At 37.5% G+C, this 144,179-nt stretch overlaps 1 pseudogene; it reads left to right on the top strand.

The window, feature by feature from the left end:
- The first annotated feature begins 13,343 nt into the window (after positions 1 to 13,343).
- Positions 13,344 to 15,257, top strand: LOC136309318 (GTP-binding nuclear protein Ran-like; annotated as a pseudogene).
- Positions 15,258 to 144,179: the final 128,922 nt, after the last annotated feature.

Here is a 144,179-nt window from a genome sequence, read left to right as displayed (position 1 = left end):
TTATAAAGTAGTATTCAAAGGTTAGTCATTAATAACATTTTTATTTTTTTATCTTCTACATAAACCGTAGTACAAAATGAACCATGGTCTGCATATTCAATTTGTTTACTGACCCGGCCTCAGTGTCATTAAGATTGTTTTTAAGTTTTTGGTATTGAGTAGTAAATCCCAGTAGTTCTTCTTGACAATTTGCTTGTGTGTCACTTCAAAAGGCTAGTAAATTTTTCATTCAACTAAAAATGAACTTATGAGTCTCAGTCCTCCACTACCACTTATTCTAACCTATCAGGCTGCATTATATTGTATTTTTAACACATACAGTACTTCTCCTGAAGAGTAAAACGTCAACTTAAAGAAAACACACTGTAGAGTATAAACTTGTACCAGTGAGTTAAAGTTGTATTTGCTTTGGTATGTAAAGCAAAAACATATGCTTTGATGTTAAGAAAGTTGCCCTAATGACAGGCAATTATGGATAACTATCATTTGACAGTAAGTCTTTTATAGCATTCTCATACTTGGGGGAAATATTTCCTTCACAACTCCTATATTCTTGTGAGAGCCAGTCTTCAGCCAACCAAAGTTGTAGTGGGTTAAGACAAGAAGAGTTTTTCTACTATATATATTTTTCAATTACTAAAGAATACAAAGAAAAAAAATGTATATTATTTTCTTGTCCCCAAATTTAAAGTAATACATTCAGAAAAATCAACATCAAATAGAAAGCAAGAAAATAATAACAACACTACATCTTGGAGTCCTAAGGAATTGTTTTTATCAAATTTTTATATATTGTGATATTGATATTTCTTTATAATAAAAATTATAATGGAATGAAGATATAATTTAATTATACTGTAATAAAAATTACCATCTTTTTTTTCTTTGTATTTGCATTAAATTCTGTTCTACCCAAACTTGCATCTTCTTTACATCTCCCTATCTTTTTGTTTTGCCTTAATCTCATAATTTTTGGCAGAGTATTCCATATTTTTCCAAATTTTTATTTTCTACATTTATCCTCCATTTCATGGTTTCGCACTATCAGTCCCTAATGTTCAAATATTTAGCCATTGATATTATTATATTTTAAGTCACATCTAATGTGGTAACTAACTTATGTCTCCTTTATACAATTCCTCTAATAGGATTTTATCATTATTATCTACACTGTAAATTATTTCAAGTATCTGAAAGACTGGATTTGAATTTTAAGGTGGTTTAAATATGTAATATTATTGGCCAAAATTCTATTCTGGTAATAGTATATATCAGTCAGGATACAGCCAGAAGAACAAAACTAGTAATAAATAGATTATATACATTGAATAGATAGATAGATAGATAGATAGATAGATAGATAGATAGATAAGGTTGATAAGTAGACTCATAGTTGATAGATTTACTATAAGAGTAGATTCAACACTAAAATCTGCAAACTGGCTAAGCAATCCTGAAGTCTGTAGGGCAGACATTTAGGACAGTAAGGTTCTAAGTTAGAACCCCAAACTGAAGCTTGGAACCCACATGCAGGCAGTCAAGAAGCAAAGATAACTGGCAGAATGAAACTCTAGGAGCGTGAGCTAAAGCTTGGAGTCCAGGCTTAGGAAAGGTCTAAAACCTCTTTTAAAGGCTTTCACTTTATTTGAACACTGTAGTCCAGTAGTGAAAAAACCATGGGAGGTAGGATAAATATAGGAAAATAAAAATTAGAAAACAAACTATGAAAAATTGCATCAAAAATTATAATAAGAGAAGTTCAGAATGAAGAGATATCAAAATTAAGTCAAGTCCACCCCTGTAAACAACTTATAAGCAATTGATTGAGAGCTTTACTTGCATCAACAAAATCTCTTCATAGCTGTACCTGGTTAGTATGTAATTGAATAACTGGGTGTGTATGCTACAAAATGGCTGCTGCTTCTTTTCTGTCCTTCAGCTCTGCTCAGAGACTCTCCTTCTTAGTTCACCCTAACTGGAAACATTCACAAAGCAAACTACAGTTGTAGTTCAGCCAAGCTAAGAAAACACATCACAAAGCCATCACAGTGTATCAGAATAAAGTTTGAGCAGGTGATGCTTTGAAGATTACTGAGAGTATTGGTGCTCTGGGATTCATCCTTAACAATAAAATGTTCATAAAAATGATTAAAAATTTTGTTTAGCATAACTACTATTTATTGAATAAGTATGTAAAACATTGTTTTAACACATTAGGTGTATTAAGTCAATCCTTATAATAACCTTCTTAAGTTAGGTTACCCCCATTTTCACATAGAGATACTGAGGCACAGGGAGGTTAAATAACTTGCCCCAGGTCACATATCTTGTAAGGGACAGAGCCAGTTTCTCAACAGAGAGTCTACCTCCAGGATCCATAAACTTTACCATAATTCTAAAGCACAAAAAATCCTGAATTTTTGAATTTTGTCACAAAAAATTTTAAATGTCCAACTTAACTCTAAATTCTTAGGACTGTGATACTCAGCTTATTGCTAAATAATAAGATGTCCATTTAGGATAAGAACACGTCTTTACTTTTCTATTAAGCCCTTCTACCTTTTTTTTTTTTTCAAACTGTGGACTATTACATTTTTCACCTATCTGAGTACAATAAGCTCATTTAGTTAGGGAAATGTTCCCTCAAGGACCAGGACAAGTCTGTCACATCTCCAGTATCCAAGGATATGCCCAGCTCATACTCACTTGAGTCATACCTGGTTCCCTGCAGGGTGTAGAGCAATTCATGTAACACAAAGTCTCTCATGGTGGAGCTAGATGCAAACTTGCAATGAAGGATGAAGGAGGCATCAATAAACTTAAAGATTTTAGTGAAACCACTTACTGTAAGTGTGACAGACTTGGATGAGGTGGGTGACAGCATAAAGTACTTTGAAAAATCACTGTTTCCCACTGTTTTATCTCACTCACACTGGAGTTATTCTTGAAAATAAAAGTACTTGGTGAGGCCAAGGATTTCCTTCTATAGGCTTGCGGCTATTAAGAAATTGAAAAATGGGGATGTCATTAGGCAGAGACTTAAAGTAAGGGGATCAGTCCAATCACTGTATATCATATTACCAGGATATACAACAATTACTTTAATCCATAGCACATCAATTAACAACCAACCTGTCTTTTTTGTCTCTTTTTTTCATGGAAGCATATTCATGGTTAATGTTTTAGTTCTTAGACAGTAAAAAGCTTGCTGTAAAATAGATGTTAGGGTCTTCTTATGGAATGATGGAAAAATGGAAATTAGTGTCAAAATGATGTCATGGTTTCAAAACATTGTTGGTACAAGTGCCTGACAGGCATCCTTGACACACTCTATAATGACATAGTAAGAAAGCAAAAATAATGTGACAACGATTTTCTACAGAACTTATGAAGAATGACTGGATGGTGCTGTACTCCATAAGCTGATCTCAAGTAGAAGATGCATTTCCTCTGTAAGACATCAATATTTATGAGGTTTATTGATTATTTTGTCACATTTAAAATATGTGCTTAACAGTATATTTAAGGGTCAATTGGAATCACAGGGACACATCTGAGAGTGTGGCATGGTCTACAAACAGGACAGGAGAAAGTTGTGCCATTCTTTGTCAGCTCTTACTAGGTCAAGCAAATTATCTCTCTAAGAAAATAAATCATCACAAATTTAAAATAATTATCCCAGAGAAAACATCAGGTCAAGTGGCTTTTACAGGAGGTTAACAAAAATATATTTTAAAACAAGAAAAATATTAATTTCATATAAATGCTTCCAATAACCGTCTACTTTAAGATTATTAATATTGTATTATTTGAGAATATTCTGGCTTATTCCTCACTTAGTCATTTTCAGAACCATCAAATAATACAATTTCATAGCTAGAAGAATGCTCAGAAGTCATCTAGCTCAACTCTTCAAAGATGAGGGGCTTACTCAATGGCAAAGACTTCACTAGTAGTAGAGATGGTCCTGGTACTTCTAAGAACTAGGGTAAAGTCATCTTTTTTTAGAACAAGTTAAATCAATTAAGATTGCATTTGACTGCGAGTACTGTAGTATGTACCAAGAAGTCCAGGCATGTGCAGTTCCACGTTGGTATGCAGACCATCAATGCCCTTGAGCATCCAGGCCCCTTCCAGCTGTCCCATAGTTGACATAAAACTCTGGTCCTTATAATAGAAAGAAAACTGTTTCCCATTTATTTATCATGTCTGTGTTCTTCAGGCAGCAAGAAGAAAGAAAGAAAATGGACTGAACTAATGATGTCAACTTTTTGTCATGTAGCATCCTCTAGTTTCAATCAAAAGTTTAACTTTTAAACTTTATGATAAAGACAACGGGACAGAAGGGGATATAAAGTGGAGATTGGAGCAACCAACCATTAAGTTCTGCCATACATCCTACTAGTAAATTGTGTCCCCCATAATTCTTATGAAGCTTTGAACTTCCATGTGGCTGTATTAGAAACAGTGCCTTTGAGAAGAGGTTTAAGGTTAAATGAGACCATAATAGTGAGCCTTGACCCAATAGAACAGGTGTTCTCGTAAGAAACAGATGAGACCTAGAGCTCTTTCTGCCATGTAAGGACACAGTGAGAAGGAGACTGTTCTCACGCCAGAAAGAAGGCTCTCTTCGGAAACCAAAAGTTATCAGAACCTCGAGCTTGGACTTTTGAGCCACCAGAACTATGGGAAAATATAATGTCTGGTATTTAAGCCACCCAGTCTGTGCTGTTTTTTTATGACAGCCAGAGTATACTGATACAGCCATGTACACAGATCTGGGCATTCACTTATTTATTTAACAAGAATTTAGAACACCTGTAATGCTGCTATCGCGGAGATTGAGATGAACACTACTCAGGCCGTCTAGAGGTCAAGTAGCAGGACAAAGAATCAGCAGTAGCAACCATGTGATAATTGTCCTCACAGGTAATTACAGATGTTATTGAGACACAAGAGGATTAAACAGAATCTTTACTTAACAGCCCAGCAGCACAGCCTCAAAAAAGGCTTCCAAGAGTAACTGACCTCTGAAAAGCTGGCTAGATCCTTAACCTCTTTAAACTTCAACTGTGAAAATGAAGATAAAAATTAAATCAACTGAATATATTTGTTGCCAATTTAATGAGTTACATCATATAAATCAGATAAGGAGATACACTGTAGTACCTGACATTTGGTAAATGTACAGAAAATTATAATCACATCAACTAAATCAGAGGTCAGCAGACATTTTCTGTAAATATGATAGACATTGCAGGCCATATTGTCTCTGTGGTAATTAATCAACTTTGTCATCGTCATGTCAAGTCAGCCATAGACAATATGTAAACAAATTAGCATGCAGTATTCTAGCAAAACTTTACTTACAAAAAAACAGACGATGAGCCAGATTTGACATATATTATCACTGGGACAAAAATGGCAATAATTTTATGTATTATTTTGAGAGATTTCTCTGTATTTATATTATAAATGTATATTGCATCATCAACAAAACAAAAGGGAACCTACTGAATGAGAGAAAATATAGGCAAATCATATATCTGATAAGGGGTCAATATCTAAAATATATTAAGAACTCATAAAATTCAATAAAAAATATCAGCTAAAAAAATGGTCAGAGGATATGAATAGGCTTTTTCCAAAGAAAACTCACAGATGAACAACAAGTACATGAAAAGATGCTCAAGATCTCTAATTATCAGGGTATTTCAAATCTAAACTATAATAAGCTATCACCTCACACATGTTAGAATGGCTGTTATCAAAAAGACAAGAAACAATGAATGTTGGTGAGGATGTGAAAAGGGAACCCCCGTGCAGTGTTTATGGGAATGTAAATTGGTGCAGCCACTAGAGAAAACTTTATGGAGTTCCTCAAAACACTAAAAATAAAATTATCATGTGATCTAGCATTTCTAATTCTCAGTATTTATCTGGAAAAAGAAATGAAAACATCTCTTTGAAAAGATATATGTACTCTCCCTTCCTGCTCATTGCAGCATTATTTACAATAGCTAAGACATGGAAACAACCTAAATGGATGAATGGATAAACAAAATGTGCCCTATATGTACAATGAAATATTATTAGTCATTAAAAACTGAATGAGGCCTGACCAGGCATTGGCGCAGTGGATAGAGCGTTGGACTGGGATGCAGAGGACCCAGGGTCAAGACCCCGAGGTCGCCAGCTTGAGCGCGGGCTCATCTGGTTTGAGCAAAGCTCACCAGCTTGGATCCAAGGTCACTGGCTTGAGCAAGGGGTTACTTGGTCTGCTGAAGGCCCGCGGTCAAAGCACATACGAGAAAGCAATCAATGAATAACTAAGATGTCGCAACGAAAAACTGATGATTGATGCTTCTCATCTCTCTCCATTCCTGTCTGTCTGTCACTCTCTCTGTCTCTGTAAAAAAAAAAAAAAGAATGAAAACTTGCCATTTGTGACAACAGGAATGTACCTTGAGGGCACTTTGCTAAATGAAATAGATTACACAGAAAAAGCATAAATACCATATGATCTCATTTATATGGGGAATCTAAAAAATAAAAATGAAAAAAAAGAAATTAAAGTTTATAGAGATAGATAACAGAGTGGTGGTTGCCTAAGGCAAGAATAGGGATGGATAAAAGGGTAAAGGGGCCAACGGGTAAAAGGGTAAAGGGGCCAAAGGTCCAAAGAGATAAGATGAGAGAGAATTATACCCTCACCTTCCCTTTAAAGCTAAGAAATGTATATAATCAAATTAGTATTTTTGGCATACACATGGGTCACACCTGTAACTAGTCAACCTCGCAAATGTTTTCTAGATTTATGTCTCAGGACAAGCAAGGACTTAGCAGCAAACTGGATAAGTGAGCTTGGCTTTCTTCCAGTTAAATTGTGTTTTCACTCACAAAATAAATCCTAGTTCCTGCCTCAAAAGTTCAAGAACTGAAAGGTGGGGGTGAGGTGGGGTATTTTGTTTTATTCAAGTGTAATTTTCTTTTACTTTTGTTTTAACCGAGTGCTGGGTCCTCTCTCAGGCGCTCCTGGAAGCAAGAGTAAGAGGCAAACCAGCCTCGAGGAGCTTCCCACCCTTTGTGGGCTCAGAGGGCTGCCACAACTCTTCTCTCGTGCTCTCCAGTAATAGAGCAAAATCTTTTGTCTGGTTTCTTGAGAAATCATCGAAAATTTCCCCAAGCATACCTGGATAAACGTAGTGACGATGTCACTGCCCTCTTTGATGACAAAGGTTGAAGGAGGCTTTTAATGGTGGGCTGTAATTGCATCATGATTCAAATGTTGCCTGTTCAATTTTCAATCTCATCACTCCGTAGTCCTCTCCTTTCAATTAGCAAAATAAATCATCGGAGAGCCAGAGCTGACAACTGAACATTTCTAACTTGTCTAATCCCTCTCTTTTTTCCAGGGGGAACCTTGGCATTCTCTCCGCACAAGTTTTAAGCTGGTCTTCCCCCATCTCTTTGCCAAAGTTATGTGTTTTCTGTTTTGTTTTGTTTCTGTGTTTGAAAGACTAAAGAACTATGGACAAAGAAAAATGGTAGGGCGAGACCCTGAGGTTGAATATAATTATCTTGGGAGACAAGCAGTTTAGGGATTCGCCTTGCTTTCTTTCATACAGAAATAAAACACCAGCGCTGAGCCGTGTTTGCCAGCAGCCCAGATGCTCCAGCTCTTTTCCCTTTTGATGTATATTTGTGTATGAAAGCTTCATTTGCTTTGTTCCAGTGATTGAGGGAGTTTGGTCTTTTCAATATAAAGCATTTACTTTCTTTCCCTTATTGAAACGGATATTTATCCCATAGAGAATTGTCCATATTTATCTGTGGGTTCCCCTTTTTTTATTCGCACACCTCCTGGTTATATCTTTTTTTCTCTCCTTTTCCAAAAGTCCACATGGCACGCTTCCAATTGTGTTTATCCACTCCAGCTAATTGACAGTCACATAAGTGCAAGTAATGTGAAGTATTATTGTGAGAGATTTCTGTTTGCCTCTTTAATTAAGCAGTTGTTCACAGGTGCATACAGTTACAACAAAATTAATTGATAGCTTTATATCACACTTCTTGAGCCCACCGCTATTTGATGTTTGCAAACACAACCATTAGATTTGTCTTATCTTGTATACAGACAGTGTTTCTCATTTTCTTCTGACAGAGGTTAGGGCAGCTTGCCCTAAATAGTAGAAAATCTATCGAAGCAGCAAAGATAATTTTGCTAAGAAGGAAACAAAGTGAAATAGTTATTTATGGAACATTTTATCACCGCTGAGAAGTACAATAGCAGCTCTTTATGTTTCTGTATGCACTGCAAGTTTCCTGAATGTCAAAAATCATTGCTGCCCAAACCAAATAGCTTCCTGTGAAGGCTATGTGTTTATCTTTCAACGATACCGAGGAGTTACACACACTTACAGCAGGCAACTGGCATTTCCTGGGTTTAAATTTTATTAGTAGTCATTTTTCACTCCTTTCTGCATTTTATCTGAGTATCAACAAGGCACCTTTCCTTTCTAAGTTCATAGTAGGGCTCTCCCTGCCAAAGGAGAAATATAGACAGATGTCCTGCTACTCTGTCTCCCTCTTGCTAGAAGGGGCAGGAGGCTGTCACCGGAAAGTATCCCATTCTCATTGCCCCTTATATGGGCAGTTTAGTAGAAAGAGTTAAATGCAGCCTCTGAGTTAAACTTCCTGAAGTTGATCCCTGCCCTATTATTTATTATCTGTGTGTCACGGGCAAGTTATTTTACTTTTCTGTTCTTTCATTTACTTATGGGTGCATGGGGATAACTAAGTAAGTACCTCGTAGAAATGTAACAGTTAAGTGAGTTAAAGCAGTTAAATCCTAGAATGTTGGCCCTGGCCGGTTGGCTCAGTGGTGGAGCATCGGCCTGGCGTGCAGAAGTCCCGGGTTCGATTCCCGGCCAGGGCACACAGGAGAGGTGCCCATCTGCTTCTCCACCCCTCCCCCTCTCCTTCCTCTCTGTCTCTCTCTTCCCCTCCCGCAGCCAAGGCTCCATTGGAGCAAAGATGGCCCGGGCACTGGGGATGGCTCCTTGGCCTCTGCCCCAGGCGCTAGAGTGGCTCTGGTCGCAGCAGAGCAACGTCCCAGAGGGGCAAAGCATTGCCCCCTGGTGGGCATGCCGGGTGGATCCCGGTCGGGCGCATGCGGGAGTCTGTCTGACTGTCTCTTCCCGTTTCCAGCTTCGGAGAAATACAAAAAAAAAAAAAAAGAAAAAAAAATCCTAGAATGGCACAGGCAGAATAAATTATAGCTATGATTAGTAGATTATGTGAATTAAGCAGTTTATTTAAACTTTTCGGTCTCAGTTTTCTCATTGTAATTTCTGGATATGAATACTAACTACTTCGTTAATTATACTAAATGTGCAGGCATGTTATTAGTTTAATTGTTATCTAAAGACTCCCCTACTTTCAGACTCATATACAGAATGCAACAGCTATTTTAACAATATTGTTGCTTTCTAATCATGCATCTCATGTTATTATTTCTACTCCACATCTGCTTTCCTGCCTGTGGATTACTTTATTCCTCTAGTACGGCAGGTGATGAAACAGGTAGAAAACAAAGGACTCACCAAGTATGTGGGGTGGGTAGCTATCCATCTTCAAATGCTTAATAGCCCCAAAGGTCCTGTTAACAACCAGATTACTTACCCTATTGCTATTTGATATAAATTTTAACACTTTATGACCAAATCCTGAAAAAACCAAATTGAAAAATATATATACTTAACCCTTAGGAGAATTTCTATTAGCACACTTGGACTAGTGATACATTGGGGTAGATTGCAATATTAGATTAGTAGGTCCCTACTTAGAGAAGAACAGACTGCTGATAGAATATGACATCAAATACAAAGGATTAGATGAGAGATGGAGCAGACCTGTTTATTAAGCCTTTAGGATGGTGAACTCTGACCATTGTGGCTGAGTAAGCACCCAGTAGCAGATTTGATGTGAAGGGTAGCTAGCTACTTGGTGTACGTGTATCTAGAAGCACATTTAGACAAAGATCAGCATAAAATCCCATTTGAGATGAAAATACAAAAGATTATACTGAAAACACTAAATCTGTCATCAGCTCAAAGGAATAAATTTAGAGCCTGGCAGAAAAGATGAAATCTAAAAGGTCAGGAGCTAGACAAACTCAGGAGTGGACTTGGAATTAAGGACCAAGGCAAAAAGCAGAGTGACAAACAGAACAGGTTGATGCACAGGGCTCCCTCTTATTGGAGCTGTTTGCAGGATGCATGAATGGGTCGGATTGGGTAAAAACAGTATGGATACACAAAAGGTGATATAAATATTTTGCTTTTGTAAATTTTGCATCCAGCGCAAATTGAGTTATTCTCCTTGACTTTGACTCTAGATTTGTGGCTTTATAGGTAAGAATGAGAGGCTTAAGGGAGTTGAGGAAGGTAGTACATATGCTACTGATTTTGCAAGCACAGAATTAAGTAGGAAATAGAACTTTGATATGCCAAATTTGAAGCTGATCAGGAGTTAAGATAGTGGCCTATAAGGACCAGGCTCTGATACACTTGAATTGGTGCCACTTGGAACCAGACACCTGTGAATTCTATCCAGACCTTCTGCCCTAATCATCTAAGTCCTCTCCAAATGTGGGACCCCATCTCCTCCTCACACAAACATTAATCTTCTTCCCAATACCCATCCCCATTCTGGTATGCTTTGTCTCACCTTTACTCATTACCTATACCAATCATTTATTGTGAGCTTTAAAAAAATCCAATATACTAAACATTTATTCTCTAAATACTGTTTTGTGTTCTTGCACATGAAACTTGCCAATTTCATGGACTGCTATTTGCATGTACAACACTTTTATTTTCCTTATATGGGCTTCCCAGTCACTCAGTGATCAGCCATGGTCTTCCACTGTGTCTGTCATTAGCATCTTAGGTAATTTCAGTTTCCTACACAACAGTGCCAAGGTCATACCTTCAGTGCTTCCTGACCCTTTAAAGACCTTCAGGCCTACCCTTGTCAATAATTCAATCCTATGATTACATTTAAAGATTTGATCACAGAGGAAATAGCTCCATTTATAAAATCTTGAACTCCTTTGTTTATTTTGTTGACCTTAGACAAATAAGCAGTCAGATATTTCCACAGCAAAATGGGTTTGTTTAAGAACAACAAAGAAAAATCACAATTTGAAACATACAGACTAATAAACCACATGCAAGTCCAGACAACAAAGGAGAAGAATGTTCTTTTATAGAGGAAAGGGGGATTTCAAAGAGGCTGTTGTAAACAGAGTCCACTGGAAGACACTGAGAGTTTGAAGTGTGGTGGCTTTTCATTGGCTGATTTGGAATAATCTTCCATTCTGAGTGGTTTCTGTCAAGAACTTCATTCTTCCTCTAGAATAGTAGAGTATAAAACATTTTCACTGGAGATGGAAAGTATGTCTTTTCCTGTTTAGGGTAATTGACAATGACTGGTAGGGCATGCGAGCCCTACCTAAGGTTTTTGTTTATAAATCTTCACAATCTCATATATAGTTATTTTACTTAAAGCTTACTTAAATATGGTCAGATTACTACAGCCTATAAAAGAGAATAGAATGAAAAAGAGAAGGAAAAATTGATAAAAAAAAATAAGTGAACAGAAAATAAAACAAAGCCAGGAGCAAGGTTAAGACACAAAAATATATACCCAAAATTCTAGCTGCTAGAGATGAACTGAATCCCAAAACAAAGAGGGAAATGTGGTCATAGTTCCTGTAAGAGAAACACAATTCCTGTAAGGGAAACACATCGTGATTTGATCTTCTTTCTGTGTTATAAAAGTGAAAATGTCCTCACAATCCCTAGGGTTAGCCCTGCTAATGATTGTTGTTTCTTATTATGTTTTATATTATGTCCCCTAATGATGTCAGTGCCATTCTCTTGAGAACATGCAGTAAAAGCAATCATTATTCCAAAACAGTGTGTTATAAATATGCAGCTGGACTGACCCCAGAATAAAATTTAGGAAACCTAGAATAATCTGTGGATCATATATCTTTCATGAATATTATTTATTGCAATGACTCCTTGAGAAGATTTGGACACTAGAGAGTTTAAGGTTAATATTGTTTGACAAAAAAAGAAAAAAAAAGAAAAAAGAAGCTATGAGAATTCTTTGTTGCAATTTCGAAGTGGAGTTACATCCTTGACACTTGATTACTAGAGGCCAGAAAACTAACCATGGCACCTTTGCTTGGAGGTGAGCCAAAGGAGTTACTGTGAGACGGCCTGAGATTTTCTCAAAAAAATATTTCTACCTCTGCTTCAACAAATCAACATATAGCCTAGCTGATTTCCAAGGCCATATTACTAATTCCCCACACCCAGTCTCTCCTACCATGTCCATAAAACACCTCACACAAAGCATCTATAAAACATATCTCATTTTAAACAATGTAACTCCTGGTGAACCTTCAAGATAAATTAATTGGCAAAATGTATCCATAGATAGCTGAATGATTTGACCTGTTACATGGAAGTGTTGGATACAGGCCAATAACTGCTGGAGGACATCTGCCAAAACTTATGATTTGAGTTTTGAATAGTTGATCCTATGCCACTATTCCTGACAATAATTAAAAGGCAGGATCAATTATGTGTTGAGGTCATTTCTAGTACATGACAATCAAACTATTTCATCAATGTGGAAAAGAACACTTTCCCACTCTCAGTATCAGGGTGGTTTGTAATCAGCTCATCCAAAAACATATTCAAGTCTCTAAAGCACAAAGGAAAGAATCTAAAACATTTTGTGGCTTTTATCTCATTTGAACTCTTTTTTCTTCTTTCTCAAGGGACTGTGCCTATAGACTCTGTCACTTGAAGGGTATTAAGGTGGAAATCCACATGAGCAACAAAAAGCAGTCCCTATACCACATGTGTCTGCAGCTTAACTTGTTCACTGACTCAGTAAACAAAGAATGGGTTATCAGAGCTGCATTCTCAGGCCATCCCAGCTCTACATTGGCACATGTAGGTGGCGATCTTACTTAGTTGATTAAAAGATGAGCTCTGTGATACCTTGTGGATTACCGAGTCTGAAGTTCATTTATTTTTATAAGCAATATTATCTTAAGAAACTTAGATTTGCAGTTTATCATCAAAAAGAATATTGGAACAACATTTAGAAGGAATTGAACATAAGCATTTATTTTTAATTTCAGAAGAAGAGTAAATAATAGTCCTTTGGAGTACAAGACAAATTCGCACATTAGGCCCAGCTGCATGAGATCTTAGCCACTGGGTTTTTGTTTTTTTTAAGCAGATACAGTGATAAGAATGACTGTTGTAAGGCCAACAGTCACAGCCGTCCTGGCCATGGCCATTCAGGTTCCCATTAGATTCGGACAGATGGTAAAGAAAGAGTGGAGCCAAAAAATGGTGAACCATTCCTTAATTCAAGTCTTGTACCGGCTGACGAGCAAACACACAAGGAATAAAAAACACTTCCTTTTCACTCAGGGCTCCCAAAGCCACTGAAACATTCTCTGGTTCCACAACCAGGGGAATCGTCTTTTCTTTTTCCTAGAATCAAAGGTCCCACCAGCTTCAGTGGAGCTCGCAAAAGCCCCTCACCTCTGTTCCTCAACTCCTTTATCCAACTTTTCTGCACAAACTCTGCAAACATAGCTTCTCTCTCTCAGCAAACATTAGCAAGACAATGGCCCCTTCCAAGCAGAAAGGTAATTTGCAATTTTACAGATCACATACCTGGCACTGCCCTGTGCCATTTTTTTGACACTAAAAGTGAGCAAACTAAAAAAATACAAATTTTACAAACTTATTTGCCCAACAACTACCTGTCAGTAAATATATACTTTTAATAATTCTGAAGGCAAGAAGATTTTACCTAGAAACCTTTTTAATTTACATTTTTAAAATGAATGTGTATATATATATATATATATAATGTGCTTAATTAATAAATAACCTGAGTTTAAAATATAAAAGAACCTCTCAGCCACATGGGTCCAGACACTTTCAGGAGGTAACAACATCATTACCACCCAAGGAAAACACTACATTCAGTTCAAACTTGTGTTGGTTGGTGATGGTGGGACTAGGAAAACTGTATTCATAAAATGTCATCTGACTGCTGAATTGAGAAGGAGTATGTAGCCACCTTGGGCACTGAGGTCCCTCCCCTTGTGTTCCAAACCAACAGAGGTTCTGTTAAGTTCAATGTGTGGGACACAGCTGGCCAGAAGAAGTTTGATGGACTGAGAAACAGCTATTACATCTAAACCAGTGTGCCATTATAATGCTTGATGTAGCTTTAAGAGTTACTTACAGGAATGTGCATAATTGGTATAGAGATCTGGTACAGTGTGTGAAAACTTTCCCATCATGTTTTGTGGTCACAAAGTGGGTATTAAAAACAAGAAAATTAAGGCCAGCCTGACCAGGTGGTGGCACAGTGGATAGAGCATTGAACTGGGACACAGAAGACCCCGAGGTTGCCAGCTTGAGCACAGGCTCATCTGGTTTGAGCACAGGCTCATCTGGTTTGAGCAAGGCTCACCAGCTTGAGCTCAAGGTCGTTGGCTTGAGCAAAAGGTCACTCAATCTGCTATAACCCCCTGTCAAGGCACATATGAGAAAGCAATCAATGAACAACTAAGGTGCCACAATGAAGAATTGATGACTCTCATCTCTCTCTTTTCCTGTCTCTCTGTCTCTGTCATGAAAGAAAGAAAGAAAGAAAGAAAGAAAGAAAGAAAGAAAGAAAGAAAGAAAGAAAGAAAGAAGGAAAGAAGAAAGGAAGGAAGGAAGGAAGGAAGGAAGGAAGGAAGGAAGGAAGGAAGGAAGGAAGGGAAAGGAAAGGAAAGGAAAGGAAAGGAAAGGAAAGGAAAGGAAAGGAAAGGAAAGGAAAGGAAAGGAAAGGAAAGGAAAGGAAAGGAAAGAAAAGAAAAGAAAAGAAAAGAAAAGAAAAGAAAAGAAAAAAGAAATTAAGGCCAGATCAATCATCTTCCACAAAAAAGAAAAATCTTCAGTACAACACTTCTGCCAAAAGTATCTACAACTTTCAGAAGCCATCTTCAGGCTTGTTAGAAAACTAAGGTGATCTTAACTTGGAGTTGGTCTCCATGCCTGCTTTTGACCTATCCATGGCTGCCATGAACTCAGCTTTGGCAGAATGATCAAGAGCTTGCTCAGAGCACCACTCTCTCTAATGAGCATGACGACCTGTGAGCAAGGGTAAGCTGGGGCCCAGCATCAGAACCTAGTTTCAGAGGGAACTGTCTGGGGATGCCAATGGTGTGGTGTGTTTCCCTCTATTCTGTGGCTAAGCAGAACTGCGCTTTTGCTCTTTGGGATCTGAAAGAGATGAACGGGCTTCAGGGTGAATCTGGCAGTTAAAAAATACCTTCATTTTGTTGAAGCTGCCTATTTAGCTATTTTGGAATGCAGTTGTTTTCTTATGGAGTTTTAACTCTAAGACTGCTGTAGGTGCATCGCAATAGTCAATGGTAAAACCTTGTTTATTACTATTATTCTGATTTCTTTCATTTAGAATCAGAATAAAATTGTATTTCAAATATCATAAAAATAATAATAAAATATAAAAAAAACACATTTACACTATTAAGCAAAAAACAAAAAAAAAGAGAGAGGTTTTTGTTTCTGAGAATTTAATAACATATTTAAGTTCCTTAACCTCCTTCACCCAGAATTACGTTATAGGCAACAAAACACCAGAATCTGTATCGTTTCCCATCTATGTGAACAAATCCAGCTTTTCTAGCAAGGACTTACTGTATTTAAACTTTCTGGATAAAACTTGAAGCTTTTTAAACAACTTAAATTTTGTTAAAGTTTTATGGCTTTCTTTTTTATATGACTTATGAATTTGTTTTTACTGCCCTAACTAAACTTCTGAGGAACTGCATTTTACTAGGATCACACAGACTTTCAAGGAGAGAAGGTGTGGGCAGTTTTAAGGGAATGCACGTCCAGAACACCAGCTCTCTCTCATACCCCTTTCTACAATTGATTTGCCTGAAAAATGCCTGTGAAAGAGGCAGGTTCCACTTTTCCATCTCTCCTCTCGTTGTTAGCCTGGGCTAGCCTCGCTAGGTGGGTCACGATCCTCACTACGGTGCATTGTTTCCAGGGGTAAAACCCTCAGGGAGCCTAGCCAATGGACAATTGAAAAAACTGTATTTGTGTGTGTGCTTCTAGATATTAAATGACTTTAATGACTGTTTTAAAGACAGGTAGATTCTAATTCTAGGCTTTGCACACAATCTAAGGAAGATTTTATAGTATAGTTAGATGAAAATCACTTGAAATATTTGTTCATGGGTGATAGCTACCTTAACAAGGTCAGTTTCATGGATGTCTGACCTATTCAGTTATGCAGGACCCCAGAAGGGCCCCAGGCTTATTTTAATGCCTCTGTTGTTAATGTTTTGAAAATTTTAATACTTTTATTTTTGAACTGTTTTGTAAGTGAAGTCCAATGGGACAACAAAGCATGTAAATGAGCAGAGGCAATTGGAAGCAATGTTTATCCACCGTTCTTATGGCCCCTTTTTCATATAGTGCTTGCAGTGCCCCATGCCCACTGATTTCTGGTGGACCCCGATATGTGGGAGTTTAGAAAGACTCAAAGCAAGTACGAAGTAAGTGTGTTACATCTACAACTGCGTTATTATGGAGCATGGCTGACTCCAGGAGACGACACTTTTCATTTGAATCAGAACTTGCTTCAAATGCAGACAGAAGGTGGTGAGGGACCTTCTAACAAATACAAGTGATTAAGGGATCATGTCATATTTGCTCTTATTCTTCTTATTTTTCTTTTTTGACCAATCACATATGCTGGAAATGATGACATCAAAGGAGAATGAAAAGAAAAAGATAGGGCAATGTTTCCTCACTCACTGGTAAGCCAAAGGTAGAAAATCTGTGTATATCAAAACAAAACAGATAAACAAACCAGTTGAGTTAATTTTGCAGTTTTCTTCTATTCTAGTAAGAACACAATTTCTATGTATATACAAGTTACAAAGTACAAATTGTATCATTTAGATGATTCGTCATACAAGTTGAATGTTTTTGCATTTGCATATAAAGTTGTCATTGTGCAATATAAACTTGAATAGGAAAATGCATGTTAGTAATTTAAAATTTTAATTTGTCTTTACTTAGATGACATTAAATGGAAAATAAAAAAAACGTGATTAGTCAAGAGACAGAATAGAATAAATTAAAAAGATCTCTATTTTAATAACTTCACTATCATTTTTTTCCTGCTTTCAGACCAGTGGGTCTACATTTTTATTTCTCACTGTGCCCAACAAATTATTTAGCTGATGCTGAACATTAAAAACCCCAATTTCCATCTACTTCTTTATATAGAAAAGTAAGTAAAGTTCACTTATAAAAGTTTACAATGTTTTTACTTATAAAAATGAAAGATTGAAATGAAATTAATTCTGAACATTATCACATTCTAAAAATAAAAGTCATCCTTGGATACGAGAATTGAATCACCCTGCTCTTTAAGAATTACATTTTAAATTAAAAAGTTGCTGTTTTGTATTTAATAATTCCCTATTAGAATAGATAATTTTAATGTTTTCAAGACCATACAAAAGGTAATGATCATTCAATCCAGAAGACATTTAAACACTGAGTGCTGTGGTCACAGAAATTAAAAAGTAATATTTATTTCATTTATAGACAGTTTTGTGGTGGAAAAATATAATAGATTGATCAAGTAACTTTCAGTATTAAAATACTTCACATATGGACAGTTCACATTATGAAAACATTAGCTTCAAACTGCAAACACTTGTAATTTCACAGATTTTGTGGGCCGGGTAATGGATGTGGGTGGTTTAGCTAAGTGGTTTTGGCTCAGTGTCTGTCACAAAGCTGCAGTTAATGTGTCAGCCGTTTTCTCACCTGTTTAAAGGCTCTACCTGGGGAAGCTCCACTTCTAAGTTCACTGGTGGAAGATGGCAGGACTGGGCTCCTCTGGGCTATGGGACTGAGGGTCTCAGTTATTGGTTGTTGGAGAGCCAATAACCTCGCCTCCTCATTAGCTGGGTTTCTCTGAAGAGCATTTGCCTTATCAGAAGGAACAAGTGAGAGGCAACAAAGGCTGACAAGACAGAAATCACAGTCTTTTGCAGCCTAATCGCTTTTGCTGCATTCTACTCATTACAAGTGAGTCACTAGGTGCAGCTCACAGTCAAGGGTATCAGTATCAGGAGGCAAAAATAACTGGGGGTCATCTAAGAAGCTGCCTTCTACACTGAATAGGGAAAACAAAAAAAAGACTTAAATAAATAGGGAAACTTCAAGTTCAAGTGTTTCTATTTCCATTTCATTTTTCTCTTTCATTTTACCAAGTAAAAGTTATTTAATGGTGTAAGAAACAAAACCAACAAACAAAATTTACTAAGCTCCTCAAAGAATAAGGCTTTCTGACTTATAAAGCAAGTCTGTAAATAAATATGATAAAAAATTTTATAACATTACATATTTAAAAATTTATAACTATTTAAAAAATACATGAACAATAATAATATTTCTTTATAAAAAAGACAATACCCTCTTTATGGTATATATAAATTTATGTGCATGCATATATAATGCTATCTATAATATTGTATACTAGTATATATACATTATTCTCTCTCTCACTCCGTGTGTGTGTGTGTGTGTGTGTGTATGTATGGAGTGAATTGTGACCCCCACTTTAGAATCTGTGTATGTAACCTTATTTAGAAGAGGGTGTTTGATGATGTAATTAAGTTAAAATCTTAAGAAGAGATTAGACGGAAATGAGGGTGAGCTCAAAATCCAATTACATATGTCTTATAAAAGCAAGGCAGAGGGAAATTTGAGACAACAGAAAGAAGGCCATGTAAAGACAGACGTATCGATTAGAGTGATCTATCTACAAGTCATAGATCACCAAGGATTGCTGGCAGCCAGCAGAAACTAGGAGAAAAGCTTGAAACAGACTCTCCCCCAGAGCCTCCAGAGGGAACCAACCCTTCTATACTTTGACTTTAGATTTCTGGCTTCTAGAAGTGTGAGAGAATAATCTCCGTATGGTTTTAAACAACCCAGTTCATGGTAATTTGTTATAGCAATTTTCATCTGTCTATCTGACTCTCTATCTATTTGAGAGAAAAAGAAAGCACTATAAATATATATTTGGAAACAAAATTGTTTTTTCCCTCTGTGTATAGATGATCAACCATAAAACTAAGACACAGAATGTGCAGGTTTATTACATCACTGTGAATGTCGTATTATAACCTGTAACTGAATTCAAGATCTGTTCTTCCCATTCCATCACCTTTCTGCCTTCCTCCCTTCTTCACTTCTCCTGGGCCTCCTGCCTCTGCTCACCCTCGGGCACACATCTCTACCCTATCGGCTCCACAAAGTTGTGGGAGGCATCTTAATTCTGAATCCCTGTGGTGACAGGTCTAGGGGCTCAGCATTTCAGCAGGGTTCTGTGCACTTTGGGAATTGCTTTCCCCCTTTCCTGACGGGTACTGGATCTGCCATCAAGTGGTAGGATCTGAAACTACAACACGACATGGAGAAGTCACATTGGACACGTAGATGACACACATATGTAGGGTGCATGTTAGCTGTTGTCAATGATCATACGTAATCAATGGAGTGCAAGCTGGGATGCTGAAAGAATGATGAAGAATACCAAATGTTGCTCAATACTTAAAAAGAAGCATATCACATTATGTTTATGTTAACAATTCTTATCTTAGAAAGGTGTTTAACATAAAGATTTCTGTGATTCAATTCATGATTCCAGTACACCTTAGCTAGTGTTTAGTCCAAATTGAGATTTTAATTTTTTTTGTTTGTTTTCTTTGTCTTTCAGTGTTCTGCAGAAAGGGTGAGGTGCTAGGGTGGTGTTAAGACTCAGTACATGTGAAAATAACACTGAATTAAGAATCATAAAGCCTTACTTCAAACTGCCACTTACTGCTCTAAAATCTTTTCAGAGTTTTAGTTTTGTCCTCTGTAAAATGGGAATGATGCTTAACTGATCACTGCAGTCCTGCTCACTATTGGACGCACCTCTAGTCGGCATCAGGCTTAGTGCTGGCAGTGCATTGATGAACAGGACAGATGCGGCCTCTTTACTCACCCAGCTAACCCAACTGGGGACCCAAGCAATGTAACTTGTGATTACTGTGCTGTGGTGAATATGAACTCAGATAATGAACACGAATGCATTTACAACCCATGAAACATTACACTTCTGGAAACACTCTGTATTTGGGGATTAATTATGAAAAAGAATATCCTAGCTAGCTGAGTATAAGGAAAGGTATCAGTTACAACTAGGGGAGAAATGTGTTCATTTCTTAATTAAATTGAACTTATTAAATTGCTTCCCTTGCTGAGTATTATGTTATCAATGCCAATACCATAAACTGCTGAGGTTCTTCCTCTCTTCCTTAAACAAAATCTTCTAGAATGGGACAAAGAAAAAAGATGAAGCAGAAGAAAAATAAAAGAAGGATCTGTTTATCATCGTGAGTAAATTCAAAGGAGAGTCAGAAGAAACACAAGTCATATCACTGCTACTTTCTTTGGCTTTATTTATTCATTTTTCCTTGGCCCTTGCTCAACTGCCTCTGAGCCCTCAAAGTATAGTAGTGATGAGATGAACTGTTCCATGCCATCTCCTAAAGAAGTCTTTACAGTGTCTCCCCATGGCCAGTCCTTTCCTTTGTCATTTCTCTTGCTGAGAAAGAAAATTCCTAGGAATAATCATACGTATTGGGCAAGGAAATCATTATCAGTAAAACAATAATGATTAATAATAATAACTATCTTCCTGCCTGACCAGGTAGTGGCGCAGTGGATAGAGCATTGGACTGGGACATAGAGGACCCAGGTTTGAAACCCTGAGGTCTCCAGATTGAGCTTGGGTTCATCTGGTTTGATCAAGGCTACCAGTTTGAGCCCAAGGTCACTGGCTTGAAGCTGAAGGTCACTGGCTTGAAGCCCAAGTCACTGCCTTGAGTCTAAGGTCACTGGCTTGAGCAAGGGGTCACTCGCTCTGCTGTAGCCCCCCACCCCTGCCCCAGTCAAGGCACATATGAGAAAGCAATCAATGAACAACTAAGGTGTCGCAAAGAATTGATGCTTCTCATCTCTCTCCCTTCCTGTCTGTCTGTCCCTGTCTTTCTCTATCTCTGTAACACAAAAAATAAATATTAATAACTATCCTCCTGCTTGTAATACCTTTTTTTTGTTTTTATTATAATAGTGACTCCTGTCTGGTAAACAAGACTATATTTGGTCAACATTTTAAGAAACTTTAATATTTTAATAGATCTTTTGGAAAGAATTTCTCCTAAAAGTTCAGATTCCAGCTGCCTATGTATTGGCAAATGATTTTTCCCTAAGTTTCAATGTTCACTTCCATGAAATGTACTTTATTTCAAAAGGCTGTTGTGAAGGATCAATGATAAAATGGATGTAAAAGCATTCTGTGAATAGTAAAGTGCTATGTAAGTATGTTCTCCTCTACCTATAACACCATGGACACTCTCCCATTCCTTCTTCTCCTGGTCAACACCTTAAGATTGTTCTAAACACCAAGAGCAAGTGCTTTGGGAAGCATCCGTAGTTAGGGTTAAAATTTCTTACTTTGCTGAGAAAATTGAAGCCATTAAAGGAAATAGAGTTTACTACACTGACCAGCAACTGGCATCGGTGCCCACACATTCTGCTTCCTGCTGCCACCCCAGACTGAACTGTCTCCGCCTCTCTCTCAGCCTGCCCCCTCCCTTGTGCCTAGATCCGGAACCCCTCCTGTTGCCCACAGCACCACTTCTAGGAACCCACCCGCTCTTCACCATCAGTCCTGCATTTTCTACTCAGTTATTCCCAGCAGCAAGTAAACATCCTTATGTGATTTCTATTCTAAAAATATACCATTTTCTTGATCTTCTTGGCATCCATTCCACATCTTCGCTCTGTGGGAGGCAAAACTCTTCAAGAAAAGTCTGTTTTTACTTTTTCCAGTCACTCTCCTTCCATTCTCTTACATTCATGCCAAGGGGACATTCTTCCAGCGAAACTGCTCTGGTTAAAGACCATGTTGCTAATCTGGTAGTCAGTTCTCAGCTCTCACCTCTCTGAACTGTTCACATTTGACACAACTGATCACTCCCTCTTCTTTAGTACACTGCCTTCCCATGGCTTTGTACATTGAACTGGTTTTTCTTCTACTCTGATGGGCTTTTGCCTTCTCACTCATCTTTGCTGGTTCTTTCCCCCAAAACTCTTTAGACTGCACCACTGAGAGAGAGAATAGTGTATATACTACTAGTATACAATATTATAGATAGCATTATATATGTATGCACATAAATTTATATACACCAAAAAGAGGGTAATGTCTCTTTTATAAAGAAATATTATTATTGTTCATGCATTTCTAAAACAGTTACAAATTTTGTAATATGTCATAAAATTTTTTATCCCTTTTCACCTACATGCGCTTTTTTGGTATTTCCCATTTCACGGTTTTAAATACCACCAAAGACTCCCAAATTTCCATATCCATTCCACACCTTTTTCCAGACTGACAGATCCACCTGCATCCTTTACATTTCCACTAGGCCATATGATAGATAGGCGCCTCAAACTTCAGGACCAGTTCAGAACTCTTGATGCCTCCTGCTTCAATTCTGTTCCTTCACCAGACTAAATCTCAAGTAATGCACCTCTGTTCTTGTAGTGATTCCGGCCCCAATCCTTGAAGCTCTCCTTCCTTCCTTCTCTCGCTCACGCTTTACTTCCAACCAAACAGGACATTCTTTCAGATCTATCATCAAAATATTTCTAGAATTTAGTCACTTTTCACCCTTGCTCTGCCCCCATTCTGATTTGAAACACCATTATTTTTTGCTTGATTTCCTGTAATAATATCGTACCGGGTCTCATTTCTTTTACCCTTGATCTCCTACAGTGATTTACAAGCACAGAAGACAAGCAGAGCCTGTAAAACACAAGTCACATCATACCAACCCCATGCAAACAACTCCGCAATGGCTTTGCGTTTTTTACAAAGATGAAGTTCCTTACAATGGCCCATGAGACCTGTACAATCTGGCATCACACTCCTCTCTGTGCCAATCACACTGACTTCTTTGTAGTTCTTGGTTAAGCCAGGAAGCACCCAAATTTAAAAGCTGGCTGTTTTTTTCTCCCAGATAAGACTAACTTCTTTTCATTTCCTTCAAACTTTGCTAAAATACCCCCTTGCTAAAGATGCCTACTGTGACAACTACTCTTATGACTGCCCACTCTACCCTTTTTACTTTCATCTGCTTTCTTTTTCTTTTTTAATAGTATTTTGTATCTTTTGACATACAATATTAGTTCTGTATTTATTATGTTTATTGTTTATGGACTACATTCCCCCATTTGAATATAAGCATGATATGAGGCAGAATCTTTGTTTTATCCACTAATGTGCAGAAAAGGCCCTAGAACTCTGCCTGACACATAGTAAGCACACAATAATTATTTCTGAATAAAGAGAAGGAAAGATAGATTTGTTATAACAATTCACTCTGTATGTTAAAGGACTTTAACAGTTGTTCTCAATCACTCAATTGTTCATTCCTTTAAGGACATAAGTTTTCACCTCTGTATCCCATGAGTAAATGATGGAGTGAAACAAGAAGGAGGAAAGATGAATGGCTTTTTGTTAATTACATAATTGTTCTTAACTTTATCCATTATTTGGATGCTTCTAAGAGTTAACACAGCCCTGAAAGAATAAAATTCACAAATGGTCAAATAACACTAAAGGGCACATATATCAACGCAAAAGTAATACAACATTGAAAGTGCTGAGGTATTTCTGGTGTGTATAAAATTGCTAGATTTACATTTAAATTTTTTCATAGATATTAATAAAAAAATTTAGTAGTTATAGAAGAAATTTTACACAAGATAGTCATTGATTTTTACAAGTATTCTCTCATAATGACCTTGAAAAATTTGATTTCCATTGTTATATCGGACAAACTTTTTTAATGCAGAAGTATTATGCATTATGTCAAGTTAGCTTTCGATTAAGGTTAATATTACTGAAATAACTACATCTGCTTTCCTCTCACTGTGATGTTTATCACCTAATAAAAATGCTAAAGTTACCAAGGAAAGATGGTTAATTCGTTCTCACTGCTCAGTTGTATGTTGCATCCTATTTTGTAGTAAATGGCATAATGTCCCAAGTGGGCTGCCATACTGTCAGATACATTATTTATACATAACATTACTGGTTAATCAATGAACAACAAATGCAGTAGCCTTTTCTTCTTTATTTTTAAAGTGATAGCAAGATAAAATACATGAAAAATATTCATTTTCTGACATTGAATAATCTTTGATGTTTAAAAAAGTAAAGTCGACAAATATGAACATAATAATTAAACCATAAGCCCTAAGGCATTCCAATGAAGAAATACAATTAACTAGTCAAATCTGAATGTGGTTGCTTCTTTTTTTTAGCAAAACATAGAGGAAACACCTTCAAATATAGGTTGTAAATTACCAAAAAACATTTTCCTCCAAAGGGATGTATAAAATTTTAGAAAAAATAAATTAAAAGGTCATTAATAATCCATTTAGACCCAGAAATTGTGTGGCAAACTGTGTGTGATACGATAGCAAACAAAAAAGTAATAAGTGTACCTTAAACATTTTATTGATAGTTTGACAAAGAATCAGAATGTATTAAACTTCACTCATATATGGGCAAATCTTTAGTTGTTTTTTGTAGTTCCTTCACGCTTGTATTTTGTGATAAATAAGGCAGCACAATTGGGATACACTTGCCTTGTGTTCAGGCATTCTCCTCTTCTTCCAGAAAGAGTATTAGAAAGTTAACAGTTTTTAGTGGGAAGTGTTATCATAGATCATTTAACTTTTTAAGAAAAGCTGTTCATTTGTAAAAGGATAAATATAAAATGAATAGTAAAAACTTAATTACATAACATAAAAAAATGGCAATTATTTCAGTAGAAAAAATGACATTTTATTGTTTGAACGTTCTGAAAACAAATATATAAATAGAGGTCCAGGTGGATTCTCATAGTACAGCTAAACTACTAAACTGATAAAAAGTCTTGAAATGTCCAGTTTTCAAGAGAATACTATGTGCCACACTAGCACATTTTACCAAAATAAATAAATAAATAAATAAATACAAAGAAATGCATATCTTATCACTGATAACCAGCATATATTGAGCCTCATTATATGCAAGGTATTGAAGTTATATATTTACATCTTCTTAAAAGTGAATTTCGAGACTTCTAATTTAATTAGACAAAAATTTTAAATGCATAAATGTTTTTTTTCTCAGAAAATTATAAAAGCATTTAGAAGCTCATACTAAATAATATAAAAAAGGAAGAAAGATGGTTTGTTTTTACTTTAGCTCATTCTGTTGTGTTTTTATTAATAGAAGTTTTAGATCAATACCAAATAGTCTTCTCTGTTCCAGTGATTGAATATGAATACATTATGTGCATACAAAAATAGTGATAATCTAAGTTGATACAATAGTTCATTTTGCATTAGTGTCCTAGATGGGACAATGTTAAGAAGCAATTTAAATGAAATTCATTTAAATGTCAGCTCTCATGCTTGCGATTTTTCTATAATTGGTTATTTAATTAAAATAATTCTCATAGTCATTAATTTAGACTAAAACTTGCTGTGCACTGACATGTTTTAATTACATGGTATTAACAAAATTGATATGCTTTAAAAAAGCATGGTTAAATTTTAAACAAGAATAAATTAGAAATCTCATAGATCATTCTACTTAGTGTATTTATGAGAAAGTCCGTCATTTTAAATGTTTACTGCAAATAAAGTCACACCATTATTGTGCACATGTTGCAGTTTATACTCTGTATCCTTTATATACATACAAGGCTCCCGTTCTTGAAAATCTTTAACAATGTATGTAGTAAACTAGATATTAATAGAAAACTACAAAACAACCCGGGGATAGATTAAGAGTGAATTCTTATTAGATACAGAAGTACATGAAGACCTGAGATACATAATTTCATACCTAAGAAAATAACTTCAAATTTATATTAAAAAAATTAAAAACATATATAATTTCATTATAACTGTTTTTGTCTGCTTGCAGAGACAAAAGAAAATTGGCATATTCAGTTTTATTTTTTTAAATAGTTTCATATTACATTTGTGAAGTTACATTTGTGCCCAGTCACAGTCTCATTTCAATTTTTGTCAAAGAACTAGATAAAGATTTTATCCTTTTCAAGTCGCAATTATAATCTTTTTTATTTTCTTTTTTTGAGACAGAGAGCGAGTCAGAGAGAGGAATAGACAGGGACAGACAGGAACGGAGGGATGAGAAGCATCAATCATTAGTTTTTCGTTGCACGTTGGGACACCTTAGTTGTTCATTGATTGCTTTCTCATATGTGCCTTGACCACGGGCCCTCAGCAGACGGAGTAATCCCTTGCTTGAGCCAGCAAACTTGGGTCCAAGCTTGTGAGCTTTGCTCAAACCAGATGAGCCATCGCTCAAGCTGGCAACTTCGGGGTCTCGAACCTGGTCCTCCGCATCCCAGTCTGATGCTCTGTCCACTGTGCCACCACCTGGTCAGGCCGCAATTGCAATCTTTGTTGAAAGTATGAGAAATCAGAATTTTAGTATCTTCTTTGAATTAGAGGCCTTTTATATTGCTTTGACTTTTTTAATATTCTGTAATTTAATTGGATGGACAGTCTACTTTTACCCAGGATTGCCAGTCTTCCTATCTAATAAATTTAATGACATAAAGCACCATTTTCAATGGCTGCTCTTTCTTTGTTCCAATTTAAGATTGGTTAAAACATTGTTTTTATCAATTAATCTTTTTTCCTTTTTTTTTTTTTTTTTTTGGTCAGTAGGGATTTAAACATTTTGACCAGCTATATTCCATTATTTCATTTGTGTTTTGGATGCATGACAGTTGCAGAATCATGTTTCCAATCTGATTTTTTATCTTTGCTTGGCTTTAGTCTAGGACCAGGAAGAGAAAAACCCACAGTATCATGCCCAGTGTGTAATATAAATGAAAGGGAGGGGGATTTGCTTGTACCTTACCTCAGCCTATGTTTATATAGTTAGTTTTTTTTTTAATTAAATTTGTTGGAGTGACACTGCTTAATAACATTATAGCACTTTCATGTGTATAATTCTATAATATAACATCTATATATTGCTTTGTCCTCGCCAAACAAAATCTAGTCTCCCTCCATAACATACATTTGACCCTTTTTACCCTTTTAGTCCTCTCCTTTTCTTCTGATAAACACCATACTATTGTTTGTATCTATAAGTTCATTTGTTTGTTCATTGCTTTCTGTTTTATATCCCTAGTTCTGAATGAAATTATATGGTTCTTGTTCTTTCTCATCTGATTTATTCCAGTTAGCATGATACTCCCAAGATTCATCTGTGTGTCACAAATGACAGTATTTCATCTTTTCTATGACTGAGTAATATTCCATTGTATATAAATATGTACCACATCTTCTTTATTCAAACATCTACTGAAGAACACTTAGGTTGTTTCCATGTCTTGGCTACCGTGAATAACGCTGCAATAAACATAAGGATACATATATCTTTACAAATAAATGTTTTCAATTTTTTCAACTAGATACCCAAAGGAGAGATTGTTACATCATGTGGTAGCTCTAAACTTACTATTTTTTTTATAAACCTCTGTATTGTTTGCCATTGTGTCTATATATTCCCACTAGCAGTGTGTGAGGGTTCCTTTATCTCACGTCCTTTCTAACACTTATTTCTTATCTTATTGATTATATAGTTTTAAACAGTGGTCCCAGCCCTGGCCGGTTGGCTCAGTGGTAGAGCAGCGTGTGAAAGTCCCTGGTTTGATTCCCGGCCAACACACACAGAAGTGCCCATCTGCTTCTCTACCCTTCCCCCTCTACTTTCTCTCTGTCTCTCTCTTCCCCTTCCACAGCCAAGGCTCCATTGGAGCAAAGTTGGCCCAGGTGCTGAAGATGGCTCCATGGCCTCCGCCTCAGGTGCTAGATTGGCTCTGGTTGCATCGGAGCAGTGGCCCAGATGGGGAGAGCATCACCCCCTAGTAGGCATGCTGGGTAGATCCTGGTCAGGCACATGCAGGAGTCTGTCTTTCTGCCTCCTTGCTTCTCACTTCAGAAAAAAAAATACAAAAAAAAAACACTGGTCCCAACCAAGTTACCTCTATTATTTTGGATCATCTTTACTAGTTGGGCATAGTATCAGTGGTCCTGAAAACATGAAAGGAAATAATAACTACTCATCATTTTTTATTTTTGTAACTTAAATTATATTTGGGTTCATCTAAGGAGGTAGAAACTTGTTTATAAAACTTGTTCTTATTTTCCTTTTCATTCTTGTCTTTTTCTTTCTCATTTAAAAAATTAATTTTTTTCCTTATTCTCATTTCTCAGTCTATATTATACATAGCTTGGTAAGAAAAGAAAAGTATTGTCTTGGTTTTTTATATATACAGTAATAATAGATTTAGTTTCCCATTTCTCTGTTTTTATTATGAGAACTATAAATTTTATTATTGAACTATAAATTAGTTCAATTTTTAATTTGATGAAAAATACTAAATTAAGTTGATGAGAAGAAGCTATTAATTTTTTGATGTGTATTTGAAAAGTGCCTGACTTCCATTGGTTGCTCAATAAATATTAGTTAAATGAAAGAGTAAATGACTGAATATAATGATAATTTACATAAAATTCCAGTTAGGTCTTTTAACATAAATGGAAGAATACAATTATTTTGAAAGTCAGAAATTAGCAGATGTAGATGAAGCTCACAAGAACTTAACCTCAATAGATTTATTTTCCCTAATTCGCAGTAGAGATGTTATGATCCAGGTATGCTGACTCACTGTTCAAACCTCTTTCTTCTCAGATTTTTTCTGGTTCCCTCATCCTGCTGTTAAAATGAAAACAAAACAAAACAAACCCTAATTAATATGTTTTATAATTTGAGTTTTCAGAACAACTGTATCTCCTAAAGCTTGGCATATAGATAATTTTAGTAATTTCTTACCCTAATATTTGCAATGTTCTTTCAAGTGAAGATTAAGAAAGAGACAAATTTTTATCTTTACAAAATCTCTTGAGGACTAGAATTTATAAAAAGTAGCAAAATTACAGAAATCTGAATCCTTGCTCTGACATCTCTGAGTTCCCTATCCTTCAGCAAATTCTTTGTTCTGAAGCTTCTTTATCTTAAAAATTATTATCTCTCTATTAAAATTTACCTTGTACGGTCAATAATTGTTTACTATTACTATTCTTATATTTTCCATCTTCATTAAAATCCTTTCTGCAATCTCTTTGGTTCCAAGTAAGAGTAAAAACAACAACAACACCAACAACAAAATGAGTGGAGCTGGCTGCCCAGTTGACATTGGCCGTGTTTCAAGACAAGTCCAGACATTACTAACGTATTGTTATGGCTGATATGAGACTCATTCACATGAGCCACGATTATGTGCATCATCTGGAAACCAACACCAAGCATCAGACACAATATATTTTTCAAAGTAGAACATTTCTTTTATTTTGTAAATCCATGGTTTTAACTGGTTAATGGTCATGAACAGGGATGAGAATGACACAGAGTACTGAGAATCATTTAAAAGACTATGCCATCATTATTGAATCTGAGCATCAGGATCATGCCAGGTAGCACTAAAATGTGAAGAGGAAATAGTAAAGAGTACATGAAAACAACAGAGTAGCTGCATGAATGTTTTAGAGGACAAAAAAAGTAAAACTCTTTTTCTCAAGTTCAGGAATTCATACAGAAAAGACACCACAATTTAGCCAGACATTTATAACTATTATTGAAAGGATACTAAAATATATGCCCATTTTTATCCAATATTTTGTGAAAAATGTACACCAAATTTGAAATAAAACTAATGTTTAACCCACTTCCAGATTGCCTTATATAATAGGTGTGCCCCCATTGATAAAGTAACTAATTAGTACATTGACTCTTACTGTAACAAAGACATAGTCATCTGTACATTGATACAATATAAATAATCCGTCCTAGTTTATGTTTTATAATAGTATATTTTAATGTGTTTTGTTTTATAAACTTCATAAAATGATTAAATTTAATGCTAATTTACATTAAATAGAGCTGAATTTCAATATGGATCATCAATAGACAGCCATCTTATCCATATATCTGAGGGTTTATAATTTTTGTCATCCCATTCAATGAATTTTTTCAATCTACTTTCCTCTTCTCTTTTATAAATGGTGGGCTACATAGATGGAGAGAGACAGATTAGAATGAGATGCTCTAATTAACTCAAGCAGCTTTTAATAACAGATTATTGCTATTCTGGACATATTGAAGGGATGTCAAAGTCAGGATAGTTATAACTACAAGATTCAAAGATGCCTGTTAAATAGTTTTAATTGAATATCCTACATAACTTTTAAAAATAATTATAGATACCATATTCTTTGTTCCATAAGATGCATCTTTTCTCCCCAAAAATGGAGGGGAAAATGCCCATGCATCTAATAGAGCTAAAAATATGGTATTTTATTAAACTTTTTTTTATGGTTTATTTTATTTATTTATTTTTTGGTCACTGAATATTTAATTTTTTAAATTTAATTTATTATGTTTACACAGATTCTAGTTATTATACATTTTAACACACCATTTGGTTCAGAAATTTTTTTATTTTCTTCTTCTTTTTTTTTTTTACAGAGACAGAGAGAGTCAGAGAGAGGGATAGACAGAGAGGAACGAAGAGAGATGAGAAGCATCAATCATCAGTTTTTCATTGTGGCACTTTAGTTGTTCATTGATTGCTTTCTCATAATGTGCCTTGACTGTGGGGCTATAGCAGACCGAGTAACTCCTTGCTCAAGCCAGCGATTTTGGGTCTAAGCTGGTGAGTTTTGCTCAAACCAGATGAGCCCGTGCTCAAGCTGGTGACCTCGGGGTCTTGAACCTGGGTCCTCCGCATCCCAGTTTGATGCTCTATTCAATGCACCATTGCTTGGTCAGGCTCTTATTTTCTTCTTTAAAACCCTAGATATGTCTTATGGTCAGGTGCATCTGATGGAGCAAAATATACAGTAATGCCCTGGCCAATTGGCTAAGTAGTAGAGTGTTGGCATGGTGTGTGGAAGTCCTGGGTTTGATTCCTGACCAGGGCACAGGAGAAGCCCCCATCTGCTTCTCCACCATTCCCCCTCTCCTTTCTCTCTATCTCTCTTTTCCCCTCCTGCAGCCAAGGCTCCATTGGAGCAAAGTTGGCCTGGGTGCTGAGGATGGCTCCAGGGCCTCCTCCTCAGGCACTAGAATGACTCCAGTTGCAATTGAGCAATGCCCCAGATGGGCAGAGCATCGCCCCCTAGTAGGCATGTCAAATAGATCCCAATTGGGCGCATGTGGGCTTCTGTCTCTTTGCCTCCCTGCTTCTCACTTTAGAAAAATACAAAAAAAAGTATATATATTATATATATACATATATACATACACACACACACACACACACATATATATATATATATATATATATATATATATATATATATAGAGAGAGAGAGAGAGAGAGAGAGAGAGAAACCATCAAATATAGAGAGCTTCTGGAAATGAACCTATATGGTAAATAATCTAATGGAAAAGTGATCAAAGAATAAGAACAGATAATTCACAGTAAATATTTACAAGTTATAATGCACATAAGAAAAAAGCTTAATCTCACTATTAATCTGCGATTTTAAAATCAAAATACTGAAATAATAGTTTCTGAACCATCTAATAGCAAAAATTTAATAATATACAGTTGGGGTAAAGCCATGGGAAAACAGGCCTTTTCATACATTTTATCAAAACCATAGAACAAAAAAATTTAAATGTGTATGTACTTTAATCTAGCAATTTAGCCTTTATAAATCTATTCAACAGAAAAATATTCACCTATGTGCACAAGCATACAGGTACAAGGCTGGACATTGCAACATTTTTAGCAATCTCACAAATAAACGTAAGAAATCACTTTTAGAAGTCTATTATATGTATACCATCTTGTGAAAAAAAAATCTTGGGATTATAAATTAAATCTTTATTCTTGATTTAGAAGTTGAGAAATATTAAGAAATGTTATATAAAGAAATTTTTAAAAATTGTATTAAAAATTTGTTCTTTGCTCATTAAAGTTTCATTTACTGACTTTCAGGGGGCAAAAATTATGGTGTTCAAAATTATTTTGGGGACATCTGGATTTTTTTCCTGTAAGTTCTATAAATGTAGTTTTACTTGCATAAGGACCTGCCACATTCCTTCGATGTGACTAGTAAAAACATTTGCCTATTTCATCAGCAAATATCTCTGTAGTAGTCAGAAGATGACAATTTCTTCTCTTTCCCTGGGAGGATAGAAAGGAATTGGCCAGAAACTAACCTTTAGTTTTATTCCAGAAATATTTATTACACAAGGACACTGGATGCTCAGGTACATCACTTGGGGACATGAAGATGAAGACATCATCTTGCCTTCACAACATTCATAGTATAGACACGTAAATAATTGTGTGTATAGCTAGCATTACCAACACCGTCCCTTAGATGTAAAAAGGATCCCATCTTCTGTTTTTAAAGTTAAAATCTAATCTTACTCCTATTTGTGCAAAATATTCAAAATATTTGGTATCTCTGGGGCTTCCAGTCATATTTATTTTTTTTTATTATTTATTTTTATTTTTTATTTTTTATTATTTTTTTCAGTCATATTTATAAACAGTCCAAGAACAGGAGAGGGCTTTCTCAGTCGGAAGATATCAGCTCTGTTTCTAATTGCCTCTTGGAGAAGAAACCGGAGAACCTTCTCAGCTTCCTGGTAGGTCCCCTATTTTAGACAGCTATTATTTCTTTCTCTAGCACATAGTAACACTCTTGAACATGGGTGACCCTGTCCAGTTGGGAGTCAACTCCATCAACTTTTATGAGATAAGGGGGTGATGCCAGCACTTACAAAGACTGAGGAAGAGATTTTCTTTTTTTTTTTTTTTTGTATTTTTCTGAAGCTGGAAACGGGGAGAGACAGTCAGACAGACTCCTGCATGCGCCCCACCGGGATTCACCCGGCATGCCCACCAGGGGCGAAGCTCTGCCCCTCCAGGGCGTCGCCCTGCCGTGACCAGAGCCACTCTAGCGACTGGGGCAGAGGCCAAGGAGCCATCCCCAGCGCCCGGGCCATCTTTGCTCCAATGGAGGCTCGGCTGCAGGAGGGGAAGAGAGAGACAGAGAGGAAGGGGGTGGGGTGGGGGTGGGGGTGGAGAAGCAAATGGGCGTTTCTCCTATGTGCCCTGGCCGGGAATCGAACCCGGGTCCCCCGCACGCCAGGCCAACGCTCTACCGCTGAGCCAACCGGCCAGGGCCAGGAAGAGATTTTCTAAATGGAGGAAATATGCTACATGACTTCCAGGTTGTAGTTCCACTGGAGGCTTCTGTCCCTGTGGTAAACCATTTAACCTTTGCTCCTAAGTCACACACAGAGGGTTCACTGAGGGACCAGGCGCCTGTGCCCAAGGCGTCACCATGGCCTGAGGCCGTTTTTTACTGTAACTCCCAATAGTATCCTGATCTCCAATGTCACTGCTCCTTAAGATTCTTTTGCATGGCTTCCTCTTCTAAGCACCAATCTGCCCTCTTTTGCATTTACTCAGATCTCCACTGATTTTCTGTCACACAATAACTGACCTTTTTCCCCCTGGGGAGCTACTTGGCCAGATTACATATGTAACACAGAAAAAGAAGTGGAAATACACAGTTCAGCCATCACCCCTGGACAGTAACCCATGCCAGGCCCAGAGACAACAGCTTCTGGGTAGTCTGCTAATGAACGGTGGCACACAATTAGAGGGAGGTTAGAAGCCTGGAAAATCGCCATCTCGGTGCTTTGAGAAGAGTTTATATCTTTTGTATCAGTTAGGACTTGGATTCATATTTGGTGTACATTATTTGGTTGCGGAGGAACTACTTGAGTAAATTTTTTAGTGACTCAAAATTAAATAAAATACATTCTAGGAAATAATAAATGTGGATTTTCTTCGTTCAATCAAAATTTTATTTTCTAGTTCAAGGACTTACATTGAGAACTCAGACATACTTAACTTTTACCAGTTAAACAAATCCAGGTTTCATTGCTATGTCCCACAGACTTCAGCCCTAATGGGGAGGACAGAGAGAATAAGTGTATGCGTGCATGCGTGTGTGCGTGCATGTGTGTGCACGTGTGTGTCTGTTTTGTAAGGTGATGACTGGACACTGGATTTGATGTGGACTGGGAGGTAAAGAAGCTCCCTCCAGGCATCTTTGAAAAGAAAGAGAACAGAGTGTATATTCTACTGTATCAGGCTGCTTGAGGGAGAGACCCAGAAGGGCTTTAGATGGTTGCATGGGTGTCACTGAAACAAAATTTAAACTAGTGCACTCAAACTAAATTGTAGTATTTCTTTTATAACTTAGGACCCATACATGCCAGCTAATTTGTCAGACAACCTGGTGACCAAAGGAGGAATACCTTATTTGTAGTTGCCAGATTTAGTAATACATATATGCAGGAGACTCAGTTAAATTTGAACTTCAGATAAACAATATTTTTTAGTATAAGATGAAAATTTTGCATTGGATATGCTTATATATTAAAATAATATTAATTGTTTATCTGAAATTCATATTTAACTAGAGTGTCCTGGATTTTTACCTGGCAAATCCAGCCTCATTATGAATCCCTCCAAAAAGAAATTTTTATAATGTTTTAGATCAGTAGATAGATCCACTCAATATTCATTTTCAACCATTTTTTAAAAATTTTTATTTCCTTTATTGGTATGACATTGGTTAATAAAAGTATACAGGTTTCAGGTATAGAATTGTATAATATTTATATATATATCACCAGTATGCCGTGAGCCAGTGCCGCTAGTAATTCCAGGTCCTAAGTGAGAATGGTGTAGAATGAAGAAAATAGACTTAAAGAGAAATAGGATGGGATGGGAAGGCCTCCACAAGCTGATGGCAAGACAGAGCAAAACTGCACCCGATTTGCTTTATGATATAGCCATATGCAAATGAGGAAGTCTCTGATACAAAGTCACACATCTCCAAGACAACCTAAGAATTCTCTCAAGGTCAGAAACTCTCCACCCTGCATAACTGAAATCAACCAACATCAGAACAAACAAGGGGTGAGAGGAAAGGCATGTCAATTGCTTCTAGCAACTAAACAAGCAAGTGAGTGGGGGGGATGGGATGAGTGCAAATACTCAGCTTCTTAGCCAGTATGGAGGTGGTCAAAGGGAGAGCTTAGCCTTTTGATAAACTTAGAACTGCAAAGGGCTTTGCCACTTGCAGTCTCCCGCACCAGTATGATCACCACCTCAAGTCAAGTCTCCCTCCATCACCATCTATCAACCCTATACCCTACTCCACCTCCCCACCCTCTTTCACTCCTGCAATCCCCACACTGTTGTCTGTGTCTATAAGTTTTTTTTTTCTTTGCTTCGTCCTGTCACCTTTTATACCTAGCCTCCCAACCTCCATCCCCTGTGACAGCTGTCAGTCTGTTCTCCGTATCTATGAGTCTGTTTCTATTTTGTTTATCAGTTTATTTTTTTCATTAGATTTCTCATATAAGTGAAATCATATGGTACTTGTATTTTTCTTACTGTCTTATTTCACTTAGCATAAACTCAAGGCCCATTCATGCTGTTGCAAAAGATCAGGTTTCCTTCTGTTTATGGCTGAGTAGTATCTAACCATTTTTTTTACTGACTTCCCCCAATAGAATCTAAGTTCCCTGAGGGCAAGACTTTCTTTGTTCACTGCTTCATCCCTGGTGCTGAGAAGAGTGTTGGCCACATAGTAGACTATTAATAAAAGTGAATGAACAATATACCAAGTGCTCCTATAAATCAGTAGGAACAACAACCACCCCAATCCAAAAATAAATGAAGGGACAATAAAAAGACCATTAAATAAGCATATGAAAATACAGTTACCTTCACTAACATTAAAAAAAGGAAGTTAAGTTAATGAAAACATATTTCTATAGGTCCACAGTTTAGATTTTAAAGATTGATAATATTCTTCATTGACAAAATATGGGGAATGTAAAATATTTTTAAAGGTAATATTTTAATGGCCCATTAATATTTCTTTGATTCAGAAAAACTCACATGTAAAGTAGACAATTTTCCTACTGAAATATTTTTACCATTTATAAATATATAGATTAAAAAGTTATATAAGAATGAAAAATAAACTATACTAATTTCATTCTAGAGATAAAATACAGACAAAGATACAGAAGTAAATATATAGATATGTTTGTGGTACACAGAAAGAAAAATGCAATCTTGTCTCTGGTTATCTCTAGAAGGTAGAAATTTGTTTCCCATGTTAAGTGTTTTTGAAATGTTTAAAATGTTACAATAGCTAATATTCTATAATCAGTAAGAAAATTAAAAATACATGTTATAATCTTTAAAAGAATTCATGAACCAGTTTCTGAATCTCCTAAGCTTTCTCCACAGAGGGTTTATTAGATATTTCATATTGTTTATACACTACTGAGATCTATATGCTGATATCTCTTTGAGGTTGTTTGATCTTTCATGTTCATAGGTGAATTATTCTCTAGCTTTTCCTTTTTTCTTGTGCTTTGCTAGTCCAGTTTGGGTTAACACAGCTACATTTGTCTCATAAAATGAGCTCCACTCCAATCAGGCCCCGTGCTGTGCTCTCTACATACAGTCTAATTGCTTGAACCCTTTTATAAAAATCACCATCTTTTTCATGTCTCTGTGCCTTTGTTCACAATCTTCCCTCTGTTTGGCAGGTCATTTACTGTCTTCCTTCTTCCGGAAAGTTCAAATTATATTTTGAGGCACAGGTTAAATGTCCCTTCTTGTATGAAGTCTCCTCTACCACTTCTTTTTCCTCTGATCCCAGCTCATTTTATGAATAACATTATCACCCAATAGCACTTACCACATTGTAGTGAAATTACTTTTCTGCTGTTTGTCTTCTTGATCTGACTGGAGACTATTCTTCATTCAGCTTGATATGTTGAACCCTGGGACAGTGTCTGGTTTATCAGAGTTTCTCATTCTCAATAGAGATCAGTTTAATAATGCAGAGACACCAGGCCTCCCTGAGAGTTTATGAGTAAAAAGTAAAAGTTCACCACTTCCTTGTTAATCCCTTTGAATGATTATTTAATTTTCCAAATCAATAAGGTCAGCAGTTACTCTGTTATAACAAAGAGTGAGGTGGGGCTTAATGTCAGCTTTCCTCAGCCGTCCTGTCCCTGAAGACCCACAGAGGTTTTCTGTCCCTGCTGAGACATGTTAAAATGTCCTTCATCCTTCAGTTCTGCCTTGTTACATTCAATCTTGCCGTTCAGTCTGTTTATTCTTCTGGTTGCCCTTTTCCAGAGGCAAGAACGCTTCATGTCTCTTGGCTCCCAGACCAGTCTCACTGTGCATGTCCCTCCAAAGCAAATGCTACTTGTATACAAGCAACAACTAATGGATATATAAGTGCAAGTTAGTGTTATGAAAGTTGTCATAATTAATATGGGATCTGAGAAACATCTTAGTTCTTCTAGATGAAATTTTTGTTTCTTACGTCTTCCTGTCCTTATTGATTGTCTTTTTGACTTTTTTGCATGATTTGCCTCATTCTTGGTTTTAAACTTTCCATACCTGAAACTCTAACCTGAACCTGAAGTTGAACTGTACCTGGGGGCATCAGCGTGCCTTTCTCATTCCTGTGTTAATCCAAGGAAAGTGAAGAATGGTCTTGTGACTCATCTAAGGAAAATTATAAAGGTTGTGGAGAAAAACATGAGGTCTGATTGATATTTTGGTCCATACAAAACCTATATACTAGCTTGTAAACCCCATGGAGGGGAGGGTCCCTGGCAGAAGAAAATGTTTTCATGTAGGTCTCCATGAGACAAGAGGACACATAAAGACTGCTTTGTGCCTGAAACACCACACAGCCCGCTGGGGCAGCCGGCACTGCTGGGAGCAGAGCAACTCTTGTGTACACAGCCTGGGGAGTGCCCGGAACCTGCAGCCTTGGAACACACACAGCTCCATATAGCCCAAACAGTATGTATAGCTTCCTTTAGATTTATTTCTCAAAATCTTTTAATTTAAAAATGACACCTAAGTCATTGCAAAAATAATGGAAAATACAAAAAATATATAATGAAGAAACTAACAGCCCCTTATAATTTTATGACATAGATATAGCTGTAGACTTATGTAATTAGCTTGATTTTATATACGATTTTTTGTTTGCCATTCCACTTAACATCATAGAACTACTTTTTTGGGGAAATTTACTGTAAGCCTTCCTTTCTCTATAACCCCACCTTGTGTGTCTCCTCACCTCCACCCCAGGTAGTGTCATTATAACCCCTTTGCCTTATAATTGTTCAAAGTACAGTATATTCTATTAAAAATATATAATAATTTAGTCAAACTATTTATGTATGTATGTCTTCCTCTTAAATATTGGAAGCATTGTAAATATAAATACCGGAGTCTGGTACATTTTAGACTTTTAGTAAGTTGAATAAATATATGAATAACTAATCATAATTATTTTAGTCACAGGATAAATATCTTGTAGAGACAATATTAATAGACTAATAGATATGATAATATTCTATCATATGGCTCTAACAAAAAATTCATTATTCTCCATTCATTGGAAACTGATGTTATATCAAATTATTATAAATAACATTGATAGGATATTTTTGTGTATAAATTAACATCTTTCCACATTTTTATGACTGTATAATAGAAGAGAAATTACTGAATTGAAAGCATATTATCCATAACATAATTGTTTTGCAAAAAAAATATTACATTTTGTACTCCTTACAATGTATGATGAGCTTCAGTTTCACCTTACCTCTGCAAATATTGTTCTATATTTTTAAATGTATAATGCAAAATGTCTTTCTTTATACATGTACATGTTAATCTATTATAATTTAACATATCTATACCCACATTTATATATGTTTTTAATTGCACATATATACATATTAAATAAAATCACATTACTTTAAATTTTACTTTTTGACTGCATATTTAAGTTACTAAATTTTAGAAACTAATGTTTATTTTCAAATTATATCAGTTTTGAAGGTATCAGTATTGAAAGTCAAAATATATGTATGTGTGTGTGCATGTGTACAATTTGTGTGTGTGTGTGCGTGTGTGTATAATTGTCCCTTAGTATCCATGGAAGGATTGGTTTCCAGGACCCCTGAAGATACCAAAGTTTGTGGATTCTTAAGTTCTTTATATAAAATGATGTTGTATTTACATGCAACCTATACACATCTTCCTATATACTTTAAATCATCTCTAGGTTACTTATAAAATCTAATACAATGTAAATGTCATGTAAATAGTTGTTACGCTATGTTGTTTAGAGCAATGGTTTTCAAACTGCCACTCTCCTGACCAGAGCAATCCACCAGAAACATTGGTTTAGAGAATAGAGAAAATAAATAAATCTGTACATGTTCAGTAAAAATACAATCATTATTTAGTATACAGACAAATAAATCAATGTGCAAACTACATGTCAGCAACAACATAACATTGTTTTTCCAAAAATTTTTGTGTGTGTTTGTGACAGAAACAAAGAGAGACAAAGAGAAGAACAAATAGGGACAGACAGGAAAGGAGAGAGATGAGAAGCATTAATTCTTCTTTGCGGCACCTTAGTTGTTCATTGATTGCTTTCTCATATATGCCTTGACCAGGTAGGGGATGCTATAGCAGAGCGAGTGACCCCTTGCTCAAGCCAGTGACCTTGCTCAAACCAGATGAGCCCGCACTCAAACCAGCAACCTCGGGGTTTTAAACCTGGGTCCTCTGTGTCCCACTCCAACACTCTATCCACTGTGCCACTGCCTGGTCAGGCTCAAATATTTTTGATCCGCAGTTGGTTGAACCCACGAATGCAGACCTGTGAATACAAAGGGTTGACAATACTAAGAATATTGCTGAGTTTCTGATGTGTTCAAATATGAACATAATGATCAACAAACCAGATGAAGGCCAATATGTAATTAAGTTATATATTGTAATCTAATCAACATGATACTTGTTTCTAGCCTGCTTCTCACCAGACTGTCAGCCAACCACACAATTTGACCCTCCCGACTTGGACTTCTATCACATCACTATGCTTTGCCTGTGTTGATTTGTAAATTATTGTGATTTGTCAGCTCTTAACAGTTTTTGAAGCATATTTTCTCTCTGCTGTTTAGAGACTACTCATGTTTCTTCTTACTGTTTGATTGCCATGGTGGAAGTGTTATATATGGAAGAGCAAGGGTTTTAATTTTATTTCTTTTTATTTTCATCAGTGAAAATGAAACCATTTCAACAGAACATTTGGCATCAGTCTTTTTCTAAAAAACTGTGGATTGTCATTAACTGACAAAATATTCTGCTGCCAAGATCTTGCAAGTATTGTATTTGTTGTCTGATGCCAAACATCCTCTTTAAATGCTAATGAACAAAGTATGGCATGCATTCTGTTCTTGATAGATTATGCCTATACCTTCTGTGGTCAACAGAAGGGGAATTCCCAGCCCATATGATATCCATTCTGGCACACTCATCTCCTTAGTACTTACAAGCCAGTTAGCATTTAGATATATTACTCAATCTTATTCTTACAACAAATAGAACAGTCAGAGTTTAGTAGCATCTACTAAACCCGAAGAGGGATTGATCTAAAGGAACTTCCCCACATTCTTCACCCCATTCAGGTAAACATAGTACAGGGTTAACTTCACATCTATACTTCCTTTAACTAAACCTAAGTAGCCGCTTACAAAAAGTTTTGAACACACTATCAACTAACTAGTGTTGCCTTTCTTCGACTTCTTTTGGAGCTGTCAAAGAAATTGAATATGATGTGGTGACATGATTTAGTGAAAGTTTTGGGGAAAGAGAGAACAATGAAAACAGTGTGATACAAAAGCAATTAATAGGCTTTTGCAATAGCCCAGGCTTGTATGAAATTGTGTGATGTCAATGCATCAGCGAGGAAAGAGCCTGAGGAAGATACATACTATGAGGCAAGTGGCTCACAGGCTTCAGAGACAGGCTACTTTGAGTTTGGCCAGGGAGTTACCCTGTATTGTTGTGTTGATGTTATAAATAAATCTTTTTAAACTTCTGTTTTTATCAGATTTACCACCTGTAAAATGGCTGTAATATTAGGGTATATTTTAAATTGTTAGAAAGGTTACCTACAATAGTGATGAACTAAATCTTCTAACATAATACTTGGCACGTAGTATGTGTTTAAAATCTGTATTAGTTTTCATTTGCCAAATAACAAATTACCACAAATTTAGCAGCTCACAATGCACATTTTTATCTCACAATTTTTCTATGGCAGCAGCCTGGACACAGCTGAGCAGGACTTCTGTTCCACATCCTGAAAGGTTGCAATCCATTTGTCAGGAAGACACCATTGCTTTCTGGAGCTCAGGGTCCTCATCAAAGCTCACTTGGTTGTTAGCTGAATTCAGTTCATTGGAGTTACAAGACTGATGTCCCTATTTTTATTTTTTTATTTTTATTTTTTGTGACTGCCACAGGGAGCCACTCAGCTCCTAGAAGCTGCCACATTTCCTTGCCAAGAGGCCCTCTCACAGGGCTTCTCACATCAAGGCAGCTTGCTTCTTCAAGGTCAGCTGGAGATTTTCTTTGTCCAGGGTGGTAACATAGAGTCCCATTAGTGTGAAAAAAATAGAGAAGTGACTGTCATATAGCTTTTGATATATTCAATTGGCTTGAAACAAGTTCAGGTTTTGTAACTCCACATCAAGAGGAGGTTTATACAAGAATGTGGGCTGTTGGGAGTCACCTTAGATTTCTATCATGATATATATATTAGCTCTAGTATGAGTCAAATACTCCTTTTGTTAAAAGACACAGAAACCCAACTTAAATGAGATTAAACAAAGTAACATTTCAAAAGGGAGGATTCTTAAAGCATTCTGGAATGTTCACAAGATCCAAGAAAGGATTGCAGAAATCTGGGGAAAATTGCAACCTTTTGGATCCCAAACAAGTGTCCATATTCTCTTGGGAAACATAATGTCTCAATGTATAAGGAGATTCAGTTTCCTTATGAGTTAGCTTTGCCTTTTTCTTGGCATTTGATTTACCCTCTAATGCTTCTCATTAAAACCTGGGGATCACCTGGTTTAAGGTTTAAACTTTGCACTTTCTCTATGAAAGATACAGATCCTTCCTCATTATATCCAGAAGAAACATGTTTGGAAAGGAATCCAAATGGTTTGTAGTAGATTTTGTGATTTATCAGAGACCAGTAACTCTGGTCAGGTGAACAGAGTATTATGATTGACTTAGCCAAGGTCATATACTATACCCGAGCTCAAGGTTGAGATGGGGGCAAGGAGAAGTATACTAATTTCCAGAAAATGGGTTGGGCTGGAAACAGAGTTGGAAAGATATATGTCTGGTAGAATGATTTTCCCCCCAATAAAATATGACAAATATTTTCAAACATTTTTTAAAAAGAATTACACAGTAAACAACACTCATATACCCACTTCCTAAATTTTATTAATTGTGAATATGTTACTGTTTTACCACATATCTATTAATCTATTATTTTTGATGCATTAAAATATGTTGCAGACATCAGTAAATATCACTCCAAACACTACAGCAGAGCTATCATTAATTAGAGTTTGGTAGATTGAGTTTGAAGTTAAACATCAAAGCATAAGGAATCAGTCCATTGGATAAACCAAGAAGGATAAGCTTTACTAGATAATTATTTCTCATTTATTTGGCTACCTTTTTTCTAATCTAAGTGACAAGAGTTAAAGCTTATCTTTGATATTTTATTAAAATGGAGATTTTTTTAAGGCAGCAAATATGTTCAAATAATATTATGAACAAAGAGAAAAATAATATAAGCCCTTTCTATTCATTGAAAAAATAGTTTCATCCACTTATTTGTCTTAGAACATTTAAAGCCATATACCTCTCCTTAATTTTTATTATCCAGTGGGTTGCCAACAAGCCAGGCATTTTCTGTTTTTTACCCATTGTCTTCCCCCAACTATTCCCGATGGTCCTTACCTTGTACAACTCTGTTGCTTTCTATCTCTCTCTGTTACACCTAGCTCTGGCAATACCTCATACATTATCTCTCTGACTTGGCTAACTCTTCTCAATAAACAAATCTTTATTACGCTGTTAGAGTTATCTTTCTAAACACAGATCTGGTTTTGTACTCCTTAAAAATCAATACTTCTTTTTGGCTTGCAGAAGAAAGTACAAAGTCTTAATATGGTGGCCAAAACCCAGTAACCATGAAGTAGATTGTAAATATCCTCATTAATATCCTAAACAACTATAGAGAGTGTTTGTACTATTCACATTGTAGCTATTGTCAATTGGTTGCTTCAAATATCTGTTGATCTTGAATATTTCTAGTAAACAAAAGCCCTGAGTTGGACTTGGGTCAAGCTGATATTACTACATATCTTGGAGAGGTATGGAAAGATGATCTCATATGAGAGAGAAATTAGTAAATACCTTTCAACCCATATCTAGGTGGAAAGTGTTTCATAATGGCCCTATGAAATTTAATTCAAAACTGATGAGAAAGTCAATTGATAAACAATGACAATAGGAAAAATGACATAGAATATTGGAATTTTATGCCACATCTACATATGCATGGCAATAAGCCTTTATAAATAAAATATTATACATAAGAAGAGAAACATTTGGTTTTTGTTAGACTTAATTCTGTATTTATCTACTAGAATGCCCTAATTAGAGAGAATGTCCATTAAATGGTCACTCTTAAAGAAGATTACTTTTATTTAGGTATGAATTAATATGTTCACTTCTAACCAATTAATAGACCAGCTTTGCAAATTTAAAACACAAATTCTGAATTTTGTATGAGATAAGAACTTGAGTTAGCATAGGCTTAATGATACATTGTTGTTGTTTTTTATAAGCAAAATGTTTTCATTTTTTATGTTTTTCAGTTTTCATGAGCTTTAAGTTTATACTCATTTTTAAACAAAGTTAACCAAATCTACTAGTCAAGATTATTTATAATATATCATGTGTAATTTCTGGAGCATTACAGTAGAAATTTTAGTCATTTGAAATGTCATTTAGATATAAGTCATTTAGATGTAGTTGAAAAATTTTTATATGTTCCCAAAGAATCTGTTATTATAAGAGCTTTTTCATAATTCTAATTATCTATCTTTCCTAATACACTTTACAATGAAATCCAATTTTCATAATATCAACAGGAAAAAACATCACACTTTATTAGTGAAATTGAAATGCATTGTATGTTCACAAATGAGAGGAAAAAACTTATAAATATGCATGAATAATTTAAAAAATCAATTGATATGGATTTCTCTGACAATCAAAGGTATAGTATGAATACTTTATTGTCTAAACGTGGGTGTTATAACTACTGTTACCAAGGACACCATGTTGTCTCAGAAACAACATGGTTTTTAAGTCAGAAAAACCACAGCCTTGCAACAATAAAATTCATGAACTTAAGCAAGTTATTTACCCCTATGAAATTGTTTTTGTGTTAAAAATTGAGTCAGTCATATCTACTGGATAGGGCTGTTAAGGAGATTTAAAGTTCCAGTGTAACTAAAACACCTTACATACTCATAAGAGCATAGAGCTTCAGCAAAATATATTAGTTCTTTTCCCTTGTTTTTTCTGTAAAAATAAAAATAAAAAAAATTCAAAGGCAATATTTGTCTTTTAAAAGGATTATGATTGCATATGTCCAAAGGCAAAACATAGGTAGATTTAGAACTTGGTGAAACCTGTGTACTTAACTCTCCATTTCAGTTACTGGAATAACACAAAAGGAGGAAGAGGGCTAGAATAGCAAAAAATGGACCAGAGAGCCTGAACCAAGATGGCACTGAATCTGACTTCAGGAAAACCTGAACCTAGTTATACCCTGATTATAATACATCAGCATGCTAACAGACACACCTGCTGGTGCCATGACAGATCCAACTTGGATCATAAGGTAAGAAAAGGAATGTTGCCCCATTCCTGGGAAGATACCTGCCCATCCCTGGAAAACTAATGCATTATGTTGCCTCCATAATCCCCCCTGGACTTATCTAAAAAGAGAAGTTGGCCTGTGAGTTTAACTCTCCCTTCTCCCTTCTCTGGCCATTAAACTGCAGTTTGTGATGCTGAACACTCAGCTTCAGTTTGTTTTTTGGTGCAGTGACACTGAACAGAGAAAGAACTCGGAGAAGAACCAAGGATCTTTCTGGGATTGGGTTCCCATAGTAGGGGCCTGGACTATCTAAATGGGTAACAGTATGACAAGATAGAGAAGTTAGAAAAACAGAGACATGGGTTCCAGACCTATGTCTATATGGGTTATGTTGAGCAAATGAGTTTGTAAAATTTGTATTTTTTTAGTTTGCTTGCTTTTAGTGTTAAAAAATGGCACTGGGCAGCACCAGGTATGAGATCTGTGAAATTGCAAATTACCTTCCTGCTTGGGAAGGGCAATTGTCTTGCTAATGTTTGCTGGAGGAGAGGTTTTAGTGCCAGAAAGTTTTGAAAAACAGAGAAGAAAAAAGAAGGGAAGAAGCCATGTTTGCAGAGTGAGAACAGAGAATGAAGGTGTGCAGATGGGTTAGAGCTGAGGGGCTTTTGCGAGCTCCTCTGAAACTGGTAGGGCCTTTGATTCTAGGCGGAACCGGAGAAGATTCTCCTGGTTGTGGAACCAGAGAACGTGTCAGGGCTGTGAGAGCCCTGAGTGAAAGGGAAGTGTTCTTTTCCTGTGTATTTGCTTGCTGGCCAGTGTTAGGCTTTGATAAAGAAATGGCCCACCATTTTTTGGCTCCACTTTCTTTACCATCTGTCCGAATTCAACCAGAACCTGCATATGCATGGCCACGGTGGCAGCAGCCCTTGGCCTTACAGGTTAGATTTGTAACCTAGGGAAAAATGGTACATTTCACAAGATTTGGGCCTTTTTTACTATAACACTATAAAATGAAAGTCTTGAGAATGAGGCTTCTCTTCCAGCACTAAAAACTAATTTTTCCCCTTTTGTCAGAAGAACATTCTGGAAGACTTAAGTAACTGGAAAATTTTGATTTTTTTTTTCCTGGAGAATAATAACAGCTTATTTTTCTTTTGTGCTTCCTCTTTCAATAGGTTCGAATTAATGGTAATGTTCCTCCTCAGCTCACAAATGTCTTCTTCATTTGCTTTTCAAGCTCCTTGAGTTTTGAATATCCCAAATTCACGACAGTGTTGCTTTTCATACCTCTACAAAGATCATGGCAAAACTGAGTTTTTCAAGAAAAAGATACAAATTCTAAAGATGGTACTGCTGCAATTAATTCCTCTCCCTAATGTTTCTTACCACTGGCTTGTTAAATGTGGTAGTGGTATAAATTTTGAGACACAACCTCCTTCAGAGGCTTATATATATATATATATATATATATCGAATGAAGACAAGTATTGAATGGTAATCAGTGCATTTATAAGCATTATTTCTGTATTGAAAAAAGGTTAATTTGAAAGTCATTCCACCATTCAAGAAGAACAATTTTCTCTAGTCTTCTGACTATTTATAGAAAGACCTTTACATGTGCAAACTAATTAATAAATGGGATCAATTTCAAGGTATTTTTTCTGGTTCATCACCACTTAATCATTCAATTTAAAAAACATTTTAAAGGCCAAGTCTAAAATAGATTTGCACCCACGCCCCCAATGTGAATTTTTCATTCTTTACAACATGCAGTAGGTACTGTATAATGACCTTTTCTCTGTTTGGAACAGGGATTAGAATAATACATTTGACCCTTTACAGTCACCTGGGAGAGATGTTAGTCTCCATGTTCAATAAACTGAAATATGTCTCAAGTGTCCCAAGGTTAAGGCCATGACTTCAAACTATTTAACACAGAGTATCATACTGATTCACTTAGACTCTCAGGCTTTTGAAAAAATTATTGGACTGAATTTTATATACTTTATCAGAACAATTTCTTTCCTTCATACAAATAAAGAAAATATTTTACATGGCAAATAAAGCAAGTTAACCTAAATGCATTGTGCATTATAATAAAATTTATAGCTGCATAAATAGCAGTGTAAACTTACAGAAAGACTAGTAATTATAGTGCCATTGATGGTCTTTGTTGCTTTAATTCTGAGGCAGCCAGAATGATTAAACTGAATCTTAATCGACTTCTCCATTAAAAATGCTGGCAGAGAAGCTCCTTTAACCTTTCCCATTGATTGAACACAACAATCACCATTCAATTATAATGCAAAAGGACATTTGTTATAATGTAGAAAAGATGCATGAGCCATTTCCTTTTACTCAAGACAATCAATGAGATGACTCCTACTTCTACAAAGGTGAGAATGCTCTACCTGGGTGTTTGATAAAGTGAAAACCAAACAGAAACCTCCCCACTGTACCTGGGAACAGGAGAGTACTGATGAAACTAATCTGGAACAGATTCATTAAGAAGAATTGTATTTTCTATTACTATTTTCAATAGCCACATCTACCTGTGAGATATATATATATAGGATTTTAGGATTTCAAAGTTCTTAAAGTACCATGATCAAAGTCTTAATGGTGAACTAATGAGGGTGGTTTCTGGGTCTTTTATATGTGTTCTCAGAGCATGCTTAATAATACAAATCAAGGCAATACCGGTAATTGAAGTAATAGAATTTTAGGCTAGGGAGTAGCCTTCAAAATTAACTGATGTATTTAAGGTCAGACAGTTACTTGTAACAAACCCTGCACCAAGATTATCCATTCAACAAATTGCATGCATCACTTCTGAAGTATAGTTCATTTTTAGTTACACTTTTTACCTGGTTCTGCAATCATCCTGTGTTCCAGAGTCTTCAGTTCTTGATTTCTCAAAAGAAGGGTTTCAGATGAGAGATGCAGATAGCAAAGCAGGCAGCAGTTTATTGGCAAAGAGAAAGTACACTTGGAGGATTTTGAAGCAAATGACTCAGTCTGAAATGAATGCTCCACTTGATCACATAGATTTTTATGCTTGTTTGGTGTTGGGCAGAAAAGATATATTTTGCTCACCCTGTTGAAGATGGCGGCTGCCCACATGGGGCAGCTGATTGCCTTCTTGCTTGAAAAGGGGCATGGTTATGCTAATGTGTGTTGGGGGAGGGCTTTCGCACCACAAGGTTTTAAAAGGTGGAGGTAGGGGCCATTCTGGAGGAGAGTGACCACATTCCTGTAGAGAGAAGGAGCCCATGGAGGCAGGGCAGAGAGACCATGTGGAGAAGCCAGCCCAAATGGCAGAATGGTGATGGAAAAGCCAGTTTGCACAGGAGAAGGAGATGGGGAACAGAGGTGAATAGGATGGTGAGATGGAAGCCTTTGATTCTAGGAAAATTCAGACGAGTCAGTGGTTATGGGAGCCCTGAATGAAAAAGGAAGTGTTTTCCCCTTTGTGTGTATTTACTCACTTGCTGGGTGAGAGCTAGGATTAAAGGAAAATGGCCCATCAGTTGTTGGCTCTGTTGATTCCTTACCATCTGTCCGAATCAAATGCAAACCTGCAAGAGCCAGGCAGCTGTAATCGCGGCTGCGGATACTGGCTATACATTTGGGCTCCCTCCACTCTGGCCAGTTTGTTCAGGCCCTGTTGGTCAAATAATTTTGTCAAATGTGATTTTTATGTTTGCTCACATATAGTTTGCATTGGGGGCTGGGCAGCACCAGGTGATACATGGTTTGTGAAATTGCAAATTACCTTCCTGCTTGGGAAGGGCCATTGTTTTGCTAATGTTTGCTGGAGGAGAGGTTTTTATACTAGAGAGTTTTGAAAAGAGAGCAGAAGGAGAAAGAGAAGAAGCCATGTTTGAGGAGTGAGAGCATACAGAATACAGTGTGCTGAGGAAGAAGCCATGTTGGCAGGGGAATAGAGAGAAGGTGTGCAGATGGGAAACCAGAGGTGAGAAGCTTTGGGAGTCCTACTGAGGTTTCAGGGACTTTGATTCTAGGAGGAATTGGAGAAGATTCTCCTGGTCGTGGAACCAGATAATGTGTCAGGGCTTTGTGAGTTCTGAATGAATGAAGAGGAAAATGTTTTCCTTGTGTGTTTGCACATTGGCCAGTGAGAGACTTTAATAAAGGAATTGCCCACCATTTTTTCACTCCACTGTTTCTTTACCACCTGCCCAAATCAGTGGGAACCTGCATGTGCACGGCAGCTATGGCCGCGGCTGCTGGCCTTACATGTCCATTGCGTGTTCACATCTCTGTCAGTGGTGGGTGGTTGTATGCCTGTGTTGTTCTTGTTTTGAGGCCATATGCATATTTTTCTAAAATAATTTTGCCTTTTTTTGTCTAGTGTCCCCAGAGGAAGGTTATGTAGCGGTAACTGCCCTGTTTGTTAGTCCCTTTGCATATACTCTTCATGGGGATCAGCCATCTGCTTATCAGCTGATGGTTATTTTTTTTTTTTTTATAATTTTATTTTTTTAATGGGGTGACATCAATAAATCAGGATACATATATTCAAAGATAATAAGTCCAGGTTATCTTGTCGTTCAATTATGTTGCATACCCACCACCCAAAGTCAGATTGTCCTCTGTCACCTTCTATCTTGTTTTCTTTGTGCCCCTCCCCACCCCCTATCCCTCTCCCATTTCCCCCTCCCCCCCGTAACCACCACATTCTTGTCAATGTCTCTTAGTTTCAGTATTATGTCCCACCTACGTATGGAATAATACAGTTCCTGGTTTTTTCTGATTTACTTATTTCGCTTCGTATCATGTTATCAAGATCCCACCATTTTGCTGTAAATGTTCCGATTTCATCATTTCTTATGGCTGAGTAGTATTCCATAGTGTATATGTGCCTCATCTTCTTTATCCAGTCAACTGATGGTTATTTTTAAGCTTGATATTTCCTTTTCCTATCTCTCCTTTCACCAGGTTCATGTCTGGCAATCTATGTTCTCTAATGGTTTTATACTTGTATACAAGACTCAGGTAATGTACTGATGTCATATAACCTACAATATATGACTAACTATGCAAGTATAAGCTGTGCTGCTCAATCTACATACTGGTAGTAGATTAACGATGGCCTTGGGTTTCTTGCTATTTCTCTCATTGAGCAGTAGAGCATAATTTTCCTCTCTTTAAATCTAGGCTAACTCAGTGACTTGACCAATAAAATGTGATGGAAGTAATATTCTGGGACTTCAGATGGTGGGTCATAATGTTGGCAGTGAGACAACACCAGGTATTAGACTGGTGGAGTCAGACTGGACCTTGACTCAGCAACCTCAGAACTTGAGTTCTGGCTAAGAAAGAATTCACAGCCAAAGCTCAAACTATAACGGAAAGCTTATTTAGAAAGTCACAGAGGTAAAAGAAATGAGCTGTGGAAGAAATGGGTTATGGAAAAGAGTTACAGAGGCAAAAGAAGGGCCCTTGAAGCTTAAGAGAGAGAAAGCAAAGTACACTTCACAAGAAGATTCTAGCTGGCTGTAAGGCCCAAAGCCACCGCCGTTGTGGTCAATCACATGCAGGTTCACATTAGATTCAGGTAGATGGTAAAGAAACAGTGGAGCTAAAATATGGTGGGCCATTCCTTTATTAAAGTCTCGCACCAGCCAACGAGCAAACACACAGGGCTCCCAAAGCCACTGACACATTCTCTGGTTCCACAATGAGGAGAATCTTCTCCAGTTTCTCCTAGAATCAAAGGCCCCACAAGTCTCAGTGAAGCTCGCAAAAGCACCTCACCTCTGGTTCCCCATCTGCACACCTTCTCCTCTCTGCACAAACTGGCTTCTTCTTCAGCACTCTGCATTCTCTCTGCTCTCACTCTGCAAACATGGCTTCTCCTTCTTTTTCTCCTTCTCTGCTCTTTTCAAAACTTTCTGGCACAAACACCTCTCCTCCAGCAATCATTAGCAAAACAATGGTCCTTCCCAAGCAGGAATGCAATCTGCAATTTGCAATCAGCTGCTCTGCCTTTAGTAGTGGTCAGAAAACTCACTAGTCAACAGAGCCAACTATCAACAGACAATGATTGAAATTTCTTTTGAGAGCCAAATTTTTTAAACTTAAACTATATAGGTAGGTACATTCCTTATTGAAGTAGGGCCCACACGTGATATTTTGTGGAAGAGCCACACTCAATGGGCCAAAGAGCCGCATGTGGCTCGTGACCCGCCCATGTGGCTGCCCAGTGCCATTTTCTAACAATAAAAGTGAGCAAACTCAAAAAATACAAATTTTACAAACTCATTTGCCCAACACTGGCACGCTCCAGAGAGGGAGATCACTCTGGGCCCTTAGTCTTGATGAGTTTTATCTGGAGGTCTCAGGGGAGGTTTTCAATAGAATCAGATTTCCAGGTGAGGTGTGTCCCCATGGTCTCCAGTGATTGGTTGGCACCAGGGCAAGAGGTCATTAGTTAATGCTGCGGGTCCTGATATAAGCCATGGCTGCTTTTCTGGGTCTGGAGCTGAAACACAACTGAGGCCTAGGTATAGATGATGTAGGTCAGAACCTCATTGTCTGACCTAGAGGTTTAATGCTGAAGGGATATTCTTGAATTCTTACTTGTTCCCATGCTAAGGGGGTCTAACCCACAGAACGAGCAACATGTCAGAGGAGGGAAGGTCAGGGGAGGATTGAACTACATGACAAGTGGTATGAAAGGTCAGGGAGTCTAAACAACATGGCCAACAATATGTTAAGAGCGGAAAGGTGACCCTGGGGGCGAGGTCCTTGTTTTCCCAGTTTTACTCATTACTAGGCACCCAAGGCTTTCCACCCTGGTGACCTTCTGTACCTGGCCTGTCAGCCTCGCTCTGCTTGTGCCTGTCTAACTACTTATTACAATAAGAATCATTGCAATATTTGTTTATGTTTCCTGAAACAATTGTTCTGGGGAAAGTGAATTGTTATATTAGAAATGTGACCACCCAGAGACCACTGTATTATAAAAAAAGGTGAAGTCTTTTTGGACACAGATAAGCTCTATTAGGAGAAAGAAGCTCAAACACCTCAGCTGCTCAAGCCATTCAAGACTAGGCACAGAATGAATGAAGAAGGCACCTCAGATATAATGTAGAGAAGAACTAAGGAAGCCAGCTGACATCAGAATCAAAGGCTTAGACATATCACTCCAGTCAAATCATGACAACTGACCACAATGGACTTGATCAGCTTGACTAAATTTTAAATAGGTTTCTTTCTAACTATACTATAAGCTCCCGATCTACCTTTCTTAGAGCCTTTGATTTATAAATCTGGCAGTTGTGAATTCTTTGCTCCTTCGAGATGTAAATCACCCAGCCTCTTGCCGAACCCATAATACTTTTCTCAAGAACCAAGGGGCTGTCCTTTCGAAATGTAAACATCAAGAATGGTAGACCTTCTATAACCCAATCTATGTGAGAGGGTAATTGCCTAAGGTAGCAAACACAGAAGACCTAACCATATCTACCAACCTCTCTTTTAATGTTCTCCAGCATTCTTGTAGCTCATCTCAGCATTTAAAAACCCTCCCACTTTTTATTTTAGTGAAGTTGAGTTTAGTTTCTCTTCCTTTACTACAATAATCTTGAAGAAGATCTCCTTGCCTGTTTGACTGTCTGGTGCAAATTTTCTCTGACATAGCCAATTCAATCATTTTTTCCTTCCCATCTGCGGCCCTAGTCATCAAAGAGCAGGGAATTAGTCATTCCTGCAGTGCCCTGCCCTAATTCTAGCCCCGTAAAATCACATGCACAATAAAATGTGTGTTGTTTGATACCATTAACATCACTAACATTTTGATATAGATAACTAGAAGTTCTCTTTCTCTCTTTAAAAAGATAGTTGTATATTTACATACAAATGTGCACATATAATGTATATCGTTATACATTATTAAAGATATAGATACTTATTTAATATATAACAATTAACATTCATGAGCCTTAATATCTGCCTTCAATGGGAGCTAGAAGTATAAAGTTTTTGTTACTGATTCACTTTTTTTTAATTTTTTTATTAATTTTAATTTATTGTTAACATAAATTCAAGTGTCCCACTCAATATAACAAACACATTCACGCCTAACTCACAAGTCCCCCATAACACACCATTAGTCCCCCTCTCCCTAACTCCCTTCCTCCCTTCCCTGAGATTTGCTATCCTGTTATTTATATCTATGTGTTATGTATATATAATTACACTAATCCCTTCTTCTCTGATCCGTCCCCTCTTCCCTCTTCCTTCTGACAGCTGTCCCTCTGTTCCCTGTGAACCTGCCTCTGCCTCTATTCCATTCCTCAGTTCACTTTGCTCATTAGATTTCATATATAAGTGAGATCATACGATATTTTTCTTCATCTGCTTGGCTTACTTCACTTAGTATGATAATCTCCAGGTGCATCTATGACGTCGCAAAAGGTAAGATTTTTTTCTTTTTTTTTATAGCCACGTAGTATTCCATTGTGTATATGTACCACTGTTTTTTCATCCACTCATCCACTGACGGACACTTGGACTGTTTCCAAATCTTGGATATTGTAAACAATGCTGCAATAAACATGGGGGTGCATATATTTTTCTGAAACAGTGATTTTGTATTCTTAGGATATATTCCAAAAAGTGAGATAGCAAGGTCAAAAGGCAGTTCATTTTTAATTTTTTGAAGAAACACCATATGGTTTTCCACAGTGGCTGCACAACCCACCAGCAGTGCAGGAGGGTTCCCTTTTCTCCAGACCCTCTCCAGCACTTATTGTGTGTTGATTTGTTAATGAGCACCATTCTGACAGATGTGAGGTGATATCTCATTGTGGTTTTAATTTGCATTTCTCTGATGATTAGTGACATTGAACATATTTTCATATGCCTATTGGCCATCTGTATGTGCTCTTTGGAAAAATGTCTATTCAGTTTTTTTTGCCCATTTTTTAATTGGATTGTTTACCTTCCTGGTGTTGAGTTATAGAAGTTCTTTATAATTTTGTTATTAACCCCTTATCAGAGGTATTGGCGAATATGTTCTCCCATTGTGTGGGTTGCCATTTTATTTTGTTCATGGTGTCTTTTGCTGTGCAAAAACTTTTTAGTTTGATATACTACCATCTGTTTATTTTGTCCTTTATTTTACTTGCCTGTAGCGATATATTGGCAAAAATATTGCTCTGAGAGATATCAGAGAGTTTGCTCCCTATGTTTTCTTCTAAGAAACATTTAAGTCTTTTATCCATTTTGAGTTTATTTTTGTGAAAGGTGTAAGTTGGTGGTCTAGTTTCATTTGTTTTGCATGTACCTGTCCAGTCCCAACATCATTTATTAAAGAGGCTGTCTTTACTATACTGTATGCTCTTATCTCCACTGTCAAATACCAGTTGACTATAAATGCATGAGTTTATTTCTGGGTTCTCTGTTCTGTTCCATTGATCTATGTGCCTGTTCTTATGCTAGTACCAAGCTGTTTTGAGTACAATGGCCTTGTAGTGTAACTTGATATCTAAAAGTGTGATACCACCCACTTTTTCTTCTTTTTTAAGATTGCTAAGGCTATTTATGTTATTTTTTGGTTCCGTATAAATTTTTGGAGTTTTTGTTTTATCTATATCTTTGAAGTATGCCATTGGTATTTTAATAAAAATTGCATTGAATTTCTCAATTGCTTTGAGTAGTATAGACATTTTAATGATGTTTATTATTCTTATCCGTGAACACAGTATATGCTTTTACTTGTTTTTATCTCTCTTGTTTCCTTTTTAAATGTCTTATAATTTTCCAAGTACAAGACTTTACCTCTTTGGTGAAATTTACTCCTAGGTATTTTGTTGTTGTTGTTGCAATAGTGAAGGGGTTTGTTTCCTTAATTTCTTTTTCTGACACTTGATAGTTGGTGTATACATACGCCACTGATTTTTAAATATTAATTTTATCCTGCCACCTTGCCAAATTTATTTATCAAATGTAATAATTTTGAGACTGAAACTTTAGGATTTTCTATATACAGTATCATGTCCTCAGCAAATAATGATAGTTTAATTTCTTCTTTTCTAATATGGATACCTTTTATTTCTTCTTCTTGTCTAATTGCTGTGGCTAGGACTTCCAGAACTCTGTTGAATAAAAGTGGTGAAAGTGGGTACCCCTGCCTTGTTCCTGATCTTAAGAAGTTGCTTTTAATTTTTTACCATTGAGTATGATGTTAGCATTTGGTTTGTCATAGATGGCCTTTATCATGTTGAGGTACGTTCCCTGTATTCCCACTTTGCTCACAGTTTTGATCATAAATGGGTGCTAGGTTTTATCAAATGCTTTTTCTGCATCTATTGATATAATCATGAGATTTTTATCCTTCCTTTTGTTTATGTGATGAATCACATTGATTGATTTGTGAATATTGTACCAGCCTTGCCTCCCCAGAATAAATCCCACTTGATCATGATGTATGACTTTTTTAATGTATTGCTGAATCAGGTTTGCTAATATTTTGTTGAGAATTTTAGCACCTATGATCATCAGGGATATTGGTCTATAGTTTTCTTTCTTTGTAATGTCTTTACTTGGTTTTAGAATGAGGATAATGTTTGCCTCATAAAAGGAGCTTGAAAGTCTCTCTCCTCTTGAATTTTTTGAAATAGCTTAGAAGGATAGGTGTTAATTCTTCTTTGAATATTTGGTAAAATTTACCTTCGAAGCCATTCAGTCCAAAATTTTTGTTTGCTGGGAGTTTTTTTGATAACTGTTTCAATGTTATTTGTTGTAATCAGTCTGTTTAGGTTTTCTGATTCTTCCAGATTGAGTTTTAAAGATTTTATCCATTTCAACTAGCTTGTCCAACTTTTGGCATGTAGATCATCATAATATTTTCTTACAATCCTTTGTATTTCTGCACTGTCAGTTGTTTCTTTTCCACTTACATTTCTAATTTTATTTATTAGAGTCATCTCTCTTATTTTCTTGATGAATCTGGTTAAAATTTTGTCAGTCTTGTTTACTTTTTTAAAGAACCAGCTCTTGGTTTCATTGATCTTTTTGTATTGTATTTTTAGCCTCTGTGTCATTTATTTCTGCTCTGATCTTCATTATTTCCTTCCTTCTACTTCTTCTGGACATTATTTGTTGTTCTTTATCTACTTCTTTTAGATGCAGAGTTAAGTTATTTATTTTAGCTTTTTCTTGCTTCTTAAGGTATGCCTATAATGCTATGAACTTCCCTCTCAGGACTGCTTTTGCTGTGTCCCATAAATTTTGAGTTGCTGTGTGTTCATTTTCATTTGTTTCAAGGAAATTTTTATTTCTTCCTTGATCTCAGTGTTAACCTATTTGTTATTTAATAACATGCTGTTTAGCCTTCAAGTATTTGAATGTATATCAGTTTTTCTATTGTATGTTGATTTCTAGTCTCATGCCATTGTAATCAGAGAAGATGCTAAATATGATTTTAATCTTCTTAAATTTATTGACACTTTTTTTGTATCCTAATGTGTGTATCTCCTAGAGAATGTACCATGAGTACTTGAAAAGAATGTATATTTTGCTGTTTTGGGGTAAAAGATTCTGAAGGTATCAATTAAATCCATTTGATCTAGTGTGTCATTTAAGGCCACTGTTTCTTTGTTAATTTTCTGTCCGGAGAATCTATCCATTGATGTTAAAATCCCCTACGATTATAGCATTGCTGTCAATCTTTATGTCCATCAAAATCTGCTTTGTATATTTAGGTGCTCCTATATTAGGTGCATAATTATTTACAGTGGTTATATCTTCCTGTTGGATAACTCCCTTTATCATTATGTAGTGATCTTCTTTATCTCTTACTATAGTCTTTGTTTTAAAGTTTATTTTGTCAGATATATGTGTTCCTACTCCAGCTTTTTTTTTTTTTTTCCATGTAATACTTTTTTCCATCCCTTCACATTTAGTCTATGTGTATCTTTTGTTATGAGGTAGGTCTCTTATAGACAGCATATGTATGGGTCTTGTTTTCTTATCCATGCAGCTACTCTATGTCTTTTGATTGGAGCATTTAATCCACTTACATTTAAGGTTATTATTGACATGTACTTATTTATTCTCATTTTATTCTTTATATCTACAATTCTCTTTTCTTGATTTCTTTTTTCCCATTGCTCTTTTTACAACAGGCTTGTTAATATATTTTGCAATACTGGTTTGGTTGTAATGACTTCCTTGAGTCTTTTTTTGTCTGGGAAGCTTTCTTACTTCTCCTTTAATTTTAAATGATAGCTTTGCTGGATGAAGAAGTTTTGGTTGTAGGTTCTTCTTTTGCATCACTTTGAGTATTTCTTGCCAATCCCTTCTGGCTTCAAGTGTTTCTGTTGAGAAGGCAGATGTCATCCTTATGGGGACTCCTATATAGGTAATTAACTTCTTTTCCCTTGCAACTTTTAGTATTCTTCCTTTGCCTCTTAACTTTGGCATTTTAATTATAATTTGTCTTCATGTAGTTCTCCTTGGGTTCCTCTTTAATGGGACTGTGTGTTTTTTGCACTTGTGTGATTTTTCCCTTCATCTATTTAGGGGAACTTTCAGCTCTGATTTCCTCAAACCTGTTCTCTATCCCTTGTTCATTCTCTTCTCCTTTAAGAACCCTTATAACGTGGATGTTGCTTCTCTTCATCTTGTCACAGAGGTTTATAGATTTTCCTTAGTCTTTTTGCACTTCTTTTTGTTTTGCTGTTCTGCTTCTGTGCTTCTGTTTATCTTGTCTTCTAAATCACTGATTCGATCCTCTGCTTCATCCAGCCTGCTATTAATTTCTTCTAGTATAGTCTTCATTTCTGATATTGTATTTGTCATTTATGACTGGTTCTTTTTTATGATTTTAGTGTCCTTTTTGCTGCTTGCTATCTCTTTATTTAGATGCTCATTATGACAATTCATTGTTGCTCTAAAATCTTTGAACATCCTAAAAATCATTATTTTAAACTCTTAATCTGGTAGTTTGGTTACTTTCATTTCATTTAGTATTTTTGGGGGGGATTTGTCTTGATTCATTTGGGTCAAATTTCTTTGTCTGCCATTTTTTTCTTTATATTAGGTAGCGCTGTCTGACTTTGAAATTTTTGCAGTATCTTTATGATGAAGATGGGCTCGGTGGTACTGACTTCCTGGCCACCGGTTTTTCTTGTCTAGGAATGCTTCTTGAGGGTACTATTTTCCCTCCTGTTGTATGTAAGTATTAAATGCAGTTGGTCCTTTTGTGGGTACTCTTATTCCTTCAGGCTGGTTGGCTCTAAGGGTCAATCTTGATATGCATATTATACACTGAGCAATGTTTGTCCTGGTGGGCATATTTATTCTCCACAGTGTCTGGTGCCTGCTAGACTCTTCCTTTAGGTGTGCTACTTGTGTAGTTAGCTGAGGCTAGGGTTAGTGATGTCTGCCACTCACTACCAGTTGTGTTAGTTCTAGATCTTTTTTGGTTGGCATCAGCTGTTGTTTGTAACCCACTGTGGATACCTATCTGCAGCTACTACTCTTTTCACTGTTTGTGTCTGCATTTTCTTTGCCTGGGTAGTGTGGGAGGGGCTAACCTGTGTATAAGGATCAGCTTCCTCCTGCTTAGAGATGACAGCAGCTCCATAAAAACCCCAAGTTCTATAAGATTTGCCTCTACTTTTCAGCTGCTCCATTTCCTCTTTCAGCTGCCTGGTCTTCACATGGAGTCTTCTGTATAAAGACAATAGTGTGGGCTCAGACTGGCCTCATCCAACCAACTCTTCTACAAGTTGCAAGTTTATTCATTAGGGCAGCTGAGGTTGGGAATACAAAGTTAGTGCAATCCTCCCCTACTTCAGGGGTCTCTTGGTCAAGAGCTCAATACCGGAAATGTGGCCCTTACTCCAGAGCCTAATCCCTCAGTTACTGCTGAATACTCAAATTTTATTTTTCTCCAACACAGTGAGAAGCAGGTTCAAATTGAATGGTGATGACATTCTCCTATGAAGATGTTCTTACAGCTGGTGAGGCCCTGGTCTCAGGGAGGAAGACTGAGAGAGTCCTCTCCCATGGCTGACTGTGTCCCCCAGAAAATGTGTAAGCCCCTCAATCAGATCCAAGAATGGGCTCACAGATACTCACACTTTAAATGTTCATGCTCCAAGCTTCTCTCTCTTCCCCCCATGGAACCTAGCCTAGCAGGGCAAGATATCCAGCACTCAGGCTGGCTGACTGTGAAACTCCACCTTATCCAATGCACATGAGCCACTGTGCCTGTGCTGATTACAAAGAGCAGAACTCACCTCAGCTGGGGCAGGAGTGGGGAGCCCTTCCTTAGAATACCACTCTAGGCCTGACCTGTGGTGGCGCAGTGGATAAAGCGTCGACCTGGAAATGCTGAGGTCGCCGGTTCGAAACCCTGGGCTTGCCTGGTCAAGGCACATATGGGAGTTGATGCTTCCTGCTCCTCCCCCCCCCTTCTCTCTCTGTCTCTCTCCTCTCTCTCTCTCCTTTCTAAAATGAATAAATAAAAAAAATTAAAATAAAAAAAGAATACCACTCTAGCAAGGGTTATTATGTCCTAAACCAATGCTCTCCACCGCTGGCTACTGGGTATGCCAACCCTGGGTTTTCCTGGCAGGAATCAAATGCAGACCATTGGGAGAAATGGCCTGTGACTATCCCTCAGCAACCATCTTGGAGCTACAAGCACTCCTGAGTTTTTGGCTGGCTTTGCTGGGCCCAGGTGCTCATGGAAATACCAAGCTGCACACCTAGGCTGGCTTTTACCCACACTGGGCCTGGGGGAAGGTCCGCTTAAAAGGCCACGTTTCTCTGAGTCCCACCTCTTGCAGCCTCTGTCTGCTAGCTGCTTGTTGGGTTTGGCCAATGAAAAAACCTCTGCTAGAGTCTAGAGCCTGCAACAATTCAAGGATTAGGAAGGGTGGTGGGTGTGGCTCTGTCCCTCAGCCACAGGTATCAGTCTGTCCAGACTTTTTTCACAGACCTCAGTAAGGTATGGCCACAGGAGTCTAGTAGGTGTGGTCTCTGAGACTCAGAGGTGTGGTCTGCCTGCTGTCTGGGAAGTTTCTACTGCATCTCCTGTGAGGCAGAATTATGAGTTTTAGAATCAGGAGCATGTGGGGAAAGCTCTGGTCTCAACAGCAGAAAACTGACTCACCCAACCGACTCTTCTACAGGTTGCAATCTTGTTCATTAGAACAGCTGAGGTTGGGAATACGAGTTTTAGAATCTGATGCTTCCTGGTTCCTGGTTCTCAGAACAACCCAATCACCATGACTAGAGCAGGAGAGACTCCCGAGGGCAGAGTAGTTGCTTTTCCCCAGACTGATGCCACTCAGAGGGAACTACTCCACCCAAAATGGATGGTGACTGCAGTATTGGAGAATGGCTCAGCACAGGGGTTCCGATGGCTGTCTTCCACAGTATCTCTCCCTGGGCCTCCAACTTGACACTCTCTTTATGCAACTCTAGTCCTCTCAGCTTTCCCCCACTGGAGTCCCAGGTAAGGAGCTGTGAATAAGATTTTCTGCACGGGCCCTTTAAGTTGAAGCCTGCATCTCCAAAAGCTCTGTCTCTTTCTCACAAACAGAAACTGGCTGTTTTCACCTCCAAATGCTGTGTAGGCGTCTCTTCTAGGCTCTGGGGCTCTCGACTGGGGATCTGGGCCTGGGTCTGAGCACCCACACCTCTCAGGGCAACCCTCCCTGCAGTGCGGGTCCCTCTGGATCCTCAGCTGCTGCTTGGTCCTGGAAACAGCCCAACCCTTTCTGCATCTCTACCCTTCCTACCAGTCTCAATGTGGCTTCTTCTGTGATTCTTGGTTATAGACTCCTCTTTGTTTAGTCTAAAGTTGGTGTCTCAAGATAATCATTCTTAAATTAAGCTGTAATCCAATTTGGACATGGGAGGTGGTCGTTGGAACGTCCGCCTACTCCGCTGCCATCTTGGAATCCCTGTTACTGGTTCTCTTTGAAGCATGCACTAGGGGTTCAGTGAATTCTATTATTTAGAAGAACATGCACAACTCTTCACTTCGAGTACTTTAAATATGTGTCTAATCACTAAAATCAATAGATTATTATATTCGTGATAATAATTTTATGTGTATTTAAGCAACTGTTTATATGTAGCAAGCCCCATATCCCTGGATTGCCCTTTAAAAAGTCACCTAGAATGTACAACTAAAAACAATTAGGATGTTTTTAAAACAAATAAGTTTCAGTCTATTAAAATAACTAAAGAATATGAAGACATCAGGTGACAAAATAAAAAAAAGCATTTTTTTTCCTCTGAAAAAGGATTTGCTGGATTTGAAATGACAGCATTTTACAAATTAAGAGCAACTGAGTTTCAAATTTTAGATTCAAAGCAGTGAAAAAAAATTAAAGTAATAATAAAACTTCCAAAAAGTTACATTTTATTAGCTTAAAATATCTTACAGTATTTTATATAACATAATTGTGTGTGTGTGTGTGTGTGTGTGTGTGTGTGTGTGTGTGTGAGAAAAAAGTATTGTAATGCTGGAGGCCATGGCCAGGTAGGTTCACATTGGATTTAGGCAGACTGTAGAGAAACTATGGAGGTGGAAAGCATCAGGCCGTACCCGTTTATTGGAGGCTTGCATAGACAGGTGAGCAAATAAACAACAAATGTGAAAGAGCTAATAAACAAAGGAAAATCTGCTATTCACAGTAAGGAAAAGGGAGCAAGAAAAACTGTACCTCATGGTGGCAGGAGAGTGATCTGGGGGAATCACCCCCAGGGGAAGCACCTATAGCCTTATACAGGCTATGCTCACATGCCTCTGCCACGTGCTCACGCACTAATCAAGAAAAGTGCTTGCATCTGGTACACCTGCGAGCAAGCCTAACACAGCTGCCCCACATTCTACCCCTTTAGGGTTGCTCGCCTCATAATCTATGTGACAGGTTTTTTTCCACCAAGAGTCCCTGTGTGAGGAGTGAGGTACATCTTTAAAACAAAAACAGTACAGTCTACAGCTACAGAATTACAAACACGGCTATGGAGAGTGGTCATGGCACCAAGAGAGGCAAATCTTTCCCTTCTGACAGAACACAGGCCAGAGTTCTGTCTGCAGACAGCACAGTAGCAGGTACCAGAGACCCCAGGTGGGCATACCAAACCTTATTGGTCAGCACACCAGGGTCTGCTGGGTCAATGTGCAGCAAAATGGGAGAACTCATTATGGGCCATAAAGAAATTACAAAGGTGCTTGTCATAATGCTGTTTCCCCAAGCACTCAATGAATAATACACTTCTATCTTAGGCAGCCAGCTGCTGGTTGCCCAGGGAGTTAACTGGATGTCTACCTCTAGCTCCCTACCTCATGATTCCAACAAGGCCACCCATCATAGGTTGGGGCCTATACTGTCCAGGGCCATGTCCATTGAAGCCATTGGCCTTTAAAGAGGGCTGGAGCATGTTGCTCTGCCATCCAAAGCCCAACTTGAGCAAAGTGTCCTTGGTGCATATCTATAACTGGATGGGAGCAGCTGCCCGGTGCAGGAGGGCCTCCACCAGAGCTGGACCTCCTTGTTGAGGCCTCTCATTCAAAATCCGAGCACTGTCCACAAGCAGCGTGTCCATCCAGTAAGGGAGCTAGTCCCCCCCATCTCAGTCCCTGCTTTAAGAGTCCATCATACCGCTCAATGACACCAGCAGCCTGAGCATGGTAGGGGGCAGGGGACATACATATCACTCCTAGGTCTTGAGCCCATTGCCTTAGCATACAACCCATGAAATGGGTACTACTGTCACTTTCAAAGACCAGCGGGCACCCGTACGCAACGGTCCAGAGCCTGTATGACTGCCCTCTGGTCAGTGTTATGGGTGGGGTAAGCAGCAAGCAGACCAGTGGCAGTATCTATACTTGTGACTGCATACTGGTACCCATCCAACTTTGGCAAGGGTCCGATGATGTCTGTTTGCCACCGTGTCAGTGGAACACCATCTCTCCAGATCTGTCCAGGTGACGCCAGTTGTCTCCAGGACCTTCTTGGAACATACTGCACATTGCTTGCAGGCTGTAAGTACCTCTGCATAGGACACAGACAAGTTCCATGCCTTAATGGTAGACCATATAGTTTTTTGTCCCGCTTGGAGCAGAGCCACTGAGCCATGTCACCTGCAGGCACAGTCTCCAACCATTGCACCCTCACCAAAGTGTCTGTCTCATCATTCTCAGGATGGGCTAAAGGGGCATGCCCTGTGACATGGTATACTGTCACCTGCTTCTGGTGTCTTATTTCCCATAAGTCCTGCCATATGGCCTGATCCCATAGCGGATGGTGCATTACCAAACACTGGTTAGTGTGCCAAGTAGCAATCCAAAGGTTCAGTCCATGACAGACAGCCCAGTTGCTGGTACAAATCACCAGAGGTGAAGGTTTATTATGGGCAATTAGCCATATGGCTCTTAATTTCACCCACTGGCTGCTTTGTCCTGTACCTGTGTCCATCCAAAGAGTCTCAGTGGCCGGATGGAATACTATGGCCATCCACTTGGCAGGTTGGCTCCTGCTAGAGCCATCAGTATACCAGGCATCCTCAGCAGAGGCGGATTTAACAGCAGGCGCACGTCCTGGGCCCTGACTTCTGAAGGGCCTCGCAAAACCCCAAATTTACTTTTTTCTAATGACACCAAGTTTGGTTTCATATGTGCAATTTTAACATTAATAGTACATAATATTTTTTATTTATTTAAAAATATGGTTAACATGTATTTTTATTTTCCCTCTCTCTTTTTTTTTTTTTTTTTGTATTTTTTCTGAAGCTGGAAATGGGGAGAGACAGTCAGACAGACTCCCGCATGCGCCTGACCGGGATCCACCCGGCACGCCCACCAGGGGTGACGCTCTGCCCACCAGGGGGTGATGCTCTGCCCCTCCGGGGTGTCGCTCTGCTGCGACCAGAGCCACTCTAGCGCCTGGGGCAGAGGCCAAGGAGCCATCCCCAGCGCCCGGGCCATCTTTGCTCCAATGGAGCCTTGGCTGCGGGAGGGGAAGAGAGAGACAGAGAGGAAGGAGGGGGTGGCGGGGGTGGAGAAGCAAATGGGCACTTCTCCTATGTGCCCTCGCCGGGAATCGAACCTGGGTCCCCCACATGCCAGGCCGACGCTCTACCGTTGAGCCAACCGGCCAGGGCCCTCTCTCTTTTTTTTTAAGAGGCCAAATATTTTCTTCTGCGCTCAGGGCCTCAACCGACCTTAATCTGCCTCTGATCCTCAGGGATGGGCATTCGCCCCTCCTGTAAGGGACTGACTTCAGGTTCTGCCTCCTGATCCCCAGCTGCACATGACTCTAGGGTCACATAGGTGACTGAACCTAAGACTTCCTGCAGTTCTGCTTTCAATGGACTGGTGCTAAGAGCACAGCGTTGTTGCAAGTATATACCCCACTTGGCCAGGGTGAAGGTTTGCAAAATACTACTATGAGGTTTGGTTGCCTAATCTCTCACTCACCCTGCAATAGGGTATATGGTCTAGACCAGTGGTCCCTAACCTTTTTTGGGCCACGGACCAGTTTAATGTCAGAAAATATTTTTATAGACCGGCCTTTAGGGTGGGACGGATAAATGTATCACGTGACCGAGACAAGCATCAAGAGTGAGTCTTAGACAGATGTAACAGAGGGAATCTGGTCATTTTTAAAAAATAAAACATCGTTCAGAATTAAATATAAATAAAATGGAAATAATGTAAGTTATTTATTCTTTCTCTGCGGACCAGTACCAAATGGCCCATGGACCAGTACCGGTCTGCGGCCCGGAGATTGGGGACCACTGGTCTAGACCATGACTGGTGTTGTGATCATAATACTCTCAGAGGCCACAAGGGCAGCAGACACAGTTGCCAACTGTTTAGTAATGGACTTCAGCGCCTTTCACAATTGGGACCAAAACCCAATGGTTGCCATAGGCACTCTGTCCATTGCCACAAGCCCCATCCAAACCCCTCCAGGGTTACACGCACATCAAGCTCACAGGGTCTGGCAGGATTGAACACATTCAAGGTCTTTGCCACCTTGACAGCTCTCTTAGCTGCTGCAAATGCACCTTGTGCTTGCTCAGTCTAATCCCAGTGAACCCCCTTCCAAATAAGGTGATATAAGGGACGTAGTAACTGAGCTAAATGGGGTATGAATGCTCGCCAATACCTCAACAGACCTAGGAATTTTTGTAACTGCTTTACTGTAGTGGGCATGTGGTATGCTTAGGTCTTATCCGTAACTGCATCAGGAATAACTTTTGTCTTAACTGACCAGACAACTCCTAAGGACTTAATAGTTAAGCCAAGTCCTTGTAATTTGCCCTCACTGACTACCCAGCCACACACTTTCATATGGGATAGCAGGGTAAAGACTGCTTGCTCCATTTCTGGAAGAGAGTCACTAGTTAGCATAATGTCATCGGTATAATGATACGTACAAAATGCCTCTGGCTGTTTCCATTTAGCCAGATCATCAGCCACCAGCCCATGACACAAGGTGAGTCTATGCAAATAGCCCTACAGTAATACTTTATAGGTCCATTGCTGCCCTTCCCAAGTGAAGGCACATTAGTCTTGACTTTCTGCAGCTATATCAATAGAGAAAAAAAGCCTTGGCCAAGTCTGCCCCAAAGTGGTATGTCCCCAGTTCATGGCTTAACTAATCCATCAGGTTAGCTATTCAGGGTATAGCAGCATGCAAAGGGGAAACAACTTTATTAAGTTCCCCATAATCCACTGTCATTTACCAGGTTCCATCTGGTTTGCGCACAGGCCACACTGGGGAGTTGTAAGGGCTATGTGTCGGCCAGATGATCTCCACCTTTTCTAGTTTGAGGACTGTCTCAGTGATTTTGTCATAGTCATCTGGCAGGCAGTACTGCTTCATTCTAGTCACATACTGGGAAATGAATAATTGCAAAGGGGAATGTGATCCGTGTCCCCGCAACACTGCCTTCACAATCTGGACTCGCAGGTGGAGCTCCCGGCTGTAGTTTCCAACCACAGTCCTTGCAAGACATCTACCCCCAAAATAAATTCAGGAATAGGAGATACATACACCTTATATGAATTAGGAGACAGTCTTCCTATCCCCAATGGAATAGTTATTGGCTTCACTTGAACAGTTTGGCCCCCATAACTGTCAATGGCCACTGGGTCCCAGCAAATCGCTCTGGGTTCCCATAGAGGAGGGAACATTCTGCACCTGTATCCACCAAGGCCGATATCCGTTATACATTAGAAGGGGACCAGAGGATAGCCAGTTCCATGTATGGCCTCCAGTCCCCACCCATCCCTTTTAGACAGGTCCCTCAGCCTTCCCCCTATTTAAACTGGATCAGTGGGTCTTGAGGGTCCTCTTCTCCTTCAGCAGTTTCCATTATATAATCTTGTAGCCATGCTGTCTGCACACCAATCATTTTATCGGTAGTTGTTGGGGCCATTTGTCTCAGCAACTGGAATCTCTGTCCTGGTTTAAGCTGCTGTCAAAGCTCCAAGTGAAACTTATTAGTCTCGCCATCCAATTTCTCCCTATCTGTGCTAGCCGCAATTAAATCTACCCACATCTGTGTTCAGGTAACTTTCCAAGTCCATCTTGCTAGTCAGAGGTGCAGCACGGGCAGCAGCCCTCACAGCTTTGTGATTCTGTGCTACCTCTACCTCCCCCAAATCTGCTACCATCCGTGTAACTGTGTTGATAGGCTGTCCCATATAGGGGCCCAGGATAGTTAGTAGTGACTCAAAAAAAGCGAATGGGGCACTGCAGAGGATAAGATTCCACATCCCAGCCATAAATACTCCCTTATCTGGTCCGCGGGACCCCAGGTGAAAAGCAGCATTTCTCATACCTAGTTCCCAAAGGACCTTTATTAACTCACTGTAGCACTGCCACTGACTCACTGCCCCCAGCAAGTCCCCAGCATTCTGCCAGATCAAATGGCAGCTATCACCCATTCTAATAGGGTATGTTTTCTAGGGTTGTCATAGCACTTCTGAAGACACTGCTTCAAGGAGAAGTTTGTGGTAATGGTGGCCACTTTCTTCATCTCTGTTCCAGAGACCATGATACCATCCACCCCTATGTCCCACAACCTCAGTAACCAGGCTCTGCCTGAATTGTGCCCCCAACTCCATCAGCTCTGCCTGGGTGTAGGGCTGAACCACAGAGTGCTCCACTATCTATGGAGGAGACTATGGTTGCTTGAGGGACTCTTTGCTGTTGGAATTTTACCTTCTTGGTGACCACTGGCCAGGCTCTGTGTCTGCAGAAGGCAGTTATAGCCCAAGCCTCCCCCTCAGAAGAGGAGTAGTCAGAAATGCCTGTTCCTGCTGATTCAGAGCCACTCCACCAGCAGGAATGCAGCTCCAGCTTCTGCACCTGCTTTGGCTCCACCAGCTGCCAGCTCTCAGCCTGAAGCTGACTCTCAAGCTCCTAAACCAACTCTTGAGCTCCTGAACCCACAGTTGTTTCTTCAACAGCTATCACGGCCAATGTTAAACTTTCAGGGCAAACTGCAACTTGTGAACACACAATTCCTTCTCCAGAGATCGCTCCAGTTCCAGGCGCCATTGGTGGTCAGCCTGCACCTCACACTGCAACTCTCAGACCCGGCTAGCCTCCCTCTCCGGAGCTTACTGTAGTTCACACTGTTGCTGGTTCTCAGCCTGCAGTCTGACTTGCAGTTCTCAGATATGCAGCTCTTCCTCCAGTGACCGTTCCAGCTCATGCCATTGTTGCCGCTCAGTCTCCAGGTCGTCCTGGAACTTTAGACCTTGGGCCGCCTCTTGCACAGAGCTCTTGGTTTCCTCTCATAGGGCTGAATAAAACATCCAGCCTATGGCCCCCAAAAGAACAGGCATGGGGAGCCAAATGCTGGAGAAGAGTGACCACTCCTCTACCCCATCCTTCAAGGGTGTTGACGGCTCTATACTCATCTGCTCTGAACCCTGCCCACTACACCAGATGTAATACTGGTGGCTGAGGCCAGGCAGGTTCACATTGAATTCAGGCAGACAGTAGAGAAACTGCAGAGCCAGAAAGCATTGGGCCATACCCGTTTATGTGAGGTTCACAAAAACAGGTGAGCAAATAAACAACAAAAAGGAAAGAGCTGACGAACAAAGGAAATCTGCTATTTGCAAATGAAGGCAAGGGAGCAAGGAAAACCGCACCTCATGGTGGTGGGAGAGCGATCTGGGAGAATTGCCACCCAAAAGATGCATCCATAGCCTTATATAGGCTATGCACACATTGCCTTTGCCACGTGCTCACACACTAATCAACCAAAGTGCTTACAGCTGGTAAACCCAGAGCAAGCCTAACACAGCTGCCCCACAACTATTTTCTATTGAAGGAAATCCTAGAATGTTATTGTTTAATAAAACAGCAGCCTGATTTGATTCAAATGACCAGTTACTTTGAGAAACTTGTTCTCTGTGGAGTCAGTTTTAGTTTCATGTTTGTTAACAAAGACCTTCTAGAGAGTATATTCATTCATTTTTCTAATGTCTGAGTCCATTATCTTATTTGTAACAGGGAAGAAAAGTCATGTTCCATAATTTTGAGTATAAGATTAAAGTATTTCTTCTTAGAACATTTTTGCTGAATTTGCTTGCTCTCTCTTGAAAATAATGACATTTCACATATAAATCTCTAAAGTGTGGCTTTTATTATTTAGTTATTTTTCGTATACTACATATTTATATCATACCTCTTTAATAATTCTCCAGATCATGAAATACAGACTGCTGTTGTAAGGCCAGTGACCACTGCCATGGCCATGTAGGTTCACATTGGATTCAGGCAGATGGTAAAAGAACTATGGAGCCAGAAAGTGGTGGGCCATTCCGTTTATTAAAGTCTCGTAATGGTGGGCAAGTAAACAGGCAGGAAACTCTGCTTCCCTCTCACTCAGGGCTCCCAAAACCCCAACTCATTCTCTGGACTCTCCCTCTAGACTCCTAGGCCCCCACCAGCCTCAGCAGGGCTCAGCCAAACAGACCCAGCCACTGGGACACTGTGCACTTCATTAGACTCAGAGTGGATTTGGAACCCTCAAGACCAGCTCTGGGCACAGGGACTTCACGGCAGTGTTCTACAGTGAGTGGGAGGTGAACCCATAGATTCTTTACTATGAGCTTAAAGATTTGCCCCCAAGCTTAGGAAATAAAGCAACCTTTGTCTGGAGTAACAGGTTCTGATTGTATCCCTTGTGGCACTTTGATAATTTGAAAACTTGGATGGGTGATTGCTCCAAGAATAAAATCTCTTCCAAAGTCAACCTTCTTGCATCACTTTTCACTGATGGTGGCTGTGAATGTTCAGATGAGCCATGTAGTGACAGTTTAAAAATTTTTAACTCTGGCTGCCAAGTCACCATATGCTTTATTATCTGATAAAATGACAGGTGTAATGGTGAATAGGGTTTAGATTAGACATAAAAATAACTTTTTGATTATCAAGTAAAAAGACTGTTTGAAAAATATATTTGAGTCTCTTTCTATGAAGGGTTTTGTCTAGGGTTAGGTTAACACTTTCCTGAAGGAGCTTAAGTGACTCAAAGTAACAGACAGAAGACGAAGTGTATCTTGGGCCCCAAAGAGGCTGGTTGAACCTCAAGCTCCAGAATCCAACTCCTAGCACTTGCTAATAAATTCAAGATAATCTTTTTAGAATATGTCCATATTTCAAACGTATTATTGTTTTGGTATTTTGTTTTGTTTTGGTTACTATTATCATTTTCCCTGAAATCAAACTTGCTTATATATTGATCTAGTTTTTTGATATATTAGATACATTTGAAGCTGTGTGGTCCTGGGACTAAGAGGATATTAACTAATTTACTTCATGCACTTGCACATTCATTTACTAAACTAACATTCATTATGTCAGAAAGGGCTAGGCCTCAGAATAACATTTAATCACCAATTGAAGGGGTACCAAGTATAAAATAAGAATATTATATGAACAAAAAATAAAAATAAAAACCTATCCTGGAGATCTGAAAGGTTTCTTAGGGAACATGACATAGGTAATGAGAAGGGAATTGATGAGAATAAAAGGTTGGAATTTGCTAAGTGAGTTGCTGGATTCAGGGGAGAGAGATGATGAAAGAGAAAACCAAGGAGAGTCCTGGTTTTTGAAATGAATTAAGAAGATTTATATATATTTCTATTCCACAGTCTAATTTATTCACAGAAGAATTAAGCTTTTCTAGAAAATGTTAAAAAATGTGTACAGAAGCCCATTTAAGTTGTTGAAGGGACCCTGAGAAGTAGCAGTGTTTACCCTCTCATCATCCATGGCATTCTGGGTCAGCACCAGAAATGTTTCAGGTCAGAGTTGACCTCTTGCAGTATTTGATTAAGGAAGCTCTACTCACCCCTGGCATAATCAAGAATTAGTCTATGACATAAGATATAGAAGAACCTCAGCCAGATCCCCCCCCCCCCGCCAGTTCAATATTTGGGTGTGAGAGGACTCCATCCCCTCTCCTGTCTTGATCAAATACCTAAGAGTCTAACCTTGTATTTGTAGCTGTAGGAAGAGGTAAGGCATGAGCAGGAGTCACATTTTTGTTCAGAGAGAGAGTGATGGATTGTAAGCCTTGCCCTTGGCTGGGTTTGATGGCCTCAACCGTTCTGGGCCGAGTCCTTTCAGAGGCCCAGATCCTCAACAGGTCAGTTGAGTTCTCAGTATTAACTGAAAGAGAGTTCTGAGCCCAAAATGCTAAAGTATGTTAAAGAGGGATTTTACTACAGAATTTCACAAAATTCTGGTATGCTAATATGAGAAGAAAGTTTTAAAGAGGAAACTGTAATAACAACTAGACTACAACCAAAAGAAGAGAGAAGAAAGAAACTATTATGAAAGAAGATGTATTACTACAGAGTCCACAAATGTTAAAAGAATGATAAGGAAATAGTATCAATAATTCAATGCACATAAACTTTACTTTTCCTCACACTCTTCTAGAGCAAAGGCCGGGCCTGGGAATTTCCTCACTGTCTTTCTCTGTTGAATGTCTTTTCCCCCTGAACTTAATATGTCACACTTCAAGGATTCTGGCTTTCTTTAGCAATGAATTAATTTGTAACTTAGAGAATTTAAAAATTATAAGGTGCTTGTCATTTTTAAAGGACTAATAGAGATCTCTAGAACTGCAAGAAGAAAAAGAACCAATATTATTTCCCCTTAATTCCTGAGAAGTTACTTTTTTTTGGGGGGGGGATATAAGATTCTGAGTCATAGCTCTTTTCTTTTCATTGTTTAAAGAAAATTGTGCCCCTTCTTTCTGGTCTCCATGGGTTCCATGCAAAATCTGTTAAATTTCTAATTATTTTCCCCCTAAAGATATGTCTCCTCTCTCTTGATTTTTTCAAGATACTTTTCTATGTCTTTAGTTTTCAAAAGATTGACTAGAATATTTCTTGGTGGGAATTTATTTAATTGATATAATTCTTTTGCTAGAAAAATTGGTACGGTTTTGCTTCTAAGGACAAAGGAAAGAATGACTATGAGGAGGCAACTGATTGTTTCTGCAACATGTTCTCCTTTATAACCATGCTTTTTTTTTTTAGTAAGAGGAAAGAAAGCCGAGATAGACTCCCGCATGTGCCCTGACAGGGATCCACATAGCAAGCCCACTAGGGGGCGATGCTCTTTCCATCTGGGTATATTGTTCCATTGCTCATCAATGGAGACATTTTTTAGCAACTGAGGCAGAGGCCATGGGGCCATCCTCAGCACCTGAGGCCAACTTGCTCCAATCGAGCCATGGCTGCAGAAGGAAAAGAGAGAGATGTGAGAAGGAGAAGAGTGTAGAAGCAGATGGTTGCTTCTCCTGTGTGCTCTGACTGGGAATTGAACCCAGGACATCTGCATGTTGGGCAGATGCTCTACCACTGAGTCAACCAACTGGGGTCTTATAACCATGTTTGTACCATTTTAAAGAAATTCTATGTTTACATGGTTTCAAGTTCCCAGTTCAGGTGTAGATAAAATCCCAAGAAATTATTCAACCTGGCATACTTTCAGAAAATTCTAGAAAGTTGTTTCCTATATTGCTAGATAGAGAAACAGTACCAGATACTCAATCTTCCTGCACTACCATATGTTGCTATGTAAATTTAAAATGTGACTTTTCAGTGCCGTTACCTTCAGACTCAGGGCCAGGCCAGGCCAGCTATTTGGGGCAACAGAGTGAGGCAGAAATAAAAATGGGCCAGCTCTGAACCTAGGCTGAAAAGTCCTTCTGTTTCTGCATCTCCTCTTGGCTTCTACTGTCATCATCAGGGGTCCCCAAACTTTTTACTCGGGGCCAGTTCACTGTCCCTCAGACTGTTGGAGGGCAGGACTATAAAAAAAAATATGAACAAATCCCTATGCACACTGGGCATATCCTATTTTAAAGTAAAAAAACAAAACAGGAACAAATACAATATTTAAAAATAAAGAACAAGTAAATTTAAATCAACAAACTGACCAGTATTTCAATGGAAACTATGGGCCTGCTTTTGGCTAATGAGATGGTCAATGTGCTCCTCTTACTGACCACCAATGAAAGAGGTGCCCCCTCCGGAGGTGTGGCGGGGGCCGGATAAATGGCCTCAGGGAGCCGCATGCAGCCCGCAGGCCGTAGTTTGGGGACCCCTGGTCATCATGACAACATGCTCTAGCTAGCCTGCCAGCAGAAGATAAAAACATGGATCAGAGTATAAGCCCCAAACCAAACCCCTGAGTTGAGATCAGCCTGGATAAGCCAATGGCCAGTAGATCCCCAAAGAAATGAGTAAGCCCAGCCAAGATCAGGGGAGAACACCTAACAGTTTTTTGTATCACCAAGGTTTGGGGTTATTTGCTGTTACATATTATTGTGGCAATGATAACTGATACATATGTAGTTAGTGTTTGTCTTAGTTTGTTTGGACTGCTATAACAAAATGGGTAGACTTGCTGACTTCTGAACAACAGAAATGCAACTCATTTCTCAGTTCCGGAAGCTGAAATTCCAAGGTTAGGGTGACAGGATGGCTAGGTTCCTTTGAATGCCCTCTTGCAGGTTGTGGACCACCACTCACTATGTCCTCACATGGTAGAAAGGATGGGCTAGCTTTCTGTGTCTCTTTCATAAGAGAACTAATCACAATTATGGTGGTTCCATAAGGCCTTGCCTCCTAATAGCATCATCTTGGGGGTTGCGATTTTAAGATTTCAATATATATTATTTGAGGCAGAAGCAAACATTCAGATCATAGTAGTATTATTCCCTTATTTCCAATACTGTAACAGATTTAATTATTATTTTTTAATGTGAGAGGAAGGGAGGTAGTGAGACAAACTCTCACATGCACCCTGAGTTGAATCCACCTGAGAAACCCATTTGGGGCCAATGTTCGAATCAACTGTGCTATCCTCAGTGCCTGAGTCTGACTCTCTGGGATCAACTGAGCTATTCTCAGCACCCAGGGCCGATGCACAAACCAAATGAGTCACTGGCAGTGAGAAAGGAAGAAGGAAAGAAGGGGAAGAAGCAGACAGTTGCTTCTTGCCTGGGATGTCTACATGCTGGGCCCATGCTATATCCACTGAGCAAACTGTTCAGGGCCAGATTTATTTTTTAAAAAATATTTATTTGGTTGTTTCAGTTATGTAATTTTATGCCTGTGTTCAAGTTTCATCTCACTCAAAAGTAATAATGTTCATTTTGATGGAATTCTTAAAATATATCTAAAACCACAAATCTCTAGATAACTGTTTTCTATATGTAGAAAACATTGGTTATCTGTCGTGTTGCTTATGCAAATATCCACAGGTTAAGCCTATGAAAGCCTTTCTTGTAGATCTTGAAATGATAGTTTCCTTTTTCTACATCCACAAAATTAAGGTCAGCAGACAATCCCTATATCATTAAAATGAGAAAAATATATAAAACCTGTTACATATTGGAGATTTTAAAATGTATAATATAATTTAAGAGTAAATGAAAATGAGATATTTAAATATCTAATAGTATACCATGGTTTCTCAAACAAAGTCAAATTACATATATTTTAATAGAAACAATACAAATTCCTGGAGGATCTTATGAAATTATTTTTTAAGGTGTAACATGTAAAATCCTGGGTGGCTTTCCTACTTAGAGTTTTGAGACCTCTAATACCCTTTTTTTTTTTTTTTTTTTTTTTTTTTTTTGCTTTTGGGTTCAACAGATTAAAAGATGCTTGGTCATTAAATACTTTTGAAGATAGTCAACTGCAGATTTTACTTTGGGGTACAAATATACAAGAACAGGTTGTAACCTGAGAAGGTAGTAGTATTAGAGTAATATTGGAACAAGAATTACTTAAGGAGGAATTTGCTTCTTCAGATAAGCATCAATAACAATGGTGAGGTCTACTGGGAAATAAGTACAACTATTGAGAAAGAGATCACTGTATTGTTGCAAATATAAGATCTAATGCCAGAAATCTCTCTCTGGAAACTGAAGTTAAATTTCCCATTAATGTTTTATAAATACTTTTTTATGGAAGAGCTAAAAATTAATCAGAAAAGAAGAGGTATTTTGAAGAACAAGATTTGTGCAGAAATTTTTCAAGATCTGCTGGAGGTAATCAATTAACTTCCTAGAATTTGTACCATATGCAAGTTTAAGTTTAGTTTTTGAGGTTTAAATTGTTTAAATGCAACATTGAATACAATGTTTGACCATTACATTGGAAAAAAAAAAGGACAACATTATTTTAAAGTAGTATTGAAGTTTACTTTTCCTAAATTATACGGTTTAAAATGTTTACTATTACATGTCAAAATTTCACTGTTACATGAAATATAAACTTATTTAAAAATCAGCATTTTTAGTGCACATATAAAATTAATTTTTAAATACTGTTAAAGTATGCTAATCAATTTTAACACTGAGAACCTAGAAATCCAATCACTATTTTATAGTCACAGAAAGACACACACACACACACAGTCCCAATGTCATTATTGTGACTGACAAAAAAATGACTTTCTTGTATTAAAATAATTTATTCTTTCTATGGTATCTGTATTTGTTTGGTAGGGATACCATAATAAAGCACCACCGGCTGTGTGGTTTCTATAACAGAATTATATTTTCCCATAATTCTAGAAACAAGAAGTCTAAGAAAAGGTGTTAGCAGGGTTGGTTACTTCTGAGGCCTCTCATCTTGATTTGTAGGTCATGTTTTCCCTGTGTTTCACACGGTCTGGCTTCTGTCTTTAAAATTTTTCTTTGTATAAGGACACCAGTACTATTGGATTAGTACCACCCTAACTGACCCCATCCAACCATTACTATCCCACTAAAGATGATAGCTATCCAAATATATATAGTTACATTCTGAGATACTAGGGGTTGGGATTCAACACATTAACTTGAGGGAAAACAATTCGGTATTAATGTTTTTATTCATTTTGTATGTGGGATTTTATTTGTAATACCTTTCTGTATCACTCATATTTCCTGTGTTTTGTTTATTTCAGTAAATATGACATGTTGATTTCTCAGTTTTATAGAAAATCTATTTTATACATATCAAATGTTTGATCATAAGGAGAAATATTTGTTAGATTATAATTTCAGTTACCTATTGGATATCTGGCATATCCTCCCAGATGTATTTTAAATAAATACATTTAATTAATGGTCCCTTCTGTTATTAAATTTCTCTACATTTTGTATGTAAATTATTCTTTTTGCATGCTCTTTTTCCCACCCATCCTACTTTTTACCCTCTGTGTAGCAGAAAGATGCCTTATTACAAAAAATGTATCGCACATGAAATCTTTTTCTTTCTTTCTTTTCTTTCTTTCTTTCTTTCTTATCATTATTTTAAAATTTTTTATTAAGTGAGAAGTGGGGAGAGCAAGAGACACACTCCTGCATGTGCTCCTATGGAGTGATACTCTGCCCATCTGGGCCATTGCTCCATTGCTTGGCAACTCAGCTATTTTAGTGCCTGAGGCAAAGACATGGAGTCATCTTCAGTGCCTGTGGCCAACTTCTTCCAACTAAGCCATGGCTGCAGGAAAGGAGGAAAGAGATAGAGGGAGAAGGGAGAGTGGGAGGGTTATAGAAGCAGATGGTTGCTTCTCCTGTGTGCCCTGACCAGGAATCGAACCCAGGACATCCGCACACCAGACCAACGCTCTATCTCTGAGCCAACTGGCCAAAGCCTACACAGGAAATCTAAACTAAGGCAAAGGCATAAATTTGATAGACTTAAAAATCCTTCCATGTTTTCTAAAACTCCCTCTAAAATTCCCTTAGAGGGAATTTCTCTTTTCTTAATGAGCCAATTGTTTTCATTAAGCGCTAATTACTTTTTCTAAGCATAGGGTTATATGTGACAAAGATGATAAAATTACATGGGAAAATATTTTACTGATAATTGGGAAATATTCTATCAGCCAAAAATAGCAAGTATTCAGGAGATTATTACTTTAAATTTGTAGAAAAATTAAAGCATGAGTCTTAAAGTGTCATTATTAAAGACCAAAAACAAATTTAAATCACATTATTTTAAAAGCATGTTGCCAGATACTACTGTGTAATACTTCTACTAAAACGTAATCCAAACTTTAGTGATTATAACAACAGTAAAAATATATCTACCACATTATATTAGTCAAACATCAGGGTCTCTGAATGTTAATTTATTTAGGCAGTACATATTGAACTGTTGACTACCATCTTTTCTAATAAGTACAAAATAGATTTTGTGCTATATAGCTAAGCCTTAGTTGACGGGATAAGATAAAAGGTATGCAAACCATTTTTTTCCAAAGAAAGGCAAGCTTTAGGTGAAATGGGAAACTGTAAGTTACCATTTGGCTGAATTTTCAATTTTTCCAAAAATTTTTTTACCTCAGAGGTTATATAAGTCATAAATTTTTTTTGCACCAGGCTTGTAGGAATTTCAGGATGCTGATGACTCTATTGTGGAAGCATTTATGTAGACACAAAAGGCATGTAAACTGTAGACCATTTTGGCGAGTCAGCACATGGTTAAAACTTAAAATTAACCTGAAGGTAGATCCACCTGCACTAGGGAAATTCAATAGCAGTCAGGGATCTTCATTGATGATTTAGAGCTAAAAGTTTTCTCAGATTTTGCTCGCTCAGCAACATATCATCAACTCTGTTGACTAATACAAGTGGGTGAGAATAACAGTTGTTTATTTGTAAAGCGAGGAGACTGAAAAATGCATTTCTTCCTACAGCTATAAGTTATAGCTCAAGTTAGATATTGGTTTAAACTTTACAGTTTTTATAGTTTATGAGTTTTTTTAGGACTAACATTATGTCAAGACATTTTGAAGATAATGAAAACATTAAGGGTGTGAATATTCTAAAATATTTTTAAAAAGAAGCAGAAACAAGAGAGAGGGAGAGAGAGATTGTTCTATGTGTAGGAGCCAGTAGGTTTGCAAAAAGCAAATAGTTGAATAAAAAATGCCAACCATTCAGTTGGAGAAAAAATTAAGTAGATCAGTTGCTCAGTTTCATGTAGATAAAACTTGACAGTTCCATACTGAATCCAAACTCTTTTCTTTAGTTCTGTTTCTATGTCTATGGAGGCAGGATAACATCATTGTTGAGAGTGTGGACTCCACAGATAGGCTGTGTTGGTTCAAATTCCAACACTGGCTGGCTAGGTATCTTGGGAAATTTAGCCTAAGACTCAGTTTTCTCATATGCTAAAAAAGGAAATTAATATACTAGTAGATTTGTTGAAGAATTAGATGACTGATGGAACTTCACAGAGGGCTGGGTAAAACTTAATGGTAAATAACTGATAACTGTTATTTTGCACACCCATCACAAACAATAAAACCAATATTCAACTGATACCTGAAGAAAATATAACAAAATCTTTAAAAGTAAAAAAAAAAAAAGTAAGTAAAATTGTGTACACTTACAATACGTATTTGACATTGCAAAATGGCTTAAACAGACTTAGATTTCTTCATGTGTGGTCTCATGACAAATATCCTACTGAAATGCCTAGATTAGGTATTAAGAAGGTCATGTGACACTAGGAAAAGCATTGTAAAGGGACAGAGACACCTACTAGTTTCCTGTTCTTGAAAGAAATTATTTCTGACTGATTACCTATAATATCCCCCAGTTTACAAATTGCCCTATAATCCAAATGCTACTTAAGTCCTTTTTATGAGGTTTCAATTTTACTGATAAGACATTTTATTCTAGAATGCATAATTAGTTCTTTTTCAAATTTTCTGTTCTCCCCCACCAGTTCTGTTTCTTACTTTTGATATTAACTAATGATTTTTACTCTCTTCTTCCCAAGTACGTAGGTATATAAAAAAGAAAACAGAAAACCAGAATTGTCTTTTCTAGTCAGCATACCAACCCTCCGTTCTCCCAGCTCATCTTTTTGTAAAATGGTATTTAAGTGATTTTTATAAAGCTCTGGGAGAATTACTCAATGTTTTTCACTCTTTAAGAAACATTTAGGAGAGCTGTGGAGGCTGGGAGCTTAGGGAAAATGAGGTAAGTTTCCAGGTGCTGTCTATGGCTGCCAGGTCTACAAAGTGGTATTGTAGCAAAATAAATAAATAGATAGATAAATAAACACTGCTCTTTTAATACCAAGCAGGCAGGTTTTGGTAAAAAAGTGTGCCAAGCCACACACAAGTGCTGATTCAGTGCTGCCCTTCGTTTCCTAGCCAGAGTCCATCTGTCTGATGGGCGTGGGCAGGACAGACGGCAAGCTCCCCCGAGCACACTCGGAGCAGGAGAATCTGAGGAACTGGAGGTGGTGTGACTTTGCCCTCTCTGTTTCCGTTATTGTCCCTTAAGACTTTTAAGAGCACATTTTGAGTGAAAAAAAAAATATTTAAAATTAATTTCTTGAAAATATTCAATATAATCATTTTGTATTTCAGTTTTTATCAGTTCCAGGTTTACCAAAGCAACTTGGAATTAAAATACAAGGGCCCATATGTTCTTTCAGAGTCCATTTCACTATGTGAGTGATCAACATGTATTTATGTCATACGCATGGACTTTTTAAAGGTTTTTAACATAAAATGAATAGGGAAAGAGGATATTTAAATCAAAAGATAGGGCATGTCAGGCCATATATGAAGGCAAGGTATACTTGCTTTTTTACTGCTTCAAGCACAATTCTAGAAATTTCTCAGGAAATTTCTAACACATAACTAAGAATTAAGTCATGATATAGGGGAATTTGAAGCATGAGGATCCAATTTTAGTTGGCTAAACGTCAGTTCATACAGGAAATATTATGTCAGCTTTCTCCAGGAACAATAAACTGCCTGAAAATATGGGCAGAAAAATAGTGTTGTGGTCAAACAGGGCAGATGTCAGAACAAAAGTGAAGAGAGCAAGGGCATCATGGACTAGGGTTAAGTTCCTTGAAAAGGTTGGACCATCACTCAGTAAAGGGAAATAAAGCCAGAGTGTAGGGAAGGGTGATGATCTTAAATATTCTAGGTAGTGTTGGGGGGGGCAAAAAATCAGGGTACACACACATATACTTAATATGTTATATATTACAAATTTTTTTAAATAAAGGATTTGGAGAATTCAAGAGAGGTGTTATTTTAAAATTTAAGATTTTAGAAAAATCTGAACAGTGGCCTCTGTCAGCACTTCCCTCTGGGAGAAGCTACCCCTAGCTCTCACTCTAATGTGAGGATGAATTTGGGCTCTTGTCTCCTGATGTATAAGACTTTAGATGAAGGACATTGATAAAAGCAAATGCAAACTTATTGAGAGGTTCTGCAGAAGGCAAGAACACTGAGATAGGGTCCCAGGTTCTGTGTGCTGAATGTGGGCTTAGGGTTTTTTATGGCTTGGTGACACGGTAGTTGCTGGGGTTAACCAAAGGAGTAGGTTAGCAGGCTTCTTATTTTGAGAACAAAATAAGATGTCCAAGTATACGAACTCTGATGTTCAGTATACATAAGTAAAGCAAAGCATTCTGGGATTGTGCAGCACTTATTATGTGATGCAGGAAGGGACTTTCCCAACCAAGTATTGAGTTTGTCTCTGTGATTTGTGGCTTGGCTTTAGATCTGTAAAGCAAACTTAAAAGGGGTCAGGTTAGTTTTATAACTACCCACTGATAACTGCAATAGTTCTGGCAAGGCTTTAATTGGTGGAACAATGTGTTCTCATAGGGCTTGACTCAGTGGAGCAAAATGTTCTCAGTGGAGAACATTTTATTCTACCTATTTCACATTCACAAATATCTACCTAAACTCAAATCTTTGCCTCAGGATCTGCTTTGGAAAAACCCAGGCTAAGACACTAAGGTGTATTCAGGCCAAAAATTCCCTGGAAGGTCATAATCTGACCAAATCAGGAGGGAAGATCCAAAGCGTGAGGGAAGGAGAAAGGCTATTCAATGAAGAAACCACAGACTTATTCCACTAATTCTAATTTATATAGCACTGGCATCCTAAGAAGCTCAATCTCAGAGCAGGTCGGCACTCCAAGCAACAGTCCAACAAACAAACTTATGCAAATAAACTCATTGCTATCATTTCTTTCAAAAAGCACCAAGGATATGAAAGCATACATTTAATCCAAGACAAAATACTACTTTTTACAAACTCTGTCTCTCACCTCCACCATTTTCAGTGTCTTCCACATAGAAGAGAACTACCCTTTCAGTTCTTATTCTGTCTCCTTGACCTTTAAATAATAAAACTTCTCAAAAAAAGACAAAGTTCTCATGTTCTGAACTTTCTTCCCCCTTAATTTTCCCTCTTTTTTCTCTCTTAAGTAAATCTTGTCCTTTTTCCATAAAAATACTTCTTACCCATCTCTTGTGTGTTCTATTTTCTACCACTGCTCAATTCTGCATCATCAAGCCCAGAAACGAACCTAGCAAAGACAAGAGTCCTCCTCGGCTGTCAGAGGAATGGGAGAGGTGAGGGGTGCTAGACTAAGAATTCCCGTTAGTGAGAAAAAGAAGCTGGGAACAAACTTTAATACATTTGTTCCTAGTCACACAATCCGGAAGCTACAAAGGCAAGCACATCTCCAGGCTCCTCCTTTCTCTACAAGGAAAAGAAAAAAGATGAGGGAAGTGAACAGCCTTTAAATATTGACATTAAGCCAGGAATTCTCATTGTCCATGTGCAATTGATCTGCCTATACTTTTGGAGTATGTTTTAAACAATATTATTTTTATATTTATTAAATCCCTTAACATATTTTGTGATTGAGAAATTGCCTGATACTTCAGATTAGCACCAGAATTACTGGGAGTAGGAAATATCTTATGCAGCAATATTCTAGTGACATAAATGGAAGGTGGGAGAAATTAATAGAGGATTACCTGGGTCACAGCACTATGGACACTGGAAATCAGATTATAACCACAAATTGTTTGGTGAACTTAAATGCAGGGTCAAAGGCGCTGATGGCCCTAATCATGGGGCTATGATCATTGAGCACTTCCAACTCATCTCTAGGGCTTGACATGCCACCCAGGGGTTTCAGTAGACCACAGTGTGTGCTGTATGAGGAAGAACAGGCCACGGTCTCTCTTCCTATTTCTCCCTTTTCCAAGGATGAGAGTCTTTCTACCTGGCTTTTCCTTTGGATACCTTTGGTCAAGCCTGGTGCTATCATGGGGTAAGGGTGGAGTGGCGAAAAAGGGATGTGGCTTGGGCATCACTTTTTCATAAAGGATATAGAATGGACGAGGCCATGCAGAGAACCAAGAGTTATGATAATTGGGTTGAAGAAATATATGAATCATATACGAATTTATGCTTAAACTTTGTAGATTTCTGTACTGTTTAGCTGTAAGTTAACTCACTAGCTTACACTGCCAGAGTGTACTAAGAAGGAATAATTTAATAAATCCTATAATTATCTTGACAATAACACAATTAAATGGCATCATGTTGTAAGTGTTAAACTGTTAAATGCCTCAAAGTAAAAATTTAAAACAGCACCATTTTTCTAAAAAATATTTTTTCTGGAAAAAATAAGAACTGTGGCCATGCCTAGCAACAACTACCATAGACTAGAAGTGAGAGTGGCTAGAGTTCAGGAAATGAAGGAAGAGTGAGGCCCAGCAGGTGGAAATGCTGTCTCTCTGTGTATTGAAGATGGTGTTGGGGCAAGAAGTGTAGAGAAAATGATAACGCAGGCCCCGTTGTGCTGTAATTCACTGGAATTACAGCCCATATCCTAGCACTTAACCATAATGAGGGTCAGGAAATAAATGACTCATGTAAACGTAAAAGAACATTGCTAGAGGGACAGGGACCAGCAGTGATTTTGTCAGCTCTGAGACACTGTCCTCCCAACTTCCTCTGGCACTGCCCTTTCTCCCACCAGCCTAAGACTCTGGACATCAGAATTGTTTCTTTAGATTAGAAAACACATGGTTGAACTGCGGTGTTGCAATGGATAAAGCGTCAACCTGCAACACTGTGGTCACCAGTTCAAAACCCTTGGTTTGCCCAGTCAAGGCACCTACAGAAAGCAACTTCTACGAATTGATACTTCCAACTTTCCCCCCCCTCCTCTCTCTAAAAACTCAAAAAAAAAAAAAAAGGAAAGAAAAAGAAAGAAAGAAAGAAAGAAAGAAAGAAAGAAAGAAAGAAAGAAAGAAAGAAAGAAAACACATGCCTAAATCATCTCACCAAAAGATATGGTTAAAAAGGAACTATATTACCTGGCAAGATAGAGAGTATAGTAATATTTAGATTGTCTTCTATCCCTTGTATGCTAATTACCATGTTAGCTAATTTTCAGTTTGGGAAGTACTGAGATTCTAGATCCAAAGGGATTGACATTGGTGTTGGGGTGAAAGGAATATAAAAATGAGAGCAAAAAATAATACTTGGAGCATCTGTACTAGTTTGCTAGCGCTGCCATAATAAAGTACCATACACTGGGTGGCATAAAATAGTAGAAATATATTATCTCACAGTTCTAGAGAACCAAAGTTCAAAATTAAAGTTTGGGCAGGGTGCAGTTCCTCTGAGACTCTCAGGAGAATCCTTTTCCGCCCCTCCCTAACTTCTGGGGTGGCTGTCAATCCTGGGTTTTTCTTAATCTGCAGCTGCATCGCTCTAATCTCTGCGTGTCATCACATGGTATCCCCCTTGTGTGTCTCTGCATCTGAATCTATATTTCCCTCTTCTAAGGTTGTATGACCTGTAATATGGTGACTTATACTAATAAATATATAATTTTGGTCTTTGACCCAGTTTCTGGGTCAGAATTCCTAAAAGCCTTGGAAATTCCTGGTGAGAGAGATAAAATTGTTTCTTGCTATACATATATATATATTTTTATAAATAAATTTTTATTAATATTAATGGGATGACATCAATAAATCAGGGTACAGATATTCAAAGAAAGCATGTCCAGGTTATCTTGTCGATCAATTATGTTGCATACCCATTACCCAAAGTCAGATTGTCCTCCGTCACCTTCTATCTAGTTTTCTTTGTGCCTCTCCCCCTCCCCCTTCCCCTCTCCCTCCTTCCCTCCCCCCCCCCAACCACCACACTCTTGTCCATGTCTCTTAGTCTCATTTTTATGTCCCACCAATGTATGGAATCATGTAGTTCTTGGTTTTTTTCTGATTTATTATTTCACTATGTATAATGTTATCAAGATCCCACCATTTTGTTGTAAATGATCCCATGTCATCATTTCTTATGACTGAATAATATTCCATAGTGTATATGTGCCACATCTTCTTTATCCAGTCTCCTATTGAAGGGCTTTTTGGTTGTTTCCATGTCCTGGCCACTGTGAAAATGCTGCAATGAACATGGGACTACATGTGTCTTTACGTATCAATGTTTCTGAGTTTTGGGGGTATATACTCAGTAGAGGGATTGCTGGATCATAAGGTAATTCTATTTTCAGTTTTTTGAGGAGCCACCATACGTTCTTCCATAATGGTTGTACTACTTTACATTCCCACCAACAGTGTATGAGGGTTCCTTTTTCTCCACAGCCTCTCCAACATTTGCTATTACCTGTCTTGTTGATAATAGCTAATCTAACAGGTGTGAGGTCGTATCTTATTGTAGTTTTGATTTGCATTTCTCTAATAACTAATGAAGATGAGCATCTTTTCATATATCTGTTGGCCATTTGTATTTCTTCCTGGGAGAAGTGTCTGCTCATGTCCTCTTTCCATTTTTTTATTGGATTGTTTGTTTGTTTGTTGTTGAGTTTTATGAGTTCTTTGTATATTTTGGATATTAGGTCCTTATCTGAGCTGTTGCTTGAAAATATCATTTCCCATTTAGTTGGCTGTCTGTTTATTTTGTTATCAGTTTCTCTTGCTGAGCAAAAACTTCTTAGTCTGATGTAGTCCCATTCATTCATTTTTGCCTTCACTTCTCTTGCCTTTGGAGTCAAATTCATAAAATGCTCTTTAAAGCCCAGGTCCATGAGTTTAGTACCTATGCCTTCTTCTATGTACTTTATTGTTTCAGTTCTTATATTGAGGTCTTTGATCCATTTTGAATTAATTTAAGTACAAGGGTACAAGCTATAGTCGAGTTCCATTCTTTTGCATGTGGCTTTCCAGTTTTTCCAGCACCATTTGTTGAACAGGCTTTCTTTTCTCCATTGTATGTTGTTGGCCCATTATTCAAAAATTATTTGACCATATATATGTGGTTTTATTTCTGGACTTTCTATTCTGTTCCATTGATATGAGTGTCTATTTTTCTGCCAATACCATGCTGTTTTGATTGTCGTGGCCCTATAATATAGTTTGAAGTCAGGTATTGTAATGCCCCCAGCTTCATTCTTTTTCCTTAGGATTGTTTTGGCTATTTGGGATTTTTTATAGATCTATATAAATCTGATGACTTTTTGTTCCATTTCTTTAAAAAATGTCATCGGAATTTTGATGGGAATTGCATTAAATTTATAAATTGCTTTGGGTAATATGGCCATTTTGATTATATTTATTCTTTCTATCCAAGAACAAGGAATCTTTTTTCATCTCATTGTATCTCTTTCGATTTCCCTTAAAAATGCTTTGTAGTTTTTGTTATATAGGTCCTTTACATTCTTTGTTATGTTTATTCCTAGGTATTTTATTTTTTTTGTTGCAATCATGAAGGGGAATATTTTTTTGAGTTCATTTTCTAATATTTCATTGTTGGCATATAAAAGGCTATGGACATTTGTATATTAATTTTGTATCATGCGACCTTACTGCATTGGTTTATTGTTTCTAGTAATCTTTTTGAAGAGTCTTTAGGGTTTTCAATGTATAGGATCATACCGTCTGCATAAAGTGATACCTTTACTTCTTCTTTTCCGATATGAATGCCTTTTATTTCTTTCTCTTGTCCGATTGCTCTGGCCAGAATTCGAGCACCATGTTAAATAAGAGTGGAAAGTGAGGACAACCCTGTCTTATTCCTGATTTACGGGGGGAAAGTCCTCAGTTTTATGCCATTTAATATGATGTTGGCTGATGGTTTATAATATATGGCCTTTATCATGTTGAGATATTTTCCTTCTATACCCATTTTGTTGAGTGTTTTTTTATTTTTTTTTTAATTTTATAATTTTATTTTTAATGGGGCGACATGAATAAATCAGGATACATATATTCAAAGATAACAACTTCAGGTTATCTTGTCATTCACTTATGTTGCATACACATCACCCAAAGTCAGATTGTCCTCTGTCACCTTCTATCTAGTTTTCTTTGTGTCCCTCCCCCTCCCCCTTTCCCTCTCCCTCTCCCCCTTCCCCCGTAACCACCACACTCTTATCAATGTGTCTTAGTTTCACTTTTATGTCTCACCTACGTATGGAATAATGCAGTTCCTGGTTTTTTCTGATTTACTTATTTCACTTCGTATAATGTTATCAAGATCCCATCATTTTGCTGTAAATGATCCGATGTCATCATTTCTTATGGCTGAGTAGTATTCCATAGTGTATATGTGCCACATCTTCTTTATCCAGTCATCTATTGACGGGCTTTTTGGTTGTTTCCATGTCCTGGCCACTGTAAAAATGCTGCAATGAACATGGGGCTGCATGTGTCTTTACGTATCAATGTTTCTGAGTTTTGGGGGTATATACCTAGTAGAGGGATTGCTGGATCATAAGGTAATTCTATTTTCAGTTTTTTGAGAAGCCACCATACGTTCTTCCATAATGGTTGTACTACTTTACATTCCCACCAACAGTGTATGAGGGTTCCTTTTTCTCCACAGCCTCTCCAACATTTGCTATTACCTGTCTTGTTAATAATAGCCAATCTAACAGGTGTGAGGTGGTATCTCATTGCAGTTTTGATTTACATTTCTCTAATAACTAATGAAGATGAGCATCTTTTCATATATCTGTTAGCTATTTGTACTTCTTCCTGGGAGAAGTGTCTGCTCATGTCCTCTTCCCATTTTTTTTTATTGGATTGTTTGTTTGTTTGTTGTTGAGTTTTATGAGTTCTTTGTATATTTTGGATATTAGGTCCTTATCTGAGCTGTTGTTTGAAAATATCATTTCCCATTTAGTTGGCTGTCTGTTTATTTTGTTATCAGTTTCTCTTGCTGAGCAAAAACTTCTTAGTCTGATGTAGTCCCATTCATTCATTTTTGCCTTCACTTCTCTTGCCTTTGGAGTCAAATTCATAAAATGCTCTTTAAAACCCAGGTCCATGAGTATAGTACCTATGTGTTCTTCTATGTACTTTATTGTTTCAGGTCTTATGTTTAGATCTTTGATCCATTTTGAGTTAATTTTAGTACAGGGGGACAGACTGTAGTCCAGTTTCATTTTTTTGCATGTAGCTTTCCAGTTTTCCCAGCACCATTTATTGAAGAGGCTTTCTTTTCTCCATTGTGTGTTATTGGCCCCTTTATCAAAAATTATTTGACTACATATATGTGGTTTTATTTCTGGGTTTTCTATTCTGTTCCATTGGTCTGAGTGTCTATTTTTCTGCCAATATTATGCTGTTTTGATTGTCGTGGCCCTATAATATAGTTTGAAGTCAGGTATTGTAATGCCCCCAGCTTCATTCTTTTTCTTTAGGATTGCTTTGGCTATTCGGGGTTTTTATAGTTCCATATAAATCTGATGATTTTTTGCTCCATTTCTTTAAAAAATGTCATTGAAATTTTGATGGGAATTGCATTAAATTTGTATATTGCTTTGGGTACTATGGCCATCTCGATTATATTTATTCTTCCTAACCAAGAACAAGGTATATTCTTATTCTTCCATCTCATTATATCTTTTTCGATTTCCCTTAACAATGGTTTATAGTTTTCATTATATAAGTCCTTTACATTCTTTGTTATGTTTATTCCTAAGTATTTTATTTTTTTTGTTGCAATCGTGAAGGGGATTGTTCTTTTGAGTTCGTTCTCAAATGTTTCATTGCTGGCATATAGAAAGGCTATTGACTTTTCTATGTTAATTTTGTATCCTGCGACCTTACTGTATTGGCTTATTGTTTCTAGTAGTCTTTTTGTGGATTCTTTGGGGTTTTCCATGTATAGGATCATATCATCTGCAAAAAGTGATACCTTTACTTCTTCTTTTCCGATATGGATGCCTTTTATTTCTTTGTCTTGTCTGATTACTCTGGCTAGAACCTCTAGTACCACATTAAATAAGAGTGGAGAGAGTGGACAACCCTGTCTTGTTTCTGATTTAAGGGGGAAAGCCTTCAGTTTAGTGCCATTTAATATGATGTTAGCTGATGGTTTATCATATATGGCCTTTATCATGTTGAGATATTTTCCTTCTATACCCATTTTGTTGAGAGTCTTAAACATAAAATTGTGTTGTATTTTATCAAAAGCCTTTTCTGCATCTATTGATAAGATCATGTGGTTTTTGTTCTTTGTTTTCTTGATATGGTGTATTACGTTAACCGTTTTATGTATGTTGAACTATCCTTGAGATTCTGGGATGAATCCCACTTGATCATGATGTATTTTTTTTTTAAATGTTGTTGTATTCGATTTTCTAGTATTTTGTTTAGTATTTTAGCATCTATATTCATTAGAGATATTGGTCTGTAGTTTTCTTTTTTTGTGCCATCCTTGCCTGGTTTTGGTATGAGGGTTATGTTGGCCTCATAAAATGTGTTTGGAAGTATTGCTTCTTCTTCAATTTTTTGGAAGACTTTGAGTAGAATAGGAACCAAGTCTTCTTTGAATGTTTGATAAAATTCGCTGGTATAGCCGTCAGGGCCTGGACTTTTATTTTTGGGGAGGTTTTTAATGGTTTTTTCTATTTCTTCTCTACTAATAGGTCTGTTTAGGCTTTCTGCTTCTTCTTGACTCAGTCTAGGAAGGTTGTATTGTTCTAGGAATTTGTCTATTTCTTCTAGGTTGTTGAATTTAGTGGCATAAAGTTTTTCATAGTATTCTACAATAATTCTTTGTATATCTACTGTGTCTGTGGTGATCTCTCCTCTTTCATTTTGGATTTTGTTTATATGAGTTCTTTCTCTATTTTCCTTGGTAAGTCTTGCCAAGGGTTTGTCAATTTTGTTGATCTTTTCAAAGAACCAGCTCCTTGTTCTATTAATTTTTTCTATAGTTTTTCTGTTCCCTATTTCATTTATTTCTGCTCTGATTTTTATTATCTCCTTTCTTCGGCTGGTTTTGGGGTTTTTTTGTTCTTCTTTTTCTAGTTCCTTAAGGTGGGAAGTTAAGTGGTTCACTTGGGCTCTCTCTTGTTTGTTCATATATGCCTGAAGTGATATGAACTTCCCTCTTATCACTGCTTTTGCTGCATCCCATAGATTCTGATATATTATATTGTCATTTTCATTAGTCTGTATATATCTTTTGATCTCTGCACTTATTTCTTCTTTGACCCATTCATTTTTTAAAAGTATGTTGTTTAGTTTCCACATTTTTGTGTGTTTTTCCCCCTCGTTTTTGTAGTTGAATTCTAGTTTCAAGGCTTTATGATCCGAAAATATGCTTGGTACACCTTTGATTTTTCTGAATTTGCTGATGTTGTTTTTGTGGCCCAACATATGGTCAATTCTTGAGAATGTTCCATGTACACTAGAGAAAAATATATACTCTGTCGCTTTGGGATGAAGTGTCCTGTAGATGTCTATCATACCCAGGTGCTCCAGTGTTTCATTTGAGGCCAATATATCTTTAATGATTTTCTGTTTGGATTATCGCTCTAGAGCCAACAGCAGTATATTGAGGTCTCCAAGTATGATTGTATTTTTGTCAGTTTTTATTTTTAGGTCAATAAGTAGCTGTCTTATATATTTTGGTGCTCCTTGGTTTGGTGCATATATATTAAGGATTGTTATGTCTTCTTGATTCAGTGTCCCCTTAGTCATTATGAAATGATCATTTTTGTCTCTGAGTATGTTTGCTATCTTGTAGTCAGCATTACTAGATATGAGTATTGCTGCACTTGCTTTTTTTAAAATGTTATTTGTTTGGAATATTGTTTTCCAGCCTTTCACTTTGAATTTGATTTTATCCTTGTTGCTTAGATGTGTTTCTTGTAGGCAGCATAGAGTTGGATTTTTTTTAATCTATTCTGCTACTCTGTGTCTTTTTATTGCTGAGTTTAATCCATTTACATTTAGTGTGATTACTGACACTTGTGGGTTCCCTATTGCCATTTTATAAATTGCTTTCTGTTAGTTTTGTATCTTGTTTGATTCTTCTCTTTTGTTTTTCTATTATTTGTTTTTGTTTGTTTGTATTCCATACTTCTTTGCTCTGTTGCTACCTTTTTTAAGTCATGTGCTTCTGTGGTGGTTTTTTCAAGTGTGTTTACCATTAAGTAATGAAAAGGGTACCTACCATATTCACTATAGTACCCTATTTTATGAGTGTTTCTGCACTCCATTGTCCTTTGCTACTGTTAATCTCCATCTTCTCTCCTTTTTTTTGTTTTTGTTGTCACAGTTTAAATTTGGTTTTATTGTGTTTTTGGTGGAGCTTTTACTTGTGGTTTTGTTTTGTTTTGTTCTTTGGAAAACCCCCTTTAGTATTTCCTGGTTGGAAAACCCCCTTTAGTATTTCCTGGAATGGAGGTTTTCTGATGATAAATTCCCTCATCTTTTCTGTATTTGTGAATGTTTTTATTTCTCCTTCATATTTGAAGGATAGCTTTGATGGGTATAGTAGTCTTGGCTGAAAGTTCCACTCTTTCAGGGCTTTAAATATTGGGGTCCACTCTCTTCTAGCTTGTAGAGTTTCTGCTGAGAAATCTGATGATAATCTAATAGCCTTCCTTTATATGTTGTATTCTTCTTTTCCCTGGCTGCCTTGATAATTTTTTCTTTGTTGTTGGTTTGTGCCAATTTCATTATAATGTGCCTTGGAGTAGGTTTGTTGTGTTTCAGAAAACTCAGTGTTCTGTTTGCTTCTTGAATTTGAGGCTTTAGTTTTTTCCACAGGTTTGGGAAGTTCTCGTCTATTATTTGCTTGAATATATTCTCCATTCCATTTTCTCTCTCTTCTCCCTCTGATATACCTATTATTCTTATGTTATTCTTTTTGATGGAGTCATACAATTCCTGTAGGGCTTTCTCATTTTTTTTTATTTTTTGCGTCTCTTTCTTCTCTTTTTTGTGCCTGAAGTTGCTTATCTTCTATGTCACTAATCCTACCTTCTATCTGTCCTGTTCTATTAGCTAAGCTTGTTACCTTGTTTTTTAGTTCATGAATTGAGTTTTTCATCCCTGTTTGATTTGTTTTTACAGTTTCAATTTCCTTGGTAATATATTCTTTGTGTTCGTTGAGTTGTTTTCTGAGCTCCCTAGCTCAGAAAATTGCCTTTCTGTGTTTTCTTGTATATCTCTGAGTATTTTTGGATTTCTATTTTAAATTCTCTGTCATTTAGCTCCAAGGTTTCCAATATATTAAATTTTTTCTCCATAGATTTTTCCACATCTATCTATGCTACTTCTCTATTTTTTGTATCCATGATATTTGATTTCCTTTTTTTTAATGGCATCTGAGGGTGGTCTTGTTGATAGCACTAGTGAGAATTAATAAAAAATAAAAAGTAAAAAAAAGGAAAAAAATTTGGGAAAAAATAATAAAAAAACAATAATAATAATTTATTATTCTCCCCCTTTTTTTTTCTTCTCTTCCCCTCCTCTCCCTTACTCCTTAGAAAAATATCATGATTAACTGTGAATTATATTATGCTAAATGGAACAAAAACTGCCTATAACAGAGGGCCTGAGTTAGGGGGAAGTGTTCAAGGGGAAAAAAGGAGGTAGGGACCCACAAAATGCAAAAAAGGAAAAAATTTGGGTCAAGTATAAAATGATTTGCTTTTAAGTGATGGTCAACTAAGAGATATAATGAGAGGGATAAGAGGGAAACAGGAAAAAAGAAAAAAAATACTATTGTATTAAGTGGAGCAAAAACTAAAGAGAATGGAGAGCCTGGGTTGGGAGGAATGCTAATGAGTTAAAAAACAAAGTGAAAAGCACCCAAAATGCCACAAAGAAAAACACTTGTGTCCAAATAAAATAATTTGTTCGTGATTGAGGATTGAATGAGAGGAAAAGTAAAAGGAGAAGTGAAGAAACTAATAGAGAGGGAGAAAAAAGAAAAAGGGGAAAAGGAAAAGAATAAAAAAGAAAAAAACAAAAAGAGAGAGAGAGAGTTAAGGGTTTTGGAATGTAACCCTCATGGAGAGTAAGGAAGAAGAAAAGAAATTGGGAAATGTAACATTTTTGGGTAGTGTAGTTCAAGAAGAGAAAGGAATAAGATGGACAGAGAATAAAAGGACCAAGGTGGAGAAAAAAGAAATAATAAAAATAAAGGCCAGATGATGAAAGAAACAAACAAACAAAATAGTAAAACAAATTATAAAGTCTGTGGATTTTTCTTGATTTTGAGAGGTTAACTTCTTCCTTTTTCTTTCTTCTCCCTCTTTCTGGTCAGTGACTCTGTACCCCAGGCTGTGTCCCTGTGGCACGCTTAGGTAGAGATTTGCAGTTGATGAGACTCTATGGCGATGTCATCTATTAGGCTTCAGTCTCGTTGGTAGTCAAGGCTTGTTAGCATTTGCAGGCTCCAACAATGAGAGAGTCTGTTTTCCTGGAGCCTCTCTCCTAGTCTCTCCTTCCTGAATTAGCAGCCTGATGATCCAGCTATGAGGCTGCTGCCACCTCTGTCTGGGGAGTTAGAGGCTCAAAGAGCTGGCAAATCCCCACTCTATCCCCATTCAATGCAAGGCTCTGTGTAAGGCACTGTCAGTCAGAGCCACCAGCGTAATCAGGTGGGGCTGGGAGCCAATTGCTCTCAAGGTGACTTTCTATGAGCCTCCAGGCCTGTTCAGCACACCTAGCACTCTGTGGGACTACTCTCCCCAGGCTTTCTGCACTTTGTAACCTGTTTTGGCTGGGAAGAAGATGCCCTAGTCCAGGGGTCCCCAAACTACGGCCCGCGGGTCACATGCAGCCCCCTGAGGCCATTTATCCAGCCCCTGCCGCACTTCCGAAAGGGGCACCTCTTTCATTGGTGGTCAGTGAGAAGAGCATAGTTCCCATTGAAATACTGGTCAGTTTGTTGATTTAAATTTGCTTGTTCTTTATTTTAAATATTATATTTGTTCCCGTTTTGTTTTTTTACTTTAAAATAAGATATGTGCAGTGTGCATAGGGATTTGTTCATAGTTTTTTTTTATAGTCTGGCCCTCCAACGGTCTGAGGGACAGTGAACTGGCCCCCTGTGTAAAAAATTTGGGGACCCCTGCCCTAGTCGCTGCCTGCAGTACAGGAGGTCTTAACATCTGCCAAGTCCCTCTTTTTAGGGTGTATTCCTGAGTATGAAAGCTCTGCCAATCAGAAGTTGCCCCCACCCCTTTAGCAAGAGGCACTAAAAAATATCATGCCTCTTGTCTTAGATCGCTGAACTGAGAGACCTTGTCAGTTAGAGCCACGTAGGTCAGTTGGGAGGTGGGCAGATTGTGAGTTAAGCTAATTTCTGCAGATCTGCTCCAGAAAGGACTGCAAGCTGCATGCGTGCCCCTCCCCTGACACTTGATTGTTAGCTTGAATGGCTGAGCCCCACTTGCCCAGAGAAGCTCGGGCATAGGGAAGTTTGCTTTGGTGCGTTCCCCGCCCACCGCTGGCAGCTGTTGCTCATAATGCCCGCACGGGCTGATTTGCCACAGGCAAACTCTTTCCTCGGCTTGAACTAACATCCGTGCCACAGCCTAGCCTCCTCCACACCCTTAGCCCCCCCCCCACTCTCAGTTCCAAGTGAAAGCAGCCTTTGCTCAGGTTAGTGAGGAAGGCAGAGTGTTTCTCCGTCTTATTTCCTTCAGGGTTGATTATATATTTAGTTAATTTTTTGCTCGATCATACCTTTGTTTTCAGTATGTGGGACTCCCAGATGCTCCAAGGATAGATTTTTCTGTCTCTGGTTGATGAACTTGTTGAAATTTTGGGGAGATTTGTCAGTCGCGCTCCTCACGGCACCATTTCTCTGACATCACTCCTTTATTTCTTGCTATATTAATGAGGTGACTTGTGAACTGCACAGTAAGAATGGAAGCTGGTTGTCAGGCTAACTTTGTGACTAAAGGGTTGAAAGTTGTGGTCCCATCTTTCCTCCTCTGGGAATGGAAGAGCTGGAGCTTGAATGAATAGCCAACGGCAAATGATTTAATTAATCATGACTATGTAAAAATAACCTCCATAAAACCCCAAAAGGACAAGCCCCGGCCAGTTGGCTCAGTGGTAGAGCATCAGCCTGGCGTGCAGAAGTCCCAGGTTCGATTCCTGGCCAGGGCACACAGGAGAAGTGCCCATCTGCTTCTCCACCCCTCCCCCTCTCCTTCCTCTCTGTCTCTCTCTTCCCCTCTCGCAGCCGAGGCTCCATTGGATCAGGGATGGCCCGGGCATTGGGGATGGCTCCTTGGCCTCTGCCCCAGGCGCTAGAGTGGCTCTGGTCGCAACGGAGCGATGCCCTGGTGGGGCAGAGCATTGCCCCCTGGTGGGCAGGGTGTCGCCCCCTGGTGGGCGTGCCAGGTGGATCCCGGTCGGGTGCATGCGGGAGTCTGTCTAACTGTCTCTCCCCATTTCCAGCTTTAGAAAAATAGAAAGAAAAAAAAAACAACCCCAAAAGGACAGCATTCAGGGAGCCTCCAGTTTGGTGTAGAAAGGAAAGTTTGAGAAGATTGGTGTGCTCAGAGAGCTGTATAGTTTCAATACCTTTCCCCACACCTTGCCCTGGGCATCTCTTCCATCTGGCTGTTTCTGAGTTATATCTTTTTATAATAAACTGATGGTCTAGTAAGTAAAATTATCCTTGAATTCTGTGAACAACTCTAGAAAATTAATTGAATGCAAGGATGAGTTTGTGGGAGCCTCTGATCAATAGTGGGTCAGTAAGCACAGGTGAATATCTGGGCTTGCAACAGGTATCTGAAGTATGGATAAAGGGTTGCCTTGTAAGACTGAGACCTTAACTTGTGGGATCTGATGCTATCTCTGATAAAATAGCATCAGAATTCAGGTGAATTGTAGGTCACCCAGCTGGTGTTCGAAGAATTATTGGAGGTGTGGGGAAAAACCTCCCCTATACATCATAACTGGATGCAGAATTCTTAGACCTCATCTTAAGTAATTATGTCTGCAAAGATCTTATTTCCAAAAAACATTTTTTTTGGAAGGGTGCACAACTTAACTCATAACATGCATCTTTGGATAGCAACCTCTGAGCCCAGACTGGGGAGTCAGGGTAGGGAAGTGGGAGGCAAATGAGTGTCATTGTGAGGTAGTTCTTGGGTGATAAAGCATTACAAACTAACAATGATATTTGAAATTGAGACATACTTCTAAAACAATAGGATGGATGTAGAAAGTGGAATAGCTGGAGGAAGTGTTGGGGCCCAGGGCAGGCTGCTCCAAAATATCCCATCACCATGGCATACTAATTATTTGAATTAAAATTAAAGTTGCTTGACAAGCAGCTGGTGTAAGAAGGGCATATTGACCCTCCCTTATCTTCTTGAATGTAGGAAATAACTATTCCCTGTGAAAGGTGTCCTTCCTGCTCTGGGGTGGGGGTGGAGCTGACAGAGCCATCCTTATCACTAGAGGTTAGGAATCCAGAAACAAAGAGCCTGTATAAACAAACCTTGTTACTTCTTTACTAATTTACTATCGCGAGCACTCTTTCTCTTTGAATTCCTCACTAATGAGCACCCAAATCTAAGTTTCTTTGTCCTGTCAATTCTTCACGAATTCATTGTTCTTCATCCAAAAAATATAAAAAGCTGGCTGGTTTGATCATTTCTTTGAGCATCATTTATGATCTCCCATGCACATGTGTTCAATTGGTTTTTCTTTTGTTAATCTGGTCTTCTGTCGATTTATTTATTAGTCTAGCTAGAAGAATTCAAGAGGAGTAAGGTGGGGAAATTTATCCTCCTTCACAGAAGCAAATGACAAAAATAAAATCAGAAACCAAAAAAAAGAGAAAAGAGGAATCAAACTTTACCTAATTTAATTAGGAATAGACTTATTTAACCACAGTAAATATATCAATCTTAGATAATTGACCATCGAAATATATATATTTGGAATTTAGTCAATTGTGACATTGACTGATTGCTCAATAAGCATTTCTGACTATGAATCCGTAGATGTTAGGCAAATTGCACAGCTCAATGGTTAAGGACAAACTCTAGAGCCAGATTGCTTGGTTTGAAATCTGCCTTAGCCCCTACTGGCTGTGAGACCTTAGGCAAGTTACATATCTTCTCTGTACTCAGTTTGGTTATTGAGAAAATGTGTACCTGCCTCACAAGGTTGTTGTGAGGAGTTAGCCTGAGTGATCTGTACCTGGCACAGAAAAAGTATTGAAAATATATTAGCTAGGCACTGGCTGGTTTGATCAGTAAATAGAGTCTCAGCCCCATGTATGGAAGTTCTGGGTTCAATTCCCAGTCAGAGTACACAAGACAAGTAACCATCTGCTTCTCTCCCTCTATTTCTCCCCCTTCTCTCTCTCTCTTCTCCTACTGCAACCAGTGGCTTGATTGGTCTGAGCATCAACCCCAGATGCTGAGGATAGCTCGTTGGTCAAAGTATTAGCCTCAGGTGCTAAAAACAGCTCAGATGATTTGAGCATCATCCCCAGACAGGGGTTGGTAGGCACATGTAGGAGCTGTCTCTCTATCTCCCCTCCTCGTACTTAAAAAAAAATTTTTTTTTAAAGAAAATATATTAACAATCTATACAATTTTATTTTAATTTTCCAAGTACATCATTTTAATAAATTAAATTTTTGTGTTGTATTGAATCTAACTACAAGGAATATAACTAAATTATTAAATTTTATTTTAGGTTGAAGACATTTATTAAAATTTAAAGTAGCTTTTCTAGTCTTTTTATGAAAAGGCTTTTTTTATAAATATTTTATTTATTGATTTTTTAGAGAGAGAAGAGTGAGAGAGAGAGACAGAGAGAGAGAGAAGGGGGAGGAGCAGGAAGCATCAACTCCCATATGTGCCTTGACCAGGCAAGCCCAAGATTTCGAACCGGCGACCTCAGTGTTCCAGGTCAACACTTTATCCCACTGCACCACCACAGGTCAGGCCAAAAAAGGCTTTTTATAGAGGTCTAAAAGAAATTATTATATAGCTTCATCAGAAACTAAAATATAGCATTTATTAAAATATGTCAATTAAATTTTTGTATACTTAAAATTACCCTTTGTGTCTATTAAGTATTGTGAGTTATCAAAACAGTAGAAAATATTGATTACTTACTAAGTGACATTCTACCAAACACACTATATACCTTTTCTCATTTAATCTGTAAAATAGTCTCATTGTTTTATGTAAGTCATAGCATTATTTTTTTCTCTCTCTTTTTTTTTTTTTATAGAGGCAGAGATAGACAGGGACAGACAGACAGGAATGGAGAGAGATGCGAAGCATCAATCATTAGTTTTTCGTTGCGCGTTGTGACTTCTTAGTTGTTCAGTGATTGCTTTCTCATATGTGCCTTGACCGCAGGCCTTCAGCAGACCGAGTAACCCCTCGCTGGAGCCAGCAACCTTGGGTCCAAGCTGGTGAGCTTTTTTGCTCAAGCCAGATGAGCCCGCGCTCAAGCCAGATGAGCCCGCGCTCAAGCTGGCAACCTCGGGGTCTCGAACCTGGGTCCTTCCGCATCCCAGTCCGACACTCTATCCACTGCGCCACCACCTGGTCAGGCTCTCTCTCTTTTTTTAAAACAAGGTCAGTGGAGCACAGAATGGTTAGGTAATTTTCCTAGAGTCACAAGGCAAACAGATGGTTTAATAACTCAAACAAGTTTAATCTGATAATAAAGTCTCGGCTCTTAGCTTTCCTGCAAGGCCAGTTTCTGAGCCCCATTTTATTATTTTGTTTTCTTAATTTTTAGAAACAAAGAGAGACAGGAAGGGAGAGAAAGAGAGTAAAGAGAGATGAAAAGCATCAACTTGTAGTTGATTCACTTTAGTTGTTCACTAATTGCTTCTCATGCATGCCTTGACTGGGGGCTCATGCCAAGCCAGTGACCCCTTACTCAATCAAGCCAGCGACCTTGGGATCATGTCAGTGATCCCGTGCTCAAGTCTGTGACTCCACAGTCAAGCTGATGAGCCAGTGCTCAAGCAGTGACATTAAAGTTTTGAACCTGGGTCTCAGTGTCCTGGCTTATGCTCTAGCTCAGGGGTCTCAAGCTCGCGGCTCGCGGGCCGCATGTGGCCCGCCAAACAATTTTGTGCGGCCCGCAGACTAATCCACAAAGTTCAAAATATTTTGGATAAAATTAAGTAAGCCTAGGGGCCTACTTGTATTTTTCATTTCTCTAGCATCCTAGCTAGATATTAGCTTAGTTAACAGCAGTTGTGATGCGAACTACAGTTTCTGGTCGTTTTGTGACACTGAGTAAACTGCATGTACGATTGTGCTTGTTGTACTGATTTTTTTTTGTTTTCAACTGCAGTGAGAAAAGTGTTGCATAACAGTTGCCTTTTGTAGACCTAGTGCGGCCCGCCGAATGGCTGTGATCTTGCTCTGCGGCCCACATGCTGAGTTGAGTTTGAGACCCCTGCTCTAGCTACTGCATCACCACTGGTCAGTCTAGGCCCATTTTAATATGCAGAGATTTTTAAAAATCAAATATATGGTAATTAAAAATAATTTCAAAAATGCATCCTTCTTCTGTAATATTTAAGCCACAAAATCAGAGAACTAAAATATATTTTGTGAGCAGTTTATTTCTAGTGTTTCTAGAAATGGCATTAAATATAATTATTATTAGCTAATTTCTCAGTAATTACTACTTATTAATAAAAGTGTTTTTTTTTCTTCCAGAAACATTTAAACAATGGTAAACGACAGTAATAAAGTCTATTCCTATTATTTTCTTACAAAGGAAAGCCTTGGTGTATAGAAAATTATAAAGTCAAAGGCCCAAAACATTGTTTTCTGGTTTTCACTCTTGTTATGTTTCTCATCTCTACAAATCATGAGATATTCTTGAACCCTATCTTCAATAGCCCTCTGTTAACTCTTCTCTCCTATGAATTTGTTTAAAATTGCTTTCTACAACTGTCTCTAAGCACATGCTGATTAAAATGTTTTAATTAAAATTATGACTACTACAGAAAAATTATTGAGCAATTCTTCAGGATGAAAATGCTTAGTGTTGGAAGCCTAATTCCACTGTTCATGTTTATACTGAGCAATATTTTCTAAAAGGTTCACCTTCATGTTGTGTAATATTGGATTTAGTCCCAGCAGCTAGAAGGTATTGTTTTTAAAACAAGGCCAAGCAAGCAGAAAAGTTTGTATGATGATACAGATTTGATTAGCTCTTAAACAAAACAAGTTCAGCCAGGTCGGTCTGTGCAATTATTCTAGAATAAATCCTATCACTTTCTTCCACAGCCTTCATTCTGAGAAAGAGTAGGCCTTTGTTATATTCTAAAACCATTTTGAAAAAGAAGAGGTGATGTGATCTCTTGGGTCACAGTGTCTGCAGCCTGTACTCAGAAACACCCCAGAGACACAGGGAGGGAAAGATGAAAAGGAGCTTCACTACAAAGCCAATGTTACCATTTCTTGATAAGAATGGGCTCCTGTTTTCTACTTGATGAAACTCTTCACCAAGTAGAAAACCTCACTGCTCCCTTTTGGAAGTGTTCTCATTTTCTGGGGCAGCGTTCCTTCTAGCAGCTGGTGGCAGTGCAAAACCCCAGAAGAACCATCCTGGGCCAACCTGGGGAATAAATTAATGTTGATGGTCCTAATCAAGGGGCAGGCTTTAACACAGACTGTCGTCTCTGTGATCTGCACAGTGGCTCATTTAAAACCTGCTTTGTTTTTCCTCAAAAGCAGGGGGACAGAAAATTAGGTAAGGGCTTTTCAAATGTTAATGTGTATAGAATCACCTGGGGACCTTGTTCAAATGCTGGTTAGATTCAGTGGGTCAATAATGAGACCTGAGATTGTGTGCTTCTCTTAAACTTCTAGGTTATGTTGATGCTCTTGATCAATGGACCCAGCAAAACATTAGTCTCTTTCGAATGTTTTAAGGCAAGACCACAAACTATCCACACTGGCCAGATGAAAACCCACTTTGACTTAAAGGAAATTGTTTATAGATGAGACATTTTTCACTAACAATTAAAATCAACAAATGTGAAGTATGGCATTCTTTCTTATAGTTAAACGAAATCTTTCACAAAATAGCTTACAACCATTTTCCTTGATTTCCACCCGAGGGATTCCTCGTGTTCTTTAGTGTGACTGCCTTTATCTTCCACAACACCCTTGGTTTAGTTTATAGTCCTTTGGAGTCAAAAGGCCACAATTATCTGTGGCAAGGTAGAAAACTTCTCTATACATTCAAGAATTAAAAAATTAAAATATGATAGAAACGTGCTCTGTTGTTGGGAACCTCCATAGAAGGGATAGTATTTGCAGGATTCTAACTTAAAAAGAAAGTCACCTAGAAACATAGCTCTTTTGTCTTTATGAGACATCAGAAAGACTGTTGAACCACTTTTACTCGTTGTTCTTAGAAATACCAAATGACAATAGAGTTAATGAAATGTAGGTAACCTCAAATGTGGGAAGGCCATAAAGCTCTGGAGGGATGTCTCCAACAAGATAAAATTGATAATGTCCCAGATGCATTGAAATAGATTAAGAAAAAATTCTGACAACTAAATCTTCAATTTTAGGTAAAATGTTTGGAGTAGAATAAGTGATAAAAACATAACAAATGAAACAAAAACAATTTTATGTGAAGTCTTTGGAGTAGAATTAGTGCAAATATAACAAAACAAAAATAGTAAGTCAATTGTTAGGTTCAGAAGAAAACTGTGCAGGGATATTTATTGAATCTAAATCATGATGGGGTGTATTGGGAGAATGAGGGTTAGGGGTAGAAACGTTGCACATGTGAGTAAGAAATTGGGAGAAAAGGACAACAAATAATGTCTAAAGCTAAAAATAATAATCAAAAGATAAAAATACAAGAATATTATTTAATGACACCGCTATAGATGTAAAATAACCTGCTAAAAAGTGAAAAAGATTGCCTCGGAGCAAGAAAAATGGAGATGCGGGAACGGTTGTGGAAGACTGCCCTTGTATGTATGCACTTACTCTCTCTCTTTGTAACAGATCTTGTAGCGTTTTTTGAATCTTTAAATCTCTTGAATCAGCCTGACCAGGCGGTGGCGCAGTGGATAGAGCGTTGCACTAGGATGCGGAGGAGCCAGGTTCGAGACTTGAGGTTACCAGCTTGAGCATGGGATCATCTGGTTTGAGCAAAAGCTCACCAGCTTTGACCCAAGGGCTTGAGCAAGGGGTTCTTCTGTTTGCTGTGACCCCATGGTCAAGGCACATATGAGAAAGCAATCAATGAACAACTAAGGTGTCGCAACGAAAAACTAATGATTAATGCTTCTCATCTTTCTCCATTTCTGTCTATCCCTCTCTCTGACTCTCTGTCTCTGTAAAAAAAAAAAATCTCTTGAATCAAAATTTAAAAAGAAAACAAAATAGTGTGGAGACAGAAAGAAATTTTCGTTGGACTTCTGACAAGTAACTCTTGAGTGTACAGGAATGAATCATTAGACTGAAGTTGAGGCACAGATGCCATTTAAAGATAAATTTGGTGGACAATGTGACCACGGGATGTCATTTTAAATCATTCCTCTGTGAGAGGCACAGGCTTGTGCTTCTTAGTGTAGCTTCTGAGTACTTGATTCATAATTAGCTTAAGTGATTGTTACTATTTAGGTAATTGGGCTCTATCCTATTTATATGAGTCAGAATATTTAAGGGATCTACACTTTAGAGAAGCTCTCTGGATAATTCTCTTGCCCACTATAGTTTGGAAGTGCAGCCCTAGGGCAGTAATTATTAACCAAGTGGCCTCATCCAAGTGACTAAAGAGTGTTTTAAGAGATCCATCCCCTTGCTGGCAGCACAAGGTAATTCAAAACAGTAGGTTCTCACTGACTATATTCTCTTACAGAAGTTCGCTAGATGCCTCTAATGCTCAATCCTGGATCAGCTCTCCGGCTGAAGACTTCTGGAGCTGTCAGCTTCTGTCCTCTACCACATCGTTATTGCAGAGTACACAGCTGTGCAAAGAACAGTGGCCATGCCTTCGAGAGTCTATAGCAGACAATATTCTGTAGTGGAAAATACAATCAGCATCATTGTCTAGGAGCCTTTACTTTTTGTAGGCAAACTTGTACCAACTATTTCAACTTTGTTCAGTTACACTATCACTTCATTAAGAACCCTAATGTCCAGAGGCAGCTTTGAATTTATTGCTGGATACTATACTCCAGTAAGCATTGGGAATATAAAAAGAATTCTTTTGTTGCTTTTATATGCTCTACTATACCACTTACAAAAAAGTTAACATATGCATTCTCTCTCAACCTGGAGTTTAGTGTATATTATTATTCTTTTAATAACTTTTAGATTTAAAAAATGCCAATTAAAGGAAAAACAAAATATTAAAATATTCTCTCTTGATTTAAATAATGTATGTGTGTTTGAGCTTCTACAATGAAGCATTTTTATCATAATAATGTTTTAGCATTATTATAATCAAAATATTCTCTATGGTGTTTATAGGTCTCAAATTATCTTAACAAAAGTACAATTTATGATTAGAAACCTTAGATAAGTGACATTCCCAAATAATTAATATAACATCATTTCTATAGCCCATGTTTGTAATCTGAAGTACAACAGCTCTTAAAACACAAATGGGCCTGACCAGGTGGTGGCACAGTGGATAGAGTGTCGGACTGAGATGTGGAGGACCCTGGTTCAAGATCCTGAGGTCGCCAGCTTGAGTGCGGGCTCATCTGGTTTGAGAAAAAGCTCACCAGCTTGGACCCAAGGTCGCTGGCTCAAGCAAGGGGTCACTCGGTCTGCTGAAGGCCTGTGGTCAAGGCACGTATGAGAAATTAATCAATGAACAACTTACTAAGGTGTCACAACAAAAAACTGATGATTGATGCTTCTCATCTCTCTGCATTCCTGTCTGTCTGTCTCTGTCTTTCCCTCTCTCTGACTCTCTCTCTGTCCCTGTTAAAAAAACAACAACAGCAAAAAAAAAATGGGCTAACAAGTGATGAAGATCGAGCCCCATATTCAACTCTCACGATCATTTCAGTGGATGAGCCTGAGCAGCTGGACAGGACTCACATTGCACTGAGGTTTCAAACCTCTAAAGAACCCTCCCCTCCGAGGCTTATTCCAGAGGATCATTGGTGGCTCTAATATGTTGTGAGAGGAAGACAGGAGTGAAATCACATCAAGTAGATCAGCTTACATTATTCAAAGCTTAATATTTATAATAAATTCATAGGACCCTGAGATTATTGACTTGAGGAATAAGATTTTCATAATTTAAGAAGTCAGGCAGGTTTTCTACATTAAATGTAGCCTTACTAGTGGTTTTACATGAGAAATTAAAAAGTACCGATTAACAGAGGCAGTAAAAAACACATTCATATACTCACACTATATGCCCAGAAGGAATCATCATATATTAACGTTTTAAGGTTAAAAGTAGCATGCCTAGTCCTAAGTCAAAACAAAATTTTCATATTCAGTTTAAAATTAAGAAAATGACACCTATATTATTTCTTACATAATTAAAGAATTTGAGAAAAACTCTTTTTAATTCCTTTTCTTCTGCCACTGAAGTAGGACTTCTTGGGCAGTAAACATTAGTAAGTTTGTACCCAGAGTTTCTCTAGACCTCTTCAGACTGAGTATCTACAGTCTCACATAAAGAATCATTACTGAAACTGAACAGATTCTGTCTCCCCACCAAAGCAGCTCTTAACATCCAAGGAGGTCTTCAGGTTGCCAAGCGTAGACCTCTTCTGTCAGGTCTATTGTCTGTGTTTCTGTTCTGTCCTGTTCAACAGGGAGTCAGGGCAAAGCAGGCGTGAAGACATTCACATATTGCTCTCTCTGTCACACGGGGTCAGGTGGAAAGCTGCACAACACTGCTTGAGCATTTCCAAGCAACATAAAAATAACTCCTCAGCTTGTTTGTGTTGTGCCGTGCCCAGTACTTGGGGTCACCCTTTATCTACCTCTGGCTCTGTTTTCTTCACTCCCAACTCTCTCTCAAAGCTGCTGGAGCTCCCACAAATGCCTCTGGAGACCCCTCTTTCCTTCAGTCAGGAGGGAAACTCATTTTATATGTAATAGTTACACAGTGGCCCTTTAGAGGAACTATCCACAAAATAATCAATGTTAGATATTGCTCAGTGTAGACTAGGTACTCCGTCAAAGTTTAGCTTGAGTCAAAGGAAATTTTACAAATAGAGTTTACTTACTACTGCATCAAATTCTAAATATCTAAATTTTATTTATTTATATCCTCCTGAAAATACCTATATACATACATATTTTTAAAAATATTTTATAAATAAATTTAAATGAAATGATGGAATATATGTCATTTTCAAATTCTTATAGCTTTGTTCAGTGTGATTACTAATGCTAGATATAAAAGTAATGTGTACAACCTGCGATCATAACTAAGAGGATGGAGTAGTCACATCTGGAAGGAAAGGAATCTCACCACAAATTCCATTTGTGCTGGGGTTTGGATGATGACTAGAAATTTCAAAAGGCTAAGGACTTGGGATAGACTGGATAGGAAGAATCCCAGGAGGAGAGAACAGTAAATGTAAAGCTACACATGGCATATTAAGATTTTTCTTTTTTTATATAAATTTTTATTAATTTTAATGGGGTGACATCAATAAACAGGGTACATATGTTCAAAGAAAACATGTTAAGGTAGGGAGGGAGAGGGGAAGGGGAGGGGGATGGGCACAAAGAAAACTAGATAGAAGGTTTCGGAGGACAATCTGATTTTGGGTGATGAGTATGCAATATAATTGAATGACAAGATAACTTGAGGATTTTTCAATACTGAGTTTTTCCAGAACTAAGTGAAGGTTTACCTGCAGCTAGTTTATTTTGTAAAGCAATCACATGAAACAGTCATGGAAGGAAAAGGAAGTGTAAAGTGTAAAGAGGAAACTCTACTCCAAGGATGCATTCCTGGGCTACTTACTACTGTGGACAACTTGGAGCACAAGTTTCTTTGGGATCCTGGGAAGATCCTATAGATTGTATTATTGTCAAGACTTGTCTTCTCAGGACATGTAGCAAGTCTATTTACTGCCCCCAGTGGTCAAAGGTTGCCTGGGGCGTGTTAACTCCTTGGCTGAGCAGATATCTATGAACGTCTCAAGTGTAGGGGGCAGATTAAAGGAACGCCCTGCAGTGGAAGTGAGATGTCAGGGAATGACTCAGCACAAAGCACAGCTGTGTGCTGCCGCAGAGGCTGAGTAGTATGTGTCAGTATATAAAGTAATAATAAGGTGTTTGATTTAAAGAGCCAAAATTTGGATGTAAAATAAAATTGAGAGAAAAAATGCAAAAAGTTATGTTGTAGGTATATTGTGAAGGACAAAAAATGTTCTGTAAAACTGTTGTGCTTGATTCTGGAGTCAATTAAGAACAATCAAAGTTTCTAAGAGAGAAGAGTGGCTGAATTATATTCGTCATTAATGACAATGCTGGTGTTGGTAGTTATTTTACAAATGTGTGGAACTTTCCTTTGGGCTGAACACTGTGCTAATTCTGGAGCATCCTAGGAAAAGAAAGATGAACAAGATGCCCCTGCCTTCCCAAACCTTACAGCCTATGGAAGAAGAAAAAGTCATAAGCACTTGCAATAAACTGGGGTCAGTTTTAGGATACCAAATATAGGTGCTATTGGATTACACAGCAGGAGTTCTTGGACCAGTTTAGGGAGTTCGGAAAAGGCTTTCCAAGAGAACTAACACTAACCTGATATAGGAGAGTGAGTAAAGTCAGCCATATGAGAGAGAAAAGGAAAAGCGGTCCAGAGAAATGGGCATGGCCAGAAGGAATAGAGGGAAATAAGCATTGTGAGTCCGAGGAACCAAAGGGAGGTCAGCAGGGCCGGCAGCTGTGGAGCGTGAGTGGGGAGGTGCTGTCCAATGCCTGCAGAGGTAGAAAAAGATGAGCATGTGCAGCAATTCTGAAGATTAGGGAGGAGAAACAGTTAAGAATCACTGATTTCAATAAATCAGTGATTTCAATAAATAAAAATGTGAATTGTAAGTTAAGCTATATTTAGCTCTGCTTATATTTCTCAAACTGCATTTCCAACACATTTATTACTTACTATTGGCAGGTGGAAGGAAGCCAGTTCGACCTCAGCGTGGTACTCCCTTGCGCGGGCTCTAGCTCCAAGGCTGGGATCTCCTCGCAAACCATGGGTCACATCAGACTCCCGAAAATGATGTCGACATTTTTATAATTAATCATTTTTTTAAAACCACTTCAATCAGTCACTCTTTTGTCCCACCTTTTTTATTTTAATTCTGTATAGTAAGTAGGTCTTGCTTGGCTTTTTTCATATATGTTTTATATTTTATCATCTTTGCTGTGTTTCTATAAATAAAGTATATTTGCTCCGTTCTTGGTGATGCCGATGTTTGGTATCTACTCCTATCATTTTGGGGAGAAAAAACTAAGGCACACACCTCTGAGATGAGACTTGTCTGCTGCATTTTCGAAGCATTAGATATTAACAAAGGGTCATAAGGAAAAAACAGGTTATTTGCTTTGCACCAACCATAGTTTACAAGAGCAAACATAATACTTCAGGAATGTGTAAAATGGAAGTTATGTTCAATGTGAGGTCATCCACTCACTTGTCAGAACATGGCTTCTTATTCAAAGTTCCAAAACTTTAGAGGCCTGTGACATAATTGGACAGATTCCAAGGGAGAGCAATGAAAGTGATAAAAGATTTGAAGGCTAATACCTTTGAAGGAAGGCTAAAAGAACAAGAATTATTTCTCCTCTAAATGAGAAGTCAGAGATAATTTAACAATCTTTAAGTACATGAAAGATTTTATGTGTAGAGTCGTGGTGTCCAGATCTAGGGAAATTTGAGCAATGAGATCTGGATACAGTGAAGGAGGGTTGCTGGATGTTGGCACGGAGTATTTCACTGCAGAAGCTCCTTCCTCCAAGGCCCCAAAGATTGGATATTATCTAGCAATGAGGTGTCATATACTGTCTGTGTGTGCACTGGGGTAAAATAAATGACTTCTAAGAATCTCTAAATTCAGTAGTTTTGAGGTTTCTAAAAGGTCTTCAATTTGAGGGGACTCTGAGGGCAAATAAATTATTGGCCAAAACTTTATTCTTATACTTTCTAGAAAGAGTAGTACATTCCTGATAATTAATGGTAATATTTGCAACCAGAATTTCAGAAGCTTCTATTAGATTACCAGTTTCCCATGTTTATACACAATGCATATACACAATATATATACATAATACACAATAATCATATTACCAGCCTTATACACAGTACTTTCAAAACTATTTCTATTCCTATATTCCCTAGGTCATCCCTATTCCACTTATCGCTTATAATTGGATAAGATATTGTTGTACTAAACCATCTTAGCCTTTCATTCTCAAAACTAAGGATATATAAACACACAGTCTAATAATTCAGTTGAAATAAACATTCTTCCATTTCAGTAGCAAAATCTATGCATAGAGACACCTGCATATTTTTGAAAGTATACTGTTATAATTTTATGACAGACAGCAGCATAGCATCCCATTTACAATCCTTTTACAAAGGTGGATGATAACAGAAGCTAGGACAATACAATAAAATACTATGTCTGCAATAAAAAATCAGACTTCACTCTCCTGAAATGGGCTCATGCAGATCACTATATCTCTGTTTACGGGGAATTTTAAGATAGTCACAAAACAAAACTGCCAAGCATGAAAGAATAATTCCTTTAACAGCTGTTCAGTAAGGTCAAAAACACAGAAACTACTGAAGGTTACAAAAGTATGGCTAAAACTCTTGGGAGTTTAGCTCCACTGCAAGAGAAATTTCAGAATCATCTCTGGCTGTGCCCCACCAGATGTTAGAAGGCCTGTGACTGCTTACAAGATTTCAGGAGCTCAGTTCTGTCGTTTGACTTAGCACCTCACGCCATCAAGACAGAGGAGACAGAGTTAATAAATAAAAGCATAGATGTCGCTGATGCTTAGGTCAAAAAAGAAACAAACACGAATCAATGAGAACAATCTGACACCAATATCCCAATTTCGGCCCTGACATCAGCAATAGGAAGGCTAGTGTGCACAATCCTGAAAATCTGTTCTCTAAATGCACTATTGATATAAAAGCTGGACATAATAAGAAATTAAATGAAGCTGAATAAATACCTGTGCTGATGGCTAGACATCAAAATTATACTTAGTGAAAAATAACCAAAAGAAAAAAGACATAGATCAAAAGGTCATCATATGAAAAACATTACTATTTTTGAGGGTTGTGATTCTAAATGGAGATATAAAATCAGCTCGAAGCCAGATTTGTTTCTTCATTGCTATTTAATTTGAATTGATTTCTTTCTATTTTTATATTTCTGAAATTTGCCTGTCTTACTTTTATAAAAATTCTCAATGACACCCAAATTTTATGAAATAAAGAGAATCAGGTAGTATGATTTTGACTTTGAAATCGTTTCAGGGAACTTTCAATATACACATTTTTGCAATCCTGTTTAAAAGCAAAGAGTGATTAAAATAGAAATTAATATAAATCAGTGTGCTGTGACCGTGAGCATAATGTTTATCAAGGTGACTCCTTCAGTTCCTTATTTGTTAACCTCATCTGATACTGAATTTCATGGATTCTGTTCTGCCTCTAGTATCAGCAGTCCAGCATTACTTCAATATTCAAAAAGTCTCAAAGCCTTCACACTGTTAGTCCCATATTTGATCACATTTGTTATTAAAAAGATTGAAGGTGTGTTTGGACTGTAAAAACTGCTTCTCATTTATCCAAGTGCAACAAAACACAGCTCTGTGCAGATTCTGCTTAAGCTTTGGAACATTCCTCTGTTAAAGTGCTGCTGACTTAACGATGAAACAAAAATAAGCACTGGTTGAAATTAGTCAAATTTTGACAGAGATATTTATACATTTCTCAGATGGAGCAATCTAGGAAAATTTGGTTATAAAATGTCCTCTCAAAAAATATCCTAATATAACTGTGAAAGATTTAAAACACTTTTGTATTTGATAAGATCTCGATCTCAAGAATTTGATGGCTCAATTATCACTCCCATTTTAAGAGATAGGAAAATCATGGCTCTTGATCCAAAGCCATGGCAGTACCAGGCTTAAAACCTAGGTCCTCTGAGGTGAGCTCAGGAAATCTGTTTGCCCAGCGTCAAACATATACATGGACAAAGAAAACTCTCAGTTTACGAGTCTGTCATGTCACAAGGATGCACTAGCAAGTGATGGCATTTTTATTACTCTGATGAGAATCTGGCGTTCTAAAAGAAGTCCTTGGCAGTCCATTAATTCAGAAGAAGAATATTCATGGTAGTTACATTTTCAGTCATATCGATAATGATGTTTCTGAAAGAAAATACATGTGGTGATCTTGTTTGGGGCACAGGAATACACCTCATTTAGTACAGAAGATCAAATTCTCCCCCACTCACAGACAGTGGGAGCAGGGTCTGCTCAAGCTCCAGCAGAGAGCTGGTTAGTGGGCGGGTCTCCCAGGACTCCCTCACTGTGAAGAGTTCACAGTTCCTTCAGGCTTCCTAAGACCTCCATTATCAGCTGACTCTCTATTATTCCCATTTTCCTCCCCAAGTACCCAGGAATGGCTTCCTTTTCCTTGGAAAATTATGGCTCCTTGAAAAATAATACTCTTTTCTTTTAACCAAAGTCCTTACAATTTTGTCCATATTGTAATCTCTGAAATACACATATTTCTTAGGACTTTATTTATTTTTTTTTTTTTTGAATTTAAAATGCAAATTTAATGGATAAAGTAACAATCAAAACATTTTAAACTTTCTTTTTTTTTTTTCATTAGATAACTAATATTTATTAATTAAATATCTAATTTGATACTTAATTGAGTTAGATGTTTAATTTGATTAGATGTTCTGCTTATGTATTGGTGTGTATGTGTCTATTTTTTTTTTTTTATATAATTTTATTTTTTTAATGGGGTGACATCAATAAATCAGGATACATATATTCAAAGATAACAAGTCCAGGTTATCTTGTCGTTCAATTATGTTGCATACCCACCACCCAAAGTCAGATTGTCCTCTGTCACCTTCTATCTTGTTTTCTTTGTGCCCCTCCCACCCCCTATCCCTCTCCCATTCCCCCCTCCCCCCCGTAACCACCACACTCTTATCAATGTCTCTTAGTTTCACTATTATGTCCCACCTACGTATGGAATAATACAGTTCCTGTTTTTTTCTGATTTACTTATTTCGCTTCGTATCATGTTATCAAGATCCCACCATTTTGCTGTAAATGTTCCGATGTCATCATTTCTTATGGCTGAGTAGTATTCCATAGTGTATATGTGCCACATCTTCTTTATCCAGTCATCTATTGATGGGCTTTTTGGTTGTTTCCATGTCCTGGCCACTGTGAACAATGCTGCAATAAACATGGGGCTGCATGTGTCTTTACGTATCAATGTTTCTGAGTTTTGGGGATATATACCCAGTAGAGGGATTGCTGGGTCATAAGGTAGTTCTATTTTCAGTTTTTTGAGGAACCACCATACTTTCTTCCATAATGGTTGTACTACTTTACATTCCCACCAACAGTGTATGAGGGTTCCTTTTTCTCCACAGCCTCTCCAACATTTGCTATCACCTGACTTGCTAATAACAGCTAATCGAACAGGTGTGAGGTGGTATCTCATTGCCGTTTTGATTTGCATTTCTCTAATAGCTAAAGAAGATGAGCATCTTTTCATATATCTGTTGGCCATTTGTATTTCTTCCTGGGAGAAGTGTCTATTCATATCCTCTTCCCATTTTTTTATTGGATTGTTTGTTTGTTTGTTGTTGAGTTTTATGAGTTCTTTGTATATTTTGGATATTAGGCCCTTATCTGAGCTGTTGTTTGAAAATATCATTTCCCATTTAGTTGGCTTTCTGTTTATTTTGTTATCAGTTTCTCTTGCTGAGCAAAAACTTCTTAGTCTGATGTAGTCCCATTCATTCATTTTTGCCTTCACTTCTCTTGCCATTGGAGTCAAATTCATAAAATGCTCTTTAAAACCCAGGTCCATGAGTTGAGTACCTATGTCTTCTTCTATGTACTTAATTGTTTCAGGTCTTATGTTTAGATCTTTGATCCATTTTGAGTTAATTTTTGTACAGGGGGAGAGACTGTAGTCCAGTTTCATTCTTTTGCATGTGGCTTTCCAGTTTTCCCAGCACCATTTATTGAAGAGGCTTTCTTTTCTCCATTGTGTGTTGTTGGCCCCTTTATCAAAAATTATTTGACTATATATATGTGGTTTTATTTCTGGACTTTCTATTCTGTTCCATTGGTCTGAGTGTCTATTTTTCTGCCAATACCATGCTGTTTTGATTGTTGTGGCCCTATAATAGAGTTTGAAGTCAGGTATTGTTATGCCCCCAGCTTCATTCTTTTTCTTTAGGATTGCTTTGGCTATTCGGGGTTTTTTATAGTTCCATATAAATCTGATGATTTTTTGCTCTATTTCTTTAAAAAATGTCATTGGAATTTTGATGGGAATTGCATTAAATTTGTATATTGCTTTGGGTAATATAGCCATCTTGATTATATTTATTCTTCCTAGCCAAGAACAAGGTATATTCTTCCATCTCATTATATCTTTTTCGATTTCCCTTAACAATGGTTTATAGTTTTCATTATATAAGTCCTTTACATTCTTTGTTATGTTTATTCCTAAGTATTTTATTTTTTTTGTTGCAATCGTGAAGGGGATTATTCTTTTGAGTTCCTTCTCAGTTGTTTCATTGTTGGCATATAGAAAGGCTATTGACTTCTGAATGTTAATTTTGTATCCTGCGACCTTACTGTATTGGCTTATTGTTTCTAGTAGTCTTTTTGTGGATTCTTTGGGGTTTTCGATGTATAGGATCATATCATCTGCAAAAAGTGATACCTTTACTTCTTCTTTTCCGATATGGATGCCTTTTATTTCTTTGTCTTGTCTGATTGCTCTGGCTAGAACCTCTAGTACCACATTAAATAAGAGTGGAGAGAGTGGCCAACCCTGTCTTGTTCCTGATTTAAGGGGGAAAGCCTTCAGTTTAGTGCCATTTAATATGATGTTAGCTGATGGTTTATCATATATGGCCTTTATCATGTTGAGATATTTTCCTTCTATACCCATTTTGTTGAGAGTCTTAAACATAAAATTGTGTTGTATTTTATCAAAAGCCTTTTCTGCGTCTATTGATAAGATCATGTGGTTTTTGTTCTTTGTTTTGTTGATATGGTGTATTACATTAACCGTTTTACGTATGTTGAACCATCCTTGAGATTCTGGGATGAATCCCACTTGATCATGATGTATTATTTTTTTAATATGTTGTTGTATTCGATTTGCTAGTATTTTGTTTAGTATTTTAGCATCTGTATTCATTAGAGATATTGGTCTGTAGTTTTCTTTTTTTGTGCCATCCTTGCCTGGTTTTGGTATGAGGGTTATGTTGGCCTCATAAAATGTGTTTGGAAGTATTGCTTCTTCTTCAATTTTTTGGAAGACTTTGAGTAGAATAGGAACCAAGTCTTCTTTGAATGTTTGATAAAATTCGCTGGTATAGCCGTCAGGGCCTGGACTTTTATTTTTGGGGAGGTTTTTAATGGTTTTTTCTATTTCTTCTCTACTGATAGGTCTGTTTAGGCTTTCTGCTTCTTCTTGACTCAGTCTAGGAAGGTTGTATTGTTCTAGGAATTTATCCATTTCTTCTAGGTTGTTGAATTTAGTGGCATAAAGTTTTTCATAGTATTCTACAATAATTCTTTGTATATCTACGGTGTCCGTGGTGATTTCTCCTCTTTCATTTTGGATTTTGTTTATATGAGTTCTTTCTCTTTTTTCCTTGGTAAGTCTTGCCAAGGGTTTGTCAATTTTGTTGATCTTTTCAAAGAACCAGCTCCTTGTTCTATTAATTTTTTCTATAGTTTTTCTGTTCTCTAATTCATTTATTTCTGCTCTGATTTTTATTATCTCCTTTCTTTGGCTGGTTTTGGGTTGTCTTTGTTCTTCTTTTTCTAGTTCCTTAAGGTGGGAAGTTAAGTGGTTCACTTGGGCTCTCTCTTGTTTGTTCATATATGCCTGAAGCGATATGAACTTCCCTCTTATCACTGCTTTTGCTGCATCCCATAGATTCTGATATGTCGTATTGTCATTTTCATTAGTCTGTATATATCTTTTGATCTCTGCACTTATTTCTTCTTTGACCCATTCATTTTTTAAAAGTATGTTGTTTAGTTTCCACATTTTTGTGGGATTTTTTTCCTCTTTTTTGCAGTTGAATTCTAGTTTCAAGGCTTTATGATCAGAAAATATGCTTGGTACAACTTCAATTTTTCTGAATTTGCTGATATTGTTTTTGTGGCCCAACATATGGTCAATTCTTGAGAATGATCCATGTACACTGGAGAAAAATGTATACTCAGTCACTTTGGGATGAAATGTCCTGTAGATGTCTATCATATCCAGGTGCTCTAGTGTTTTGTTTAAGGCCACTATGTCTTTGTTGATTCTCTGTTTGGATGACCGATCTAGAGCCGTCAGCGGTGTATTGAGGTCTCCAAGTATGATTGTATTTTTGTCAGTTTTTGTTTTAAGATCAATAAGTAGCTGTCTTATATATTTTGGTGCTCCTTGGTTTGGTGCATATATATTAAGAATTGTTATGTCTTCTTGATTCAGTGTCCCCTTAGCCATTATGAAATGGCCATTTTTGTCTCTGAGTACTTTTCCTGTCTTGTAGTCAGCATTATCCGATATGAGTATTGCTACACCTGCTTTTTTTTGGATGTTATTTGCTTGGAGTATTGTTTTCCAGCCTTTCACTTTGAATTTGTTTTTATCCTTGTTACTTAGATGAGTTTCCTGTAGGCAGCATACAGTTGGATTTTCTTTTTTAATCCATTCTGCTACTCTGTGCCTTTTTATTGGTGAGTTTAATCCGTTTACATTTAGTGTAATTATTGATATTTGTGAGTTCCCTATTGCCATTTTATATCTTGCTTTCTGTTAGTTTTGTGTCTTGTTTGATCCTTCTCTTTCGTTTTTCTATCTTTTGTTTTTATTTGGTTGTATTCCATACATCTTTCCTCTGTTTCTATCTTTTTTATCTCATGTGCTTCTGTGGTGGTTTTTTCAATGGTGGTTACCTTTGAGTAATGAAAAGGGTCCCTACCCTGTTCATTGTAGCGAACTATTTTGTGAGTACTTTTGCACTCCATCGTCCTTTGCTACTGTTAATCTCCATCTTCTCCCCTCTTTCTTTTTGTTGTTGTCAGTTTAAATTTGGTTTTATTGTGTTCTTCTTGGAGCTTTTACTTGTGGCTCTGGTTTTTTTTGTTCTTTGTATCTGATTGGAGAACCCCCTTTAGTAATTCCTGGAGTGGGGGTTTTCTGATGATAAATTCCCTCATCTTTTCTGTATCTGTGAATGTTTTTATTTCTCCTTCGTATTTGAAGGATAGCTTTGATGGGTATAGTATTCGTGGCTGAAAGTTCCTCTCTTTCAGGACTTTAAATATTGGGGTCCACTCTCTTCTAGCTTGTAGAGTTTCTGCTGAGAAATCTGATGATAATCTAATGGGTCTTCCTTTATATGTTGTATTCTTCTTTTCCCTGGCTGCCTTGAGAATTTTTTCTTTGCTGTTGGTGTGTGTCAATTTCATTATGATATGCCTTGGAGTAGGTTTGTTGGGGTTAAGAAAACTTGGAGTTCTGTTTGCTTCTTGAACTTGAGGCTTTAGTTCTTTCCACAGGCTTGGGAAGTTCTCATCAATTATTTGTTTAAGTATGTTCTCCATTCCATTTTCTCTCTCTTCCCCCTCTGATATACCTATTATTCTTATGTTATTCTTTTTGATGGAGTCAGATAATTCTTGTAGGGCTATCTCATTTTTTTTAATTTTTGAGTCTCTTTCTTCTTCTCTCTGTTGTGCCTCAAGTTGCTTGTCTTCTATTTCACTAATCTTCTCTTCTATCTGGCCTGTTCTATTAGCTAAGCTTGTTACTTCGTTTTTCAGCTCGTGAATTGAGTTTTTCATCTCTGTTTGATTTGTTTTTATAGTTTCAATTTCCTTGGACATATATTCTTTGTGTTCATGGAGTTGTTTTCTGATTTCCCTATATTGCCTTTCTGTGTTTTCTTGTATATCTTGGAGGATTTTTAGTATTTCTATCTTGAATTCTCTGTCATTTAGCTCCAAGGTTTCCAATATATTAAATTTTTTCTCCATAGATTTTTCCTCATCTAGCTGTGTTACCTCTCTTTCTTTTGTATCCACTATATTCGATTTTCTCTTCCTTAATGGCATCTGAGGGTGGTTTTGTTGATAGTATTAATGAGATTTAATAAAGAATAAAAAATTAAAAAAATAAAAAAATAACAAATCGAAGAGTTGTTTTTTTAAAAAAAATTAATAATGAAATAAAGAAAAATAAAATAAAATAAAAATTTTTTAAAAAGGAAATTATTCCCCCCCTCTTTTTTTCCTCTCCTCTCCTCTCCCCTCTTTCTTGAGAAAATCTTGTGGTGGACTGTGAGTTATAACAAACAATTCCTGTGATGGAGGGCCTGAATTGGGGAAAAGTAATAAAGGGGCAAAAAAGAGAGAAAGAAAAAAAAAAAGGAAAAAAAATAAAAGAAAAAAGAAAAAAAAAGAGCGTATGGACCCACAAAAAGCAAATAAGGAAAAAATTTGGGTCAAGAATAAAATGATTTGCTTTTAGGTGTTGGTTTTCTAAGAGTTATGATGAGAGGAATAAGAGGAAAATGGAAAAATGGGGGGACAAATTAAAAACTTACTATTGTATTTAGTGGAACAAGAACTAGATAATATGGAGAGCCAGGGATGGGAGCACTGCTAGTGAGTTAAAAAGGTGAAGTAAAAACCCCCTAAAATGCCACAAACATAGGTTTGAGTCCCAGATAAGATAATTTGTTTGTTATTGAGGTTTGAATGAGAGGAGATGTAAAGGAGAAAGGAAGAAACTAATATAGAGGGAGAAAAGAAAGAGAGAGAGAGAAAAAAAGAGGGAATCACTAAAAGAAGAAAAAAGAAAGGAGAGAGAGAGAGAGAGTTAAGGGTTTTGGAGTGCAACCCTCATAGAGAGAAAGGAAGAGAAGAGAAATGATAATGGGAGATGTAACACTTATGGGTAGTGTAGTTCAAGGAGAGGAGAGAGTAAGACCGGTAGAGAGTTAATCGGCCAAATTGGAGGAGGAAAAAAAAGTCTCAAGAATGAAGATAAGAGAAACAAACGAACAAATATAATAAAATGGGATAGGTTATAAAGTCTGCAGATTATTCTTGATTTTGAGAGGTTATCTTCTTGCTTTTTCTTTTCTCTCCCTCTTCCTGGTCGGTGACTCTGTACCCCGGGTTCTGCCCCTTTGGCACGCTCAGGTAGAGGTTTGCATTTGATAAGTCTCTATGGCAATGTCATGTATTGTGCTTTATTCTCGTTGGGAGTCGAGGCTCAATAGCATTTATAGGCTCCGACAGTGAGAGAGTCCGTGTTCCTGGAGCCTTTCTCCTAGTCTTTCCTTCCTCAATTAGTAGCCTGATAGTCCAGCTATGGGGTTGCTGCTGCCTCTGCCTGGATAGTAAGAGGCTCAAAGAGCTGGCAACTCCCCACTCTATTTCCACTCAGCACAGGGCTCTGGGTAAGGCTCAGTCAGTCAGAGCTGCTAGCATAATCAGGCGGGCTTTCCGCCCACTCGAAGACCTCTGGCTCTGCCACTCTATCCGGTAACACAAGCGGGCACCCACTTCCGGGGCGCTTGGAGGAAACTCTCACTCACTGTCTGCAACCAGGATATCCGGCCAGCAGTCTCACGCTCTGAGTGAAACCCCCAACCGCAGGGAAAAGTTGCAGCATTGGAATTGAGTCTCGCTCCGTCCCCGTATGCGGCTTTTGCAAGGCGCTGGGGCGGCCCGAGACTCCGCTTTGGCCCACACAAAGGCCCCCGACTCTGCCCCTCTCTGTGATAACACGGGCGCGCACTGCCGAGGCACTCGGAGGAATCGCTCACTCCTTATCTGCGCGCGCAAACCGGGATATGAGGCCGGCCGTGGTTCCCTCTGAGTGAAACAGCCTCCAGCACGGAAAATCTCCACCGTTGGGATTAGTTCTCACTCCCTCTTGTGCGTGGCTTTCCCAGGGCGCTGGGGCTGCCCAGAGACTCCGCCCTCAGCCCACAGAAAGGCCTCTGACCCTGCCTCTCCGCGGGGCAACACGGGCACCCACTTCCGCGGCCTAGGAAGAAATCTCTCTTCCACTAACTGCGCACCGACCAGGAGACCAGGTAAAATGGCCGCTCCGCTTGTCTTTCTTTGTTTGGGTTTGGCGCGAGTGTTAGCTTGTATTGCCCGGGTTGCCACAGGATCAGATTTTCCTCGGCTTGGATCTCTGAGCCACAGCCTGGTTCGGCCGTTTTTGCTGCGGCAGCCTGGATCTATTCACCCCCTTTGCCCGCCTCAGTTTCTATATTCACAGTTACCAGAGAAAGCCGCCCTGTTTAGGTTAGTGAGGAAGGCGGAGCATTTCTTACTCCCTATTTCCTTCGGGGTTTGGTTATATATTTAGCCAATTTTTCACTCAATCATTCCTTTGGGTGTATTGCGAAGAATCTGGAAGCTCCAAGTATAGGTTTTTCTGTTTCTGGTTGAAGATCTTGTTGAGTTTTGGGGGAGATTTATCGGTATCGCTTCCTACTCCGCCATTACTCTGACGTCATCTCCCCAGGACTTTATTTTTAAAAAGGTGTGAACAAGTGTTTCCTAGCCCTCCAGCCTTTTATTTATTCAGTGAGAGGAGGCAAGATGGAGAGACAGACTCACACATGCGCCCTGACAGGGTTCCACCCTGCAAGCCCACTAGAGAGTGATGTTCTGCCCATCTGGGGCGTTGCTCTCTTGCCTGAGGTGGAGGTCATGGAACCATCCTCAGCTCCCAGGGCCAACTTGCTTCAATCGAGCCAGGGCTACAGGAAGGGAAGAGAGAAAGAGAGAGAAGCAAGAGAGAACGGGGTGGAAAAGCAGAGGAACACTTCTCCTGTGTGTCCTGACTACAAATCGAACCTGGGACATCCATAATTCTGGCCAATGCGCCACCACTGAGCCAACTGGCCAGGGCACCCTTTAGCCTTTTAAAATGCTGTTCTTTACTTAGTACTCAAGTAAACTCCTCAGGTGTCCATCCTGCCTATGGCAGGACGCCTAGGACCCCCCCACCCCGGGTTGTCTCACTATATTCAACTGTCTGATGTTCCTCTGGTCCTCCCATCACCACTGCTATTTCCTGCCCCGGGAAATACTTCATCCACAAATTGATGGTGACTTCTGTTCTGACTACAGATCTTGACCAGGCCTCCTCTGTCTTCCTTTTTCATTCACAGTACACGACTGCATGTGACCAAAAATTTACTGAAAGCATGGGGGTAACCAGTGATGGCAACAGCATATTGAAAATTGCTGGATTTACAGTCCCATGACTATTCTCTGTCTGTATTAGCTTCTGAGGACTGCTATCTCAAAGTACCGCTAAATTAGTGGCTTAAATTAATGGACATGTACTGTCTCACAGCTTTGGAAGTTAGAAGTCCCAAATCAAATTGCTAGCCAGGCCACTCTCTGGAAGAAACTTTTAGGAGGGAATCCTTCCTTGTCTCTTCCTAACTTCTGTGGGTTACTGTCAATCCTTGGCCTTCCTTGGCTCGTAGGTGCATCATTCCGTATTCTGCCTCCATCGCCACATGGTGTCCTACCTGTGTGCCTCTGTCTTTAAATGGATTTCTTGTCTTTGTGTCTAAATTTTCCTCTTCTTTAAGAACACCAGTCACATTTGATCAAGAGCTCAACCTGCCTTAATATTACCTCATTTTAAAATAGCTAATTACACCTGTAACAAAGTTATTCCCAAATCCATTTACATTCTGTAAATTAGGGGTATGTAGTAGTTAAAGTTCTCCAGAGAAACAGAACCAATAAGAGAGAATGAGGATGAAAAATTGGCTCATGGGATTATGGAGGCTGAGAAGTTTCCCAATCTACTGTCTGTAAGTTGTAGATCCAGGAAAGCCAGTGGTAGAATTTCAGCCTGAGTCTAAAGGCCTGAGAACTAGGGAAGCCAATGGTATAAACCCCAGTCCAAGTGCAGGAGAAGATAAATGTCTCAACTCAGCAGGTAAGTAAGAAGGGAACAAATTCTCCTTCTGCTTTTTGTTCCATCCAGGCCCTCAATAGATGAGATGGTGTTCACTGCATTGGGAAGGGTAATTTATTTTACTTATTTCACTAATTCAAATGCTAATCTTGTCTGGAAACACTCAAAAGCATACTCAGGAATAATGTATAATATGGGCCCAGTCAAGTTAACAGATGAATTTAACATCACAGATTCCTGCATCATTTTGGAGAGGCACAATTCAGCTAATAACACTCACAGGAAATTTCTCCTTATGGGTTATTTCTTTCGTGCAGCCACACTATTATTAGGGCCCTTTCCTAACCTCTCATTATCTAAGTACACTTTCTGAAAGAGGTTCTAGGACTTGGCCTTGGTCCTTTCCAGCTCTTGCTAAAATTTTCTAGAAGAACATTCCAAGTTTCTATGATTTCATTCAAAGAACAATTAGAGTATATGTTTATGTGTTGTTGTTAAAGGTTTTCTTTTTTTACTGCCTTTATATAATATTTAATTGCTATTTTATGTTTTCTTATGCATATTTGAGTTTCTCCTAATGAATTAATTTGTCTTTTTTTCTACTGGTTGTATTTTTAAAACTTTATATTAGAGCCATAATCCACTATTTATTTAGAAATGCCTAATAACTACTACTGCAAATAATAAAGATATGGTAAATTTTCACTTTCCTCTTCTCTCTTCCCTACCATTCATCTTCCCTACAATTCATCATCAGATTTTAGTTTATTAGTTTATTTTTGTTGTCCTTTATACTTTTAAATATACTTATGCCTCTATTACTTGATTTATTAACATTAATAATCTCAAGTTATGATAGATGAAATATTCAGCATGCATATACTACTGCTACATTTTTTTCTCTCCCATCTCAACCTTTGTTACTTACATCTACAATGACAGAGCATCTAACTTTAAAACTCTGGCCTGACCAGGTGGTGGTGCAGTGGATAGAGTGTTGGACTGGGATGCAGAGGATCCGGGTTCAAGATCCCGAGATCGCCAGCTTGAGTGAGGGCTCATCTGGTTTGAGGAAAAGCCCACCAGCTTGAACCCAAGGTCGCTGGCTCCAGCAAGGGGTTACTTGGTCTGCTGAAAGCCCGCGGTCAAGGCACATATGAGAAAGCAATCAATGAACAACTAAGGTGTTGCAACGCGCAATGAAAAACTAATGATTGATGCTTCTCATTTCTCTTCGTTCCTGTCTGTCTGTCCCTGTCTATCCCTCTCTCTGACTCACTCTCTGTCTCTGTAAAAAATAAATAAATAAATAAATAAAAATTAAAAACAAAAAAACAAAAAAACAAAACTCTGCTTTGTGCCTGACCAGACGGTGGCACAATGGATAGAGCGTGGGACTGGGACACAGAGGACTCCGGTTCGAAACCGAGGTTGCTGGCTTGAGCATGGATTCATCTGGCTTGAGCACAGGCTCACCAGCTTGAGCCCAAAGGTCACTGGCTTGATGCCCAAGGTCACTGGCTTGAGCAAAGGGTCACTTGCTCTGCTGTAGCCCCTCCACACCCCGGCAGGATACTTGAAACTCTTGGTTCATTCACATTTCATCAAATCGTGAAATCCATGCCCCATGCCGTGACCTCCACGATCATTATTCTCTTTCGCTTCTGCTATGGTCTTCATATCTGTGGTTGTTTTGTTTTCTTGGCTACTTTTTCTCTCTGTTCTGTCAGCTTATGTTTTATTTGCTCTGGTATTTTACTCTATTTTACTTTTGTTCTCTTCATTGAGATTTTGATTTATAGAGATAATTTACTTTATTAGATTTTTAAAAATTTGTGTCACATAGTTTGATCACAATTTTCATATACTTCCATGGTAAGTATTTCTAAGGAGAGTTCTTTTTTTTTGCCTTCTCACCTCATTTATTTATATCTTGTTTTATTTAACAGTATATTTTATAGAGATTTTGTATTATTCTTTTATATAATTATTCATCTTTGAAAGAGATTAATTTTTCCTGAGCTCACTGTTTGTGACATTTGTGTTGCACATTGAGGGTGATCAGTACCATGTTCCAAGTGTTAGAAGTACTGCCCTTGATGATGTAGGGTTGTGCATAGAAACTCCTTTTGCTTTTGCTTTTCTTAACAAATCCAGGTTGATAGTTATTGCATCATCAAGTCTTCTCCTTTTTGGTCTATCTCACCAATAGAGAGCTTCCTGCAAAAAGGACTATTTGTGTGATTCCTCTATGAGATTCACCTCCACCACTTTTTTGTTTGTTTGCTTGTTTGTTTTTGTATCAGAATGGGTCTTGGGAAGCAACAAGGACCAACACAAGACCCTGTTCCTATGTTTTCAAACAACACAATGTCACTCACTTCTCCTCTAATAGAATAGACTTTTTTAAAAGACTTGTGCCTATTGTCTTCATCTAAGATCTGTAGCTATGGGCATCAACTCTTATTGTTCCTGTACTGTGATTTGACCTTCTCTGTACCTGACAACTATTCCACAGATACTGTTTCTGAGGTTACAGGGGTCTTGTAATTGCAATAAAGATGGAAGTTTCTTTTCTTTCAGTTTCTGCCATCATTATTTTTGGGTGATTACCAAGTGATGAAGAGAACTATATTATTTTCATGTTACTATTATTTTTGTTTTGTTTCAAACTTTATTTGACCTCTAATCCTTCAGAGAAAGCTACAAAGTTGAGAAAACCAAGAAATCACATGCAAAAAAATGACCTCGTCAGATCGTAGCACACAGAGGACAAGAATACTTTGTTTTACTTCTGAAACTAAAAGAGCTTGCCAGTATGTCACTTACTGGCAGAGTTTTAATAGTGAATTGACCTCATTTCTAAGAAAATAAACAGAAATCTAGACTCAGTACTAAAAACCTCACTTTTTTGTGACAGAGACAGAGAGAGACATAGGAACAGATAGGGACAGACGGACAAGAAGGAAGAGAGATCAGAAGCATCAGTTTTTCATTGTGGCACCTTAGTTGCTCATTGATTGCCTTCTCATATGTGCCTTGACCAGAGGTCCACAGTGGACCAAGTGACCCCTTGCTCAAGCCAGTGAGCTTGGGCTTAAGCTGGTGAGCCTTGCTCAAACCAGATGAGCCTGTGCTCAAGCCGGCGACCTCGGGGTCTCGAACCTGGGGCCTCCGCATCCCAGTTTGATGCTCCATCCACTGCGCCACCACCTGGTCAGGCTAAAAACCTCACATTTAAGTTCATGCATAAAAATAAAGTTTCTGGCCCTGGCCGGTTGGCTCAGCGGTAGAGCGTCGGCCTGGCGTGAGGGGGACCCGGGTTTGATTTCTGGCCAGGGCACATAGGAGAAGCGCCCATTTGCTTCTCCACCCCCACCCCCTCCTTCCTCTCTGCCTCTCTCTTCCCCTCCCGCAGCCGAGGCTCCATTGGAGCAAAGATGGCCCGGGCACTGGGGATGGCTCCGCCTCTGCCCCAGGCGCTAGAGTGGCTCTGGTCGCGGCAGAGCGACGCCCGGAGGGGCAGAGCATCGCCCCCTGGTGGGCAGAACATTGCCCCTGGTGGGCGTGCTGGGTGGATCCTGGTCGGGCGCATGCAGGATTCTGTCTGACTGTCTCTCCCCATTTCCAGCTTCAGAAAAATACAGAAAAAAAAAAAAAGTTTCTGTGAGATTTCAAAAGTTTGAAATAACAAATGTTTCTTCAGTGATTCTTACACATATATTTAGTTTACTCTCAGAACTTGATTCAAGTGAAGGATAATTAATATGGAAAATATTAAACTATTAGCAGTTTCCTAAATTTATTATCAAAAAATTTATTTCTAGCTCTTTGATATCAGCTAACACCCAGCCACTAATGCTATGAAACTATAGTGGTGTCGCTTTCATAGTGTGTACTGATATCTTTCTTCTTTTCTGATGCAATCCAAAAAGGTAAATATGCAATATATTCATATTTATAGACTCAGATATACAGCATCTGACATCAGTCAAAAAACAGACTTTTATTGCCTTGAAAATAACTAGAATTTAAAAATAAACTAATGAAGCATTCATAAAAATATTTTCATTCAGTGATTTGAATTTTGAGGCAAAAGGCTATTGAAAAGTAAACATTCTTCCATATTATTATATTAAATAAATTCTGGACTTTTACATAAGAAAATCTAGGATTTACTCACATCTATGTCACTGAAATGAATACAAATAAAGGCTGTGTAGTAGAAATTAACCTAGCTGAACCTTGCAGATGCCTGAGAATTAGGGCGAAAAGCATTGTAAAAAGATTGCTTCTTTTAACATGTTCTAACTTTTCTCTTGCTGTTACTTATGTTGCCAGTGGTGGGTGGGCAAATATCTTCCAGCTCTTGAAAACCCTTTTGTTTGGAAGCAGAGAGAGTAGTGGTTTGATTGTTTTTGTTGGTTGGCACAGAGTTCTAATTATTCTGTGATACAACAGAAGATATAATAGACCACACAGTAATCACATTGTTCTTCATCTGGGGTCCTTTCTTTTCTGCCCTAGTTTCTGCTTAAAGTTGGGTGTTCCAGCTTCTCCATGGAGCTTCTATGTATCCTCTGTAAGTGTTATGATTATTAATATTTTTTCTAATACGTTCTGTCAGTGACTACAAAGAATATAAGGGTGATCAGACCTTTAAATTAAAAATAAAAATAAGGAATAAATTTATTAAAGGCAAGTCAGTTAAGACATAAAGTGCAACCAAGTGTTACAAAGATACATTGTCCAGGTTACATGTATTTTAATCCATCTACATGAAAGTGGTGGCGTACGGAACATTTTCTATTATAGCTCTTTCTGACCTTCACTTTGATGTAAGATATAATATTAGATATTAAACTAGCTATAGATAACAAGAAGAAATGAAAACACTTGATTTTTAAAATAGAATGCAAATGGTATATTTAAGGGTTAAAACCACAAGTCAGTAGAAATTATTTTATTTTTATTAAGTATTTATGTGCAAAACACATTGTCCACTGATATGGGGACATAAGAAATTGAAACAGTCTCTCAGGAAATTTTAATACGTTTTTACAGATGACATGGAAATTAAAAGAAATACAGAGTAAGCCAGAAATAAATGATATTCACAAACATTAAATGATTATATTCTTTTTTTATATTATTTTATTTAGACAATTAATTTTAATGGGTGACATTGGTCAACTAAATAAAGTACATAAATTTAGAGAAAACAAAATGATTATAATCTAAAGCTAATAGTTCAGAATAAGACTATATCAAGTCATGGTTTGGAAAGGTCTCATGTGGGAGTGGATAGGGGTAAGCCTTGAAAGGCAGATAAAAATTGAGTAAGTAGAGATAAAGAGTGTTACATCCCAGGAGACAGACTGCAGCAAACCCAAAGTGAATTTTATAAGTTTTATTGCAAACCTGCACAGGGACTGCAGGCAACCCATGCAAGGGAGCGCTGCAGCCCCCCCCCCCCAAACCTGCGCAGGGACTGCAGGCAACCCACGCCTCCGAAGAGACTGGAGCACTGCAGCCACGAGCTTCTAAAATGGCTTCTTTTTATAGGGTGGCTATCTAGGATGAGCAAGCATCATACAGAAGCTGATGTGGCTGTTAGCTATTGGCTAGGGAGGTCGTGTGCAGTTACAGGGGGGGGGGTTATTGCTCAGTGGAGAATTTCAAACATAAACTTCTGATAAGGGTCTCTGACTCAATGCAGGATGTTGCTGAACTCTTTGTTCTCAGCATTACAGGGACCTTGTACACTCTTGGCAGCCCCAGCATGTCAGTACTCCCTGAATCTAACAAAAAGGAGGAATTTTGAGAGAGAAAAAGGTATGAACAGAGTTGGAGGTAGAGAAGTTCCAATTTATTTATCTGGAGACAATGGTTTATTTGGATGAATTTTAGGATATAAACTTAGAAAGGAAGAGGAGGACCAAAAATTCTGAAAGGGTTAGTTGTTCCACTACTTAACTTTTGCCCAAGACCACATTTTTAAAAATTGGATTATAGATATTTCCCATTCTTGAGATTTGTAAGGAATTGGTGACTTTATTGAGTGTCTAGCTTTAGAATTTCTCTTACTTCCATTTGATCTTATTTTCTTTGTCAGTGCTGAATGGAAATCTCTTTATGAATACTTTGCATTAGTCAAAATGGGTTAATTAATGCTGTGTAAAAAGATAATCTAATAAATCTTAGAAGCTAAATACAACAAAAGGGTATTTGTTTATCGCTGCAGAATGAGTGTGTGATGTATGCTAACTGGAGACTCCACTCCATATGGTCACTCAGAGATCTAAGATAACTGAGGCAACCAGAATGTTAGCAACACCTCACGGAGCACTTGGTTCCCTAGGCTACATTAGCAAGATAAAACCCAGCTGTGAGATTGCATGCTGGTCCTTTATGCTTTGGCACATAACTTTCCCACATTCTGTTGGCCAATTAACATGGCCCTACAACCTGCAGAGGGGCATAAATACAATGGAACAAATGGAATGTTTGATGATTTTCATTGTCTCTGCCACAGCCTTCAATATGGGAGGTGCACCAATTGAAGGCACATCACAAAATTTCCCCTACTTTTTGTTCCTTAAAACTGAAATTTCCACCAAACTTAAAGTTGCAGATTTCATTTCCTAATCTTTTAATTGTCATGTGGTTGTCTTTTCTAAACCCCTCCCCAATTAATACTTATTCTACTCATAAATGGAAATTAAAATTTATGTTGATTCAGTAAAAAGGCAAGAACAATCTCAATATAATTATTTTTATTTTGTTTTATGTGGATTTACTCTTTCAAAAATTATTCACTATCAATAATAATTTTAGACAAGCTCTTAGGACCACATCTCTGGTTACTCTCTATACTCATCCTATTTAATTTTACTTTTAAGATTTTGTTCAAAGTTTCTATCTTCTTGGCCAACCCACTTTTAGCCTGTCAAAATCATGTCCTTCCTTCAAGGTCCTCAGCTATTTGCATCTTCTCTAAAATGTTTCCCTAAATTTTTCTAATTAAAATTCATTCCTCCTTCCCTAAACTGAGTTTGAACACCAAATGCTTACTCTGCCATACTTTGTATTTGCATCTCTATAAAGCATGAAGTAACAGCTTTGCTCTCTCCCCGACCTTCCCTGGGAATATTTATTAATATTTGGAGATAGTTTTGATTGCTAAAATCTAAGTAGGTAAGGGACAGCTACTGGCATTGAGTGGGTAGAACCAGGGGTGCTGCACAGTATCCTAGTATGCACAGAACCCACCACAACCAAGAATTTGGCAGCCCAAAATGTTAATAGTGTCAAGGGTGAGTCTGAAGGCCAGCTAGAGTAAAAACCATTTTTTCTGTTCTCTTTTTTCCCCACAGAATGCCAACCATATGCTATGCAGACAATGATATACTTAATATTGGTAATTATTAGGCTTCATAAATGTCTAACAGAGTCACCAGGTAGTATTGTTTAAAAGGATAAATTACTGTGATAACTCTATTCTTAATTTTTTGAGGAACCATCCAACAGTCTTCTATAATGGCTGTATCACTTTACATTCCCATCCAGAAGTGAATGTTTTTTTTTCTCCACAACTTCTCCAACACTTGTTATAACTTGTCTTGAAGATACCATTCTAACAGGTGTGAGGTGTTATCTCATCACACTTTTAACTAGCATTTCATTAATAGTGAGCGAACTTGAACATCTTTTCATACATCCCTCTTCTGAGTATTTACCTGAAAAACTTTAAAACATTTATTTGAGAAGATATATGTACTTCCATGTTCACTGCAGCATTGTGGACAGTAGTCAAGACATGGAGAGAACCAAAGTGTTCTTCAATAGATGATTGGATAAAGATGTGGTACACATATACAATGAAATACTATTCAGTCATAAGGAAAAAATGAAATTCTTCCATTTGTGACAACATGGATAGAACTTCAGAATATTATGCTAACAAAATAAGTCAGTTAGAAAAAGCTAATAACTATGGATTTCACTCATATGTAAAACTGAAACTCATAGATATAAACAAGAGTATGGTGGTTACCTGAGGGAAGGGGGTAGGGATTAAGGGGGTCAAATATATGGTGACAGAAGACGGTTTGATTTAGGGAGATAGGCACACAATACAATGTACAAAGTATGTATCAAAAATATATGCTTGAAACCTATATGATCCTATATCACCAATGTCACCCCATTAATTGATTTTTTAATAAAAGGAGAAATTCATTTTTAGTAATAGCCATGGTGGTGTCTTCTAATGTATGTCTTCAGAATTTCCTCCTTTCCAGCTCATGAGAACATTATTCTTCCCATTCTATCTGCAGTTGAGTATGACTGCTATTTCTGGACATTATGTTGTAGGTGGAAGTGACTTGGGTCTTTTCTGAGCCATAGTATTTCATTGCTAGTGTGAGACCCTTTGAGTCCCTATTCTTCCTTCTCCTGAAACCAGCCTGCATCCAAAATACTCTAAGAAGATATGAATACAAAAGGTATGTAATATAAGCAAGTGGTCATTGTTTAACCAGTTCTTCAGTGCCATAGGAATGTAAATATTTTTAAAGATCTCATGTAAAAATCTGTTCACTCCTAAACTGCTAACTTAGGTCAGTATGATTTCCCTTAAAACTGCAGTTTATCAGCTTACCATCTCTGAAATAAACCTATTCCCTGAATTCATTTTGCTGATAAATTAACAAATTTTTTGAAATTAACAATTATTTCAAGCATTCCTAAGTCAACCTTTATTCTGCTTTCAAACTTTTGTTTTAATCCCCAGGGCTATAATATTGACTTTACTTTTCTCAGCCAATTGTAGTTTATGTATATTTCAATTGCGCTATATTTATTTCAATATGGAACATGAATCTAATTCTATTTGTTTGTTAGTCTGTGCAATTTATTCTGTTAACATGAACCACTCATGGGACACAGACGTCCCATAAAATTATAGAAAGAGCACTGCAAAGGGGTAAGGAGTAGTACATAGAGCTTTGTACCTAAAGGTAGAAAAATTGGGTCCCAGTGCAACTCTACCAACTGATTGCTGTAAGATAGATAATGTAATGGTTTATGCACTCAGTAAACCACTGCGCACTATGCAAAGGGAAGTTATCAGTTGTGTGCTCACGGGTCTGCTCTGGCTGTGTTTCCAATGAACTCCACAACCACGTAGGCTGACTCTTTGGATTTCAGTTTCTTTACTCATATACTGGACTGTATAATAGTTGATTTTCATTTCTCTTTTCAAATATTAAAAGTCCAGGTTTCTATACACAATGAGTTTTTCTTTTTTTTTAATGATTTTATTTATTGATTTTACAGAGGGAGGAGAGAGAGGTGGGTGGTGGGGACGAGACCTATCAACTCATAGTTAGTTGCTTTTTTTAGTTATTTTTTATTGATTTTAATTTATTGTGTTTACATAGATTCTAGTGTAGCCTCGAATGCTGCCCTTCCCCCGTATTCTCAACATCTATCTCCCTTGCCCCCTTCCCCATAGCGCCCTTAATTTAAATGTTTATCAAAAATTCCATCCTCTTGAAAATAGAAGTATAAATTATTCACTTATTTTTTAAATTATTCAAATATCCTACAGATAAATAATTTCTATACATTTCTAATTTTCACTAATTTATATTTTTAACTTTTATTGATTGATTGATTGATTGATTGATGTTAGTGAGAGAGGAAAGTAGAGAGACAGAGATTTGTTTTCCACCCATCTATGCATTCCTTGGTTGATTCCTGTACATGCCTCAACTGCGGACCTAACCCACAGCCTTGGTGTACCAAAAAGATACTTCGACAAACTGAGCTACCCAGCCAGGGCATCACTATTTAATATGACACAATGCATAACCCATTATTTGTTTTCTATAAATGTTGACTTGAATAACTATTTACTATAATATCAAATCATTAATCTAAACTTACTCATTTAGAGCATAGATTTAATAGCCTTAAATAATAATAGTATGGTAGTAATAATAGTTTATAACTAGGCATTGTTCCATAGACATTACAATTATTATCTGATTTTATTTAATAACAATGATAAAATGATAGGTAAAAATGATAAAGTGAAAATTATGATAATATTATTTTTTAAATTGGGTCATATGACCTCTTTATGCATTTTAAACTTCCCAAAGCATTTGTGATCACTCTGTAGAATCAGTGTACAAACTATAATCTGAAAGAAATTGGTGGTATTTTTATAGTACGTGAACACAACCATCTGATTTATAGTTCAATCTGTTAATGCACTCTGTTATTAGGCCACCTGGCAGTTTTATGCATTGTGAATTTAAAGAGGAGCTCAATGTAACATAAGCTTTACAAGCTGGAGAAATATTATTGAAATGAAACATGAATGAGGACCATTTAAACAATAAAATAATATGTATAGGCTATATTTTTTAGTTTTTAGTTAATACATGTTTTAGATATAAATTCTGAAATAAGTTGAAGTTCTTATGAGACTATAAAGATGAAATTCAAAATAAACTTATTATTATATTATTGTTAATCACATAATATTCATGTGCTTATAGAGAAGCAAATACAGCCACAAATTCCTCTGAAAAATTAGATTGCATATCAGCTACATTTTCTTTTAGTACTCACAGAAGTGTACTTGGGGAAATGCTGTCAGAGCAGAAAGTCAGAATTAGGAGGTGAAAAAAACCCCTGTAACTTATTGACCATCTCTTTTATGACTCTCAGTTTTATCATTTAAGAAATTTGATCCACCATTGTTGAAGTACAAAATAAGGTCTGTACAAAGATAATCCCAGAAAATATGTCAATAAGATTAAACAGTGACATAACAGTGAATTTGTTTTAGACTTGAAAAAAAGTGTGTCTACTGTAATGTGATAGTTACCCTATATTGTTCTAAATATACCAATTAGTAGTTTAGGAAAAGTGTTCTATTGAGAAGAGTAATATTTTATGAAAAATATGTTAAGTAAGCTGCATTCTCTACAGTTAATCCAATAATTTTGGGCTTGGTTTATTTAATTTTCTATCACCATTATTGTCTCTTTAATTAAATTTATGAACTACAAGTTATAAGATAGTTATTTTTATTCATACACTACGCAATAACCAAACTGCATTATTCACATCAGGATTTTAGAGAAATTTACTAATATGATTTATATTGATATGATTTCAATGTATATTTGTTTTGTAATACATGCAAATAAATGGTTTAAGGAAAATTATATTTTTGTGTAAGCATATATATTTTCTTTTTTAAAAAAACTATGAAAATATAAAAATATTGATTAAAATGTAACCAGTTCTTTATTTTGAATTATAAGACACTCCACAAATAATTATGAAAAATAATGGCTGTTTAAATAGATATTTTTTCTTTAAAACTTATGGGGAAGTATTGAAACTGCTTCTTATGGTCTCAATGTTTTTCAATATTTAACTGTCCAATGGTGGGAAAAAGTGAAATACATTTTCTTATACATTAGAAGGCAAAATTATTAACATTGTCTTTATCATTAGATTATTTGGATTCTACATCTTGATTCTTCTATTTCTGTTTAATCTTCTAGTTTTGATATTTCAGTTTAGAGATTTTTATAATATGATGCCCAAGCTTTTCTTACGGAAAAATAGAACTATGAAAATAAATGATCATTTAACAAATTCAGCTCCCCCATGTATCGATCATGGTATGCTACTTGGTTTAATTTTTTGACAGTTAGTAATTGGATACTTCTTATTGTGCCACTTACCCAGGTTACTGTATATTTTTTGCCCGTCTAATGTGCCCTGAAGACTTTTGGTTTGGGAACTCGGGGAGGTCACAGGATATGATAAAATTCATTTTACTGAAGTGTACTGGTTATGAAAATTGCTTGTTCCAGTGGGCGATTTCACTACTTCATTTATAGCTTAAGTGCTCATTGTGCTTCCACTGGCTGGGATCTGACCCCTATATTTCTCATTTTCCTTCTGAAATGTGGGTCAGCAGTGTTGTCAGATTCCTTCTCTCCTGTAAAACATTTTATTTTTAAATATGTGACACAAGAGCTTTCTAAAAGAACAGGTTTGAAAAAAAAAAAAAAGAGTCCTGCTGGATGGCATTTATGACTCAGAGAAGTATCATTGCCATTGACCTCACAACTCTTCTTAAATAGTCAGAGAAGGGCAACAAAATTGTCAATTAGGCTTCTGGGGAACAGCATTCAGCCCAAAGCAACTCGTGCTTGGCAGCATAATCATGCAGACCTGGCTTCTATATGAGAAGCCGTTCAAGCCTGTGATAATGAGGGTTCAACAAATTTGAACTTCTTTTCTCAATAGCAGATTTAGAAGCCGTTGATTTGTTACACACTTATTAAAAGGTTTTGTAGCATTGAAATGTTACTTTGGATATTTAGCCTAATTCTTTGATTCACAAATCAGAAGTCAGGCTCTGGAAAGCTTGAAGAAGTCTATTTCTGTTTTCACCGAGGTTGTGGTTAAGAAAAGTTTTTTATCCCTTCTCTTTCTTCTGATAATGCATTCAATACTTTTCAGAGGTAGCACCGAGCCATCTCAGGTGGGGTTATCAGTATGTAATAACCAGTTACCAAAAAAACTGATACTCTTATCCACCAACCACTTTTTAGGATTTGGTATTTAGTATACTCACTATAGTAAGAAGAATAAGAAGAAAAAAAAAGAAATTGAATAGTAAATTATTAATTAGTCTTTATATTTTACCAACCACCACATTTTTATGACTTATATAAACATCAATCATTCTTCGACTAGGAGGAACATAGTAATAGAAAAAAAACTATAATTAATATCTAACTCAAAGGAGAAAGTATATAGTTAATATAGAACGGTAGAAGGAAATAGTCAATTAAGATAATGCTTCATTTTCTGCCAAGTCACCAGCCTAAAACTGGACTGAAACTGGTAAGGTGATATCAACCTAAAATATTTTCCTTCATGGACAAATTGTTTCTAGTCTTACCCAATAGTAATCTGAGCCATTTGTCTCATTTGTAAGTGAACTTTTACCAGGCCTAGACCTGTTTCTCAAACAGAGAGACAGAGAAAGAGAGATGGGACCAAGGCCAACGGTGCTTGCTTGGTATATAAGAGATTTATTTCCCCTTCTTGGAAAGGAAGCCAGTTATAATAATGCTACCTCAAGACAAACAATAGAGGCCCACTGTAGTAACTGCCAGAAACTGAGTTAGGAAATCAAAAGGAAAACAACAGCTGGGCTGGGTCTTGTATTGGTCACCTATTACTCTACTTAGTTCCCAGCCAAAATGGATCCCTTCTGTATGATATATGTGCACAAAATCCAAACCGTGCGTTTGCATCTGAGTCTAAATTCCTTAGCCAATTAGCATTATGATGTTATTACAACAGTTGTTTGAAACTGAATTGCAGTATTTATTACCCAGAATGGTCCCTGCTTGCTGAGAATAGTTGTACAGTTGAATAAAGCAGGAAAAATACTTCAAAAAATTTGTGCTAGAAAATAACAACAATATTGATAGTTTATCGGAGTGCTAAGGCAAGATTTAGCCCCATATATGTCTGTTACCCAAACTGGTAACAGCTAAATAAATTCAAAAGGCTGCCATGCATTAAAAAAAAGAAGAAAAGGTTGGACTATCTATTGAAAAGACCTCATGAAATTATTCACAGAGATTATGCAATAAATTTGTCATCTGGTGCAGGCACAGAAAGCATGCATGAAAGAGAATGATAAGCCTTAGTTTTTATATGTAATAAAAATCTACTGTGGAGATGTGTCTAATTTCTGAACAATTACGTTCCCCTTTACAAACAAGTTAAAGCTCTATATTACAGCTTTCTCATTACCCAGTAGGAATTGTTTCATTTGCCAACACATACTCAGATCCAAATTGATTGATTTTGCCATATTTTATATTGACCATTACAATGAAAGAAGATAAAAGAGTATATCTAAATAGATTTATTATTAGTTTCTTATAAATTGTCTATAGATATTTTAAAAAGTTGGTTTACCCATGAGTTCCCACTATTGTAATCTCACCACTTGTTTTCATTTATTTTTCTTCTATTCCATGGGGCATGATTCATGCAAAAAGTCTAACTCCTACGTATCATAAAATTATTGACTCAGAATAATTGTTTGTACACATCCATCCCTCACGTTTACTCCTTTAAAGAGAAGTTTCCTTGGGGTTTAGGAATTTCCTGAGTAGCATCTATCACAGGAGGTAGAGCTGCTGTCAACAATAGTTCTGAGTCAGTATATTTATATCATGTGTGCATCTTTTAGCTGAGTCACTTGCCCTGGGAAAGAGAAAAGAAAATGAAAAGCAAAGAGGAGAATAGTAACAGAGGGAATTCTAACACTTACTGGGACAAAAAACAGAATTTTAAGATTATCTAGAGGAAATGTAGTAGAACTATTCCCCTCCTTTTTTTAATCCTTTAATATAATGTGTGTACAGATGTGGTATCAGCCATTCAGCTTAGTAAACATTTCAGCACATGCTCATTACATAGTATCTGATACATGAACATATGTAAACTTCTACCTTTTAGAAGCTGACAGACTAAAGAAGCAACAGTCAGACCCCGTTATAATTTTGATACCAGCTTTCACCAAGTGCCCACTGTTCAGAAGAAAAAGCAGCACTGTTCTAATGAAGACTGTTTATTTTTCCCAGCAGCAGAGCATTTCACTGAAGCTCTAAATGCTATGGTGTCAAAATTACAAATATTTAAAACAATTTACCTAAAAAATGTAAGAAAATGATAAAAAGATAGAAAAACTTCACTTGGGCCTTGGCCGGTTGGCTCAGTGGTAGACTGTTGACCCATCATGTGGATGTCCCGGGTTTAATTCCTGGTCAAGACACACCGTAGGGAAGAGATCATCTGCTTCTCCACTCCTCCCCTTCCCCTTCTCTCTCTTTCTCCTTATCCCCTCACCCCACCCCCCACCCCACAGCCATGGCTTGATTGGTTTGAGCACATTGGTCTGGGGGCTGAGGATGGCTCTGTGGAGCCTCCACTTCAGGCGCTAAAATAGCTCCTTTGTGAGCATGGCCCCAATTGGGTAGAGCATCGCATTGACCCCAGGGGGATGGCAGAGTGGATCCCAATCAGGTTGCATGTGGGAATCTGTCTCTCTATCTCCCTTCCTCTCACTTGGAAAAAGAAGAAGAGAAAAAAACAACAAAAAAACAACTTCACTTATGGAAAGGCACCACAGAACAGACATAAATCACCTCGTCATTCATGGAACAGTCTCCCTGTCTGCAAATGGAGAAAGTTATAAATATAAAAGTACTATTTATTCTTGAGTCCCTCCTCATACACTTTGAGTACTCTGCATGTAGCCATCCCTCAACAAATGTTAATAAATGTATACATTGGGCGATTCACAAGTGCCTTTGACTTAGCTGAGGGTAAGTGTGGCTGCCAGACGGGAGTATGGGAGTGGAGCAGCTGGAGGCAGGGAGGTTATATCGTAAAGCTCTGCTCCTTCTTGCTCAAACTTGTCTCTCACTGCTTGAGCTGGGAGAGCTTGACTCAGACCTCTGAAGCACAGGTGTTTTATCTTTAGATAAAAACAGCAACCAAAACCAACTTCATTTTTTTTTTCAGATTTCTCTTTGTACCATCACCATGTGTTTCCTGTTGCCTAGATGAGAGAAACCAGGATGTTTGTTAATTAGTATAAGGTTGGCACATTTGCCCGAGGGGAAGCAAAATGATTTGCCTAGGTACTTCCGAACCCTGTAGAAGAACCAAAGAAGTAATGGTTGCCAAGGATCCCAGATCCCTGTAGTTGGGAACTGCAAGGCAGACCCAAGCAGTGTGCGATGGTAACACCACTAACCCTAACCCTAACCAGGAAGGCCTGAAAATACCTGAGTCACAATGTCAGCATGAACATCCCTGTCCTGCCTCAGGACAGGCAAAGGGGACCAGCTAGGGATGTGATGAACACAGTTTCACTGAGTGTGCTCCCCTAACACACCCCTACATGATTTGAATTAAGTCCCTCGGGAGACTTATCCCTTGAGAGAGCAGAGTAAGTTGTAGCAGCACCAACAAGAGATTTTAGTGTCCAGCTTGTTATGAAGCCCCTTGCAGGATCCTGGGTAACACTCTGATGTCCAGCCGCTAAGGATGTGACCACGTCTGGGAGAACGGAGAGCTCCCAGAAAGAAAGCAGACACCATTGCCTGAGATGGGTGACCAGAAAGACATGGAGGAGCCAGTACTGAGAGCTGCTGTGGAGAGCCCTGCCACATGCCCACATGCCCCGAGGCTGCCTTGCTCGGGAAAATGCTCAGCGCTGCTACCAGTCCAGTGTGAGCTGACCCTACAGTTGGCTATTCCTACAAATAGGTGATTCAGTGCTATGATCTGCTGAACAGCTTTGGGAGGGTAGAGACAGCTCGCTATTTGGTATGCTCCTTTCTCAGGAAAGAGAAGAATAATTTTGTTCAAATTCCGAAACAGGCGTCGGCTAATTAGGGGTAGTCGTAGCATCCACTCCAGCTTAGAGGGTTGGCCCAGGGGGAAAAGTTATTACTAACAATTCCAACTGAAGATTTATTTTAATGTAATTTTTAAATCTTTTTTTTTTTCAGATCTTGACTCTTCTGATGATCTTTATTCATTGGTAACACTGACTACTGTATAAAACACAATTACTCTGTCATCATTTCTTGGGCAAATTCATGTTTGAATAAAAAAAATATCAATGTTATATAAGAGGTTTATTACAAAATTATCTGACTTTAAGTCTCATGAACAACTTCTTCAATTAATATTCACAATTAATAAAAAAAGAAGCACTATATGGGGGAAGGGGAGAAAAATCAACAGGACAGTGCTTAATAATGACATCAATATATGTTGCGGTTTTTTTGTTTCTGGTTAAATTCCATACCCTCACAGATTTCCCACAAAAGAAAACAGTGAATATTGAATCAGGGGAATTTTTAAATTATGTAAAATTTCTGCCTATAATAGTCATGTGTGGGGAAAAGTATACTATTATAAAACTTTATTTTAAGGTTATTATGATTACTATTCTCAGAAATCTTGTGCTATAGAAAAGGTAAATTTGTCAATCTTAGAAGCCTGTTCTACCAGCAAAGAGATTTGCATTGTGATTTAAAAAATAATAATAAGATAATGTGCTAGGGCTACAGCTACTCTGGACACTGACCTAGATTTTGCAGTTGAGCTGGAAGAGATGGAAGGATGAGTGGAGAAAATGGTTTACAGAGAGCCATGACACCCTGACCAAGTGGTGGTAAAGCAGACTTACTGGAAGGATCATTGCTTTTTTGCCTGATACAATATCAGGGCCAACCAGAGAAACACCAACAGTCCAGGAAGAAGACTTCAGTGAAGCTCAAAGAAGCTAGGCTGAGAGCAACAAAAAGTTCGGTTCCGGGCCAGGCAAGTAGGAGTCTAGCTTACAAAGCTTAAGAAGTTCAAGTTCAGTAGTGATGGGGACAAGTCGGTTGGACCTGAAAGAAATACCCTGAATCATCATGACTCCATAGTGAACCTACATATGTGAGTGACTAACCCTTACTTCTCCTTAATCAATGCTCTGTTTCTTTATCCACATTCAAAACCTCTTGCTCCCTGCTTGGGTATAGGAGCCACACTGCTGAACACCCAGGTTTATTTCTTTAAACCCCTGGAGTGGGAGAATTTATGGTATCAAAAAAATGTAGTACTGCGGTTGAGAGTGACCTATGACAGTCTTTACAAATATTTGTACAAACACTGAAATGTTTATACAAATAAAGTAACATTAGAGGCTACTATATATATAATCTCTGGCTTTTAAGAAATAGCCTAGGACGATTTCATCTCCCCAGAAGTTTAAATAAAACACTTATATAAAATTATCTTGCTTTATTTCACAAAGTTGTATTCTTATAGTTGTTTTTTTTTTTTACATAGGCTTGTCTCTAGTTAAATATTAGTGTCTAAAAAGGCACTTAAAACTAGAAAGTTTTAAGATTCAGAAGTACTAACTGCTGTCTCTTAACTCCCAGAAATGTAAAGTAACTTGGATGCTTGAGGTTTAAGGATGCTCTGGGCAACCTATTTTTAATCTTCCTGACATGCTATAAAGTATTTCTCTAATTCTTTCTTAGGTTCATAAGGTGGACTCTCTCAAAACTTCAAGCCCCTTTCTGCAGACAGCCCCATTCCCCGCCTTCCTAACAAATGGAGAATGTGTTGGAAAGTCCAGGTTAGTTTTCATTAGTTTCTTTGATTTCTCCCAAGGCAAAACCTTTGTCATATCCTCTGACATGGGATTTACTGTTCTTCCTTTACACTTCATAGTAGTTACTTCCATCTTCTTCTATTTATCTTCAATAGAAGAAACTAATAAATTGCTTGTATTGGAAAGAAATGTCTCATTGTTGAGCAGATGATTTTCTGGGTGCAATAGAATTTGTTTAAGGGAAACGCAGAGCTTTGAAGGGATTATTCAGTAAAGTAACACTCAAAGGGTTAAAATTATATACAATAAATATTGCTTATAGTCTAAATTACTTTTGAAATATTTTAAATTCTCCAGAAAGTAGAATATTGTATAATACATGGTATATTCAATATCTAGACTGCTGGACACTGAATGAGGTTGTTGGCTCGCATACTGAAGTTGCTCAAGGTCAATGTTCCTACAGTGTGGCTTCTCTGTCCTGAGTATAGAGAATAAATTAATGCAGGTAACTCTAGCCTAAATTTGTAGCTTCTTTGTCAGACTGCAGCAACATCCAATGATAACTATGACAAATCCAAGAACTTTTATTGGAAGAATGAATAAAGCTGTAGGCTCAGAAACTGTGCCAAAGCAATTCAAATCAAGTATTCATTGACTCAACATCACTTCATTACATTGCTATCAAATTTTTCCTGTGATGAAGAAAACTCAGAATAATATGCCTCTAATATTCACAAAGCTTACCTAAAATCTCCATAATTCTGGTAAAAATAAATATTTTATTAGATGCCTCAAGTGGCTTATTCTTTAAAAAGGCAATTTGTTGAAAAAAATCACCTTCCAGTAAAAAGTAAAAGATTCCTATTGTACTCAACAAGCTATAAATATTCTGTCTTTTTGTTCTCTAAATTATAATTTCCATTTGTTTAACATCTAATTTAGTTCTATAAATATCCAACACCATTTTGATATTTGCTTAAATATTCCAAGAACTGACCTCTTTATCAAATTAGGTCTATGATCAAATCAGAGAAAAAATTAATACACTTACATTCTTAATATCTTTATTATTTGTCCAGCAAAACGAAGCAGTTAATCTTTAAATATTCTAAACCTTTCTAGAACTCTGTAATTTTTGATGGCATGGCAGTCAAAACTCTTCAAACAATTTGTCTCAGAAATATCTTCAATGAAGCCACTTATAAAATTAAATTAAACAAAAGAATGTATTTTATAATTTTAAATGGTAGGTTCAGTTCTTAGTATATATAACTATTATTGGTAATTAGATAAGATTATTTCAATTAACTTATTTGTAGGAGACTACTTAGTAATTTCATCACAGAACTACTTTTAAAAATACAAATAAAAGTACAAATAACTTTTTAGAAATTATAAATATAAGGCAAGCTCATTGTAAAACTTTCAGATAATATAAATAGAAAGTAGAAGTCATCTTTCAGAAATAATCACTATTAATAGTCTGTGCATATCCTTTTATGTTTTTAAATACATAAATGAAACACACACACACACAATCCCAACCTGCTATGAACCTAGGATTGGTTGGTACATACTGTTTGGTACCCCGCTTTTTTTCCACTTATATATTTATCACATATCCATTATAACTCTCAACATTTGTTTTGTATTTTTTATGTAGACTCTAAATTGTTTCCCTTCTCTTTAATATCCATTCTCTGTAATAGATATTAAGTTTGTTTCTCTTGGAAGCTTTCTTTTTCTTCTGTTAATTTTGATAGGAGACCAAAGGATGTTTATCAATGAACAACTTGGGAATTTGCATTTAAAAATGAGATGTATGTATATTATATTTTTAGTAAATTTATATTCAGTTTAAGTTAATAACATTGAAGAGACTTTACAAATTCCAGGGAAGATGTTTGCACATATAATTTCATCTAATTTATACCTCAACTCTACTATCCCCAGTTTTATAAATAATGACTATGACACTGAAATTTTTCCTGTAGAAGTTATATTTAGTTAGTGCAACTTATAATTACAAGGCACATTTTAATTTTAAAGGTGTATTTTTACTTTTTTCATACTATTTGATCATTTAATCCTCAAAAACGAGTATAAAAAATTAACAACAGTGTTATTTTTATAAACTCTTGACTGCAGCCTGTGAGGTTAGAGTCAGTTTTAGTTGTTTCAATTTACAGACAATAAGCTTGAGGTAGAGGGATGGGAAGTCTGTCCGTGACAGAGCAGTGGTCACACAGGTGTTTCCATCCTGCTTCCCTGCTCAGACATCACATTACTGGGGGAACAGAAAGTGGTGCTGGATCTAGAAGTTTGCTAGAATAACCACACGGTGTTTACGTTCATTTAATCATAAAGCTTGTATAGGAAACTGAGTTTTTCAGAATGACTATGTTGATTAAGAAAATCAGATAAGTGTTATATATCGCCTTTATTTTCCACTCTGAAACAGAAATGTACGGCACACTAAAATAGAAGCAAGCCCTTTACCAAACTCTGTATTGGTGACCACTTTTCTAATTTTATCACCACTGGCACATGAAATCTGGACTCTCACAAAAGAGGAGATCAATTCATCTTCAGATGTTTATGCTGTGATCACTAATGTTCCTTGGAATTTTATAAATACAGCAAACAAATTGTTGAGAAAGAGGGAAGCCCTATTCTGAAATTATTATACAGGTCTTCTGCATCATTATATCAGAAAATGAGGAAAGCTGCCCATTGAGCTCTGATAATCATCTTTGATTTCTTCTCATCAAGGGATATAACTTTTTCTGGTATGTCTAAGTGGACTGTTCAGGCACAGACTGTGCTGAATTCTTGGGATCTACCTAATTCTAATACTTTTCAGAATGAGATGTCCACTTGCTTTAATGCCCAACTTGTGGCACATCCTTTTTATTCTTTTAACTCTCCAAATGATTATGTAAGTTGGCTATGTTCTGTGCCTTGCTATATACTCAGTATTTTTATCAGTGGTTGGATTCTGTCTGCTTTTGGGCCCTGGGAAAATGAGAGTGGGTGTTTCAAAATCTATTTACAAGGCAGACAATCTCCTATTTTGAATCCAAAGCTAAAACCAATCCCCATGCAGGCAGCCCTAGGATACTTTCTGAGTAACACAATTTAATCTTTTCAAGGCCATGAGAGATCAAGTATTATAATGTATCACTTCACACCCATTATCTTTTGTTTATTTCCAAAAAATGGAAATGAAATTAAAAACATTTATCATACTGTCTTACCTTGTTTTGTTTTGATCTATGTTTTATGGGCTTCACTATTTCGCTTCCCTATTTAGACACCTAACAGATTGTCCGTGCACATCTCTCCAGCAAGACTGAGCTGCTCGTGGCTCATTCAGATGTATGGTCCCAGAAGCCAGCCCAGTGCCTGACATGTAGTCCTCAAGAAAAGTGTATAAATACAGGAGTGAATGAATGAGTTGAGGGAGTTCCTTTGTGCTACTGATAGCTTACATCATTAAAATGGTGGCTTCATATTGTTATTAGAGCAAATAAAATTTCATTTTCCCTGGGGATTTTTAGGATTGATTATCCCATGTATTTTATAGAATTAGTTCTTACATTTATAATATTCTACACTAGAGTTTAATATAAAATTGTAACTATGAAAAGCCAAATCCATGAAAGAATTTAGTATTTTATAGCTAAAAATAGGCATGGTTCTCTTCAGCAAGCTTTCCTATTCAAGTCATTTCAGTAAATATATGTTTAACAAGCAATAAAACTGATGGTTATATTTACATGGCAGTCGATTTATGTTCTACAAAAGCTAAATTCTCCATCCCCAATAATACTTTATATTCCTTGACATTAGTCTGCAACAAATGGCACAATTGAGTTTTTTAAAAAAGAAAGAAAGCACTCATAATAAAAACCATTCACTCTGCCAAATATGTCATTACATTTTTCCCCTGTTCAGCTGCCAGATGTATTGCATTATATTATCAAATTGATAGATCTAGTGTTATTCCTACATTTACCATTTTACAACAACAAATAGAAATATAAGGAAGCTTTGGTAACAAATCTTGCTTAATATGTATGTGAAGTAGACAGTTTGTCTAAGAGAAAAATATCACCGATGACAGATTTCATTTCAGTCTGCTAGTGCTTATTAAGATGTCTACAAACAGAAAGCTATATCTGGGTAAATCTCTTTCTGCAAACAAAAGGAAAGTTTTAATTGCTTTAATCAGCATTTGCATTGTCTTTGAGGTGACATAAAAAACAATTCAAGTCTAATCAGGAAATGTCTTCTAGAAGACATTTTTTCAGCTTAGACTTTGAGTGAGCTTAATAACATATTTTCTGTAATTTTTAAATAAAGTTTAACAATGTAATACTGTGCTGACTTTTATTCAAATTATTCCTAAGCCATTAATAGAAAGACTGGTGCTGTTTTTTTTTTTGCTATGTCCTTATTAGGAATATCATTTTTAGGTGTGAACATGGTTTCCATAATGAAAAAGCAGACTGATTAATCAATCCCAAGTTCCAACATTATAATTTTTTTTTCACCAACAACATGTTAAACATAACGAAGTGTTTGCTTCCTAGGTATTCTTTTTAATTCAATTTCTCAAATATTTATTACAAGGTAAAATACCACTATAAACTAAAAACATTATAAAGAATAAAAGAACTCTACAATATTTAACAAAATCTGCAGCCCAGGATAATTGAGTGGAAGCACTTTCAAAACTCTTGAAACTTCAAATGTAGGATATATATATATAAAAAGACCACTTACTAAATATAATTGTTACTATAACCTCAATAAGGCAAAAAGATTCTTCAGTTCATGTCTGAGTATCTCATATATATCGCTTACATTCTATAAATACTGCAGTGACACCATTGAGGAAATAAAGACTTTCACTAATGGGTGGTTAATGTAAAATGGAGTGAGGGATGGAAGGTGAGTTTCAAAGTTGGGAAGCACAAGCTTCAAAGTTTTCCTTAGTCTATCTCTTCTGAGTGTGTAAGCTTGGGCAAATCACTTCTCACTCTCTGGGTTTCAGTGTACTCATTCGTAAAATAGGGAATTCATTCAGTTCTGTCAGCAAATATCATTGAACCTTTCCTGTGGACCAGAGACTGTGTTGGCACTGGAGACACATGCCCTGACCTTACAAAGCTTCCATCTATGGTAGATATGCATATTAGCCCTATAGCCACACAAACCAACAGGGTGATTAAAGTGCACCAACGGGGTCAAACAGGGGAGATGCATGGTTTATTTGGGGCCTATGTCCTCAAATGGTGTTGTTTATAATAAAAATGGAAATGAGTCAGTGGTTCAAAATTTTCTTAAGAAAGCCTGAGGGGATGATACTTTGGAGTTGTTTGCATACATTGAAATGGAGCTAGCTTCACATTTTTTTCTACTTTTTCTGTGTCAAGGAATGTAATACCAGAGGATCAAGACCTAAATCATTACTACACATATTCTTCTTCAGAAGATTGTGTGACTTTGAGGAAATGATTTAACCTCTCTGTGGCTCAGTCTGCTCAGTTCTAATATAAGGACTTACCTCATAGGCTTGTTATTCAGATCAAATAAGTTAATTTTTGTAAGGTTCTGAGAACATCACCTGATACATGTAATTGTTCTTGTTAATGTTGTCAATTGGTAGTCAGGCAATCTGTTTCATTAAATAAAATGTTGGGAGGAAAAAAAAACAACCTTTAAACATCCATGCCTTATATTTTACCCAAGAAAATAAAAGATGAAAGTTAAGGTTCTCTTTTCTGGGGTTGAGAGATGGTGTGAGACTCTTTCAACCTCAGAACCCTGGGCTGAGGATGCTATGCTTTCCCCTGAGCAGGAAGGCCATGTGGGAGACTCGGTCACGACAGAAAGTGTCTGGCGAATCTGTCCTCCTCTCGTGCTGTCCCTCCTGCCTAGCAATTGCACAGGTATTAAACACAAATACCATTAAGACCTCTGCTTTCAAAGTGTTTGAACCTAGTTGGTGAGAAAACCAAGACTACAACAGCATGCATTTCAACATAATAGCATTTACAACACAATCTACATGGTGATCAGCTTTGTGAATATAAAAATCAAGTCTTATTCATCTTTATGTGCCCCAGAGCCTGATAATAATGCTCAATAAATGTTTTCTGGATTGAATTGAATACATTAACAAATATGAACAAATAGAGTCTGAGCAAGTAATTGTCAAAAGAATGCCACTTTAAGAAATGATCACAGTGGAAATTGGGGGTCCCCATTGTAACTCTGGTAGACATGGGAATCCCTGCTTTTCTTTGTGAATGTCTGATGAGCAAATGGACTTGGAGCCACTAAAGAACATGAAACCAGTTAGCAGATATCAGGTGCATTAGGCAGTTTAGGTAGTCTACCTATTACTTAAGACTTTTCATAGTGAAACGATTCTGTCAATGGAATGTCCTATTTTGAAAGACATGTTTTCTGTGAATGACTTCATAAATAATTTGATTTCTAATTAGAGCAATGCTAACTATTCCTAATTTCATGCCTTAATTTATTCCTGAAAAATTATATATTTATCTAAAAGTAAATATTAATGTGTCAGTCTTTGTGGCATCTGGGGAGGCAATGAAGTTGTCAATGGCACCTATTAACCTGGAGCAGAGAGCTTCTTTATCCAGCAGAGGAAGTAACATTGTACTGCCAGTGTATTCCA

Source organism: Saccopteryx bilineata, chromosome 6 (genome assembly GCF_036850765.1).
Source record: "Saccopteryx bilineata isolate mSacBil1 chromosome 6, mSacBil1_pri_phased_curated, whole genome shotgun sequence".
NCBI lineage: Eukaryota > Metazoa > Chordata > Mammalia > Chiroptera > Emballonuridae > Saccopteryx > Saccopteryx bilineata.
The sequence above is the reverse complement of the archived record's forward strand: the minus strand, read 5'-3'. Positions and strand labels throughout refer to the sequence as shown.